The sequence below is a fragment of the Salmo salar genome, chromosome ssa09, assembly GCF_905237065.1.
Source record: "Salmo salar chromosome ssa09, Ssal_v3.1, whole genome shotgun sequence".
Lineage (NCBI taxonomy): Eukaryota > Metazoa > Chordata > Actinopteri > Salmoniformes > Salmonidae > Salmo > Salmo salar.
This window is the reverse complement of record NC_059450.1, coordinates 104,439,804-104,559,458: the sequence shown is the minus strand read 5'-3', so window position 1 is coordinate 104,559,458 and position 119,655 is coordinate 104,439,804. Positions and strand designations below refer to the sequence as shown.

Below are 119,655 nucleotides of genomic sequence, written 5' to 3'. Positions count from 1 at the left end.
TGTACACCCTGGCCCATCTACTGTTGCTTGCCCCAATTCTGACTTGTGCTCTGATAACTGCTTCACTGATTTCTGCTCTCGTAAAAGCCTGGGTTTTCTGCACGTTAACACTAGAAGCTTATTACCTAAAATTGATCAATTGAAAGTGTGGGTTCACAACTCCATTCCAGATGTGTTGGTCATTACTGAGACGTGGTTAAGGAAGAGTGTTTTCAATACTGATGATAATCTTTCTGGTTATAACATTTTTCAGCAAGACAGATCTTCCAAAAGTAGAGGAGTAGCAATCTTTACCAAGGATCACCTTCAGTGCTCGGTTGTCTCCTCCAAGTCTGTCCCCAAACGATTTGATTTGCTGGTTTTAAGCATTAACCTCTCTAGGGTCGTCCCACCTACTCAACAGCCAGTGGAATCCCGTGGCGCGATATTCAAATACCTTAGAAATGCTATTACTTCAATTTCTCAAACATATGACTATTTTACACCATTTTAAAGACAAGACTCTCATTAATCTAACCACACTGTCCGATTTCAAAAAGCCTTTACAACGAAAGAAAAACATTAGATTATGTCAGCAGAGTACCCAGCCAGAAATAATCAGACACCCATTTTTCAAGCTAGCATATAATGTCACAAAAAACAAAACCACAGCTAAATGCAGCACTAACCTCTATGGGCTAGGTGGGACGCTAGCGTCCCCCCCGTGGTGCACTCCATCAACAGCAGGTGCATTTCAAGAGCGGCAAATTTGAATCCAAATAAATGTCAAAATTCAAATTTTTCAAACATACAACTATTTTACACCCTTTGAAAGATAAACATCTCCTTAATCTAACCACGTTTTACGATTTCAAAAAGGTTTTACGGCGAAAGCATAAATTTAGAGTATGTTAGGACAGTACATTTACAAGAGTTGTGTGTAATGTTTTGTCAAGTCAAAGACAGGGTCACCAAAACCATAAAACCAGCTAAAATGATGCACTAACCTTTTACAATCTCCATCAGATGACACTCCTAGGACATTATGTTAGACAATGCATGCATTTTTAGTTCTATCAAGTTCATATTTATATCCAAAAACAGCGTTTTACTATGGCATTGATGTTGAGGAAATCGTTTCCCTCCAATAACCGGCAGTCAAGTCAACACCACAAATTAAATAATTAAAATTAGAAAACATTGGTAAAATATTATATTGTCATTTAAAGAATTATAGATTTACATCTCTTGAACGCAATCAACTTGCCAGATTTAAAAATAACCTTACTGGGAAATCACACTTTGCAATAATCTGAGCACTGCGCCCAGATAAATACGCGTTGCGATACAGACTAGATGTCATGTTGGGGAGATCTAAAATTGAAAATACTATGTAAATAATCCATTACCTTTGATTCTCTTCATCAGATGTCACTTCCAGGTATCACAGGTCCATAACGAATGTAGTTTTGTTCAAAAAAGCTCATCATTTATGTCCAAAAATCTCCGTCTTGTTAGCACATGATCTAAGCCAGCCGGACTTCTCGTCATGAACGAGGGGAAAAAATATATTTACGTTCGTTCAAACATGTCAAACGTTGTATAGCATAAATCATTAGGGCCTTTTTTAACCAGAACATGAATAATATTCAAGGTGGACGAATGCATACTCTTTTATAACGTATTGGAACGAGGGTACCCAACATGAACTCGCGCGCCAGGTGTCTAATGGGCCATCATCGTTCCATGGCTCTTGTTCGGTCAGATCTCCCTCCAGAAGACTCAAAACACTTTGTAAAGGCTGGTGACATCTAGTGGAAGCAATAGGAAGAGCCAAAATATTCCTCAGCCCCTGTGTTTTTCAATGGGATAGGTTTAAAGGTAATACAACACATCAGGTATCCACTTCCTGTCAGAAATTGTCTCAGGGTTTTGCCTGCCAAATGAGTTCTGTTATACTCACAGACACCATTCAAACAGTTTTAGAAACTTTAGAGTGTTTTCTATCCATATATAATAAGTATATGTATATTCTAGTTACTGGGTAGGATTAGTAACCAGATTAAATCGGGTACATTTTTTTTATCCAGCCGTGCAAATACTGCCCCCTAGCCCTAACAGGTTAACCTTTAATGATCTTCATCAGATGACACTCCTAGGACATTATGTTATACAATACATGCATGTTTTGTTCAATCAAGTTCATATTTATATCAAAAACCAGCTTTTTACATTAGCATGTGACGTTCAGAACTAGCATACCCACCGCAAACTTCCGGTGAATTTACTAAATTACTCACGATAAACGTTCACAAAAAACATAACAATTATTTTAAGAATTATAGATACAGAACTCCTTTGTGCAATCGAGGTGTCCGATTTTAAAATAGCTTTTCGGTGAAAGCACATTTTGCAATATTCTGAGTACATAGCCCAGCCATCACGGCTAGCTATTTAGACACCCACCAAGTTTAGCCCTGACCAAACTCCGATTTACTATTACAAAAGTTTGATTACCTTTGATGTTCTTCGTCAGAATGCACTCCCAGGACTGCTACTTCAATAACAAATGTTGGTTTGGTCCAAAATAATCCATCGTTATATCCAAATAGCGGCGTTTTGTTTGTGCGTTCAAGACACTATCCGAAGTGTAAGTAAGGGTCACGAGCATGGCGCAATTCGTGACAAAAAATTCTAAATATTCCATTACCGTACTTCGAAGCATGTCAACCGCTGTTTAAAATCAATTTTTATGCCATTTTTCTCGTAAAAAAGCGACAATATTCTGACCGGGAATCTGCGTTTAGGTAAACAGACAAAAGAAAACAAAGCATGGGGTCGACGCGGGCACGAGCCTGAGTCTCACAGTACTGTAACCAGCCACTACCCAAACGCGCTACTTTTTTTTCAACCAGAGCCTGCAAAGCCACGATTCAGCTTTTTGCCGCCTTCTGAGAGCCCATGGGAGCCGTAGGAAGTGTCACGTAACAGCAGAGATCCTCTGTAATGGATAGAGATAATCAAGAAGGGCAAGAAATTGTCAGACAGGCCACTTCCTGCATGGAATCTTCTCAGGTTTTGGCCTGCCATATGAGTTCTGTTATACTCACAGACACCATTCAAACAGTTTTAGAAACTTTAGGGTGTTTTCTATCCAAAGCCAATAATTATATGCATATTCTAGTTACTGGGCAGGAGTAGTAACCAGATTAAATCGGGTACGTTTTTTATCCGGCCGTGTCAATACTGCCCCCTAGCCCTAACAGGTTAAATTCTCTACAACAAAGCTTTCAAAGTGTCCAACAAGCTTTCTCTACCCTTAACCTCTCTTGGGCAGGTGGGACGCTAGCGTCCCACCCACGGTTCACACTATTCAACAGCGCCAAATTCAAAACCACAAAATGTCATAATTCAAAATTCTCAAACATACGACTATTTTACACCATTTTAAAGATACACGTCTCCTTGATGTAACCACATTGTCCGAGTGTTTTCTATCCAAATCTACTAATAATATGCATATTCTAGTTTCTGAGCCAGAGTAGTAACCTGTTTAAATTGGGTACGTTTTTCATCCGGACGTGAAAATACTGCCCCCTATCCCAAAGAGGTTTTAATAATCTAAGCTTTCTGCTCATATCAGATATGTCTATGTCCTGGAAAATGTTCTTCTTACTTAAAACCTCATGCTAATCACATTAGCCTATGTTAGGTCAACCATCCCTCCCGGGGACCCACCGATCCTGTAAATAATTGGTGTAATAAGACTAATAAAGACTGATAATATGTGTTACTGTGAGGAAAATGCTAAAAGATGTCCCAGTATATGTATTTAGTAAAATATTACCAGAGCATCTGCTAAATTACTCAAATGTAAATGTAATAATGGTAGAAATATGATAAAAAGCTGAAAATAAGGTCAGTTTAAGATGGGCTTAGGAGATCTTATACGTTTCCTTTTATGAGATAATATCAGTCATTTAACATGATCAATTATGAAGCCTTTATGTGCTTTATGTGCATAAATGCTTAAAAAAGCTGATGAAGATGGTTGGTAGAACAAAACGTATAACATTTCCTAAGCCTGTATTTACCAAATAAGTCATTTTCGGCAATAATACAAAAAACTACAAAAAACAAACATTTATTACCCTATAGACTGTCGAAAGAACCATGGCGGAGTTAATGCCTACAAAAATACGCCATTACTATTTCTCTCTATAGCTGTAACGGGGTGCTGGCTGGATGAAGTGGCTACGGGCAGGGGTCGGACCCCCTGCCCTGGGATTGGCTCCGGGTCTCCCTGGGTCGGCCCCAGCCCTCTCTGGGTGAATTTGGTAGCACCCCTATTGCTACTAAACGGGCCCTTTCTCCAGCGGTCGGCCCCCCTCCCTGTGTTTGTCCATCCCTCTCTGGCTGTCTCCCTCCTCTCTTCCTGGTGAAGAGAGCAGGGTGGATGTAGTGGCGCCACCTGGGGGTCGAGGGCAGGGTGTCTGCCCCCCTCTCCAGGGGACGCCTCCACTTTCCCTGGGCCGGCCCCACCCCTCTCTGGCCCTCTGTAGGGAGCTAGGTGGATGTAGTGGGTCCCCCTGGTGGCCCTGGGTGGGGGTCGGCCCCCCTCCCTGGGTCTGCCTCAGATCTCTGGCCCTCTCCCCCCATATCCCTAGGGAAGGAAGCTGGGTGGATGTATTGGTGCCCCCTGGTTGCCATGGGCGGGGATTGGCCCCCTTCTCTGGGAGATGGCCCCCATCACTTGGTCGACCTCAGCCCTCTCCCCTCATCTCCCTGGTGCAGGGAGCTGGCTAGATGTACTGGTGACCGCGGGGGGAGGTAGGCACCCCTCTCCGGGAGTCGGGCCCCCTTCCCTGGGTCAGCCTCAGCCCCCTCCGGCCCTTCTCCCCAATATCCCTGGGGAAGGAGGGGTCGGTCCACCCAGTCTCTGGAGCGAGACTCTAGACAGAGTCCCTGAGTTAGAGCATTAACATCACCTATAAATGCACACTGAACAGGTGTAATGCACACTGAACAGGTGTAATGCACACTGAACAGGTGTAATGGGCCCCCCGGCCCAGTATGGGCCCCCGGCCCAGTACAAAAAAAAAATGTATGTATGAAATGTATGCATTCACTACTGTAAGTTGCTCTGGATAAGAGCGTCTGCTAAATGACTTAAATGTAAATGTGTAATGCACACTGAACGGGTATAATGCACACTGAACGGGTATAATGCACACTGAACAGGTGCAATGCACACTGAACAGGTGTAATGCACACTGAACAGGTGTAATGCACACTGAACAGGTGTAATGCACACTGAACAGGTGTAATGCACACTGAACAGGTGTAATGCACACTGAACAGGTGTAATGTACGCGTGTAACAATAACCATAACAAGCGTTCTAATTACCTGTAAATGCACACTGGACAGGTGTAAAGAACACATGTACAAAAAATGACATTTGACACTTGAAAAAAGCAAGTGAAAAATGACCTCCAAGGCCTTTACGCTAACTTGCTAGCCTCGGCCTGCTAGCTGCCTGAAGCCACTCACTGGACTCCTATGATTCACTCGGGCTACACATGCCTCTCGCTAACGTCAATATGCCTTGTCCATTGCTGTTTTGGTTAGTATTTATTGCCTTATTTCACTGTAGAGCCTCTAGCCCTGCTCAATACTGCTTATTTAACACTTTAGTTCCACCTACCACACATGCAATGACATCACCTGGTTTAAATGATATTTCTAGAGACAATATCTCCTTCATCGTCACTCTATGCACAGGTTTACCTCCACTGTATTCACATCCTACCATACCTTCGTCTGTACATTATGCCTTGAATCTACTCTACCGTGCCCAGAAATCTGCCCCTTATACTCTCTGTTCTGAATGTACAAGGCGACCAGTTCTTTTAGCCTTTAGCCGTACCCTTATCCTACCCCTCCTCTGTTCCTCTGGTGATGTGCAGGTTAATCCAGGCCAGTGCCTAGCTCCACTCCCACACCCCAGGCGCTATCATTTGCTGACTTCTGTAACCATAAAAGCCTTGGTTTCATGCATGTTAACATTAGAAGCCTCCTCCCTAAGTTTGTTTTATTCACTGCCCTAGCACACTCTGCCAACCCGGATATCCTAGCCGTGTCTGAATCCTGGCTCAGGAAGACTACCAAAAACCCTGAAATTTCCATCCCTAACTATAACATTTTCCGACAAGATAGAACTGCCAAAAGGGGCGGTGTTCCAATCTACTGCAGAGATAGCCTGCAGGTCTGTGCTCAAACAATTCGAGCTCCTACTTTTAAAAATCCACCTTTCCAGAAACAAGTCTCTCACCGTTGCTGCTTGCTATAGACCACCCTCTGCCCCCAGCTGTGCCCTGGACACCATATGTGAACTGATTGCACCCTATCTATCTGCAGAGCTCGTGCTATTAGGTGTCCTAAACAGGCACATGCTTAACACCCCGGCCATCCTACAATCTAAGTTTGATGCCATCAATCTCACACAAATTATTAATGAACCCACCAGGTACAACCCCAAATCCGTAAACACGGGCACCCTCATAGATATCATCCTAACCAACTTGCCCTCTAAATACACCTCTGCTGTTTTCAACCAAGATCTCAGCGATCACTGCCTCATTGCCAGCATCCGTAATGGGTCCGCGGTCAAACGACCTCCCCTCATCACTGTCAAACGCTCCCTAAAACACTTCAGCAAGCAGGCCTTTCTAATCGACCTGGCCCCGGGTAGCCTGGAGGGATATTGACCTCATCTCGTCAGTAGAGGATGCCTGGTCATTCTTTAAAAGTGCCTTCCTCACCATCTTAAATAAGCATGCCCCTTTCAGAAAATGTAGAACCAGGAACAGATATAGTCCTTGGTTCTCTCCAGACCTGATTGCCCTTGAACAGCACAAAACCATCCTGTGGCATTCTGCATTCGCATCGAATAGCCCCCGTGATATGTAACTTTTCAGGGAAGTTAGGAACCAATATACACAGGCAGTTAGCTTTTTCAAGCAGAAATGTGCATCCTGTAGCACAAACTCAAAGTTCTGGGACAATGTAAAGTCCATGGAGAATAAGAGCACCTCCTCCCAGCTGCCCACTGCACTGAGGCTAGAAAACACTGTCACCGCCGATAAATCTACTATAATTGAGAATTTCGATAAGCATTTTTCTACGGCTGGCCATGCTTTCCACCTGGCTACCCTTACCCTGGTCAACAGCCCTGCACGCCCCACAGCAACTCGCCCAAGCCTCTCCCATTTCTCCTTCACCCAAATCCAGATAGCAGATGTTCTGAAAGAGCTGCAAAATCTGGACCCCTACAAATCAGCCGGGCTAGACAATCTGGACCCTCTCTTTCTAAAATGATCTGCCCGAAATTGTTGCAACCCCTATTACTAGCCTGTTCAACCTCTCTTTCGTATCGTCTGAGATTCCCAAAGATTGGAAAGCTGCCGCGGGCATATTGGAAGACACTGTCAGTAGTGATGTAATTTTGTAAATGTTATATTGTGATGTTGTTTCATAAACGTGTTGCAATGTATATATATGTGACATATGGTGGCAGCAGTGGGATTCGAACCCACGCCTCCAGAGAGTATGTCACGTAGAGTAGGCCAGAAGGCTAAACTGGAAAACCTAACCTCTATAAAAAATAAAAAGATGGCGGAGCCGCAAAAGTTCTTCTGTGCAACGGTGTTTATTTACATAGTGATTCCGGAACAAAACAACAGTACTGCCATCAAACGTATACCTTATGGGACAGCTTAAAAACAAAGCTGCCCCACCCACAGCTCAATCCAAAATGCCCCTTTCATGAACTGAAAGAGAGGCTCCTTTTGTAGGGGTAGCCCCTCCCCTCAGAACAATTAACACTAATTAATTAAGCAATTACCTATTCAACATACAGTTTCCATTTATCTAAACATACCAAAATATATACATTGCAACACGTTTATGAAACAACATCACAATATAACATTTACAAAATTACATCACTACTGACAGTGTCTTCCAATATGCCCGTTTACATTAATGAGCCATTCCGGACAGGCACTACAAAGTAAGCCCAATTCCCTTAGCTCGGGTCCTTATCCAGCATACCTGGAAGCTACAGAGATGGAGAGAGAGAGGAACAGAACAAACAACCGTGCTCATCCATAACATCGATAAGTATACTAAATATTGCTTATATTAAATATGAACACCTGTCTTTATTTATTTATACCCTAACTGGTTACTGAAGTAAGTGTGAAATGTATGTACTAAGATAGAGACGTTAACTTGTGTGTCGACCCACATTGTTAACTTATCTGATAACGGAGCAGGGAGGAGTGATGAATGTGTGCGTGCGTTAAAGTACCAAATGCTGCCCGCGGCCAGTGACGGACTTCTACGTCACACAGACTTAACAGCCTTGGTTTCTGAAATGATTGCCTCGCCTGGTTTACCAACTACTTCTCAGACAGAGTTCAGTGTGTCAAATCGGAGGGCCTGTTGTCCGGACCTCTGGCAGTCTCTATGGGGGTGCCACAGGGTTCAATTCTCGGGCCCACTCTCTTCTCTGTATACATCAATGTTGCCCTTGCTGCTGTTGATTTTCTGATCCACCTCTACGCAGACGACACCATTCTGTATACTTCTGGCCCTTCTTTGGACACTGTGTTAACTAACCTCCAGACCAGCTATAATGCCATACAACTCTCCTTCTGTGGCCTCCAACTGCTCTCAAATGCAAGTAAAACTAAATGCATGCTCTTCAACCGATCACTGCCTGCACCTGCACGCCCGTCCAGCATCACTACCCTGGATGGCTCTGACTTAGAATTTGTGGATAACTACAAATACCTAGGTGTCTGGCTAGACTGTAAACTCTCCTTCCAGACTCACATTAAGCATCTCCAATCCAAAATTAAATCTAGAATCGGCTTCCTATTTCGCAACAAAGCATCCTTCACTCATGCTGCCAAACATTCCCTCGTAAAACTGACCATCCTACCGATCCTCGACTTCGGCGATGTCATTTATAAAATAGCCTCCAACACTCTACTCAACAAATTGGATGCAGTCTATCACAGTGCCATCCGTTTTGTCACCAAAGCCCCATATACTACCCACCACTGCGACCTGTACACTCTCGTTGGTTGGCCCTCGCTTCAAACTCGTCGCCAAACCCACTGGCTACAGGTCATCTACAAGTCTCTGCTAGGTAAAGCCCCGCCTTAGCTCAGCTCACTGGTCACAATAGCAGCACCCACTCGTAGCACGCGCTCCAGCAGGTATATCTCACTGGTCATCCCCAAAGCCAATTCCTCATTTGGTCACCTTTCCTTCCAGTTCTCTGCTGCCAATGACTGGAATGAACTACAAAAATCACTGAAGCTGGAGACTCATATCTCCCTCACTAGTTTTAAGCACCAGCTGTCAGAGCAGCTCACAGATCACTGCACCTGTACATAGCCCATCTGTAAACAGCCCATTCACCTACCTCATCCCCATACTGTATTTATTTATTTATCTTGCTCCTTTGCACCCCAGTATCTTTACTTGCACATTCATCTTCTGCACATCTACCATTCCAGTGTTTAATTGCTATATTGTAATTACTTCGCCACCATGGCCTATTTATTTCCTTACCTCCCTTATCTTACCTCATTTGCACTCACTGTATATAGATTTATTTTTTTCTACTGTATTATTGACTGTATGTTTGTTTATCCATGTGTAACTCTGTGTTGTTGTATGTGTCGAACTGCTATGCTTTATCTTGGCCAGGTCGAAGTTCCACATGAGAACTTGTTTTCAACTAGCCTACCTGGTTAAATTAAGGTGAAATAAAACATAAAAAAATCATTAAGTGTTAAAACATGTTCCGGGTAAGACGATTTGATTCGTTTGGCATGCCGTAGGCTATTAGGATCTCGCTTGCATGCTTGGCTCTGCCCATCTCCTTGCTTCTGCCCACTATGACTGTTTTCTTATTGGAAACGACAGGCAGTGGTCTATCTTGGTTTAGATATAAATCTTTGGTAACATCGCTGAACTACAATGCTTCCTGTTTCGTCGCGTAAATGTGACATTTCTGGAAAAATACGTGACGTTAGTTAGAGACACAACCAGAAAGTAGTTGTACACAAAGAAGTGTAATTCAAATATTTCTCACGCATATTCATTGTAAGCAGTAGTTCCTAGTCATAAATAACCACATTTCCCTTGATTGAACCGGCGAAAGCTTTTAATGAGGATCCGGAAAGCTGAAGTCATTCGATAGGATTATCGAAACCGTTGTTTAATAAATGTTGAAAACACATCGTTTTGAAGACTGCAGAGCCTCGCAGGTGTGTATATTGATGTTTTATTGTTTATTACTGCTAACAAAACATTTTATATGGTCGTATTATCGCTAACGATGAGGTACCATGATGATCGTAGTCTTAGGTACCCAGGATGCTGTAAGTTTAGCACAGTTTTTGTTAACGTTATTTTTGTAAGTTATACTGACCAGCCATCAACATAACGTTACTTACCTACAGTACTTTTATTCAAAACAAAAACGGTAATGTAAAGTTAGCCACAGTGGTGAATCTTTTGCCGATGTCACCAGATGTTCACCTTGCAGGCAAACGGCTAGCTAGTGCACTGGATTTGGTTGGTTAGTTAGTTAGCTAACCTAGTTAGCTACATGTCAGTGTTGTTGATCTTAACAATGTTGTTGTTGACTTGGCTACTATTAATTGCCTACCTTGCCACTAGCTTAGTGGTGAAAATATCTTAACCCACCATTTCACTCTATCCCTAAATTTTTTTTCCTTCCCTCTCAGTGAATCCCTGACCAGCTGACCTCCCTGACCCTGTCCATAACCATGGCAATCCTGTTTGCAGTGGTTGCCCGTAGCTGCACCATCCTGGCGAAGCATGCGTGGTGTGGCGGTAATTTCCTGGAGGTGACAGAACAGATCCTAGCTAAGATACCATCCGAGAACAACAAGCTCACCTACAGCCATGGCAGGTAGGGTTAACACTCAGACAGCCACACACATATCTGCCTGGAGTTGGATAGTCCTGTTCTACTTGTAGTGTAACTATGTTAGTGTGACCGTGAAGATCAATTCAAACTGAGTATCTGACTGAGTATCTTGTCTTGTCCTTCAGCTATCTCTTCCACTACATCTGCCATGACAGAATCATATACCTATGTATCACTGATGACGTGAGTATACACAATTTCGTTTTCATGTGTGAGTATGTAGTGTGCTTTGGTGTATCTCTGTATCTGAGTAATTTGCAATTCTGTATGGATGTGCTGCAATATTTATTTTTTTGTCAACTGTTAACCCCCTAGAGTTGATGTCCGCTCACACACTGAAATCGAATTAGCATAATAAATAAATCACATCAACATCGGGCAATTTAAGCTGCGGCCTTCCGCATCTGTGGTGAAGGGTGGCCAAGCCACAGCGGTGTTTGTCAGTGCATGAGACTTCTCACAAAAACGTCTGTATCATCCAAACGGTTTGGCCTACAAAAATGACCACAATATGGAAAGATGAGACTCTTACGAACACGATGGTGTTCTCCGTTTTGCTCTACGACCCCCATGTCTGAAGTCGGTACCGCCGATCTGCCAACTTCAATCTGTAGCGTCAGAACAGTGTGCACTACACAATAATATGACCCCACTATGGAAAGTTGATACTCTAACGAACCCGTTGGTTGGTTTGATCTAGGACACCCACAATCCTCGTCTGAAGGTAGCTCGGAATGGAAGTATAAACTGAGTGTACAAAACATGAGGAAAACCTTCCTAATATTGAGTTGCACCCCCTTGTGCCCTCAGAACAGCCTCAATTTGTCGAGGGCATGGACTCTACAAGGTGTCGTAAGTGTTCCACAGGGATGCTGGCCTATTTTGACTCCAATGCTTCCCACTTGTGTCAAGTTGGCTGGTAGTGGATCTCTACTCCAAATAGCTTGTTCCATCTCATCCCACAGATGCTCAATTGGATTGAGATCTGGTGACTGGGAAGGCAACTGCTGTAAGCAGAATTCACTGTCATGCTTGTGGAACCATTCCTGTATAGTCCTAGCCTTGTGGCATGGGGCATTATCCTGTTGAAAAAATCTATTTGCAGATGATACACTGCTGCCATGAAGGGATGCACCTGATTGGCATTGATGTTCAGATATCTTGTGGCATTCAAACATTACTCCACTTTTATCAAGGGGCCCAATGTGTGCCATGAAAACACACCACCAGCCTGCAATGTTGACACGTGGCATGCTGGAAACATGTACTCATGGTATCCTCCATACCCTAGTCCTCCCATCAGAGTGAACAACATGCAACATGATGGATACATGTACTCATGGTATTCTCCATACCCTAGTCCTCCCATCACAACATGATGGATACATGTACTCATGGTATTCTCCATACCCAAGTCCTCCCATCAGAGTGAACAACATGATGGATACATGTACTCATGGTATTCTCCATACCCTAGTATAATAATAGTAGTAAGGAAATGCAATGTTTCATAAAACATGTTTTATACCGAAAGGGTCTAAATTACCCCCCCGTCCTAAAGGGTCTAAAGTAACCCCCCCACCCCCCGAGTCCTAAAAGGTCTAAATGAACCCCCCCTAGAGTCCTAAAAGGTCTAAATTAACCCCCCCCCCAGAGTCCTGAAGGGTCTAAATTACCCCCCCCAGAGTCCTAAAGGGGTACTAAATTAACCCCCCCCAGAGTCCTAAAGGGGTACTAAATTAACCCCCCCCCAGAGTCCTAAAGGGTCTAAATTAAACCCCCAGAGTCTTAATCCTTAAGTTCTGTCTGTCTGTTGGGACTGCAGTGTCTGTCTGTTGGGACTGTAGTGTGTATTGTCTGTCTGTCTGTCTGTCTGTCTGTTGGGACTGCAGTGTCTGTCTGTTGGGACTGCAGTGTCTGTCTGTTGGGACTGCAGTGTCTGTCTGTTGGGACTGCAGTGTCTGTCTGTTGGGACTGCAGTGTCTGTCTGTTGGGACTGCAGTGTCTGTCTGTTGGGACTGCAGTGTCTGTCTGTTGGGACTGCAGTGTCTGTCTGTTGGGACTGCATTGTGTATTCTCTGTCTGTCTGTTGGGACTGCAGTGTGTATTGTCTGTCTGTCTGTTGGGACTGCAGTGTGTGCTGTCTGTCTGTCTGTCTGTCTGTCTGTCTGTCTGTCTGTTGGGACTGCAGTGTGTGCTGTCTGTCTGTCTGTTAGGACTTTGAGCGGTCGCGTGCATTCAGCTTCCTGGGAGAGGTGAAGAAGCGTTTCCAGACGACGTACGGTTCCAGAGCTCAGACAGCCCTTCCCTACGCTATGAAATCAGAGTTCCCCTCCACTCTGATGGCTCAGATGGTGAGACACACACACACACACACACACACACGCACACTCCCTGATCAGATGGTGAGTTAGTTGTCCTCCACTCTGGCTCCGATGATGAGAACCTGTCCTGTAGTATGGTAGTGAGTGGGAGTATGGTAGTGAGTGGTAGTATGGTAGTGAGTGGTAGTATGGTAGTGAGTGGTAGTATGGCAGTGAGTGGTAGTATGGCAGTGAGTGGTAGTATGGCAGTGAGTGGTAGTATGGCAGTGAGTGGTAGTATGGCAGTGAGTGGTAGTATGGCAGTGAGTGGTAGTATGGCAGTGAGTGGTAGTATGGCAGTGAGTGGTAGTATGGCAGTGAGTGGTAGTGAGTGGTAGTATGGTAGTGAGTCGTAGTGAGTGGAATATGGCAGTGAGTGGTAGTATAGTTGAGTGGTAGTGAGTGGTAGTATGGCAGTGAGTGGTAGTGAGTGGTAGTGTGGCAGTGAGTGGTAGTGAGTGGTAGTATGGCAGTGAGTGGTAGTATGGCAGTGAGTGGTAGTATGGCAGTGAGTGGTAGTATGGCAGTGAGTGGTAGTATGGCAGTGAGTGGTAGTATGGCAGTGAGTGGTAGTGAGTGGTAGTATGGTAGTATGGCAGTGAGTGGCAGTATGGCAGTGAGTGGCAGTATGGCAGTGAGTGGCAGTATGGCAGTGAGTGGCAGTATGGCAGTGAGAGGTGGTAGTGTGGTAGTGAGTGGTAGTGAGTGGTATTATGGTAGTATGGCAGTGAGTGGTAGTATGGTAGTGAGTGGTAGTATGGTAGTGAGTGGTAGTGAGTACATGGATACATGTACTCATGGTATTCTCCATACCCTAGTAGTGAATGGTAGTATGGTAGTGAGTGGTAGTATGGTAGTGAGTGGTAGTATGGCAGTGAGTGGTAGTATGGCAGTGAGTGGTAGTATGGCAGTGAGTGGTAGTATGGCAGTGAGTGGTAGTATGGCAGTGAGTGGTAGCATGGCAGTGAGTGGCAGTGAGTGGTAGTATGGTAGTGAGTGGTAATATGGTAGTGAGTGGTAGTATGGTAGTGAGTGGTAGTATGGTAGTGAGGTAGTGAGTGGTTGAGTGGTAGTCAGGTAGTATGGTAGTGAGTGGTAGTATGGTAGTGAGTGGTAGTGAGTGGTAGTGAGTGGTTTTATGATAGTGAGTGGTAGTATGGTAGTGAGGTAGGGAGTGGTAGTGAATGGTAGTCAGTGGTTGAGTGGTAGTCAGGTAGTATGGTAGTCAGGTAGTATGGTAGTGAGTGGTAGTATGGTAGTGAGTGGTAGTATGGTAGTGAGTGGTAGTATGGTAGTGAGTGGTAGTATGGTCGTGAGTGGTAATATGGTCGTGAGTGATAGTGAGTTGTAGTATGGTAGTAAATGGTAGTATGGTAGTGAATGGTAGTATGGTCGTGGGTGGTAGTGAGTGGTAGTATGGTAGTGTATGGTAGTCAATGGTAGTATGGTAGTGAGTTGTAGTGAGTTGTGGTGTGGTAGTATGGTAGTGAGTGGTAGTATGGTCTTGCGTGGTAGTATGGTCGTCAGTGGTAGTCATTGGTTGAGTGGTAGTCAGGTAGTATGGTAGTCAGGTAGTATGGTAGTGAGTGGTAGTATGGTAGTGAGTGGTTTTATGGTAGTGAGTGGTAGTATGGTAGTGTGGTAGGGAGTGGTAGTGACTGGTAGTCAGTGGTTGAGTGGTAGTCAGGTAGTATGGTAGTCAGGTAGTATGGTAGTCAGGTAGTATGGTAGTCAGTTAGTATGGTAGTGAGTGGTAGTATGGTAGTGAGTTGTAGTATGGTAGTGAGTGGTAGTATGGTCGTGAGTGGTAGTATGGTCTTGCGTGGTAGTATGGTCGTGAGTGGTAGTATGGTAGTGAGGTAGGGAGAGGTAGTGAGTGGTATTCAGTGGTTGAGTGTTAGTGAGTGGTAGTCAGGTAGTGAGTAGTCAGGTAGTGAGTGGTAATATGGTAGTTAGTGGTTGTATGGTAGTGAGTGGTAGTATGGTAGTGAGGTAGGGCGTGGTAGTCAGGTAGTGAGTTGTAGTATGGTAGTCTGGTATTGAGTGGTAGTATGGTAGTGAGTGGTAGTATGGTAGTGAGTGGTAGTATGGTAGTGTATGGTAGTCAGTGGTCGTATGGTAGTATGGTAGTGAGTGGTAGTATGGTAGTGAGTGGTAGTATGGTAGTGAGTGGTAGTATGGTAGTGAGATAGGGATTGGTAGTCAGTGGTTGAGTGGTAGTGAGTGGTAGTGAGGTAGTGAGTGGTAGTGAGGTAGTGAGTGGTAGTCAGGTAGTGAGTGGTAGTATGGTAGTCAGGTAGTTAGTTGGAGTATGGTAGTGAGTGGTAGTCAGTGGTTTTATGGTAGTGAGTGGTAGTATGGTAGTGAGGTAGGGAGTGGTAGTGAGTGGTAGTCAGTGCTGAGTGGTAGTCAGGTAGTATGGTAGTCAGGTAGTATGGTAGTGAGTGGTAGTGAGGTAGTGAGTGGTGGTGAGGAAGGGAGTGGTGGTGAGGAAGGGAGTGGTAGTCAGGTAGTGAGTGGTAGTCAGGTAGTGAGGGGTAGTCAGGTAGTGAGGGGTAGTCAGGTAGTGAGTGTTAGTATGGTAGTCAGGTAGTTAGTGGTAGTATGGTAGTGAGTGGTAGTATTGTAGTGAGTGGTAGTGAGTGGTTTTATGGTAGAGAGGTAGGGAGTGGTAGTCAGTGGTAGTCATTGGTTGAGTGGTAGTCAGGTAGTATGGTAGTCAGGTAGTGAGTGGTAGTGAGGTAGTGAGTGGTAGTGAGTGGTAGTGAATGGTAGTGTGGTAGTGAGTGGTAGTATGGTAGTGAGTGGAAGTATGGTAGTGAGTGGTAGTGAGTGGTTTTATGAGGTAGGGAGTGGTAGTGAGTGGTATTCAGTGGTTGAGTTGTAGTCAGGTAGTGAGTGGGAGTATGGTAGTCAGGTAGTGAGTGGTAGTATGGTAGTGGGTGGTAGTGAGTGGTTGTATGGTAGTATGGTAGTGAGGTAGGGAGTTGTATTCAGTGCTTGAGTGGTAGTCTGGTAGTGAATGGTAGTCAGGTAGTGAGTGGTTGTATGGTAGTGAGTGGTAGTATGGTAGTGAATGGTAGTCAGGTAGTGAGTGGTAGTCAGGTAGTGAGTGGTAGTCAGGTAGTGAATGGTAGTCAGGTAGTGAGTGGTAGTCAGGTAGTGAGTGGTAGTCAGGTAGTGAGTGGTAGTCAGGTAGTGAGTGGTAGTATGGTAGTGAGTGGTTGTATGGTAGTGAGTGGTTGTATGGTAGTGAGTGGTAGTATGGTAGTGAGGAAGGTAGTGGTAGTGAGGAAGGGAGTGGTAGTCAGGTAGTGAGGGGTAGTCAGGTAGTGAGGGGTAGTCAGGTAGTGAGGGGTAGTCAGGTAGTGAGTGGTAGTCAGGTAGTGAGTGGTAGTCAGGTAGTGAGTGGTAGTATGGTAGTGAATGGTAGTCAGTGGTAGTATGGTAGTGAGTGGTAGTGAGTGGTTTTATGGTAGTGAGTGGTAGTATGGTAGTGAGGTAGGGATTGGTAGTCAGTGGTTGAGTGGTAGTCGGGTAGTATGGTAGTGAGTGGTAGTATGGTAGTGAGGTAGGGAGTGGTAGTGAGTGGTAGTCAGTGCTGAGTGGTAGTCAGGTAGTATGGTAGTCAGGTAGTATGGTAGTGAGTGGTAGTGAGGTAGTGAGTGGTAGTGTGGCAGTGAGTGGTAGTGTGGCAGTGAGTGGTAGTATGGTAGTGAGTGGTAGTGAGTGGTAGTATGGTAGTGAGTGGTTGTATGGTAGTGAGTGGTAGTATGGTAGTGAGGTAGGGAGTGGTAGTGAGTGGTAGTCAGTGATTGAGTGGTAGTCAGGTAGTATGGTAGTCAGGTAGTATGGTAGTCAGTTAGTATGGTAGTGAGTGGTAGTATGGTAGTGAGTGGTAGTATGGTAGTGAGTGGTAGTATTGTAGTGAGGGGTAGTATGGTAGTGAGGGGTAGTATGGTCATGAGTGGTAGTATGGTAGTGAGGTAGGGAGAGGTAGTGAGTGGTATTCAGTGGTTGAGTGGTAGTCAGGTAGTGAGTGGTAGTGAGTGGTAGTCAGGTAGTGAGTGGTAATATGGTAGTGAGTGGTAATATGGTAGTGAGTGGTTGTATGGTAGTGAGTGGTAGTATGGTAGTGAGGTAGGGAGTGGTAGTCAGGTAGTGAGTTGTAGTATGCTAGTCAGGTATTGAGTGGTAGTATTGTAGTATGGTAGTGAGTGGTAGTATGGTAGTGTATGGTAGTCAGTGGTCGTATGGTAGTATGGTAGTGAGTGGTAGTATGATAGTGAGTGGTAGTATGGTAGTGAGTGCTAGTATGGTAGTGAGTGGTAGTGAGTGGTTTGATGGTAGTGAGTGGTAGTATGGTAGTGAGGTAGGGATTGGTAGTCAGTGGTTGAGTGGTAGTCGGGTAGTATGGTAGTGAGTGGTAGTGAGGTAGTGAGTGGTAGTGAGGTAGTGAGTGGTAGTGAGGTAGTGAGTGGTAGTGAGGTAGTGAGTGGTAGTGAGGTAGTGAGTGGTAGTATGGTAGTCAGGTAGTTAGTCGTAGTATGGTAGTGAGTGGTAGTATGGTAGTGAGTGGTAGTCAGTGGTTTTATGGTAGTGAGTGGTAGTATGGTAGTGAGGTGGGGAGTGGTAGTGAGTGGTAGTCTGCGCTGAGTGGTAGTCAGGTAGTATGGTAGTGAGTGGTAGTGAGGTAGTGAGTGGTAGTCAGGTAGTGAGTGGTAGTCAGGTAGTGAGTGGTAGTATGGTAGTCAGGTAGTTAGTGGTAGTATGGTAGTGAGTGGTAGTGAGTGGTAGTATGGTAGTGAGTGGTAGTATGGTAGTGAGTGGTAGTATGGTAGTGAGTGGTAGTGAGTGGTAGTATGGCAGTGAGTGGTTGTATGGTAGTGAGTGGTTGTATGGTAGTGAGTGGTTGTATGGTAGTGAGTGGTAGTATGGTAGTGAGGTAGGGAGTGGTAGTGAGTGGTAGTCAGTGATTGAGTGGTAGTCAGGTAGTATGGTAGTGAGTGGTAGTATGGTAGTGAGTGGTTTTATGGTAGTGAGTGGTAGTATGGTAGTGTGTTAGGGAATGGTAGTGACTGGTAGTCAGTGGTTGAGTGGTAGTCAGTGGTTGAGTGGTAGTCAGTGGTTGAGTGGTAGTCAGGTAGTGAGTGGTAGTGAGTGGTAGTCAGGAGTGAGTAGTCAGGTAGTGAGTGGTAATATGGTAGTGAGTGGTTGTATGGTAGTGAGTGATAGTATGGTAGTGAGGTAGGGAGTGGTAGTCAGGTAGTGAGTTGTAGTATGGTAGTCAGGTATTGAGTGGTAGTATGGTAGTGAGTGGTAGTATGGTAGTGAGTGGTAGTATGGTAGTGTATGGTAGTCAGTGGTCGTATGGTAGTATGGTAGTATGGTAGTGAGTGGTAGTATGGTAGTGAGTGGTAGTGAGTGGTTTTATGGTAGTGAGTGGTAGTATGGTAGTGAGATAGGGATTGGTAGTCAGTGGTTGAGTGGTAGTCGGGTAGTATGGTAGTGAGTGGTAGTGAGGTTGTGAGTGGTAGTGAGGTAGTGAGTGGTAGTGAGGTAGTGAGTGGTAGTCAGGTAGTGAGTGGTAGTATGGTAGTCAGGTAGTTAGTCGTAGTATGGTAAGAGTGGTAGTATGGTAGTGAGTGGTAGTCAGTGGTTTTATGGTAGTGAGTGGTAGTATGGTAGTGAGGTAGGGAGTGGTAGTGAGTGGTAGTCAGTGCTGAGTGGTAGTCAGGTAGTATGGTAGTCAGGTAGTATGGTAGTGAGTGGTAGTGAGTGGTTTGATGGTAGTGAGTGGTAGTATGGTAGTGAGGTAGGGATTGGTAGTCAGTGGTTGAGTGGTAGTCGGGTAGTATGGTAGTGAGTGGTAGTGAGGTAGTGAGTGGTAGTGAGGTAGTGAGTGGTAGTGAGGTAGTGAGTGGTAGTGAGGTAGTGAGTGGTAGTGAGGTAGTGAGTGGTAGTATGGTAGTCAGGTAGTTAGTCGTAGTATGGTAGTGAGTGGTAGTATGGTAGTGAGTGGTAGTCAGTGGTTTTATGGTAGTGAGTGGTAGTATGGTAGTGAGGTGGGGAGTGGTAGTGAGTGGTAGTCTGCGCTGAGTGGTAGTCAGGTAGTATGGTAGTGAGTGGTAGTGAGGTAGTGAGTGGTAGTCAGGTAGTGAGTGGTAGTCAGGTAGTGAGTGGTAGTATGGTAGTCAGGTAGTTAGTGGTAGTATGGTAGTGAGTGGTAGTGAGTGGTAGTATGGTAGTGAGTGGTAGTATGGTAGTGAGTGGTAGTATGGTAGTGAGTGGTAGTGAGTGGTAGTATGGCAGTGAGTGGTTGTATGGTAGTGAGTGGTTGTATGGTAGTGAGTGGTTGTATGGTAGTGAGTGGTAGTATGGTAGTGAGGTAGGGAGTGGTAGTGAGTGGTAGTCAGTGATTGAGTGGTAGTCAGGTAGTATGGTAGTGAGTGGTAGTATGGTAGTGAGTGGTTTTATGGTAGTGAGTGGTAGTATGGTAGTGTGTTAGGGAATGGTAGTGACTGGTAGTCAGTGGTTGAGTGGTAGTCAGTGGTTGAGTGGTAGTCAGTGGTTGAGTGGTAGTCAGGTAGTGAGTGGTAGTGAGTGGTAGTCAGGAGTGAGTAGTCAGGTAGTGAGTGGTAATATGGTAGTGAGTGGTTGTATGGTAGTGAGTGATAGTATGGTAGTGAGGTAGGGAGTGGTAGTCAGGTAGTGAGTTGTAGTATGGTAGTCAGGTATTGAGTGGTAGTATGGTAGTGAGTGGTAGTATGGTAGTGAGTGGTAGTATGGTAGTGTATGGTAGTCAGTGGTCGTATGGTAGTATGGTAGTATGGTAGTGAGTGGTAGTATGGTAGTGAGTGGTAGTGAGTGGTTTTATGGTAGTGAGTGGTAGTATGGTAGTGAGATAGGGATTGGTAGTCAGTGGTTGAGTGGTAGTCGGGTAGTATGGTAGTGAGTGGTAGTGAGGTTGTGAGTGGTAGTGAGGTAGTGAGTGGTAGTGAGGTAGTGAGTGGTAGTCAGGTAGTGAGTGGTAGTATGGTAGTCAGGTAGTTAGTCGTAGTATGGTAAGAGTGGTAGTATGGTAGTGAGTGGTAGTCAGTGGTTTTATGGTAGTGAGTGGTAGTATGGTAGTGAGGTAGGGAGTGGTAGTGAGTGGTAGTCAGTGCTGAGTGGTAGTCAGGTAGTATGGTAGTCAGGTAGTATGGTAGTGAGTGGTAGTGAGTGGTTTTATGGTAGAGAGGTAGGGAGTGGTAGTCAGTGGTAGTCATTGGTTGAGTGGTAGTCAGGTAGTGAGTGGTAGTCAGGTAGTGAGTGGTAGTGAGTGGTAGTGAGTGGTAGTGAGTGGTAGTGAGTGGTAGTGTGGTAGTGAGTGGTAGTATGGTAGTGAGTGGTAGTATGGTAGTGAGTGGTAGTGAGTGGTTTTATGAGGTAGGGAGTGGTAGTGAGTGGTATTCAGTGGTTGAGTTGTAGTATGGTAGTGAGTGGTAGTATGGTAGTCAGGTAGTGAGTGGTACTATGGTAGTGAGTGGTACTATGGTAGTGAGTGGTACTATGGTAGTGAGTGGTACTATGGTAGTGAGTGGTAGTATGGTAGTGAGGTAGGGAGTGGTAGTCAGGTAGTGAGTTGTAGTATGGTAGTCAGGTATTGAGTGGTAGTATGGTAGTGAGTGGTAGTATGGTAGTGAGTGGTAGTATGGTAGTGTATGGTAGTCAGTGGTCGTATGGTAGTATGGTAGTATGGTAGTGAGTGGTAGTATGGTAGTGAGTGGTAGTATGGTAGTGAGTGGTAGTGAGTGGTTTTATGGTAGTGAGTGGTAGTATGGTAGTGAGATAGGGATTGGTAGTCAGTGGTTGAGTGGTAGTCGGGTAGTATGGTAGTGAGTGGTAGTGAGGTTGTGAGTGGTAGTGAGGTTGTGAGTGGTAGTGAGGTTGTGAGTGGTAGTGAGGTAGTGAGTGGTAGTGAGGTAGTGAGTGGTAGTGAGGTAGTGAGTGGTAGTGAGGTAGTGAGTGGTAGTCAGGTAGTGAGTGGTAGTATGGTAGTCAGGTAGTTAGTCGTAGTATGGTAGTGAGTGGTAGTATGGTAGTGAGTGGTAGTCAGTGGTTTTATGGTAGTGAGTGGTAGTATGGTAGTGAGGTAGGGAGTGGTAGTGAGAGGTAGTCAGTGCTGAGTGGTAGAAAGGTAGTATGGTAGTCAGGTAGTATGGTAGTGAGTGGTAGTGAGGTAGTGAGTGGTAGTGAGGTAGTGAGTGGTAGTCAGGTATTGAGTGGTAGTCAGGTATTGAGTGGTAGTCAGGTATTGAGTGGTAGTCAGGTAGTGAGTGGTAGTATGGTAGTCAGGTAGTTAGTGGTAGTATGGTAGTGAGTGGTAGTATGGTAGTGAGTGGTTTTATGGTAGAGAGGTAGGGAGTGGTAGTCAGTGGTAGTCATTGGTTGAGTGGTAGTCAGGTAGTGAGTGGTAGTGAGGTAGTGAGTGGTAGTGTGGTAGTGAGTGGTAGTATGGTAGTGAGGTAGGGAGTGGTAGTGAGTGGTAGTCTGTGATTGAGTGGTAGTCAGGTAGTCTGGTAGTCAGGTACTATGGTAGTGAGTGGTAGTATGGTAGTGAGTGGTTTTATGGTAGTGAGTGGTAGTATGGTAGTGTGGTAGGGAGTGCTAGTGACTGGTAGTCAGTGGTTGAGTGGTAGTCAGTGGTTGAGTGGTAGTCAGTGGTTGAGTGGTAGTCAGGTTGTATGGTAGTCAGGTAGTATGGTAGTCAGTTGTAGTATGGTAGTCGGTTGTAGTATGGTAGTGAGTGGTAGTATGGTAGTGAGTGGTAGTATGGTAGTGAGGGGTAGTATGGTCTTGCGTGGTAGTATGGTCGTGAGTGGTGTGGCGGTAATTTCCTGGAGGTGACAGAACAGATCCTAGCTAAGATACCATCCGAGAACAACAAGCTCACCTACAGCCATGGCAGGTAGGGTTAACACTCAGACAGCCACACACATATCTGCCTGGAGTTGGATAGTCCTGTTCTACTTGTAGTGTAACTATGTTAGTGTGACCGTGAAGATCAATTCAAACTGAGTATCTGACTGAGTATCTTGTCTTGTCCTTCAGCTATCTCTTCCACTACATCTGCCATGACAGAATCATATACCTATGTATCACTGATGACGTGAGTATACACAATTTCGTTTTCATGTGTGAGTATGTAGTGTGCTTTGTTGTATCTGAGTAATTTGCAATTCTGTATGGATGTGCTGCAATATTTATTTTTTTGTCAACTGTTAACCCCCTAGAGTTGATGTCCGCTCACACACTGAAATCGAATTAGCATAATAAATAAATCACATCAACATCGGGCAATTTAAGCTGCGGCCTTACGCATCTGTGGTGAAGGGTGGCCAAGCCACAGCGGTGTTTGTCAGTGCATGAGACTTCTCACAAAAACGTCTGTATCATCCAAACGGTTTGGCCTACAAAAATGACCACAATATGGAAAGATGAGACTCTTACGAACACGATGGTGTTCTCCGTTTTGCTCTACGACCCCATGTCTGAAGTCGGTACCGCCGATCTGCCAACTTCAATCTGTAGCGTCAGAACAGTGTGCACTACACAATAATATGACCCCACTATGGAAAGTTGATACTCTAACGAACCCGTTGGTTGGTTTGATCTAGGACACCCACAATCCTCGTCTGAAGGTAGCTCGGAATGGAAGTATAAACTGAGTGTACAAAACATGAGGAAAACCTTCCTAATATTGAGTTGCACCCCCTTGTGCCCTCAGAACAGCCTCAATTTGTCGAGGGCATGGACTCTACAAGGTGTCGTAAGTGTTCCACAGGGATGCTGGCCTATTTTGACTCCAATGCTTCCCACTTGTGTCAAGTTGGCTGGTAGTGGATCTCTACTCCAAATAGCTTGTTCCATCTCATCCCACAGATGCTCAATTGGATTGAGATCTGGTGACTGGGCAGGCAACTGCTGTAAGCAGAATTCACTGTCATGCTTGTGGAACCATTCCTGTATAGTCCTAGCCTTGTGGCATGGGGCATTATCCTGTTGAAAAAATCTATTTGCAGATGATACACTGCTGCCATGAAGGGATGCACCTGATTGGCATTGATGTTCAGATATCTTGTGGCATTCAAACATTGCTCCACTTTTATCAAGGGGCCCAATGTGTGCCATGAAAACACACCACCAGCCTGCAATGTTGACACGTGGCATGCTGGAAACATGTACTCATGGTATCCTCCATACCCTAGTCCTCCCATCAGAGTGAACAACATGCAACATGATGGATACATGTACTCATGGTATTCTCCATACCCTAGTCCTCCCATCACAACATGATGGATACATGTACTCATGGTATTCTCCATACCCAAGTCCTCCCATCAGAGTGAACAACATGATGGATACATGTACTCATGGTATTCTCCATACCCTAGTATAATAATAGTAGTAAGGAAATGCAATGTTTCATAAAACATGTTTTATACCGAAAGGGTCTAAATTACCCCCCCGTCCTAAAGGGTCTAAAGTAACCCCCCCCCCCCCCCCGAGTCCTAAAAGGTCTAAATGAACCCCCCTTAGAGTCCTAAAAGGTCTAAATTAACCCCCCCAGTCCTGAAGGGTCTAAATTACCCCCCCAGAGTCCTAAAGGGGTACTAAATTAAACCCCCCAGAGTCCTAAAGGGGTACTAAATTAACCCCCCCAGAGTCCTAAAGGGGGTACTAAATTAACCCCCCAGAGTACTAAAGGGGTACTAAATTAACCCCCCCAGAGTCCTAAAGGGGTACTAAATTAAACCCCCTCCAGAGTCCTAAAGGGGTACTAAATTAACCCCCCCAGAGTCCTAAAGGGGTACTAAATTAACCCCCCCCAGAGTCCTAAAGGGGTACTAAATTAACCCCCTCCCCCCAGAGTCCTAAAGGGGTACTAAATTAACCCTCCCCAGAGTCCTAAAGGGGTACTAAATTAACCCCCCCCCAGAGTCTTAATCCTTAAGTTCTGTCTGTCTGTTGGGACTGCAGTGTCTGTCTGCAGTGTCGGACTGTAGTGTGTATTGTCTGTCTGTCTGTCTGTCTGTCGGGACTGCAGTGTCTGTCTGTTGGGACTGCAGTGTCTGTCTGTTGGGACTGCAGTGTCTGTCTGTTGGGACTGCAGTGTCTGTCTGTTGGGACTGCAGTGTCTGTCTGTTGGGACTGCATTGTGTATTCTCTGTCTGTCTGTTGGGACTGCAGTGTGTATTGTCTGTCTGTCTGTTGGGACTGCAGTGTGTGCTGTCTGTCAGTCTGTCTGTCTGTTGGGACTGCAGTGTGTGCTGTCTGTCTGTCTGTTAGGACTTTGAGCGGTCGCGTGCGTTCAGCTTCCTGGGAGAGGTGAAGAAGCGTTTCCAGACGACGTACGGTTCCAGAGCTCAGACAGCCCTTCCCTACGCTATGAAATCAGAGTTCCCCTCCACTCTGATGGCTCAGATGGTGAGACACACACACACACACACACACACACACACACACACACACACACACACACACACACACACACACACACACACACACACACACACACACACACACACTCCCTGATCAGATGGTGAGTTAGTTGTCCTCCACTCTGGCTCCGATGATGAGAACCAGTCCTGTAGTATGGTAGTGAGTGGGAGTATGGTAGTGAGTGGGAGTATGGTAGTGAGTGGTAGTATGGTAGTGAGTGGTAGTATGGCAGTGAGTGGTAGTATGGCAGTGAGTGGTAGTATGGCAGTGAGTGGTAGTATGGCAGTGAGTGGTAGTATGGCAGTGAGTGGTAGTACGGCAGTGAGTGGTAGTACGGCAGTGAGTGGTAGTACGGCAGTGAGTGGTAGTACGGCAGTGAGTGGTAGTATGGCAGTGAGTGGTAGTGAGTGGTAGTATGGTAGTGAGTCGTAGTGAGTGGAATATGGCAGTGAGTGGTAGTATAGTTGAGTGGTAGTGAGTGGTAGTGAGTGGTAGTATGGCAGTGAGTGGTAGTGAGTGGTAGTGTGGCAGTGAGTGGTAGTGAGTGGTAGTATGGCAGTGAGTGGTAGTATGGCAGTGAGTGGTAGTATGGCAGTGAGTGGTAGTATGGCAGTGAGTGGTAGTATGGCAGTGAGTGGTAGTATGGCAGTGAATGGTAGTGAGTGGTAGTATGGCAGTGAGTGGCAGTATGGTAGTGAGTGGCAGTATGGCAGTGAGTGGCAGTATGGCAGTGAGAGGTGGTAGTGTGGTAGTGAGTGGTAGTGAGTGGTATTATGGTAGTATGGCAGTGAGTGGTAGTATGGTAGTGAGTGGTAGTATGGTAGTGAGTGGTAGTGAGTACATGGATACATGTACTCATGGTATTCTCCATACCCTAGTAGTGAATGGTAGTATGGTAGTGAGTGGTAGTATGGTAGTGAGTGGTAGTATGGCAGTGAGTGGTAGTATGGCAGTGAGTGGTAGTATGGCAGTGAGTGGTAGTATGGCAGTGAGTGGTAGTATGGCAGTGAGTGGTAGTATGGCAGTGAGTGGTAGCATGGCAGTGAGTGGTAGCATGGCAGTGAGTGGCAGTGAGTGGTAGTATGGTAGTGTAGTATGGTAGTATGGTAGTGTAGTATGGTAGTGTGGCAGTGAGTGGTAGTGTGGCAGTGAGTGGTAGTGTGGCAGTGAGTGGTAGTATGGTAGTGAGTGGTAGTATGGTAGTGAGTGGTAGTATGGTAGTGAGGTAGTGAGTGGTTGAGTGGTAGTCAGGTAGTATGGTAGTGAGTGGTAGTGAGTGGTAGTGAGTGGTAGTGAGTGGTTTTATGATAGTGAGTGGTAGTATGGTAGTGAGGTAGGGAGTGGTAGTGAGTGGTGTCATGACGTTGGCCTCTTTTGGTACAGGGAGGACAGTTGACCCCTCCCTTTTGCACACAATCCACCCTGTGTGTAAAGGGTCGTAAAAACTTTAAAATTCCAGGAGAGTCTCTGGCCACATGGCTCATAGAGAGACACAGGAAATTCTTCCAACTCATAGAATTGGAGAGCCAAGCGACATTTTGTGTTCTGGAGAAGGTATGGAAGATTGGTGAAGAATCCAGCTACGAACTGATCCGCTTGGTACCATTTTGTCATACTCAGAAGAGACAATATAGCCATATTACCATAAAACTGTTTATATAATAGACTCAGTTTAAGACTGCATCATATGGGTGTATGGAATGTATTAACCTCTTGGGGCTAGGTGGGACGCTAGCGTGCCACCCGTGGTGCACTCCATCAACAGCAGGTGCATTTCAAGAGCGGCAAATTTGAATCCAAATAAATGTCAAAATTCAAATTTTTCAAAAATACAACTATGTTACACCATTTGAAAGATAAACATCTCCTTAATCTAACCACGTTTTACGATTTCAAAAAGGTTTTTCGGCGAAAGCATAAATTTAGAGTATGTTAGGACAGTACATTTACAAGAGTTGTGTGTAATGTTTTGTCAAGTCAAAGACAGGGTCACCAAAACCATAAAACCAGCTAAAATGATGCACTAACCTTTTACAATCTCCATCAGATGACACTCCTAGGACATTATGTTAGACAATGCATGCATTTTTAGTTCTATCAAGTTCATATTTATATCCAAAAACAGCGTTTTACTATGGCATTGATGTTGAGGAAATCGTTTCCCTCCAATAACCGGCAGTCAAGTCAGCGTAACAAATTAAATAATTAAAATTAGAAAACATTGGTAAAATATTATATTGTCATTTAAAGAATTATAGATTTACATCTCTTGAACGCAATCAACTTGCCAGATTTAAAAATAACCTTACTGGGAAATCACACTTTGCAATAATCTGAGCACTGCGCCCAGAAAATACGCGTTGCGATACAGACTAGACGTCATGTTGGGGAGATCTAAAATCGAAAATACTATGTAAATAATCCATTACCTTTGATTCTCTTCATCAGATGTCACTTCCAGGTATCACAGGTCCATAACGAATGTAGTTTTGTTCAAAAAAGCTCATCATTTATGTCCAAAAATCTCCGTCTCGTTAGCACATGATGTAAGCCAGCCGGACTTCTCGTCATGAACGAGGGGAAAAAATATATTTCCGTTCGTTCAAACATGTCAAACGTTGTATAGCATAAATCATTAGGGCCTTTTTAACCAGAACATGAATAATATTCAAGGTGGACGAATGCATACTCTTTTATAAAGTATTGGAACGAGGGTACCCAACATGAACTAGCGCGCCAGGTGTCTAATGGGACATCATCGTTCCATGGCTCTTGTTCGGTCAGATCTCCCTCCAGAAGACTCAAAACACTTTGTAAAGGCTGGTGACATCTAGTGGAAGCAATAGGAAGTGCCAAAATATTCCTAAACCCCTGTGTTTTTCAATGGGATAGGTTTAAAGTCAATACAACACATCAGGTATCCACTTCCTGTCAGAAAATGTCTCAGGGTTTTGCCTGCCAAATGAGTTCTGTTATACTCACAGACACCATTCAAACAGTTTTGGAAACTTTAGAGTGTTTTCTATCCATATATAATAAGTATATGCATATTCTAGTTACTGGGTAGGATTAGTAACCAGATTAAATCGGGTACATTTTTTTTATCCAGACGTGCAAATGCTGCCCCCTAGACCCAACAGGTTAATAAGGATAAAGCTTTTGTAAGACATTGAGATGCTATGTACTGATGTAATGTGATAGAATTGTATTTCTGTAACCAAATCTAACTCAGTCATAGGCACGCCCCCAGGGACCCATACAGGACCAGGCGTCATTTGACAAGCTGTTCTATGGGCACTATAAAACACCCCGGATTTACATTTCTTCAGACCAGGCCTACACTCCGTTGGCTAATAGGTTTTACCTTCCAATTCCTCTACTGAAAGTGAACCATACCACGTGGTTAACTTTTAGACTATCGATACTGACAGAATAAGAACAAGTCTTTGATATTAATTATTTGTCTGCAGCTAAGTAAATTATATCATTGAACGCGAAGACCGACGAAACAACCATTCTATGACGACATTAATGAATGTTGCTCTGAAAGATCCATTCTAACCGAGAGAGAGAGAGAGAGAGAGACAGCGGACAAAACTCCCCAACAGAACTACTCTCCAACAAGAATCAGAACGACACACTGAGCGTAAATATATATTGATTGCAATTGTTCCCGAATGAGTGAGCCTTCAATTGTCAATTGTTAATATTAATGAACCCTGTGTAACTTCTCAGCCGACCTTTTATGATCCATTGTTCAACAGGCCGACCTGCCTGTTTAGCCAGTAGGGCACATTCCGATACCAATCCTTTGTGACGATAATTACTGTTTGTATGTTTTTCTGTTAATTACTTAGGGTAGTAAAGAAATGATTTTAAGACAATTGATGTATGGATGATTTTAGTAAAGACTGGGTTTGTGCAGATACAACAATTTACGACGTTTAGGAATGAGACTGGACTAGAGGTAAATACACCATTTAAACTAGAAGATAATCGACCTATACTATAATAGAATATAATATTATAGTACAGGAAAGTTATATTAGGAAAATTATAGCTTTGTAATCTGAATATTCTCCTTGGTGCCCCGATCTCCTAGTTAATTACAATTAAACGATTAACACGTTTAATCGCGTGATAATAATTACAGGGAGCTAATTGATAAACATATCTTCCGTTTAATGGTAACCCAAAGACACGACAGTGGTATTCAGTGGTTGAGTTGTAGACAGGTAGTGAGTGGTAGTATGGTAGTGAGTGGTAGTATGGTAGTGAGTGGTAGTATGGTAGTGAGTGGTAGAATGGTAGTGTATGGTAGTCAGTGGTTGTATGGTAGTATGGTAGTGAGTGGTAATATGGTAGTGAGTGGTAGTGAGTGGTAGTATGGTAGTGATGTAGTGAGTGGTTCAGTGGTAGTCAGGTAGGGAGTGGTAGTATGGTAGTGAGTGGTAGTGAGTGGTAGTGAGTGGTTTTATGATAGTGAGTGGTAGTGAGGTAGGGAGTGGTAGTCAGTGGTTGAGTGGTAGTCAGGTAGTATGGTAGTGAGTGGTAGTATGGTAGTGAGTGGTAGAATTGTCGTGAGTGGTAGTATGGTCGTGAGTGGTAGTATGGTTGTGAGTGGTAGTGAATGGTAGTATGGTAGTGTATGGTAGTCAATGGTAGTATGGTAGTATGGTAGTGAGTGGTAGTGAGTTGTAGTATGGTAGTGAATGGTAGTGAATGGTAGTATGGTTGTGGGTGGTAGTGAGTGGTAGAATGGTAGGGTATGGTAGTCAGTGGTAGTATGGTAGTGAGTGTTAGTGAGTGTTAGTGAGTGGTAATATGGTAGTGAGTGGTAGTGAGTGGTAGTATGGTAGTGAGTTGTAGTGAGTGGTGGTGTGGTAGCATAGTGGTAGTATGGTAGTGAGTGGTAGTGAGTTGTAGTATGGTAGTGAGTGGTAGTATGGTAGTGAGTTGTAGTGAGTGGTGGTGTGGTAGCATAGTGGTAGTATGGTAGTGAGTGGTCGTTAGTGGTAGTATGGTAGTGAGTGGTTTTATGGTAGTGAGTGGTAGTATGGTAGTGAGATAGTGAGTGGTAGTGAGTGGTAGTCAGTGGTTGAGTGGTAGTCAGGTAGTCAGGTAGTATGGTAGTGAGTGGTAGTGAGGTAGTGAGTGGTAGTGAGGTAGTGAGTGGTAGTATGGTCGTGAGTGGGAGTATGGTCGTGAGTGGGAATATGGTCGTGAGTGGGAGTATGGTGCGTGAGTGGGAGTGAGTGGTTGTATGGTAGTGTGTGGTAGTATGGTAGTGATGGTAGTGAGTGGTATTCAGTGGTTGAGTTGTAGACAGGTAGTGAGTGGTAGTATGGTAGTCAGGTAGTGAGTGGTAGTATGGTAGTCAGTGGTTGAGTGGTAGTATGGTGAGTGAATGGTAGTGAGTGTTAGTATGGTAGTGAATGGTAGTGAGTGGTAGTATGGTAGTGAATGGTAGTATGGTAGTGAGTGGTAGTGAGTTGTAGTATGGTAGTGAGGAAGGAGTGGTAGTCAGTGGTTGAGTGGTAGTCAGGTAGTATGGTAGTGAGTGGTAGTGTGGTAGTGAGTTGTAGTATGGTAGTGAATGGTAGTATGGTAGTGAATGGTAGTATGGTTGTGGGTGGTAGTGAGTGGTAGTATGGTAGGGTATGGTGAGTCAGTGGTAGTATGGTAGTGAGTGTTAGTGAGTGTTAGTGAGTGGTAATATGGTAGTGAGTGGTAGTATGGTAGTGAGTTGTGGTGGTGTGGTAGCATAGTGGTAGTATGGTAGTGAGTGGTAGTGAGTGGTAGTGAGTGGTTTATGATAGTGAGTGGTAGTGAGGTAGGGAGTGGTAGTCAGTGGTTGAGTGGTAGTCAGGTAGTATGGTAGTGAGTGGTAGTATGGTAGTGAGTGGTAGAATTGTCGTGAGTGGTAGTATGGTCGTGAGTGGTAGTATGGTTGTGAGTGGTAGTGAATGGTAGTATGGTAGTGTATGGTAGTCAATGGTAGTATGGTAGTATGGTAGTGAGTGGTAGTGAGTTGTAGTATGGTAGTGAATGGTAGTGAATGGTAGTATGGTTGTGGGTGGTAGTGAGTGGTAGAATGGTAGGGTATGGTAGTCAGTGGTAGTATGGTAGTGAGTGTTAGTGAGTGTTAGTGAGTGGTAATATGGTAGTGAGTGGTAGTGAGTGGTAGTATGGTAGTGAGTTGTAGTGAGTGGTGGTGTGGTAGCATAGTGGTAGTATGGTAGTGAGTGGTAGTGAGTTGTAGTATGGTAGTGGTGGTAGTATGGTAGTGAGTTGTAGTGAGTGGTGGTGTGGTAGCATAGTGGTAGTATGGTAGTGAGTGGTCGGTAGTGGTAGTATGGTAGTGAGTGGTTTTATGGTAGTGAGTGGTAGTATGGTAGTGAGGTAGTGAGTGGTAGTGAGTGGTAGTCAGTGGTTGAGTGGTAGTCAGGTAGTCAGGTAGTATGGTAGTGAGTGGTAGTGAGGTAGTGAGTGGTAGTGAGGTAGTGAGTGGTAGTATGGTCGTGAGTGGGAGTATGGTCGTGAGTGGGAATATGGTCGTGAGTGGGAGTATGGTGCGTGGAGTGGGAGTGAGTGGTTGTATGGTAGTGTGTGGTAGTATGGTAGTGAGGTAGTGAGTGGTATTCAGTGGTTGAGTTGTAGACAGGTAGTGAGTGGTAGTATGGTAGTCAGGTAGTGAGTGGTAGTATGGTAGTCAGTGGTTGAGTGGTAGTATGGTAATGAATGGTAGTGAGTGTTAGTATGGTAGTGAATGGTAGTGAGTGGTAGTATGGTAGTGAATGGTAGTATGGTAGTGAGTGGTAGTGAGTTGTAGTATGGTAGTGAGGAAGGGAGTGGTAGTCAGTGGTTGAGTGGTAGTCAGGTAGTATGGTAGTGAGTGGTAGTGTGGTAGTGAGTTGTAGTATGGTAGTGAATGGTAGTATGGTAGTGAATGGTAGTATGGTTGTGGGTGGTAGTGAGTGGTAGTATGGTAGGGTATGGTAGTCAGTGGTAGTATGGTAGTGAGTGTTAGTGAGTGTTAGTGAGTGGTAATATGGTAGTGAGTGGTAGTATGGTAGTGAGTTGTGGTGGTGTGGTAGCATAGTGGTAGTATGGTAGTGAGTGGTAGTGAGTAGTAGTATGGTAGTGAGTGGTAGTATGGTAGTGAGTTGTAGTGAGTGGTGGTGTGGTAGTATGGTGGTAGTTAGTGGTAGTATGGCAGTGAGTGGTAGTGAGTTGTAGTATGGTAGTGAGTGGTAGTGAGTTGTAGTATGGTAGTGAGTTGTAGTATGGTAGTGTGGTAGTGAGTGGTAGTGTGGTAGTGAGTGGTGGTAGTATGGTAGTGAGTGGTAGTATGGTAGTGTGGTAGTGAGTGGTGGTGTGGTAGTGAGTGGTAGTATGGTGGTATGATAGTGAGTGGTAGTGAATGGTGGTGAGTGGTAGTATGGTAGTGAGTGGTAGTTTGGTAGTGAGTGGATGTGTGGTAGTGAGTGGTTGTATGGTAGTGAGTGGTAGTGAGTGGTTGTATGGTAGTGAGTGGTTGTATGGTAGTGAGGTAGGGAGTGGTAGTGAGTGGTAGTCAGTTGTTGATTGGTAGTCAGTTGTTGAGTGGTAGTCAGGTAGTATGGTAGTCAGGTAGTATGGTAGTGAGTGGTAGTATGGTAGTGAGTGGTAGTATGGTAGTGAATGGTAGTGAGTTGTGTATGGTAGTGAGTGGTAGTGAGTGGTAGTATGGCAGTGAGTGGTAGTGAGTGGTTTTATGAGGTAGGGAGTGGTAGTGAGTGGTATTCAGTGGTTGAGTTGTAGTCAGGTAGTGAGTGGTAGTATGGTAGTGAGTGGTAGTATGGTAGTCGGTGGTTGTATGGTAGTGAGTAGTAGTATGGTAGTGAGTGGTAGTGAGTGGTAGTATGGTAGTGAGTGGTAGTGAGTGGTTGTATGGTAGTGAGTGGTAGTGAGTGGTTGTATGGTAGTGAGTTGTAGTATGGTAGTGAGTGGTGGTGTGGTAGTGAGTGGTAGTCAGTGGTTGAGTGGTAGTCAGGTAGTGGTAGTGAGTGTTAGTGAGTGGTAGTATGGTAGTGAGTGGTGGTGTGGTAGTATGGTGGTAGTATGGTAGTGAGTGGTAGAATGGTAGTGTATGGTAGTCAGTGGTTGTATGGTAGTATGGTAGTGAGTGGTAATATGGTAGTGAGTGGTAGTGAGTGGTAGTATGGTAGTGATGTAGTGAGTGGTTCAGTGGTAGTCAGGTAGGAGTGGTAGTATGGTAGTGAGTGGTAGTGAGTGGTTTGATGATAGTGAGTGGTAGTGAGGTAGGAGTGGTAGTCAGTGGTTGAGTGGTAGTCAGGTAGTATGGTAGTGAGTGGTAGTATGGTAGTGAGTGGTAGAATTGTGCGTGAGTGGTAGTATGGTCGTGAGTGGTAGTATGGTTGTGAGTGGTAGTGAATGGTAGTATGGTAGTGTATGGTAGTCAATGGTAGTATGGTAGTATGGTAGTGAGTGGTAGTGAGTTGTAGTATGGTAGTGAATGGTAGTGAATGGTAGTATGGTTGTGGGTGGTAGTGAGTGGTAGAATGGTAGGGTATGGTAGTCAGTGGTAGTATGGTAGTGGTGTTAGTGAGTGTTAGTGGTGGTAATATGGTAGTGAGTGGTAGTGAGTGGTAGTATGGTAGTGAGTTGTAGTGAGTGGTGGTGTGGTAGCATAGTGGTAGTATGGTAGTGAGTGGTAGTGAGTTGTAGTATGGTAGCGAGTGGTAGTATGGTAGTGAGTTGTAGTGAGTGGTGGTGTGGTACTGATAGTGGTAGTATGGTAGTGAGTGGTCGTTAGTGGAAGTATGGTAGTGAGTGGTTTTATGGTAGTGAGTGGTAGTATGGTAGTGAGGTAGTGAGTGGTAGTGGTGGTAGTCAGTGGTTGAGTGGTAGTCAGGTAGTCAGGTAGTATGGTAGTGAGTGGTAGTGAGGTAGTGAGTGGTAGTGAGGTAGTGGAGTGGTAGTATGGTCGTGAGTGGGAGTATGGTCGTAGGGAATATGGTCGTGAGTGGGAGTATGGTAGTGAGTGGTAGTATGGTAGTGCGGTAGTGAGTGGTATTCAGTGGTTGAGTGGTAGTCATGTAGTGAATGGTAGTGAGTGGTAGTATGGTAGTGAGTGGTAGTATGGTAGTGTATGGTGAGTCAGTGGTAGTATGGTAGTGAGTGGTAATATGGTAGTGAGTGGTAGTAGTGGTAGTGGGTGGTAGTGAGTGGTTGTATGGTAGTATGGTAGTTAGTGGTAGTATGGTAGGAGTGGTAGTATTGTAGTGAGTGGTAGTGAGTGGTTTTATGGTGAAAGAGAGGTAGGGGTGGTAGTCAGTGGTAGTCATTGGTTGAGTGGTAGTCAGGTAGTATGGTAGTCAGGTAGTATGGTAGTGGTGGTAGATGGTAGTGAGTGGTTTTATGGTAGTGAGTGGTAGTATGGTAGTGTGGTAGGAGTGGTAGTGACTGGTAGTCAGTGGTTGAGTGGTAGTGTGGTTGAGTGGTAGTCAGTGGTTGAGTGGTAGTCAGGTGTATGGTAGTCGAGTATGGTAGTCGGTAGTGGTAGTGAGTGGTAGTATGGTAGTGGGTGGTAGTATGGTAGTGAGTGTAGTATGGTAGTGGTGGCAGTATGGTAGTGAGGTGGTAGTATGGTAGGTAGTATGGTGTGGGTGGTAGTATGGTCGTGAGTGGTAGTATGGTAGTGAGGTAGGGAGAGGTAGTGAGTTGTATTCAGTGGTTGAGTGTTAGTGAGTGGTTGAGCTCAGTAGTGGTAGTCAGGTAGTGAGTGGTAATATGGTAGTTAGTGGTTGTATGGTAGTGAGTGGTAGTATGGTAGTGGGGTAGTGGGTGGTAGTCTGGTATTGAGTGGTAGTTGGTGTTGGGGGTAGTATGGTAGTGAGTGGTAGTATGGTAGTGAGTGGTAGTATGGTAGTGTATGGTAGTCAGTTGTGTAGTGGTAGTATGGTAGTAGTGGTAGTATGGTAGTGAGTGGTAGTATGGTGGTGAGTGGTGTATGGTAGTGAGTGGTAGTGATGTTGTTGGTAGTGAGTGGTAGTGAGTGGTTGTATGGTAGTGAGTTGTAGTATGGTAGTGAGTGGTGGTGTGGTAGTGAGTGGTAGTCAGTGGTTGAGTGGTAGTCAGGTAGTGTGGTAGTGAGTGTTAGTGGTGGTAGTATAGTAGTGAAGTGGTGGTGTGGTAGGGTGGTAGTTAGGGTAGTGAGTAGTAGTATGGTAGTGAGTGGTAGTATGGTAGTGGGTGGGTATGGAGTGCGGTAGTGAGTGGTATTCGGTGGTTGAGTGGTAGTCATGTAGTGAATGGTAGTGAGTGGTAGTATGGTAGTGGTGGTAGTATGGTGAGTGTATGGTAGTCGGTGGTAGTATGGTAGTGAGTGGTAATATGGTAGTGAGTGGTAGTATAGTAAAGGGTGGTGGTGAGTGGTTGTATGGTAGTTGGTAGTTAGTGGTGTATGGTAGTGAGTGGTAGTATTGTGTGAGTGGTGGTGAGTGGTTTTATGGTAGAGGTAGGGAGTGGTAGTGGTGGTAGTCATTGGTTGAGTGGTAGTCAGGTAGTATGGTAGTCAGGTAGTATGGTAGTGAGTGGTAGTATGGTAGTGAGTGGTTTTATGGTAGTGAGTGGTAGTATGGTAGTGTGGTAGGGAGTGGTAGTGACTGGTAGTCAGTGGTTGAGTGGTAGTCAGTGGTTGGTGGTAGTCAGTGGTTGAGTGGTAGTCAGGTTGTGTGGTAGTCAGGTGTTGGTAGTCAGTTAGTATGTGGTCGGTGGTAGTATGGTGGTCGGTGGTAGTATGGTAGTGGGTTGTAGTATGGTGGTGAGTGGTAGTATGGTGGTGGTGGTAGTATGGTAGTGAGTAGTATGGTCTTGCGGGTAGTATGGTGCGTGAGTGGTAGTATGGTAGTGTAAGAGGGGTATACAGAGTGGGTGTGGTGTGGTCAGGTAGTGGGGTAGGTAGTGGTGTGTCGTGGTGGTAGTGGTTGTTGGTAGTGAGTGGTAGTATGGTAGTGGGTGGGGCGTGGTGGTGTGTGGTGGTATATAGTGTTGGGTGGTGTATGGTAGTGAGTGGTAGTATGGTAGTGAGTGGTAGTATGGTGGTGTATGGTAGTCGGTGGTCGTGTGGTAGTATGGTGGTGGTAGTAGTATGGTGGTGGTGGTAGTATGGTAGTGGTGGTATTGGTAGTGGTGGTAGTGGTGGTGTGGGTGGTAGTGAGTGGTAGTATGGTAGATGGTTGGTAGTCAGTGGTTGGGTGGTGGTCGGTGGTTGGTGTGGTGGTGGTGGGGTAGTGAGTGGTAGTGAGTGGTGAGTGGTGGTCAGGTGGTGGTGGTAGTATGGTAGTCATGGTTGTGTATGGTGGTGGTGGTATATGTGGTGGTATCAGGGTTTTATGGTGGTGGTGGTGTGGTAGTGAGAGGGAGTGGTGTGAGTGGTAGTCAGTGCTGAGTGGTATCAGGTAGTATGGTGAGTCAAGTAGTATAGTGGTGGTGGTAGTGTGGTGAGTGGTTGAGGAAGGAAGTGGTAGTAAGGTGGTGGTGGTGATCAGGTAGTGAGGGTAGTCAGGTGGTGTGGTAGTCAGGTAGTGAGTTTAGTATGGTAGTCAGGTGGTGGTGGTAGTATGGTGTGGTGGTGTATTGTAGTAGTGGTAGTGGGCGGTTTTATGGTAGAGAGGTGGGAGGTGTCAGTGGTGGTCATTGGTTGGTGGTAGTCAGGTGGTGAGTGGTAGTGGGTGGTGAGTGGTGAAGTGGTGGTGGTGAGTGGTAGTGTGGTGGTGAGTGGTGGTGGTGGTAGTATGGTAGTGAGTGGTAGTGAGTGGTTTTATGGTGGGGAGTGGTGAGTGAGTGGTATTCAGTGGTTGAGTTGTGGTCAGGTGGTGGTGGTAGTATGGTAGTCAGGTGGTGGGTGGTAGTATGGTGGTGGGTGGTATGGTGGTTGAGTGGTAGTATGGTGGTGAGGTGGGAGTGTATGGGTGGTGGTGGGTGGTGGTTGAATGGTAGTAGTGGTGATGGGTGTGAGGGTAGTGGTAGTGAATGGTAGTCAGGTGGTGAGTGGTTGAGGGTGGTGAGTGGTTGATTGTGGTCGGTGTGGTGGTGGTGGTAGTGGTGGTGGTGGTGGTGGTGGTAGTGGTTGGTGGTTGTTGGTGGTGAGTGGTTGTATGGTGGTGGTGGTAGTATGGTAGTGGGGTGGGAGTGGTAGTCGGTGGTTGAGGGGTAGTAGGTAGTGGGGGTAGTCGGTGGTGAGTGGTATCAGGTAGTGGTGGTAGTCAGGTAGTGGGTGGTAGTCATGTGGTGGTGGTAGTCTGGTAGTGGTGGTAGTATGGTGGTGTAGGGTATGGTGTATTTGAGTGTAGTGGTTAATGGGGTAGTGGTAGTATGGTAGGGGGTGGTGTAGTCTAGTGTAGTGGTATGGGTAGTAGTGTTGGTGGTAGTATGGTAGTGGGGTGGTAGTGTGGTTCGGGTGTGTGGGGCAGAGAGTGAGTGGTGAGGGCGGTGGTAGTTGAGGGTGTAGATGGTAGTAGTGGTATTGGTAGTTGGTAGTGCGTGGTTGTATGGTAGGGGGGTAGTATGGTAGTGAGGTGGGAGTGGTGGTGAGTGGTGGTAGGTGGTAGTGGTGGTATGGTGGTGAGGTGGTTGGTGGTGTAGTGGTGAGTGAGTAGTTGGTGGTGGTGGTCGTATGGTGGTGAGTGGTAGTTGGTAGTGAGTGGTTTGTGTGGTGGTGGTATGGTGTGGGTGGTAGTTGGTGGTGGGGTGGTATGGTGAGTGGTAGTATGGTGAGTGGTGGTAGTATGGTGGTGAGGTGGGTGGGTGGTGTATGGGTGTTGGTGGTGGTGATGGTTCGTGGTGGTAGTCAGGTGTGGTGGTTATGGTAGTCAGTGGTGTGGTAGTGGTGGTAGTATGGTGGGTGGGGTTGTGTTTGGTGGTGTGGTGGTGGTATGGTAGTGAGTGGTAGTGTGGTGTGGGTGGTAGTGTGGTGGTGAGTGGTAGTAGGTGGTGGTGGTGTATGTGGTGAGTGGTAGTGGTGGTGTAGTTGGTGTGGTGGTTGTATGAGGGAGAGGTAGTATGGTAGTGGGTGGGAGTGGTAGTGAGTGGTGGTCAGTGATTGAGTGGTGGTCAGGTAGTATGGTATCAGGTAGTATGGTGGTCAGGTGGTATGGTGGTCATGGTGTGGTGGTGAGTGGTAGTATGGTAGTGGTGGTAGTTGGTAGTGTGGTAGTATGGTAGTGAGGGGTAGTATGGTCTTGCGTGGTGTATGGTCGTGGTGGTAGTATGGTAGTAGGTGGGAGGGTAGTGGTGGTATTCAGTGGTTGAGTGGTAGTCAGGTGGGAGTGGTGGTGAGTGGTGGTCGGGTGGTGGTAGTCAGGTAGTGGTGGTAATATGGTAGTGGTGGTTGTATGGTGGTGGTGGTAGTATGGTAGTGAGGTAGGGAGTGGTAGTCAGGTAGTGAGTTGTAGTATGCTATCAGGTATTGAGTGGTAGTATGGTGTATGGTAGTAAGGTGGGATTGGTGGTCAGTGGTTGAGTGGTGGTCGGGTAGTATGGAGTGGTGGTAGTATGGTAGTGAGGTAGGGAGTGGTGGTGGGTGGTGGTCAGTGCTGAGTGGTGGTCGGTGGTATGGTAGTCAGTAGTATGGTAGTGAGTGGTAGTGAGGTGGTGAGTGGTAGTGGGTGGTGGTGGTAGTATGGCGTTCAGTGGTAGTATGGTGGTGAGTGGTAGTGGTGGTAGTATGGTAGTGAGTGGTTGTATGGTAGGGAGAGGTAGTATGGTAGTGGGTAGGGAGTGGTAGTGGTGGTAGTCAGTGATTGGTGGTGGTCAGGTAGTATGGTGAGTCAGGTAGTATGGTGGTCGTAGTATGGTGGTCAGTGTATGGTAGTGGTGGTAGTTGGTGGTGGGTGGTAGTATGGTGGGGGGTATATGGTGGTGAGTGGTAGTATGGTGGTGGTGGTAGTATTGGTGGTGAGGGGGTGGATGGTCTTGCGTGGTAGTATGGTCGTGGTGGTAGTATGGTAGTGAGGTAAGGGAGAGGTAGTGGTGGTATTCAGTGGTTGGTGGTGGTCGGTGGTGAGTGGTAGTGAGTGGTGGTCAGGTGGTGAGTAGTCAGGTGGTGAGTGGTAATATGGTGGTGAGTGGTAATATGGTAGTGGTGGTTGTTGGTGGTGGTGGAGTATGGTAGTGGGTAGGGAGTGGTAGTCAGGTAGTGGGTTGTAGATATGCTAGTCAGTGTTGGTGGTAGTATGGTAGTATGGTGGTGAGTGGTAGTATGGTGGTGTATGGTAGTCAGTGGTGATATGGTAGTATGGTAGTATGGTAGTATGGTGGTGGTGGTGGTATGATGGTGGGTGGTAGTATGTAGTGGTGGTAGTTGGTAGTGAGTGGTAGTGGGTGGTTATGGTGGTGAGTGGTAGTATGGTGTGGGTAGGGATTGGTGAGTCAGTGGTTGAGTGGTGGTCGGGTGGTATGTTGGTGAGTGGTAGTGTGGTGGTGAGTAGTGAGTGGTAGTGAGGTGGTGGTGGTGAGAGGTGGTGAGTGGTAGTATGGTATTCAGGTGGTTAGTCATAGTATGGTAGTGGTGGTAGTATGGTAGTGAGTGGTAGTCAGTGGTTTTATGGTAGTGAGTGGTAGTATAGTAGTGAGGTGGGGAGTGGTAGTGAGTGGTAGTCTGTGCTGAGTGGTAGTCTGTGCTGAGTGGTGGTCAGTAGTATGGTGGTGGGTGGTGGTCGGTAGTGTGGTGTCGGTAGTGGTGTGGTCAGGTGGTGGTGGTAGTATGGTGAGTCAGGTAGTTAGTGGTAGTATGGTAGTGAGTGGTGGTGAGTGGTAGTATGGTAGTGGTGGTAGTATGGTAGTGAGTGGTGGTGAGTGGTAGTATGGCAGTGGTGTTGTATGGTAGTGAGTGGTTGTATGGTAGTGAGTGGTTGTATGGTAGTGAGTGGTAGTATGGTAGTGAGGTGGGGAGTGGTAGTGAGTGGTGGTCAGTGATTAGTGGTGAAATCAGTAGTATAGGTGAGTCAGGTAGTATGGTAGTGAGTGGTAGTATGGTAGTGAGTGGTTTTATGGTAGTGAGTGGTAGTATGGTAGTGTGGTAGGGAATGGTAGTGACTGGTAGTCAGTGGTTGAAGTGGTAGTCAGTGGTTGAGTGGTAGTCAGTGGTTGAGTGGTAGTCAAGTAGGGAGTGGTAGTGAGTGGTAGTCAAGTAGTGGTAGTCAGGTAGTGGTGGTAATATAGTAGAGAGTGGTTGTATGGTAGTGGGTGGTAGTATGGTAGTGGGGTAGGGAGTGGTAGTCAGGTAGTGAGTTGTAGTATGGTGGAATCAGGTGTTGGTGGTAGTATGGTGGTGAGTGGTAGTATGGTGGTGGTGGTAGTATGGTAGTGTATGGTGGTCAGTGGTCGTATGGTAGTATGGTGGTATGGTGGTGAGAGTGGTAGTATGGTGGTGGTGGTGTATGGTAGTGGTGGTAGTATGGTATGAGTGGTGGTGAGTGGTTTTATGGTAGTGAGTGTAGTATGGTAGTGAGATAGGGATTGGTGGTCAGTGGTTGGTGGTGGTCGGGTAGTATGGTGTGGTGGTAGTGGGGTTGTGAGTGGTAGTGAGGTTGTGAGTGGTAGTGAGGTGGTGAGTGGTAGTGAGTTAGTGAGTGGTAGTCAGTAGTGGTGGTAGTATGGTAGTGAGTGGTTGTATGGTAGTGGGTGGTGGTATGGTAGTAAGGTAGGGAGTGGTGGTCAGGTGGTGAGTTGTAGTATGGTAGTCAGTATTGGTGGTAGTATGGTAGTGGGTGGTAGTATGGTAGTGAGTGGTAGTGGTGGTTTATGGTAGTGGTGGTAGTATGGTAGTGGGGTGGATTGGTGTCAGTGGTTGAGTGGTAGTCGGGTATATGTTGGTGAGTGGTGTGGGTGGGGTGTGTGTAGTGAGGGGTGGTGGTAGTGGATTCAGGTGGTTAGTCATAGTATGGTGGTGAGTGGTAGTATGGTAGTGAGTGGTAGTCAGTGGTTTTTATGGTAGTGGTGGTAGTATGGTAGTGAGGTGGGGGTGGTGTAGTGGTAGTCTGTGCTGGTGGTAGTCTGTGCTGAGTGGTGGTCAGGTGTATGGTAGTGAGTGGTAGTCAGGTGGTGAGTGGTGGTCAGGTGGTGGTGTAGTCGGGTGGTGAGTGGTAGTATGGTGGTCAGGTAGTTGTGGTAGTTGGTAGTGGTGGGTGAGGGTAGTGAGTGGTAGTATGGTAGTGGTAGTGGTAGTATAGCAGTGAGTGGTTGTATGGTAGTGAGTGGTTGTATGGTAGTGGTGGTTGTATGGTAGTGAGTGGTGGTATGGTAGTGAGGTAGGGAGTGGTAGTGAGTGGTAGTCAATTGAGTGGTAGTCAGGTAGTATAGTAGTCAGGTAGTATGGTAGGGTGGTATATGGTGGTGGTGGTTTTATGGTAGTGGTGGTAGTATGTGTGTGGTAGGGAATGGTAGTGACTGGTAGTCAGTGGTGGTGGTAGTCAGTGGTTGAGTGGTAGTCAGTGGTTGTGGTAGTCAGGTAGTGAGTGGTAGTGAAGTGGTGTCAGGTAGTAGTAGTCAGGTAGTGGTGGTAATATGGTAGTGAGTGGTTGTATGGTAGTGAGTGGTAGTATGGTAGTAAGGTAGGGAGTGGTGGTCAGGTAGTGAGTTGTAGTATGGTGGTCAGGTATTGAGTGGTAGTATGGTGGTGGGTGGTAGTATGGTAGTGGTGGTAGTATGGTGGTGTATGGTGGTCGGTGGTAGTATGTAGTATGGTATATGGTGGTGGTGGTAGTGGTGGTGGTGGTAGTATGGTGGTGGTGGTAGTATGGTAGTGAGTGGTGGTGAAGTGGTTTTATGTAGTGAGTGGTAGTATGGTAGTGAGATAGGATTGGTGGTCAGTGGTTGAGTGGTGGTCGGGTAGTATGGTAGTGAGTGGTAGTGGGTTGTGAGTGGTAGTGAGGTTGTGGTGGTAGTGAGGTAGTGAGTGGTAGTGAGGTGGTGGTGGTGGTCAGGTAGTGAGTGGTAATATGGTAGTGAGTGGTTGTTGGTAGTGAGTGGTAGTATGGTGGTGAGGTAGGGAGTGGTAGTCAGGTGGTGAGTTGTAGTATGGTGGTCAGGGTTGAGTGGTAGTGTGGTAGTGAGTGGTAGTATGGTGGTGAGTGGTAGTATGGTGGTGTATGGTGGTCAGTGGTCGTATGGTGTTGGTGGGGGTGGTGGTATGGTAGTGTGTGTATGGTGGTGGTGGTAGTATGGTAGTGAGTGGTAGTGAGTGGTTTTATGGTAGTGGGTGGTAGTATGGTAGTGAGATAGGGATTGGTGGTCAGTGGTTGAGTGGTAGTCGGGTAGTATGGTAGTGAGTGGTAGTGAGGTTGTGAGTGGTAGTGAGGTTGTGAGTGGTAGTGGGTGGTGAGTGGTAGTGAGGTGGTAAGTGGTAGTCAGTGGTGAGTGGTAGTATGGTAGTCAGGTAGTTAGTCGTAGTATGGTAGGGTGGTAGTATGGTAGTGAAGTTGTAGTCAGTGGTTTTATGGTAGTAGTGGTAGTATGGTAGTGAGGTAGGGAGTGGTAGTGAGTGGTAGTCAGTGCTGATGGTAGTCAGGTAGTATGGTGAGTCAGGTAGTATGGTAGTGAGTGGTAGTGAGGTAGTGAGTGGTAGTGAGTGTGGGTAGTCAGGTATTGGTGGTAGTCAGGTATGTGGTGAATGTGGTAGTCAGGTAGTGAGTGGTAGTATGGTAGTCAGGTATTAGTGGTAGTATGGTATGAGTTGTGTATAGTAGTGAGTGGTAGTGAGTGGTTTTTGTAGGTGGGAGTGGTAGTCAGTGGTAGATTGGTTGAGTGGTAGTCAGTAGTGTGGTAGTGGGTAGTGGGTGGTAGTGGTGGTATTCAGTGGTTGAGTTGTAGTCAGGTAGTGGTGGTAGTATGGTGGATCAGGTAGTGGGTGGTACTATGGTGGTGGGTGGTACTATGGTGGTGGTGGTAGTATGGTGGTGGTGGTCAGGTGGTGGTGGTAATATGCTAGTGGTGGTTGTATGGTGTGGTGGTAGTATGGTAGTGAGGTGGGGGTGGTAGTCAGGTAGTGAGTTGTAGTATGGTGGTCAGGTATTGGTGGTAGTATGGTGGTGGGTGGTGGTATGGTAGTGGTGGTAGTATGGTGGTGTATGGTGGTCAGCGGTGTGTGGTAGTATGGTAGTATGGTAGTATGTGTAGGTGGTGGTGTATGGTAGTGGTGGTAGTATGGTGGTGGTGGTAGTATGGTAGTGAGTGGTAGTATGGTAGTGGTGGTAGTGGTGGTTTTATGGTAGTGAGTGGTAGTATGGTAGTGAGATAGGGATTGGTGGTCAGTGGTTGAGTGGTGGTCGGGTAGTGAGGTGGTGAGTGGTAGTGAGTGGTGGTCAGGTAGTGAGTGGTAGTATGGTGGTCAGGTAGTTAGTCGTATATGGTAGTCAGGTAGTTAGTCGTAGTATGGTAGTGAGTGGTAGTATGGTAGTGAGTGGTGGTCAGTGGTTTTATGGTGGTGAGTGGTAGTATGGTAGTGGGTGGGGAGTGGTGGTGAGAGGTAGTCAGTGCTGAGTGGTAGAAAGGTAGTATGGTAGTCAGGTAGTATGGTGGTGAGTGGTAGTGGGTGGTGAGTGGTGGTCAGGTATTGAGTGGTGGTCAGGTGTTGAGTGGTAGTCAGGTGTTGAGTGGTAGTCAGGTAGTGAGTGGTGGTATGGTGGTCAGGTAGTTAGTGGTAGTATGGTGGTGGTGGTAGTATGGTAGTGGTGGTAGTGGTGGTTTTATGGTAGAGAGGTAGGTAGTGGTAGTCAGTGGTAGTCATTGGTTGGTGGTAGTAGTAGTGAGTGGTAGTGGGGGTGGTAGTGATGGTAGTGTGGTAGTGAGTGGTAGTATGGTAGTGGGTGGGAGTGGTAGTGAGTGGTGGTCTGTGATTGAGTGGTGGTCAGGTAGTATGGTGGTCAGGTAGTATGGTGGTGGTGGTAGTATGGTAGTGAGTGGTTTTATGGTAGTGAGTGGTAGTATGGTAGTGTGGTAGAGTGCTAGTGACTGGTGTCAGTGGTTGAGTGGTAGTCAGTGGTTGAGTGGTAGTCAGTGGTTGAGTGGTAATCAGTGGTTGAGTGGTAGTCAGGTTGTATGGTAGTCAGGTAGTATGGTGGTCAGTTGTAGTATGGTAGTGAGTTGTAGTATGGTAGTGAGTGGTAGTATGGTAGTGGTGGTAGTATGGTAGTGAGGGGGTAGTATGGTCTTGCGTGGTAGTATGGTCGTGAGTGGTAGTATGGTAGTGAGGTGGGGAGAGGTAGTGAGTGGTATACAGTGGTTGGTGGTAGTCAGGTAGTGAGTGGTAGTGGTGGTAGTCAGGTAGTGAGTAGTCAGGTAGTGAGTGGTTGTATGGTAGTGGGTGGTAGTATGGTAGTGGGTAGGGAGTGGTAGTCAGGTAGTGAGTTGTAGTATGGTGAGTCAGGTGTTGGTGGTAGTATGGTGGTGAGTGGTAGTATGGTGAGAGTGGTAGTATGGTGGTGTTGGTGGTCAGTGGTCGTATGGTAGTATGGTGGTGGTGGTAGTATGGTAGTGGTGGTGTATGGTGGTGGTGGTAGTATGGTAGTGAGTGGTAGTGAGTGGTTTTATGGTAGTGGTGGTAGTATGGTAGTGAGATAGGGATTGGTAGTCGTGGTTGAGTGGTAGTCGGGTAGTGAGGTTGTGAGTGGTAGTAAGGTTGTGAGTGGTAGTGAGGTGGTGAGTGGTAGTGAGGTGAGTTAGTGGTAGTCAGGTAGTGAGTGGTAGTATGGTAGTCAGGTGGTTAGTCGTAGTATGGAAAAAGTGGTAGTATGGTAGGGAGTGGTGAGTCAGTGGTTTTTATGGTAGTGGTGGTAGTATGGTAGTGAGAATGGAGTGGTAGTGGTGGTAGTCAGTGCTGAGTGGTAGTCAAGTGCTGACTGGTGAGTCAAGTAGTATGGTGGTCAGGTAGTATGGTAGTGAGTGGTAGTGAGGTGGTGAGTGGTAGTGGGTGGTGAGTGGTAGTCAGGATTAGTGGTAGTCAGGTATTGAGTGGTAGTCAGGTAGTGGTGGTAGTATAGTAGTCAGGTGAGTTAGTGGTAGTATGGTGGTGAGTGGTAGTATGGTAGTGAGTGGTAGTGACAGTTTTATGGTAAGAGGGAGGGAGTGGTAGTCAGTGGTAGTCAGTGGTAGTCATTGGTTGAGTGGTAGTCAGGTAGTGAGTGGTAGTGAGGTAGTGAGTGGTAGTGAGTGGTAGTGAGTGGTAGTGTGGTATTGAGTGTTAGTATGGTAGTGAGTGGTAGTATGGTAGTGAGTGGTAGTGAGTGGTTTTATGAGGTGGGGAGTGGTAGTGAGTGGTATTCAGTGGTTGAGTTGTAGTCAGGTAGTGGTGGTAGTATGGTGGTCAGGTGGTGGGTGGTACTATGGTAGTGGGTGGTACTATGGTGTGAGTGGTAGTATGGTAGTGAGTGGTAGTATGGTAGTGGGTGGTAGTGAGTGGTTGTATGGTAGTATGGTAGTGTGGTAGGGAGTGGTATTCAGTTAGCTGGTGGTAGTCTGGTAGTGAATGGTGGTCAGGTAGTGAGTGGTTGATTGGTGGTGAGTGGTTGATTGGTAGTCAGGTAGTATGATGGTGAGTGGTAGTTGGTAGTGAGTGGTGGTGTGGTAGTATGGTGGTAGTTAGTGGTAGTGGTAGTAGTATGGTGTGAGTGGTAGTATGCTGGTGGGTGGTAGTATGGTATTGGGGTGGTGAGTGGTATTCAGTGGTTGGTGGTAGTCAGGTGGTGAGTGGTAGTCAGGTAGTGGTGGTAGTCAGGTAGTGAGTGGTAGTCAGGTAGTGAGTGGTAGTCAGGTAGTGAGTGGTAGTCTGGTAGTGAGTGGTTGTATGGTAGTGAGGAGGAGTGGTAGTGAGGAAGGAGTGGTAGTCAGGTAGTGAGTGGTAGTCAGGTAGTGAGTGGTAGTCAGGTAGTGAGGGTGGTCAGGTAGTGAGTGGTAGTCTAGTGGTGGTGGTAGTCTAGTAGTGGGTGGTAGTCTAGTAGTGAGTGGTAGTCAGGTAGTAGTGGTAGTCAGGTAGTGAGTGGTAGTCAGGTAGTGAGTGGAAGTCAGTAGTGAGTGGAAGTCAGAGTAGTGAGTGGAAGTCAGGTAGTGAGTGGAAGTCAGGAGTAGTGAGTGGTAGTATGGTAGTGAGTGGTAGTATGGTAGTGTATAGTAGTCAGTGTTAGTATTGTAGTATGGTAGTGGTGGTTTTATGGTAGTGGTGGTAGTATGTTAATGAGGTGGTGAGTGGTGGTCAGTGGTTGAGTGGTAGTCAGGTAGTGGTGGTAGTGTGGTAGTGGTGGTAGTATGGTAGTGAGGTAGGGAGTGGTAGTGAGTGGTAGTCTGTGATTGAGTGGTGGTCAGGTAGTATGGTAGTCAGGTAGTATGGTAGTGAGTGGTAGTATGGTAGTAAGTGGTTTTATGGTGGTGGTGGTAGTATGGTAGTGTGGTAGGGAGTGCTAGTGACTGGTGGTCAGTGGTTGAGTGGTGGTCAGTGGTTGAGTGGTAGTCAGTGGTTGGTGGTAATCAGTGGTTGAGTGGTAGTCAGGTTGTATGGCAGTCAGGTAGTATGGTGGTCAGTTGTAGTATGGTAGTGAGTTGTAGTATGGTAGTGGTGGTAGTATGGTGGTGGGTGGTAGTATGGTAGTGAGGGGTAGTATGGTCTTGCGTGGTAGTATGGTGTGAGTGGTAGTATGGTAGTGAGGTAGGGAGAGGTAGTGAAGTGGTATACAGTGGTTGAGTGGTAGTCAGGTAGGGTGGTAGTGAGTGGTAGTCAGGTGGTGGTGGTCAGGTGGTGAGTGGTTGTATGGTAGTGAGTGGTAGTATGGTAGTGAGGTAGGAGTGGTGGTCGGGTAGTGAGTTGTAGTATGGTAGTCAGGTGTTGAGTGGTGGTGTGGTGGTGGTGGTAGTATGGTGGTGGGTGGTGGTATGGTGGTGTATGGTGAGTCGGTGGTCGTATGGTAGTATGGTGGTGAGTGGTAGTATGGTAGTGAGTGGTAGTATGGTAGTAGTGGTAGTATGGTAGTGAGTGGTAGTGAGTGGTTTTATGGTAGTGAGTGGTAGTATGGTAGTGAGATAGGGATTGGTAGTCAGTGGTTGAGTGGTGGTCGGGTAGTGTGGTAGTGGGGTTGTGAGTGGTAGTGAGGTGGTGAGTGGTAGTGGGTAGTTAGTGGTAGTCAGGTAGTGGTGGTAGTATGGTGGTCAGGTAGTTAGTCGTAGTATGGAAAAGTGGTAGTATGGTAGGGAGTGGTAGTCAGTGGTTTTATGGTAGTGGTGGTAGTATGGTAGTGAGGTAGGGAGTGGTAGTGAGTGGTAGTCAGTGCTGAGTGGTGGTCAGTAGTATGGTGAGTCAGGTAGTATGGTAGTGAGTGGTAGTGAGGTGGTGGTGGTGGTGAGGTAGTGAGTGGTGGTCAGGTATTGAGTGGTGGTCAGGTATTGAGTGGTAGTCAGGTGGTGGTGGTAGTATGGTAGTCAGGTAGTTAGTGGTAGTATGGTAGTGAGTGGTAGTATGGTAGTGAGTGGTAGTGAGCAGTTTATGGTAGAGGTAGGGAGTGGTAGTCAGTGGTATTCAGTGGTGGTCATTGGTTGAGTGGTAGTCAGGTAGTGAGTGGTAGTGAGGTGGTGGTGGTAGTGGTGGTAGTGGTGGTGTGTGGTAGTGAGTGTTAGTATGGTAGTGAGTGGTAGTATGGTAGTGAGTGGTAGTGGTGGTTTTATGAGGTGGGAGTGGTAGTGAAGTGGTATTCAGTGGTTGGTTGTAGTCAGGTAGTGGTGGTAGTATGGTGGTCAGGTGGTGAGTGGTACTATGGTGGTGAGTGGTACTATGGTGGTGGTGGTAGTATGGTAGTGAGTGGTAGTATGGTAGTGGGTGGTAGTGGTGGTTGTATGGTAGTATGGTGTGTGGTGGGAAGTGGTATTCAGTGCTTGGTGGTGGTCTGGTAGTGAATGGTGGTCAGGTAGTGAGTGGTTGATTGGTGGTGAGTGGTTGATTGGTAGTCAGGTAGTATGATAGTGGTGGTAGTATGGTAGTGAGTGGTGGTGTGGTAGTATGGTGGTAGTTAGTGGTAGTGAGTAGTAGTATGGTAGTGAGTGGTAGTATGCTGGTGGTGGTAGTATGGTATTGAGGTAGTGGTGGTATTCAGTGGTTGAGTGGTAGTCAGGTGGTGGTGGTAGTCAGGTAGTGAGTGGTAGTCAGGTAGTAGTGGTAGTCAGGTAGTGAGTGGTGTCAGGTAGTGAGTGGTAGTCTGGTAGTGAGTGGTTGTATGGTAGTGAGGAAGGAGTGGTAGTGAGGAAGGGAGTGGTAGTCAGGTAGTGAAGTGGTAGTCAGGTAGTGAGTGGTAGTCAGGTAGTGAGGGGTAGTCAGGTAGTGAGTGGTAGTCTAGTAGTGAGTGGTAGTCTAGTAGTGAGTGGTAGTCAGGTAGTGAGTGGTAGTCAGGTAGTGAGTGGTAGTCAGGTAGTGAGTGGAAGTCAGGTAGTAGGTGGAAGTCAGGTAGTGAGTGGAAGTCAGGTAGTGAAGTGGAAGTCAGGTAGTGAGTGGTAGTATGGTAGTGAGTGGTAGTATGGTAGTGAGTGGTAGTATGGTGAGTGTATGGTAGTCAGTGTTAGTATTGTAGTATGGTAGTGAGTGGTTTTATGGTAGTGAGTGGTAGTATGTTAATGAGGTGGTGAGTGGTAGTCAGTGGTTGAGTGGTGGTCAGGTAGTGAGTGGTAGTGTGGTGGTGGTGGTAGTGTGGTAGTGAGTGGTAGTATGGTAGTGAGTGGTAGTATGGTGGTGAGTGGTAGTGGGTGGTTTTATGGTAGTGGTGGTAGTATGGTAGTGGGGTGGTGAGTGGTGTCAGTGGTTGGTGGTGGTCAGGTAGTATGGTGGTGAGTGGTAGTATGGTAGTGGTGGTAGTGGATGGTGGTGGTGGTAGTATGGTAGTGAGGGGTGGTATGGTGGTGAGTGGTAGTATGGTGGTGGTGGTAGTATGGTGGTGAGTGGTGGTGGGTGGTAGTATGGTGGTGGGTGGTAGTATGGTGGTGAGTGGTAGTATGGTGGTCAGTGGTAGTATGGTGGTGAGTGGTGGTGAGTGGTAGTATGGTAGAGAATGGTGGTGGTGGTAGTATGGTAGTGAGTGGTAGTCAGTGGTTGAGTGGTAGTGAGGTGGTGAGTGGTAGTATGGTGGTGAGTGGTAGTGAGTGGTTGTATGGTAGTGGTGGTAGTATGGTAATGAGGTAGGGAGTGGTAGTGAGTGGTAGTATGGTAGTGGTGGTACTATGGTAGTGGTTGTAGTGTGGTATTATGGTAGTTAGTGGTAGTATGGTAGGGAGAGGTAGTGAGTGGTATTCAGTGGTTGAGTGGTGGTCAGGTAGTGAGTGGTGGTGAGTGGTAATCAGGTAGTGAGTGGTAGTCAGGTAGTGAGTGGTAGTCAGGTAGTGAGTGGTAATATGGTAGTGAGTGGTTGTATGGTAGTGAGTGGTGGTATGGTAGGGAGTGGTAGTCAGGTAGTGCGTTGTAGTATAGTAGTCAGGTAGTGAGTGGTAGTCAGGTAGTGAGTGGTAGTATGGTAGTGAGTGGTAGTGGTGGTAGTATGGTGGTGTATGGCAGTCAGTGGAATTATGGTAGTATGGTGGTGGTGGTAGTATGGTAGTGAGTGGTAGTATGGTGGTGAGTGGTAGTATGGTGGTGAGTGGTAGTGAGTGGTAGTATGGTAGTGAGGTATGGAGTGGGAGTCAGTGGTTGGTGGTGGTCAGTTAGTATGGTGGTCAGGTAGTATGGTGGTGGTGGTAGTATGGTGGTGAGTGGTAGTATGGTGGTGAGTGGTAGTATGGTGGTGAGTGGTAGTATGGTAGTGAGTGGTAGTATGGTAGTGAGTGGTAGTATGGTAGTGAGTGGTAGTGGGCAGGGAGAGGTGGTGTGTGGTATTCAGTGGTTGGTGGTAGTATGGTGGTGGTGGTAGTATGGTAGTGAGTGGTAGTATGGTGGTGAGTGGTAGTGAGTGGTAGTATGGTGGTGAGTTGTAGTATGGTGGTCAGGTGTTGGGTGGTAGTATGGTGGTGGGTGGTAGTATGGTGGTGAGTGGTAGTATGGTGGTGTATGGTGGTCGGTGGTCGTATGGTGTATGGTAGTGAGTGGTAGTATGGTGGTGGTGGTAGTATGGTGGTGGTGGTAGTATGGTGGTGGGTGGTAGTATGGTGGTGGTGGTAGTATGGTGGTGGTGGTAGTTGGTAGTGGTGGTAGTGAGGCAGGGAGAGGTGGTGTGTGGTATTCAGTGGTTGGTGGTAGTATGGTAGTGAGGTGGGGAGAGGTGGTGAGTGGTATTCAGTGGTTGGTGGTAGTCAGGTAGTGAGTGGTAGTCAGGTAGTGAGTGGTAGTCAGGTAGTGAGTGGTAGTATGGTGGTGAGTGGTAGTATGGTGGTCAGGTAGTGAGTTGTAGTATGGTAGTGATTGGTAGTATGGTAGTGAGTGGTAGTATGGTAGTGAGGTATGGAGTGGTAGTGAGTGGTAGTCAGTGGTTGGTGGTATTCAGGTGGTATGGTGGTGGTGGTAGTATGGTGGTGGGTGGTGGTATGGTGGTGAGTGGTAGTATGGTGGTGGTGGTAGTATGGTAGTGAGTGGTAGTATGGTGGTGGGTGGTAGTATGGTAGTAAGGTAGGGAGTGGTGGTGAGTGGTAGTGGTGGTGGTGGTAATGTGGTGGTGAGTGGTAGTATGGTGGTGGGTGGTAGTATGGTGGTGGTGGTGGTATGGTGGTGAGTGGTAGTATGGTGGTGAGTGGTAGTGAGGCAGGGAGAGGTAGTGTGTGGTATTCAGTGGTTGAGTGGTAGTATGGTAGTGAGGTAGGGAGAGGTAGTGAGTGGTATTCAGTGGTTGAGTGGTAGTCAGGTAGTGAGTGGTAGTAAGGTAGTGAGTGGTAGTCAGGTAGTGAGTGGTAGTCAGGTAGTGAGTGGTAGTCAGGTAGTGAGTGGTAGTCAGGTAGTGAGTGGTAGTATGGTAGTGAGTGGTAGTATGGTAGTCAGGTAGTGAGTTGTAGTATGGTAGTGATTGGTAGTATGGTAGTGAGTGGTAGTATGGTAGTGAGGTATGGAGTGGTAGTGAGTGGTAGTCAGTGGTTGAGTGGTAGTCAGGTAGTATGGTAGTGAGTGGTAGTATGGTAGTGAGTGGTAGTATGGTAGTGAGTGGTAGTGTGGTAGTGAGTGGTAGTATGGTGGTGTGTAGTAGTATGGTGGTGAGTGGTAGTATGATGGTGGGTGGTGGTGAGTGGTAGTATGGTGGTGGTGGTAGTATGGTGGTGAGTGGTAGTATGGTAGTAAGGTAGGGAGTGGTGGTGAGTGGTAGTGGTGGTGAGTGGTAATATGGTGGTGGTGGTGGTATGGTGGTGGTGGTAGTATGGTGGTGGTGGTGGTATGGTGGTGGTGGTAGTATGATGGTGGTGGTAGTGAGTGGGAGTATGGTGGTGAGTGGTAGTATGGTGGTGAGTGGTAGTTGGTAGTAAGGTAGGGAGTGGTAGTGAGTGGTAGTGGTGGTGAGTGGTAATATGGTGGTGAGTGGTAGTATGGTGGTGGTGGTAGTATGGTGGTGGTGGTAGCATGGAGTTGGTGGTAGTATGGTGGTGAGTGGTAGTTGGTGGTGAGTGGTAGTATGATGGTGAGTGGTAGTGGTGGTAGTATGGTGGTGAGTGGTAGTATGGTGGTGAGTGGTAGTATGGTAGTAGGGTGGGGAGTGGTGGTGAGTGGTAGTGGTGGTGAGTGGTAGTATGGTAGTAAGGTAGGGAGTGGTGGTGAGTGGTAGTGGTGGTGAGTGGTAATATGGTGGTGAGTGGTAGTATGGTGGTGGTGGTAGTATGGTGGTGAGTGGTAGTATGGTAGTGAGTGGTAGTATGGTGGTGAGTGGTGGTGGTGGTAGTTGGTGGTGAGTGGTAGTATGGTAGTGGTGGTAGTATGGTAGTAAGGTGGGGAGTGGTGGTGGTGGTAATATGGTGGTCAGTGGTAGTATGGTAGTGAGTGGTGGTGGTGGTAGTATGGTAGAGAATGGTGGTGGGTGGTAGTATGGTGGTGAGTGGTAGTCAGTGGTTGGGTGGTAGTGGGGTGGTGGTGGTAGTATGGTGGTGAGTGGTAGTATGGTGTGAGTGGTAGTGGTGGTTGTATGGTGGTGGTGGTAGTATGGTAGTGAGGTAGGGAGTGGTAGTGAGTGGTAGTATGGTAGTGGGTGGTACTATGGTAGTGAGTTGTAGTGTGGTATTATGGTGGTGGTGGTAGTATGGTGGTGGTGGTAGTATGGTGGTGAGTGGTAGCATGGAGTTGGTGGTAGTATGGTGGTGGTAGTAGTATGGTAGTGGTGGTAGTATGATGGTGAGTGGTGGTGAGTGGTAGTATGGTAGTGGTGGTAGTATGGTAGTGGTGGTAGTATGGTAGTAAGGTAGGGGGTGGTGGTGAGTGGTGGTGGTAGTGAGTGGTAGTATGGTAGTAAGGTGGGGAGTGGTAGTGAGTGGTGGTGGTGGTGGTGGTAATATGGTAGTGAGTGGTAGTATGGTAGTGGTGGTAGTATGGTGGTGAGTGGTAGTATGGTGGTGAGTGGTAGTATGGTGGTGAGTGGTGGTGGTGGTAGTATGGTGGTGAGTGGTAGTATGGTAGTGAGTGGTAGTATGGTAGTAGGTGGGGAGTGGTGGTGGTGGTAATATGGTGGTCGGTGGTAGTATGGTGGTGAGTGGTAGTGGTGGTAGTATGGTGAGAATGGTGGTGGTGGTAGTATGGTAGTGAGTGGTAGTCAGTGGTTGGTGGTAGTGAGGTGGTGGTGGTAGTATGGTAGTGAGTGGTAGTATGGTGGTGAGTGGTAGTGAGTGGTTGTATGGTGGTGAGTGGTAGTATGGTAGTGAGGTGGGGAGTGGTAGTGAGTGGTAGTATGGTGGTGAGTGGTACTATGGTAGTGAGTTGTAGTGTGGTATTATGGTAGTGAGTGGTAGTATGGTAGTGAGGTGTGGGTGGTAGTGAGTGGTGGTCAGTGGTTGGTGGTGAGTCAGGTAGTATGGTAGTGGTGGTAGTATGGTGGTGGTGGTAGTATGGTGGTGGTGGTAGTATGGTGGTGGTGGTAGTATGGTGGTGGTGGTAGTATGGTGGTGGTGGTAGTATGGTAGTAAGGTAGGGGAGTGGTAGTGAGTGGTAGTGGTGGTGGTGGTAATATGGTGGTGAGTGGTAGTATGGTGGTGGTGGTAGTATGGTAGTGGTGGTAGTATGGTGGTGGTGGTAGTATGGTAGTGAGTGGTAGTGAGGCAGGAGAGGGTGGTGTGTGGTATTCAGTGGTTGGGTGGTAGTATGGTAGTGAGGTAGGAAGAGGTAGTGGGTGGTATTCAGTGGTTGGTGGTAGTCAGGTAGTGAGTGGTAGTAAGGTAGTGAGTGGTAGTCAGGTAGTGGTGGTAGTCAGGTAGTGAGTGGTAGTCAGGTAGTGAGTGGTAGTCAGGTAGTGAGTGGTAGTATGGTAGTGAGTGGTAGTATGGTAGTCAGGTAGTGGGTTGTAGTATGGTAGTGAGTGGTAGTATGGTAGTGAGGTGTGGAGTGGTAGTGAGTGGTGGTCAGTGGTTGAGTGGTAGTCAGGTAGTATGGTAGTGAGTGGTAGTATGGTAGTGGTGGTAGTATGGTAGTGAGTGGTAGTGTGGTGGTGAGTGGTAGTATGGTGGTGTGTAGTAGTATGGTAGTGGTGGTAGTATGATGGTGAGTGGTGGTGAGTGGTAGTATGGTGGTGAGTGGTGGTATGGTAGTGAGTGGTAGTATGGTAGTAAGGTGGGGAGTGGTAGTGAGTGGTAGTGGTGAGTGAGTGGTAATATGGTGGTGAGTGGTAGTATGGTGGTGGTGGTAGTATGGTAGTGGTGGTAGTATGGTAGTGGTGGTAGTATGATAGTGAGTGGTAGTGGTGGGAGTATGGTGGTGGTGGTAGTATGGTAGTGAGTGGTAGTATGGTAGTAAGGTAGGGAGTGGTAGTGAGTGGTAGTGGTAGTGAGTGGTAGTATGGTAGTAAGGTAGGGAGTGGTAGTGAGTGGTAGTGGTAGTGAGTGGTAATATGGTGGTGGGTGGTAGTATGGTGGTGGTGGTAGTATGGTGGTGGTGGTAGTATGGTGGTGAGTGGTAGTATGGTGGTGGTGGTGGTGGGTGGTAGTATGGTGGTGGGTGGTAGTATGGTAGTGAGTGGTAGTATGGTAGTAAGGTAAGGGAGTGGTGGTGGTGGTAATATGGTGGTCAGTGGTAGTATGGTAGTGAGTGGTAGTGAGTGGTAGTATAGTGAGAATGGTAGTGAGTGGTAGTTGGTAGTGAGTGGTAGTCAGTGGTTGAGTGGTAGTGAGGTAGTGAGTGGTAGTATGGTAGTGAGTGGTAGTATGGTAGTGAGTGGTAGTGAGTGGTTGTATGGTAGTGAGTGGTAGTATGGTAGTGAGGTAGGGAGTGGTAGTGAGTGGTAGTATGGTAGTGAGTGGTACTATGGTAGTGAGTTGTAGTGTGGTATTATGGTAGTTAGTGGTAGTATGGTAGGGAGAGGTAGTGAGTGGTATTCAGTGGTTGAGTGGTAGTCAGGTAGTGAGTGGTAGTGAGTGGTAGTCAGGTAGTGAGTGGTAGTCAGGTAGTGAGTGGTAATATGGTAGTGAGTGGTTGTATGGTAGTGAGTGGTGGTATGGTAGGGAGTGGTAGTCAGGTAGTGCGTTGTAGAATGGTAGTCAGGTAGTGAGTGGTAGTATGGTAGTGTATGGCAGTCAGTGGAATTATGGTAGTATGGTAGTGAGTGGTAGTATGGTAGTGAGTTGTAGTATGGTAGTGAGTGGCAGTATGGTAGTGAGTGGTAGTGAGTGGTAGTATGGTAGTGAGGTATGGAGTGGGAGTCAGTGGTTGAGTGGTAGTCAGGTAGTATGGTAGTCAGGTAGTATGGTAGTGAGTGGTAGTATGGTAGTGAGTGGTAGTATGGTAGTGAGTGGTAGTATGGTAGTGAGTGGTAGTATGGTAGTGAGTGGTAGTGAGGCAGGGAGAGGTAGTGTGTGGTATTCAGTGGTTGAGTGGTAGTATGGTAGTGAGGTAGGGAGAGGTGGTGAGTGGTATTCAGTGGTTGAGTGGTGGTCAGGTAGTGGTGGTAGTCAGTAGTGAGTGGTAGTCAGGTAGTGAGTGGTAGTCAGGTAGTGAGTGGTAGTCTGGTAGTGGTGGTAGTATGGTAGTGAGTGGTAGTATGGTAGTCAGGTAGTGAGTTGTAGTATGGTAGTGATTGGTAGTATGGTAGTGAGTGGTAGTATGGTAGTGAGGTATGGAGTGGTGGTGAGTGGTGGTCAGTGGTTGAGTGGTGAGTCAGGTAGTATGGTGGTGGTGGTAGTATGGTGGTGAGTGGTAGTATGGTGGTGGTGGTGGTATGGTGGTGGTGGTGGTGTGGTAGTGGTGGTAGTATGGTGGTGAGTGGTAGTATGGTAGTGGGTGGTAGTATGGTGGTGGTGGTGGTATGATGGTGAGTGGTGGTGAGTGGTAGTATGGTAGTGGTGGTAGTATGGTGGTGAGTGGTAGTATGGTGTAAGGTGGGAGTGGTAGTGAGTGGTAGTGGTAATATGGTGGTGAGTGGTAGTATGGTAGTGAGTGGTAGTATGGTAGTGAGTGGTAGTATGGTAGTGAGTGGTAGTATGGTAGTGAGTGGTAGTGAGGCAGGGAGAGGTAGTGTGTGGTATTCAGTGGTTGAGTGGTAGTATGGTAGTGAGGTAGGGAGAGGTAGTGAGTGGTATTCAGTTGGTGAGTGGTAGTCAGGTAGTGAGTGGTAGTCAGGTAGTGAGTGGTAGTATGGTAGTGAGTGGTAGTATGGTAGTCAGGTAGTGAGTTGTAGTATGGTAGTGAGTGGTAGTATGGTAGTGATTGGTAGTATGGTAGTCAGTGGTAGTATGGTAGTGAGGTATGGAGTGGTAGTGAGTGGTAGTCAGTGGTTGAGTGGTAGTCAGGTGGTATGGTAGTGAGTGGTAGTATGGTAGTGGTGGTAGTATGGTAGTGAGTGGTGGTGTGGTGGTGGTGGTAGTATGGTGGTGTGTGGTAGTATGGTGGTGGTGGTAGTATGATGGTGGTGGTGGTGGTGGTAGTATGGTGGTGGTGGTAGTATGGTGGTGAGTGGTAGTATGGTAGTAGGTAGGGAGTGGTGGTGGTGGTGGTGGTGAGTGGTGGTAATATGGTGGTGGTGGTAGTATGGTGGTGGGTGGTAGTATGGTGGTGGTGGTAGTATGGTGGTGAGTGGTAGTATGGTGGTGGTGGTAGTATGATGGTGGGTGGTGGTGGTGGTAGTATGGTGGTGGTGGTAGTATGGTAGTGAGTGGTAGTATGGTAGTAAGGTGGGGAGTGGTGGTGGTGGTAGTGGTAGTGGTGGTAGTATGGTAGTAAGGTGGGGAGTGGTGGTGGTGGTGAGTGGTGGTGAGTGGTAATAGGGTGGTGAGTGGTAGTATGGTGGTGAGTGGTAGTATGGTAGTGAGTGGTAGTATGGTGGTGGTGGTAGTATGGTGGTGAGTGGTGGTGGTGGTAGTATGGTGGTGAGTGGTAGTATGGTAGTGGTGGTAGTATGGTAGTAAGGTGGGGAGTAGTAGTGAGTGGTAATATGGTAGTGAGTGGTAGTATGGTAGTGAGTGGTAGTGAGTGGTAGTGAGTGGTAGTGAGTGGTTTATGGTAGTGAGGTAGTGAGTGGTAGTCAGTGGTTGAGTGGTAGTCAGGTAGTGAGTGGTAGTATGGTAGTCAGGTTGTGAGTGGTAGTATGGTAGTGAGTGGTAGTATGGTAGTGAGTGGTAGTATGGTAGTGAGGTAGGGAGTGGTAGTGAGTGGTAGTATGGTAGTGAGTGGTAGTATGGTAGTGTATGGTATTATGGTAGTGAGTGGTAGTTCGGTAGTGAGTGGTAGTATGGTTGTGAGTGGTAGAATGGTAGTGAGTGGTAGTGAGTGGTAGTGAGTGGTTTATGGTAGTGAGTGGTAGTATGGTAGTGAGGTAGGGAGTGGTAGTGAGTGGTAGTCAGTTGTTGAGTGGTAGTCAGGTAGTATGGTAGTCAGGTAGTATGGTAGTGAGTGGTAGTATGGTAGTGAGTGGTAGTATGGTAGTGAATGGTAGTGAGTTGTAGTATGGTAGTGAGTGGTAGTATTGCAGTGAGTTGTAGTGAGTGGTTTTATGAGGTAGGGAGTGGTAGTGAGTGGTATTCAGTGGTTGAGTTGTAGTCAGGTAGTGCGTGGTAGTATGGTAGTCAGGTAGTGAGTGGTAGTATGGTAGTGAGTGGTAGTATGGTAGTGAGTGGTGGTGTGGTAGTGAGTGGTAGTGAGTGGTTTTCAGTGATTGAGTGGTAGTCAGGTAGTATGATAGTGAGTGGTAGTATGGTAGTGAGTGGTGGTGTGGTAGTATGGTGGTAGTTAGTGGTAGTGAGTAGTAGTATGGTAGTGAGTGGTAGTATGGTAGTGAGTGGTAGTATGGTATTGAGGTAGTGAGTGGTATTCAGTGGTTGAGTGGTAGTTAGGTAGTGAGTGGTAGTATGGTAGTGAGTGGTAGTGAGGTAGTGAGTGGTAGTGAGGTAGTGAGTGGTAGTATGGTAGTGAGTGGTAGTATGGTAGTGAGTGGTAGTATGGCAGTGAGTGGTAGTGAGGCAGGGAGAGGTAATGTGTGGTATTCAGTGGTTGAGTGGTAGTCAGGTAGTATGGTAGTCAGGTAGTATGGTAGTGAGTGGTAGTATGGTAGTGAGTGGTAGTGAGGTAGTGAGTGGTAGTATGGTAGTGAGTGGTAGTATGGTAGTGAGTGGTAGTGAGGCAGGGAGAGGTAGTGTGTGGTATTCAGTGGTAGTATGGTAGTGAGGTAGGGAGAGGTAGTGAGTGGTATTCAGTGGTTGAGTGGTAGTCAGGTAGTGAGTGGTAGTCAGGTAGTGAGTGGTAGTCAGGTAGTGAGTGGTAGTCAGGTAGTGAGTGGTAGTCAGGTAGTGAGTTGTAGTCAGGTAGTGAGTGGTAGTATGGTAGTGAGTGGTAGTATGGTAGTCAGGTAGTGAGTTGTAGTATGGTAGTGAGGTATGGAGTGGTAGTGAGTGTTAGTCAGTGGTTGAGTGGTAGTCAGGTAGTATGGTAGTGAGTGGTAGTATGGTAGTGAGTGGTAGTATGGTAGTGAGTGGTAGTATGGTAGTGAGTAGTAGTATGGTAGTGAGTGGTAGTATGATAGTGAGTGGTAGTGAGTGGTAGTATGGTAGTGAGTGGTAGTATGGTAGTGAGTGGTAGTATGGTCGTAAGGTAGGGAGTGGTAGTGAGTGGTAGTGGTAGTGAGTGGTAATATGGTAGTGGTGGTAGTATGGTGGTGGTGGTAGTATGGTGGTGGTGATAGTATGGTGGTGAGTGGTAGTATGGTGGTGGTGGTAGTATGGTGGTGAGTAGTAGTATGGTGGTGGTGGTAATATGGTAGTGAGGTAGTGTGTCGTATTCAGTGGTTGAGTGGTAGTCAGGTAGTGAGTGGTAGTATGGTAGTGAGGTAGGGAGAGGTAGTGAGTGGTATTCAGTGGTTGAGTGGTATTCAGTGGTTGAGTGGTGTCAGGTAGTGAGAGGTAGTATGTTAAGTCACGTAGTGAAGTTGTTGTATGGTAGTCAGGTAGTGAGTGGTAGTATGGTAATGGGTGGTAGTATGGTAGTGAGTGGTAGTATGGTAGTGGTGGTTTTATGGTAGTGAGTGGTAGTATGGTAGTAAGGTAGGGGAGTGGTAGTGAGTGGTAGTCAGTGGTTGAGTGGTAGTCAGGTAGTATAGTAGTCAGGTAGTATGGTAGTGAGTGGTAGTGAGGGGTAGTGAGTGGTAGTGAGGTAGTGATTTGATGTATGGTAGTGAGTTGTAGTATGGTAGTGAGTGGTAGTATGGTAGTGAGTGGTAGTATGGTTGTGAGTGGTAGTATGGTTGTGAGTGGTAGTATGGTTGTGAGTGGTAGTATGGTTGTGAGTGGTAGTATGCTTGTGAGTGGTAGTATGGTTGTGGTGGTAGTATAGTTGTGGTGGTAGTATGGTAGTGATTGGTAGTCAGGTAGTGATTGGTAGTATGGTGAGTCAGGTAGTGAGTGGTAGTATGGTAGTGGTGGTAGTATGGTGGTGGATGGTGGTGGTGGTAGTATGGTGGTGAGTGGTAGTATGGTGGTGAGTGGTAGTATGGTGAGTGAGTGGTAGTATGGTGGTGGTGGTAGTATGGTAGTGAGTGGTAGTATGGTAGTGAGTGGTAGTATGGTAGTGAGTGGTAGTGAGTGGTTTATGGTAGTGAGTGGTAGTATGGTAGTGAGTTAGGGAGTGTTAGTGAGTGGTAGTCAGTGGTTGAGTGGTAGTATGGTGTCATGCAGTATGGTAGTCAGGTAGTATGGTGGTCAGGTAGTGGTGGTAGTATTGTAGTGAATGGTAGTATGGTAGTATGGTAGTGAGTGGTAGTATGGTAGTGAGTGGTAGTGAGTGGTTTATGGTAGTGAGTGGTAGTATGGTGGTATGGTAGTATGGTTGTGGTGGTAGTATGGTAGTGAGTGGTAGTGAGTGGTTTATGGTAGTGAGTGGTAGTATGGTAGTGAGGTAGGGAGTGTTAGTGAGTGGTAGTCAGTGGTTGAGTGGTAGTATGGTGGTCAGGCAGTATAGTAGTCAGGTAGTATGGTAGTATGGTAGTCAGGTAGTGAGTTGTAGTATGGTAGTGAGTGGTAGTATGGCAGTGAGTGGTAGTATGATAGTGAGGTAGTGAGTGGTATTCAGTGGTTGAGTTGTAGTGAGTGGTAGTATGGTAGTGAGGTAGTGAGTGGTATTCAGTGGTTGAGTGGTATTCAGTGGTTGAGTGGTAGTCAGGTTGTGAGTGGTAGTATGGTAGTGAGTGGTAGTATGGTAGTGTATGGTAGTGAGGTAGGGAGTGGTAGTGAGTGGTAGTCAGTGGTTGAGTGGTAGTATGGCAGTGAGTGGTAGTATGGCAGTGAGTGGTAGTATGGCAGTGAGTGGTAGTATGGCAGTGAGTGGTAGTATGGCAGTGAGTGGTAGTATGGTCGTAAGGTAGGGAGTGGTAGTGAGTGGTAGTGGTAGTGAGTGGTAATATGGTGGTGGTGGTAGTATGGTGGTGGTGGTAGTATGGTAGTGGTGGTAGTATGGTGGTGGTGGTAGTATGGTAGTAAGGTGGGGAGTGGTGGTGAGTGGTAGTGGTAGTGAGTGGTAATATGGTAGTGAGTGGTAGTATGGTGGTGGTGGTGGTATGGTGGTGAGTGGTAGTATGGTGGTGGTGGTAGTATGGTGGTGGTGGTAGTATGGTGGTGAGTGGTAGTATGGTAGTGAGTAGTAGTATGGTAGTGAGTGGTAGTATGATATTGAGTGGTAGTGAGTGGTAGTATGGTAGTGAGTGGTAGTATGGTAGTGAGTGGTAGTATGGTAGTGAGTGGTAGTATAGTAGTGAGTGGTAGTAAGGTAGTAAGGTAGGGAGTGGTAGTGAGTGGTAGTGAGTGGTAATATGGTAGTGAGTGGTAGTATGGTAGTGAGTGGTAGTATGGTAGTGAGTGGTAGTATGGTAGTGAGTGGTAGTGAGTGGTAGTATGGTAGTGAGTGGTAGTATGGTAGTAAGGTAGGGAGTGGTAGTGAGTGGTAGTGATAGTGAGTGGTAATATGGTAGTGAGTGGCAGTATGGTAGTGAGTGGTAGTATGGTAGTGAGTGGTAGTGAGTGGTAGTGAGTGGTAGTGAGTGGTTTATGGTAGTGAGTGGTAGTATGGTAGTGAGGTAGGGAGTGGTAGTGAGTGGTAGTCAGTGGTTGAGTGGTAGTCAGGTAGTGAGTGGTAGTATGGTAGTCAGGTTGTGAGTGGTAGTATGGTAGTGAGTGGTAGTATGGTAGTGAGTGGTAGTATGGTAGTGAGGTAGGGAGTGGTAGTGAGTGGTAGTATGGTAGTGAGTGGTAGTTTGGTAGTGAGTGGTAGTATGGTAGTGAGTGGTAGAATGGTAGTGAGTGGTAGTTAGTGGTTTATGGTAGTGAGTGGTAGTATGGTAGTGAGGTAGGGCGTGGTAGTGAGTGGTAGTCAGTTGTTGAGTGGTAGTCAGGTAGTATGGTAGTCAGGTAGTATGGTAGTGAGTGGTAGTGAGGTAGTGAGTGGTAGTGAGGTAGTGATTTGATGTATGGTAGTGAGTTGTAGTATGGTAGTGAGTGGTAGTATGGTAGTGAGTGGTAGTATGGTTGTGAGTGGTAGTATGGTAATGAGTGGTAGTATGGTAGTGAGTGGTAGTATGGTAGTGAGTGGTTTTATGGTAGTGAGTGGTAGTATGGTAGTGAGGTAGGGAGTGGTAGTGAGTGGTAGTCAGTGGTTGAGTGGTAGTCAGGTAGTATGGTAGTCAGGTAGTATGGTAGTGAGTGGTAGTGAGGTAGTGAGTGGTAGTGAGGTAGTGATTTGATGTATGGTAGTGAGTTGTAGTATGGTAGTGAGTGGTAGTATGGTAGTGAGTGGTAGTATGGTTGTGAGTGGTAGTATGGTTGTGAGTGGTAGTATGGTTGTGAGTGGTAGTATGGTTGTGAGTGGTAGTATGCTTGTGAGTGGTAGTATGGTTGTGAGTGGTAGTATGGTTGTGAGTGGTAGTATGGTAGTGATTGGTAGTCAGGTAGTGATTGGTAGTATGGTAGTCAGGTAGTGAGTGGTAGTATGGTAGTGAGTGGTAGTATGGTAGTGAATGGTAGTGAGTGGTAGTATGGTAGTGAGTGGTAGTATGGTAGTGAGTGGTAGTATGGTAGTGAGTGGTAGTATGGTAGTGAGTGGTAGTATGGTAGTGAGTGGTAGTGAGTGGTTTATGGTAGTGAGTGGTAGTATGGTAGTGAGTTAGGGAGTGTTAGTGAGTGGTAGTCAGTGGTTGAGTGGTAGTATGGTAGTCATGCAGTATGGTAGTCAGGTAGTATGGTAGTCAGGTAGTGAGTGGTAGTATTGTAGTGAATGGTAGTATGGTAGTATGGTAGTGAGTGGTAGTATGGTAGTGAGTGGTAGTGAGTGGTTTATGGTAGTGAGTGGTAGTATGGTAGTATGGTAGTATGGTTGTGAGTGGTAGTATGGTAGTGAGTGGTAGTGAGTGGTTTATGGTAGTGAGTGGTAGTATGGTAGTGAGGTAGGGAGTGTTAGTGAGTGGTAGTCAGTGGTTGAGTGGTAGTATGGTAGTCAGGCAGTATGGTAGTCAGGTAGTATGGTAGTATGGTAGTCAGGTAGTGAGTTGTAGTATGGTAGTGAGTGGTAGTATGGCAGTGAGTGGTAGTATGATAGTGAGGTAGTGAGTGGTATTCAGTGGTTGAGTTGTAGTGAGTGGTAGTATGGTAGTGAGGTAGTGAGTGGTATTCAGTGGTTGAGTGGTATTCAGTGGTTGAGTGGTAGTCAGGTTGTGAGTGGTAGTATGGTAGTGAGTGGTAGTATGGTAGTGTATGGTAGTGAGGTAGGGAGTGGTAGTGAGTGGTAGTCAGTGGTTGAGTGGTAGTATGGCGGTGGTGGTAGTATGGCGGTGGTGGTAGTATGGCGGTGAGTGGTAGTATGGCGGTGGTGGTAGTATGGCGGTGGTGGTAGTATGGTCGTGGGTGGGGAGTGGTAGTGAGTGGTAGTGGTAGTGGGTGGTAATATGGTAGTGGTGGTGGTATGATGGTGGGTGGTAGTATGGTAGTGAGTGGTAGTATGGTAGTGAGTGGTAGTATGGTAGTAAGGTAGGGAGTGGTGGTGGTGGTGGTGGTAGTGAGTGGTAATATGGTGGTGGTGGTAGTATGGTGGTGAGTGGTAGTATGGTGGTGAGTGGTAGTATGGTAGTGAGTGGTAGTATGGTAGTGAGTGGTAGTATGGTAGTGAGTGGTAGTATGGTGGTGAGTAGTAGTATGGTAGTGGTGGTAGTATGATGTTGAGTGGTAGTGGTGGTAGTATGGTGGTGGTGGTAGTATGGTGGTGGTGGTAGTATGGTAGTGGTGGTAGTATAGTAGTGAGTGGTAGTAAGGTAGTAAGGTGGGGAGTGGTAGTGAGTGGTAGTGAGTGGTAATATGGTAGTGAGTGGTAGTATGGTGGTGGTGGTAGTATGGTAGTGAGTGGTAGTATGGTAGTGAGTGGTGGTGAGTGGTAGTATGGTGGTGAGTGGTAGTATGGTAGTAAGGTAGGGAGTGGTGGTGGTGGTAGTGATAGTGGTGGTAATATGGTGGTGAGTGGCAGTATGGTAGTGGTGGTAGTATGGTAGTGGTGGTAGTGAGTGGTAGTGAGTGGTAGTGAGTGGTTTATGGTAGTGAGTGGTAGTATGGTAGTGAGGTAGGGAGTGGTAGTGAGTGGTAGTCAGTGGTTGAGTGGTAGTCAGGTAGTGAGTGGTAGTATGGTAGTCAGGTTGTGAGTGGTAGTATGGTAGTGAGTGGTAGTATGGTAGTGAGTGGTAGTATGGTAGTGAGGTAGGGAGTGGTAGTGAGTGGTAGTATGGTAGTGAGTGGTAGTTTGGTAGTGAGTGGTAGTATGGTAGTGAGTGGTAGAATGGTAGTGAGTGGTAGTTAGTGGTTTATGGTAGTGAGTGGTAGTATGGTAGTGAGGTAGGGCGTGGTAGTGAGTGGTAGTCAGTTGTTGAGTGGTAGTCAGGTAGTATGGTAGTCAGGTAGTATGGTAGTGAGTGGTAGTATGGTAGTGAGTGGTAGTGAATGGTAGTGAGTTGTAGTATGGTAGTGAGTGGTAGTATGGCAGTGAGTTGTAGTGAGTGGTTTTATGAGGTAGGGAGTGGTAGTGAGTGGTATTCAGTGGTTGAGTTGTAGTCAGGTAGTGAGTGGTAGTCAGGTAGTGAGTGGTAGTATGGTAGTGTATGGTAGTCAGTGGTTGTATCGTAGTGAGTGGTAGTATGGTAGTGAGTGGTAGTGAGTGGTATTATGGTAGTAAGTGGTAGTGAGTGGTTGTATGGTAGTGAGTGGTATTCAGTGGTTGAGTGGTAGTCAGGTAGTGAGTGGTAGTATGGTAGTGAGGTAGGGAGAGGTACTGAGTGGTATACAGTGGTTGAGTGGTAGTCAGGTAGTGAGTGGTAGTGAGTGGTAGTATGGTAGTGAGTGGTAGTATGGTAGTGAGTGGTTGTATGGTAGTGAGTGGAAGTGAGGTAGGGAGTTGTAGTATGGTAGGGAGGTAGGGAGTGGTAGTGAGTGGTAGTCAGTGGTGGAGTCGTAGTCAGGTAGTATAGTAATATGGTAGTGAGTGGTAATATGGTCGTATGGTAGTGAGTGGTTGTATGGTAGTGAGTTGTAGTGAGGTAGGGAGTGGTAGTGAGTGGTAGTCAGTGGTTGAGTGGTAGTCAGGTAGTATGGTAGTGAGTGGTAGTATGGTAGTTGGGTAGTGAGTGGTAGTATGGTAGTGAGTGGTAGTATGGTAGTGAGTGGTAGTGAGTTGTAGTATGGTAGTGAGTGGAGGGATGGTCGTCAGGTAGTGAGTGGTAGTGAGTGGTAGTCAGTGGTAGTGTGGTAGTATGGTAGTGAGTGGTAGTATGGTAGTGAGTGGTAGTATAGTCGTGGGTGGTAGTGAGGGTTAGTATGGTAGTGTATGGTAGTCAGTGGTAATATGGTAGTGAGTGGTAATATGGTAGTGAGTGTTAGTGAATGGTAGTATGGTAGTGAGTGGTTGTATGGTAGTGAGTGGTTGTATGGTAGTGAGTGGTTGTATGGTAGTGAGTGGTTGTATGGTAGTGTATGGTAGTTAGTGGTTGTATGGTAGTATGGTAGTGAGTGGTGGTGTGGTAGTGAGTGGTTGTTTGGTAGTATGGTAGTGGGTGGAATTATGGTAGTGAGTGGTAGTATGGTAGTGAGTGGTAGTATGGTAGTGAGTGGTAGTATGGTAGTGAGTGGCAGTATGGTAGTGAGTGGTAGTATGGTAGTGAGTGGTAGTATGGTAGTGAGTGGTAGTATGGTAGTGAGTGGTAGTATGGTAGTGAGTGGTTGTATGGTAGTGAGGTAGGGAGTGGTAGTGAGTGGTATTCAGTGGTTGAGTGGTAGTCAGGTAGTGAGTGGTAGTACGGTAGTTAGTGGTAGTACGGTAGTTAGTGGTAGTAGAGTAGTGAGGTAGGGAGAGGTAGTGAGTGGTATTCAGTGGTTGAGTGGTAGTGAGTGGTAGTATGGTAGTGAGTGGTAGTATGGTAGTGAGTGGTAGTATGGTAGTGAGTGGTAGTATGGTAGTGAGTGGTAGTATGGTAGTGATTGGTAGTGAGTGGTTGTATGGTAGTATGGTAGTGAGGTAGTAAGTGGTAGTGAGTGGTATTCAGTGGTTGAGTGGTAGTCAGGTAGTGAGTGGTAGTATGGTAGTGAGTGGTAGTATGGTAGTGAGGTAGGGAGTGGTAGTGTGTGGTATTCAGTGGTTGAGTGGTAGTCAGGTAGTATGGATGTCAGGTAGTATGGTAGTGAGTGGTAGTATGGTTGTGAGTGGTAGTATGGTTGTGAGTGGTAGTTTGGTAGTATGGTAGTATGGAAGTGAGTGGTAGTATGGTTGTGAGTGGTAGTATGGTAGTGAGGTAGGGAGTGGTAGTGTGTGGTATTCACTGGTTGAGTGGTAGTCAGGTAGTATGGTAGTCAGGTAGTATGGTAGTCAGGTAGTATGGTGGTGAGTGGTAGTATGGTAGTGGTGGTAGTATGGTAGTGAGTGGTAGTGTGGTAGTGAGTGGTAGTATGGTAGTGAGTGGTAATATGGTAGTGAGGTAGTGTGTCGTATTCAGTGGTTGAGTGGTAGTCAGGTAGTGAGTGGTAGTATGGTAGTGAGGTAGGGAGAGGTAGTGAGTGGAATTCAGTGGTTGAGTGGTATTCAGTGGTTGAGTGGTAGTCAGGTAGTGAGAGGTAGTATGTTAGTCAGGTAGTGAGTTGTTGTATGGTAGTCAGGTAGTGAGTGGTAGTATGGTAATGAGTGGTAGTATGGTAGTGAGTGGTAGTATGGTAGTGAGTGGTTTTATGGTAGTGAGTGGTAGTATGGTAGTGAGGTAGGGAGTGGTAGTGAGTGGTAGTCAGTGGTTGAGTGGTAGTCAGGTAGTATGGTAGTCAGGTAGTATGGTAGTAAGTGGTAGTGAGGTAGTGAGTGGTAGTGAGGTAGTGATTTGATGTATGGTAGTGAGTTGTAGTATGGTAGTGAGTGGTAGTATAGTTGTGAGTGGTAGTATGGTTGTGAGTGGTAGTATGGTTGTGAGTGGTAGTATGCTTGTGGTGGTAGTATGCTTGTGGTGGTAGTATGGTTGTGAGTGGTAGTATGGTAGGGAGTGGTAGTCAGGTAGTGATTGGTAGTATGGTAGTCAGGTAGTGATTGGTAGTATGGTAGTCAGGTAGTGAGTGGTAGTATGGTAGTGAGTGGTAGTATGGTAGTGAGTGGTAGTATGGTGGTATGGTGGTGGTGGTGGTATGCTAGTGGTGGTAGTATGGTGGTGAGTGGTAGTATGGTGGTATGGTAGTATGGTAGTGGTGGTAGTATGGTAGTGAGTGGTAGTGAGTGGTTTATGGTAGTGAGTGGTAGTATGGTAGTGAGTTAGGGAGTGTTAGTGAGTGGTAGTCAGTGGTTGAGTGGTAGTATGGTAGTCATGCAGTATGGTAGTCAGGTAGTATGGTAGTCAGGTAGTGAGTGGTAGTATTGTTGTGAATGGTAGTATGGTAGTATGGTAGTGAGTGGTAGTATGGTAGTGAGTGGTAGTGAGTGGTTTATGGTAGTGAGTGGTAGTATGGTAGTATGGTAGTATGGTTGTGAGTGGTAGTATGGTAGTGAGTGGTAGTGAGTGGTTTATGGTAGTGAGTGTTAGTATGGTAGTGAGGTAGGGAGTGTTAGTGAGTGGTAGTCAGTGGTTGAGTGGTAGTATGGTAGTCAGGCAGTATGGTAGTCAGGTAGTATGGTAGTATGGTAGTCAGGTAGTGAGTTGTAGTATGGTAGTGAGTGGTAGTATGGCAGTGAGTGGTAGTATGATAGTGAGGTAGTGAGTGGTATTCAGTGGTTGAGTTGTAGTGAGTGGTAGTATGGTAGTGAGTGGTTTTATGGTAGTGAGTGGTAGTATGGTAGTGAGGTAGGGAGTGGTAGTGAGTGGTAGTCAGTGGTTGAGTGGTAGTCAGGTAGTATGGTAGTCAGGTAGTATGGTAGTAAGTGGTAGTGAGGTAGTGAGTGGTAGTGAGGTAGTGATTTGATGTATGGTAGTGAGTTGTAGTATGGTAGTGAGTGGTAGTATGGTTGTGAGTGGTAGTATGGTTGTGAGTGGTAGTATGGTTGTGAGTGGTAGTATGCTTGTGAGTGGTAGTATGCTTGTGAGTGGTAGTATGGTTGTGAGTGGTAGTATGGTAGGGAGTGGTAGTCAGGTAGTGATTGGTAGTATGGTAGTCAGGTAGTGATTGGTAGTATGGTGGTCAGGTGGTGAGTGGTAGTATGGTAGTGAGTGGTAGTATGGTAGTGAGTGGTAGTATGGTAGTATGGTAGTGAGTGGTAGTATGCTAGTGAGTGGTAGTATGGTAGTGAGTGGTAGTATGGTAGTATGGTAGTATGGTAGTGAGTGGTAGTATGGTAGTGAGTGGTAGTGAGTGGTTTATGGTAGTGAGTGGTAGTATGGTAGTGAGTTAGGGAGTGTTAGTGAGTGGTGGTCAGTGGTTGAGTGGTAGTATGGTAGTCATGCAGTATGGTGGTCAGGTAGTATGGTGGTCAGGTAGTGGTGGTAGTATTGTTGTGAATGGTAGTATGGTAGTATGGTAGTGAGTGGTAGTATGGTAGTGAGTGGTAGTGAGTGGTTTATGGTAGTGAGTGGTAGTATGGTAGTATGGTAGTATGGTTGTGGTGGTAGTATGGTAGTGAGTGGTAGTGAGTGGTTTATGGTAGTGAGTGTTAGTATGGTAGTGAGGTAGGGAGTGTTAGTGAGTGGTAGTCAGTGGTTGAGTGGTAGTATGGTAGTCAGGCAGTATGGTAGTCAGGTAGTATGGTAGTATGGTAGTCAGGTAGTGAGTTGTAGTATGGTAGTGAGTGGTAGTATGGCAGTGAGTGGTAGTATGATAGTGAGGTAGTGAGTGGTATTCAGTGGTTGAGTTGTAGTGAGTGGTAGTATGGTAGTGAGGTAGTGAGTGGTATTCAGTGGTTGAGTGGTAGTCAGGTTGTGAGTGGTAGTATGGTAGTGAGTGGTAGTATGGTAGTGAGTGGTAGTATGGTAGTGTATGGTAGTGAGGTAGGGAGTGGTAGTGAGTGGTAGTCAGTGGTTGAGTGGTAGTATGGCAGTGAGTGGTAGTATGGCAGTGAGTGGTAGTATGGCAGTGAGTGGTAGTATGGCAGTGAGTGGTAGTGAGTGGTAGTATGGTAGTGAATGGTAGTGAGGTAGGGAGTGGTAGTGAGTGGTAGTCAGTGGTTGAGTGGTAGTCAGGTTGTATGGTAGTGAGTGGTACTGAGTTATGGTATGGCAGTGGGTGGTTGTATGTTAGTGAGTGGTTGAATGGTAGTGAGTGGAATTATGGTAGTGAGGTAGGGAGTGGTAGTGAGATGTAGTCAGTGGTTGAGTGGTAGTCAGGTAGTATTTCAGTCAGGTAGTATGGTAGCTAGTGGTAGTATGGTTGTGAGTGGTAGTATGGTTGTGAGTGGTAGTATGTTAGTGAGTGGTAGTATGTTAGTGAGTGGTAGTATGGTAGTGAGTGGTAGTGAGGTAGTGAGTTGTAGTATGGTAGTGAGTGGTAGTGAGTTGTAGTATGGTAGTGAGTGGTAGTATGGTAGTGAGGTAGGGAGAGGTACTGAGTGGTATTTAGTGGTTGAGTGGTAGTCAGGTAGTGAGTGGTAGTGAGTGGTAGTATGGTAGTGTATGGTAGTCAGTGGCAGTATGGTAGTGAGTGGAGTGGTAGTATGGTAGTGAGTGGAGTGGTAGTATGGTAGTGAGTGGAGTGGTAGTATGGTAGTGAGTGGAGTGGTAGTATGGTAGTGAGTGGTAGTATGGTAGTGAGTGGTAGTATGGTAGTGAGTGGAGTGGTAGTATGGTAGTGAGTGGTGGTCTGGCAGTGAGTGGTGGTATGGCAGTGAGTGGTGGTATGGCAGTGAGTGGTTGTATGGTAGTGAGTGGTTGTATGGTAGTGAGTGGTAGTATGGTAGTGAGATGTAGTATGGTAGTGAGGTAGGGAGTGGTAGTTAGTGGTATTCAGTGGTTGAGTGGTAGTCAGGTGGTATGGTAGTGGTGGTAGTATGGTAGTCAGGTAGTGAGTGGTAGTATGGTAGAGAGTGGTTGTATGGTAGTGAGTGGAGTGGTAGTATGGTAGTGAGTGGTAGTATGGTAGTGAGTGGTAATATGGTAGTGAGTGGTAGTATGGTAGTGAGTGGTTGTATGGTAGTGAGATGTAGTATGGTAGTGAGGTAGGGAGTGGTAGTTAGTGGTATTCAGTGGTTGAGTGGTAGTCAGGTGGTATGGTAGTGAGTGGTAGTATGGTAGTCAGGTAGTGAGTGGTAGTATGGTAGTGAGTGGTTGTATGGTGGTAAGGTGGAGTGGTAGTATGGTAGTGGTGGTAGTATGGTAGTGGGTGGTAGTATGGTAGTGAGTTGTAGTGAGGTGGTGAGTGGTAGTGAGTGGTAGTATGGTAGTGAGTGGTAGTTAGTAGTAGTATGGTAGTGAGGTAGGGAGAGGTAGTGAGTTGTATTCAGTGGTTGAGTGGTAGTCAGGTAGTGAGTGGTAGTATGGTACTGAGCGGTAGTATGGTACTGAGCGGTAGTATGGTAGTGGTGGTAGTATGGTAGTGGTGGTGGTATGGTGGTGAGTGGTAGTATGGTGGTGAGTGGTGGTGAGGTGGTGAGTGGTAGTATGGTGGTGGGTGGTAGTGAGTGGTAATATGGTAGTGAGTGGTAATATGGTAGTGGTGGTGGTATGGTAGTGAGTGGTGGTATGGTAGTGTGGTAGGGAGTGGTAGTCAGTGGTTGAGTGTTAGTCAGGTAGTATGGTAGTGATTGGTAGTATGGTAGTGAGTGGTAGTATGGTAGTGAGGTAGGGAGTGGTAGTGAGTGGTATTCAGTGGTTGAGTGGTAGTCAGGCAGTGAGTGGTAGTATGGTAGTCAAGTAGTGAGTGGTAGTATGGTAGTGAGTGGTAGTATGGTAGTGAGTGGTAGTATGGTAGTGGTGGTAGTATGGTGGTGAGTGGTAGTATGGCAGTGTATGGTAGTCAGTGGTTGTATGGTAGTATGGTAGTGAGTGGTAATATGGTAGTGAGTGGTTGTATGGTAGTGAGTGGTAGTGAGTGGTTGTATGGTAGTGAGTGGCAGTGAGTGGTTGTATGGTAGTGAGTGGTAGTGAGTGGTTGTACGGTAGTGAGTTGTAGTGAGGTAGGGAGTGATAGTGAGTGGTAGTCGGATAGTATGGTAGTGTGTGGTAGTGAATGGTAGTGAGTGGTAGTGAGCGGTATAATGGTAGTGAGTGGTAGTATGGTAGTGAGTGGTAGTATGGTAGTGAGTGGTTGTATGGTAGTGAGGTAGGAAATGGCAGTGAGTGGTAGTATGGTGGTGGTGGTAGTATGGTGGTGAGTGGTAGTATGGTGGTGGTGGTAGTATGGTGGTGAGTGGTAGTATGGTAGTGAGTGGTAGTATGGTAGTGAGTGGTAGTGAGGTAGTGAGTGGTAGTATGGTAGTGAGTGGTAGTGAGTGGTAATATGGTAGTGAGGTAGTGAGTGGTAGTCAGGTAGTGAGTGGTGGTATGGTAGTGAGTGGTGGTATGGCAGTGAGTGGTGGTATGGCAGTGAGTGGTGGTGTGGCAGTGAGTGGTGGTATGGTAGTGAGGTAGGGAGAGGTACTGAGTGGTATTCAGTGGTTGAGTGGTAGTCAGGTAGTGAGTGGTAGTCAGGTAGTGAGTGGTAGTGAGTGGTAGTATGGTAGTGAGAGGTTGTATGGTAGTGAGTGGTAGTAAGGTAGTGAGTCGTAGTATGGTAGCCAGGTAGTGAGTGGTAGTATGGTAGTGGGTGGTAGTACGGTGGTGTATGGTGAGTCGGTGGTAGTATGGTAGTATATAAGTGAGTGGTAGTGAGTGGTAGTGAGTGGTAGTGAGTGGTGGTATGGCAGTGAGTGGTGGTATGGCAGTGAGTGGTTGTATGGTAGTGAGTGGTTGTATGGTAGTGAGTGGTTGTATGGTAGTGAGGTGGGGGGTGGTAGTGAGTGGTAGTATGGTAGTGAGTGGTTTATGGTAGTGGGTGGTTTTATGGTAGTGAGTGGTAGTATGGTAGTGTGGTAGGGAGTGGTAGTCAGTGGTTGAGTGGTAGTCAGGTAGTATGGTAGTGAGTGGTAGTATGGTAGTGAGTGGTAGTATGGTAGTGATTGGTAGTATGGTGGTGAGTGGTAGTATGGTAGTGAGGTAGGGAGTGGTAGTAGTTGGTATTCAGTGGTTGAGTGGTAGTCAGGCAGTGAGTGGTAGTATGGTGGTCAAGTAGTGAGTGGTAGTATGGTAGTGAGTGGTAGTATGGTAGTGAGTGGTAGTATGGTGGTGGTGGTAGTATGGTAGTGTATGGTAGTCAGTGGTTGTATGGTAGTATGTTAGTGAGTGGTAATATGGTAGTGAGTTGTTGTATGGTGGTGAGTGGTAGTGAGTGGTTGTATGGTAGTGAGTGGTAGTGAGTTGTTGTGCGGTAGTGAGTTGTAGTGAGGTAGGGAGTGGTAGTGAGTGGTAGTCAGTGGTTGAGTGGTAGTATGGCGGTGAGTGGTAGTATGGCAGTGAGTGGTAGTATGGCGGTGGTGGTAGTATGGCGGTGGTGGTAGTATGGTCGTAAGGTGGGAGTGGTAGTGAGTGGTAGTGGTAGTGAGTGGTAATATGGTGTGGTGGTAGTATGGTAGTGAGTGGTAGTATGGTGGTGGTGGTAGTATGGTAGTGAGTGGTAGTATGGTGGTGGGTGGTAGTATGGTCGTAAGGTGAGGAGTGGTAGTGAGTGGTGGTGGTGAGTGAGTGGTAATATGGTGGTGAGTGGTAGTATGGTAGTGAGTGGTAGTATGGTAGTGAGTGGTAGTATGGTAGTGGGTGGTAGTATGGTAGTGAGTAGTAGTATGGTAGTGGTGGTAGTATGATATTGGTGGTAGTGGTGGTAGTATGGTAGTGGTGGTAGTATGGTGGTGAGTGGTGGTGGGTGGTAGTATGGTGGTGAGTGGTAGTATGGTAGTAAGGTAGTGAGTGGTAGTGATAGTGGTGGTAATATGGTGGTGAGTGGCAGTATGGTAGTGAGTGGTAGTGAGTGGTAGTGAGTGGTAGTGAGTGGTTTATGGTGTGAGTGGTAGTATGGTAGTGAGGTGAGGAGTGGTAGTGAGTGGTAGTCAGTGGTTGAGTGGTAGTCAGGTAGTGAGTGGTAGTATGGTGAGTCAGGTTGTGGTGGTAGTATGGTAGTGAGTGGTAGTATGGTAGTGAGTGGTAGTATGGTAGTGAGGTAGGGAGTGGTAGTGAGTGGTAGTATGGTAGTGAGTGGTAGTTTGGTAGTGAGTGGTAGTGAGTGGTAGAATGGTAGTGAGTGGTAGTTAGTGGTTTATGGTAGTGAGTGGTAGTATGGTAGTGAGGTAGGGAGTGGTAGTGAGTGGTAGTCAGTTGTTGAGTGGTAGTCAGGTAGTATGGTAGTCAGGTAGTATGGTAGTGAGTGGTAGTATGGTAGTGAGTGGTAGTATGGTAGTGAATGGTAGTGAGTTGTAGTATGGTAGTGAGTGGTAGTATGGCAGTGAGTTGTAGTGAGTGGTTTTATGAGGTAGGGAGTGGTAGTGAGTGGTATTCAGTGGTTGAGTTGTAGTCAGGTAGTGAGTGGTAGTATGGTAGTCAGGTAGTGAGTGGTAGTATGGTAGTGTATGGTAGTCAGTGGTTGTATGGTAGTGAGTGGTAGTATGGTAGTGAGTGGTAGTGGGTGGTATTATGGTAGTAAGTGGTAGTGGTGGTTGTATGGTAGTGAGTGGTAGTGAGTGGTTGTATGGTAGTGAGTGGTAGTATGGTAGTGAGTGGTGGTGTGGTAGTGAGTGGTAGTGAGTGGTAGTCAGTGGTTGAGTGGTAGTCAGGTAGTATGATGGTGAGTGGTAGTATGGTAGTGAGTGGTGGTGTGGTAGTATGGTGGTAGTTAGTGGTAGTGAGTAGTAGTATGGTAGTGAGTGGTAGTATGGTAGTGAGTGGTAGTATGGTATTGAGGTAGTGAGTGGTATTCAGTGGTTGAGTGGTAGTCAGGTAGTGAGTGGTAGTATGGTAGTGGTGGTAGTGAGTGGTAGTATGGTGGTGTATGGTGAGTCAGTGGTAGTATGGTAGTGAGTGGTAATATGGTAGTGAGTGGTAGTGAGTGGTAGTATGGTAGTGAGTGGTAGTATGGTAGTGAGTGGTAGTGAGTGGTAGTATGGTAGTATGGTAATCAGGTAGTGAATTGTAGTATGGTAGTGATTGGTAGTATGGTAGTGGTGGTAGTATGGTAGTGAGTGGGAGTATGGTAGTGAGTGGTAGTGATTGGTTTTATGGTAGTGAGTGGTAGTATGGTAGTGAGGTAGGGAGTGGTAGTCAGTGGTTGAGTGGTAGTCAGGTAGTATGTTAGTGAGTGGTAATATGGTAGTGAGTGGTAGTGGGTTGTAGTATGGTAGTGAGTGGTAGTATGGTAGTCAGGTAGTGAGTTGTAGTGTGGTAGTGGTGGTAGTATGGTAGTGGTGGTAGTGAGTTGTAGTGGTGGTAGTGAGTGATAGTATAGTAGTGAGGGTGGGGAGAGGTATTCAGTGGTTGTATGGTAGTGAGGTAGGGGGTGGTAGTGAGTGGTAGTATGGTAGTGAGTGGTAGTGATTGGTAGTATGGTAGTGTATGGTAGTCAGTGGTAGTATGGTGCGTGAGTGGTAGTGTATGGTAGTCAGTGGTAGTATGGTAGTATGGTAGTGGCGGTAATATAGTAGTGAGTGGTAATATGGTAGTGAGTGTTAGTGGTGGTAGTATGGTAGTGAGTGGTGGTGTGGTAGTATGGTGGTAGTTAGTGGTAGTGAGTGGTAGTATTTTAGTATGGTAGTGAGTGGTAGTATGGTAGTTAGTGGTAGTGAGTGGTAGTGAGTGGTAGTATGGTAGTGATTGGTAGTATGGTAGTGATTGGTAGTATGGTAATGAGTGGTTGTATGGTAGTGAGTGGTTGTATGGTAGTGAGTGGTTGTATGGTAGTGAGGTAGGGGTGGTAGTGAGTGGTAGTATGGTAGTGAGTGGTTTTATGGTAGTGAGTGGTTTATGGTAGTGAGTGGTAGTATGGTAGTGTGGTAGGGAGTGGTAGTCAGTGGTTGAGTGGTAGTCGGTAGTATGGTAGTGAGTGGTAGTATGGTAGTGAGTGGTAGTATGGTAGTGATTCGTAGTATGGTAGTGAGTGGTAGTATGGAAGTGAGGTGGGAGTGGTAGTGAGTGGTATTCAGTGGTTGAGTGGTAGTCAGGGTAGTGGTGGTAGTATGGTGAGTGGTGGTAGTAGTGGTAGTATGGTAGTGAGTGGTAGTATGGTAGTGTATGTAGTGGTAGTATGGTAGTGAGTGGTAGTATGGTGTGAGTGGTAGTATGGTAGTGAGTGGTAGTGAGGTCGGGAGAGGTAGTGAGTGGTATTCAGTGGTTGAGTGGTAGTCAGTAGTGAGTTGTAGTATGGTAGTGAGGTAGGGAGAGGTACTGAGTGGTATACAGTGGTTGAGTGGTAGTCAGGTAGTGAGTGATGGTGGTAGTGTGGGGTTGAGTGAGTGGTTATGAGTGGTGGTGGTATGGCAGGAGTGGTGGTATGGCAGTGGTGGTGGTATGGCAGTGGTGGTGGTATGGCAGTGTGGTGGTATGGCAGTGAGTGATGGTATGGTACTGAGGTGGGAGAGGTACTGAGTGGTAGTCAGGTAGTGGTGGTAGTATGGTAGTGAGTGGTAGTATGGTAGTGAATGGAGTGGTAGTATGGTAGTGATTGGTAGTATGGTAGTGAGTGGTTGTATGGTAGTGGTGGTGGTGAGTGGTAGTATGGTATTGAGTGGTAGTGTATGGTAGTCAGTGGTAGTTTGGTAATATGGTGGTGAGTGGTACTATGGTAGTATGGTAGTGAGTGGTAGTATGGTAGTGAGTGGTTGTATGGTAGTGAGTTGTAGTATGGTAGTGAGGTAGGGAGTGGTAGTGAGTGGTTGTATGGTAGTGAGTGGTATTGAGTGGTAGTATGGTATTGAGTGGTAGTGTATGATAGTCAGTGGTAGTTTGGTAATATGGTAGTGAGTGGTAATATGGTAGTGAGTGGTAGTATGGTAGTGAGTGGTTGGATGGTAGTGAGATTTAGTATGGTAGTGAGGTAGGGAGTGGTAGTGAGTGGTATTAAGTGGTTGAGTGGTAGTCAGGTAGTATGGTAGTGAGTGGTAGTATGGTAGTCGGTAGTGAGTGGTAGTATGGTAGTGGTGGTAGTATGGTAGTGAGTGGTAGTATGGTAGTGAGTGGTAGTATGGTAGTGAGTGGTAGTATGGTAGTGAGTGGTAGTTAGTAGTAGTATGGTAGTGAGGTAGGGAGAGGTAGTGAGTTGTATTCAGTGGTTGAGTGGTAGTCAGGTAGTGAGTGGTAGTATGGTACTGAGTGGTAGTATGGTAGTGAGTGGTAGTATGGTACTGGTGGTAGTATGGTAGTGAGTGATAGTATGGTAGCGAGTGGTAGTATGGTAGTGAGTGGTAGTATGGTAGTGAGTGGTAGTATGGTACTGAGTGGTAGTATGGTACTGAGTGGTAGTATGGTACTGAGTGGTAGTATGGTAGTGGTGGTAGTATGGTAGTGGTGGTAGTATGGTAGTGAGTGGTAGTGTGGTAGTGAGGTAGTGGTGGTAGTATGGTAGTGGTGGTAGTATGGTAGTGGTGGTAGTGGTGGTGAGTCAGGTAGTGAAGTGGTGGTATGGCAGTGAGTGGTGGTATGGCAGTGAGTGGTGGTATGGCAGTGAGTGGTGGTATGGCAGTGAGTGGTGGTATGGCAGTGAGTGGTGGTATGGCGGTGAGTGGTAGTGAGGTAGGAGTGGTAGTCGGGTAGTGAGTGGTAGTATGGTGCCAGGTAGTGAGTGGTAGTAAGGATGTTGAATGGTAATACTGTAGTGTATGGTAGTTAGTGGTATTATGGTAGTATAGAAGTGAGTGGTACTGGTGGTAGTATGGTAGTGAGTGGTAGTATGGTAGTGAGTGGTATTCAGTGGTTGAGTGGTAGTCAGGTAGTATGGTAGTGGTGGTAGTATGGTAGTGAGTGGTAGTATGGTAGTGGTGGTAGTATGGTAGTGAGTGGAGTGGTAGTATGGTAGTGGTGGTAGTATGGTAGTGGTGGTAGTATGGTAGTGAGTGGTAGAAAAGTATGTGAGTGGTTGTGGTGGTAGTATGGTAGTGAGTGGTAGTTAGTAGTAGTATGGTAGGGAGGTAGGGAGAGGTAGTGAGTTGTATTCAGTGGTTGAGTGGTAATCAGGTAGTGAGTGGTAGTATGGTAGTGAGTGGTAGTATGGTAGTGAGTGGTAGTATGGTACTGAGTGGTAGTATGGTAGTGGTGATAGTATGGTGGCGAGTGGTAGTATATTAGTGAGTGGTAGTATGGTGGTGAGTGGTAGTATGGTACTGGTGGTAGTATGGTAGTGGTGGTAGTATGGTAGTGAGTGGTAGTATGGTAGTGAGTGGTAGTATGGTAGTGAGTGGTAGTGAGGTAGTGGTGGTAGTATGGTAGTGAGTGGTAGTATGGTAGTGAGTGGTAGTGAGTGGTAGTCGAAGTAGTGAGTGGTGGTATGGCAGTGAGTGGTGGTATGGCAGTGAGTGGTGGTATGGCAGTGAGTGGTGGTATGGCAGTGGAGTGGTGGTATTGCAGTGAGTGGTGGTATGGCAGTGGTGATCGATTGGTAGTAGGTAGGGAGAGGTACTGAGTGGTATTCAGTGGTTGATTGGTAGTCAGGTATTGAGTGGTAGTGAGGTAGTGAGTGGTAGTATGGTAGTGAGAGGTTGTATGGTAGTGAGTGGTAGTGAGGTAGGGAGTGGTAGTCAGGTAGTGAGTGGGGTATGGTAGCCAGGTAGTGAGTGGTAGTATGGTAGTGAGTGGTAGTACGGTGAGTGTATGGTAGTCAGTGGTAGTATGGTAGTATAGAAGTGAGTGGTAGTGGTGGTGGTATAGCAGTGAGTGGTGGTATGGCGGTGGTAGTGGTATGAGCGGTGAGTGGTGGTTGGCGGTGAGTGGTGGTATGGCGGTGAGTGGTGGTATGGTAGTGAGTGGTGGTATGGTGGTGAGTGGTTGTATGGTAGTGAGTGGTTGTTGGTAGTGAGTGGTTGTATGGTAGTGAGTGGTTGTATGGTAGTGAGGTAGGGAGTGGTAGTGAGTGGTAGTATGGTAGTGAGTGGTAGTATGGTAGTTAGTGGTTTTATGGTAGTGAGTGGTAGTATGGTAGTGAGGTAGGGAGTGGTAGTCAGTGGTTGGTGGTAGTCAGGTAGTATGGTAGTCAGTGGTAGTTTGGTAATATGGTAGTGAGTGGTAATATGGTAGTGAGTGGTAGTATGGTAGTGAGTGGTTGTATGGTAGTGAGATGTAGTATGGTAGTGAGGTGGGGAGTGGTAATGAGTGGTATTCAGTGGTTGAGTGGTAGTCAGGTAGTATGGTAGTGAGTGGTAGTATGGTAGTCAGGTGGTGAGTGGTAGTATGGTAGTGAGTGGTAGTATGGTAGTGAGGTGGAGTGGTAGTATGGTAGTGAGTGGTAGTATGGTAGTGAGGTGGTAGTGAGGTAGTGAGTGGTAGTGAGGTAGTGAGTGGTAGTGGTGGTAGTATGGTAGTGACTGGTAGTTAGTAGTAGTATGGTAGTGAGGTAGGGAGGTAGGGAGAGGTAGTGGAGTTGTATTCAGTGGTTGAGTGGTAATCAGGTAGTGAGTGGTAGTATGGTAGTGAGTGGTAGTATGGTAGTGAGTGGTAGTGAGGTAGTGAGTGGTAGTATGGTAGTGAGTGGTAGTATGGTAGTGAGTGGTAGTGAGTGGTAGTCAGGTAGTGAGTGGTGGTATAGCAGTGAGTGGTGGTATGGCAGTGGTGGTGGTATGGCAGTGAGTGGTGGTATGGCAGTGAGTGAAGGAATGGTAGTGAGGTAGGGAGAGGTACTGAGTGGTATTCAGTGGTTGAGTGGTAGTCGGTAGTGAGTGGTAGTCAGGTAGTGAGTGGTAGTCAGGTAGTGAGTGGTAGTATGGTAGTGAGAGGTTGTATGGTAGTGAGTGGTAGTGAGGTAGGGAGTGGTAGTCAGGTAGTGAGTGGTAGTATGGTAGCCAGTGGTGAGTGGTAGTATGGTAGTGAGTGGTAGTACGGTGAGTGTATGGTAGTCAGTGGTAGTATGGTAGTATAGAATGAGTGGTACTGGTGGTAGTGAGTGGTGGTATGGCAGTGAGTGGTGGTATGGCGGTGAGTGGTGGTATGGCGGTGAGTGGTGGTATGGTAGTGAGTGGTGGTATGGTAGTGAGTGGTTGTATGGTAGTGAGTGGTTGTATGGTAGTGAGTGGTTGTATGGTAGTGAGTGGTTGTATGGTAGTGAGTGGTTGTATGGTAGTGAGGTAGGGAGTGGTAGTGAGTGGTAGTATGGTAGTGAGTGGTAGTATGGTAGTTAGTGGTTTTATGGTAGTGAGTGGTAATATGGTAGTGAGGTAGGGAGTGGTAGTCAGTGGTTGAGTGGTAGTCAGGTAGTATGGTGAGTCAGTGGTAGTTTGGTAATATGGTAGTGAGTGGTATATGGTAGTGGTGGTAGTATGGTAGTGAGTGGTTGTATGGTAGTGAGATGTAGTATGGTAGTGGGGTAGGGAGTGGTAATAGGTGGTATTCAGTGGTTGAGTGGTAGTCAGGTAGTATGGTAGTGAGTGGTAGTATGGTAGTCAGGTAGTGAGTGGTAGTATGGTAGTGAGTGGTAGTATGGTAGTGAGGTGGAGTGGTAGTATGGTAGTGAGTGGTAGTATGGTAGTGAGTGGTAGTGAGGTAGTGAGTGGTAGTGAGGTAGTGAGTGGTAGTGGTGGTAGTATGGTAGTGACTGGTAGTTAGTAGTAGTATGGTAGTGAGGTAGGGAGGTAGGGAGAGGTAGTGAGTTGTATTCAGTGGTTGAGTGGTAGTCAGGTAGTGAGTGGTAGTCAGGTAGTGAGTGGTAGTATGGTAGTGGTGGTAGTATGGTAGTGAGTGGTAGTATGGTGTGAGTGGTAGTATGGTAGTGAGTGGTAGTATGGTGAGTGAGTGGTAGTATGGTAGTGAGTGATAGTATGGTAGTGAGTGGTGGTGAGGTAGTGAGTGGTAGTATGGTAGTGAGTGGTAGTGAGTGGTAGTGAGTGGTAGTGAGTGGTAGTCAGGTAGTGAGTGGTGGTATGGCAGTGGTGGTGGTATGGCAGTGAGTGGTGGTATGGCAGTGAGTGATGGAATGGTAGTGATGTAGGGAGAGGTACTGAGTGGTATTCAGTGGTTGAGTGGTAGTCAGGTAGTGAGTGGTAGTCAGGTAGTGAGTGGTAGTATGGTAGCCAGGTAGTGAGTGGTAGTATGGTAGTGAGTGGTAGTACGGTAGTGTATGGTGGTCAGTGGTAGTATGGTAGTATAGAAGTGAGTGGTAGTGGTGGTAGTGAGTGGTAGTAGTGGTGGTATGGCGGTGAGTGGTGGTATGGCGGTGAGTGGTGGTATGGCGGTGAGTGGTTGTGGTGAGTGGTGGTATGGTAGTGAGTGGTGGTATGGTAGTGGTGGTGGTATGGTAGTGAGTGGTTGTATGGTAGTGAGTGGTTGTATGGTAGTGAGTGGTTGTATGGTAGTGAGTGGTTGTTGGTAGTGAGGTAGGGAGTGGTAGTGAGTGGTAGTATGGTAGTGGTGGTAGTATAGTAGTTAGTGGTTTTATGGTAGTGGTGGTAGTATGGTAGTGAGGTAGGGAGTGGTAGTCAGTGGTTGAGTGGTAGTCGGTAGTATGGTAGTCAGTGGTAGTTTAGTAATATGGTAGTGGTGGTAATATGGTAGTGAGTGGTAGTATGGTAGTGAGTGGTTGTATGGTAGTGGATGTGTATGGTAGTGAGGTAGGGAGTGGTAGTGAGTGGTATTCAGTGGTTGAGTGGTAGTCAGGTAGTATGGTAGTGGTGGTAGTATGGTAGTATGGTAGTGGTGGTAGTATGGTAGTGAGTGGAGTGGTAGTATGGTAGTGAGTGGTAGTATGGTAGCGGTGGTAGTATGGTAGTGAGTGGTAGTGAGGTAGTGAGTGGTAGTGAGTGGTAGTATGGTAGTGGTGGTAGTTAGTAGTAGTGATGGTAGTGAGGTAGTGAGTTGTATTCAGTGGTTGAGTGGTAGTAAGGTAGTGAGTGGTAGCATGGTAGTGAGTGATAGTATGGTAGTGAGTAGTACTATGGTAGCGAGTGGTAGTATGGTAGCGAGTGGTGAGTATGGTAGTGAGTGGTAGTATGGTAGTGAGTGGTAGTATGGTAGTGAGTGGTGGTATGGTGAGTGAGGTAGTGAGTGGTAGTGAGGTAGTGAGTAGTAGTATGGTAGTGGTGGTGGTATGGCAGTGAGTGGTGGTATGGCAGTGAGTGGTGGTATGGCAGTGGTGGTGGTATGGCGAGTGAGTGGGTGTATGGCAGTGAGTGATGGAGATAGTGAGTGAGGTATGGAGAGGTACTGAGTGGTATTCAGTGGTTGAGTGGTAGTCAGGTAGTGAGTGGTAGTCGGTAGTGAGTGGTAGTCAGGTAGTGAGTGGTAGTCAGGTAGTGAGTGGTAGTATGGTAGTGAGAGGTAGTGAGGTGGGGAGTGGTAGTCAGGTAGTGAGTGGTAGTATGGTGGCCAGGTAGTGAGTGGTAGTATGGTAGTGAGTGGTAGTACGGTGGTGTATGGTAGTCAGTGGTAGTATGGTAGTATAGAAGTGAGTGGTAGTGAGTGGTAGTGAGTGGCAGTGAGTGGTGGTATGGCGGTGAGTGGTGGTATGGTAGTTAGTGAGTGGTTGTATGGTAGTGAGGTAGGAAGTAGTAGTGGTGGTAGTCAGTGGTTGAGTGGTGAGTCAGGTAGTGGTGGTAGTGTGTGGGAGTGAGTTGTAGTGAATGGTAGTATGGTGTAGTGGTAGTATGGTAGTGAGTGGAGTGGTAGTATGGTAGTGAGTGGAGTGGTAGTATGGTAGTGAGTTGTAGTATGGTAGTGAGTGGTAGTGTATGGTAGTCAGTGGTAGTATGGTATTGGTGGTAGTGTATGGTAGTCAGTGGTAGTTTGGTAATATGGTTGTGAGTGGTAATATGGTAGTATGGTAGTGAGTGGTAGTATGGTAGTGAGGTAGGGAGTGGTAGTCAGTGGTATTCAGTGGTTGAGTGGTAGTCAGGTAGTATGGTAGTGAGTGGTAGTATGGTAGTCAGGTAGTGGGTGGTAGTATGGTAGTGAGTGGTAGTATGGTAGTGAGTGGAGTGGTAGTATGGTAGTGAGTGGTAGTATGGTAGTGAGTGGTAGTGTGGTAGTGAGTGGTAGTGTGGTAGTGAGTGGTAGTGTGGTAGTGGTGGTGTATGGTAGGGAGTGGTAGTATGGTGGGGAGTGGTAGTCAGGTAGTGAGTTGTAGTATAGTAGTGAGTGGTTGTATGGTAGTGAGTGGTAGTGAGTGGTAGTATGGTATTGAGTGGTAGTTTATGGTAGTCAGTGGTAGTTTGGTAATATGGTAGTGGTGATAATATGGTAGTGAGTGGTAGTATGGTAGTGAGTGGTTGTATGGTAGTGAGATGTAGTATGGTAGTGAGGTGGTGAGTGGTATTCAGTGGTTGAGTGGTAGTCAGGTAGTATGGTAGTGAGTGGTAGTATGGTAGTGAGTGGAGTGGTAGTATGGTAGTGTGTGGTAGTATGGTAGTGAGGTAGGGAGAGGTAGTGAGTTGTATTCAGTGGTTGAGTGGTAGTCAGGTAGTGAGTGGTGGTATGGCAGTGGTGGTGGTATGGCAGTGAGTGGTGGTATGGTAGTGAGTGGTGGTATAGCATTGAGTGGTGGTATGGTAGTGAGGTAGGGAGAGGTACTGAGTGGTATTCAGTGGTTGAGTGGTAGTCAGGTAGTGAATGGTAGTATGGTAGTGAGAGGTTGTATTTTAGTGAGTTGTAGTGAGGTGGGAGTGGTATTAAGGTAGTGAGTGGTAGTACTGTAGTGTATGGTAGTCAGTGGTAGTATGGTAGTATAGAAGTGAGTGGTAGTGAGTGGTAGTGAGTGGTGGTATGGCGGTGGTGGTGGTATGGCAGGGTGGTGGTATGCGGTGAGTGGTGGTATGGCGGTGGTGGTGGTATGGTAGTGAGTAGTTGTATGGTAGTGAGTGGTTGTATGGTAGTGAGGTAGGGAGAAGTAGTGAGTGGTAGTATGGTAGTGAGTGGTAGTATGGTAGTGAGTGGTTTTATGGTAGTGAGTGGTAGTATGGTAGTGAGGTAGGGAGTGGTGAGTCAGTGGTTGAGTGGTAGTCAGGTAGTATGGTAGTGAGTGGTAGTATGGTAGTGAGTGGTAGTATGGTAGTGATTGGTAGTATGGTAGTGAGTGGTAGTATGGTAGTGATGGAGGGGTGGTGAGTCAGGTAGTGAGTGGTAGTATGGTAGTGAGTGGTAGTATGGTGGTGAGTGGTGTATGGTAGTGGGTGGTAGTATGGTAGTGAGTGGTAGTATGGTAGTGAGTGGTAGTGGTGGTTGTATGGTAGTATGGTAGTATGGTGGGGAGTGGTGGTGGGTGGTATTCAGTGGTTGAGTGGTGTATGGTAGTGATTGGTGTATGGTAGTGAGTGGTAGTATGGTAGTGAGGTAGGGAGTGGTAGTCAGGTAGTGAGTGGTAATCAGGTAGTGAGTGGTAGTCAGGTAGTGAGTGGTAGTCAGGTATATAGTGGTAGTCAGGTAGTGAGTGGTAGTCAGGTCTAGTGAGTGGTGGTGAGGTGGTGGTATGGCGGTGAGTGTTGGTATGGCAGTGAGTGGTGGTATGGCAGTGAGTGGTGGTATGGCAGTTAATGGTTGGTATGGTAGTGAGTGGTGGCATGGTAGTGAGTGGTGGCATGGTAGTGAGTGGTAGTATGGTAGTGAGTGGTAGTGGGTAGGAAGTGGTAGTGAGTGGTAGTCAGTGGTTGCGTAGTAGTCAGTGGTTGCGTGGTAGTCTAGTAGTGTGGTAGTGAGTGGTAGTATGGTAGTGAGTGGTAGTGAGTGGTAGTATGGTGGTGAGTGGTAGTGAGTGGTAGTATGGTAGTGAGTGGTAGTGTGGTAGTATGGTAGTTAGTGGTATTGTGGTAGTGAGTGGTAGTATGGTCGTGGGTGGTAGTGAGTGGTAGTATGGTAGTGGTGGTAGTATTTTAGTATGGTAGTGAGTGGTAGTGAGTAGCAGTATGGTAGCGAGGTGGTAGTGTGGTAGTGAGTGGTGAGTATGGTGGTGTGTGGTAGATGGTAGTGAGTGGTAGTATGGTGGTGGTGGTAGTATGGTAGTGAGTGGTAGTATGGTGGTGGGTGGTAGTATGGTGGTGAGTGGTGGTGAGGCGGTGAGTGGTAGTGAGTGGTAGTATGGTGGTGAGGTGGTAGTATGGTAGTGGTGGTAGTTAGTAGTAGTATGGTAGTGAGGTAGGGAGAGGTAGTGAGTTGTATTCAGTGGTTGAGTGGTAGTCAGGTAGTGACTGGTAGTATGGTAGTGAGTGGTGGTATGGTGGTGAGTGGTAGTGAGGTTGTTGTATGGTAGTATGGTAGTGAGGTAGGGAGTGGTAGTGAGTGGTATTCAGTGGTTGAGTGGTAGTCAGGTAGTGAGTGGTAGTATGGTGGTCAGGTAGTGGTGGTAGTATGGTAGTGAATGGTAGTGAGTGGTAGTATGGTAGTGAGTGGTAGTATGGTAGTGAGTGGTAGTGAGTAGTAGTATGGTAGTGCGGTAGGGAGAGGTAGTGAGTGGTATTCAGTGGTTGAGTGGTAGTGAGTGGTAGTCAGGTAGTGAGTGGTAGTCAGGTAGTGAGTGGTAGTCAGGTAGTGAGTGGTAGTCAGGTAGTGAGTGGTAGTATGGTAGTGAGTGGTAGTGAGTGGTTGTATGGTAGTATGGTAGGGAGTGGTAGTGAGTGGTATTGAGTGGTTGAGTGGTAGTCAGGTAGTGAATGGTAGTCATTTAGTGAGTGGTAGTGAGTGGTAGTCAGGTAGTGAGTGGTAGTATGGTAGTGAGTTGTAGAATGGTAGTGAGTGGTAGTATGGTAGTGAGTGGTATGGTAGTGAGTGGTAGTATGGTAGTGAGTGGTAGTATGGTAGTGAGTGGTTGTATGGTAGTGAATGGATGATGGTGAGTTGTAGTATGGTAGTCAGGTAGTGAGTGGTAGTCAGGGGTAGTGAGTGGTGGTGAGTGGTGGTAAGGTAGTGAGCTGTAGTATGGTAGCCAAGTAGTGGGTGGTAGTATGGTAGTGAGTGGTAGTACGGTGGTGTATGGTGGTCAGTGGTAGTATGGTAGTATAGAAGTGAGTGGTAGTGAGTGGTAGTGAGTGGTGGTATGGCAGTGGTGGTGGTATGGCGGTGAGTGGTGGTATGGCGGTGGTGGTGGTATGACGGTGAGTGGTGGTATGGCGTTGAGTGGTGGTATGGTAGTGAGTGGTGGTATGGTAGTGAGTGGTTGTATGGTAGTGAGTGGTTGTATGGTAGTGAGTGGTTGTATGGTAGTGAGTGGTTGTATGGTAGTGAGGTGGGGAGTGGTAGTGAGTGGTAGTATGGTAGTGAGTGGTAGTATGGTGAGTTAGTGGTTTTATGGTAGTGAGTGGTAGTATGGTAGTGAGGTAGGGAGTGGTAGTCAGTGGTTGAGTGGTAGTCAGGTAGTATGGTAGTCAGTGGTAGTTTGGTAATATGGTAGTGAGTGGTAATATGGTAGTGAGTGGTTGTATGGTAGTGAGATGTAGTATGGTAGTGAGGTAGGGAGTGGTAGTGAGTGGTATTCAGTGGTTGAGTGGTAGTCAGGTAGTATGGTAGTGAGTGGTAGTATGGTAGTATGGTAGTGAGTGGTAGTATGGTAGTGAGTGGAGTGGTAGTATGGTAGTGAGTGGTAGTATGGTAGCGAGTGGTAGTATGGTAGTGAGTGGTAGTGAGGTAGTGAGTGGTAGTGAGTGGTAGTATGGTAGTGAGTGGTAGTTAGTAGTAGTATGGTAGTGAGGTAGTGAGTTGTATTCAGTGGTTGAGTGGTAGTAAGGTAGTGAGTGGTAGCATGGTAGTGAGTGATAGTATGGTAGTGAGTAGTACTATGGTAGCGAGTGGTAGTATGGTAGCGAGTGGTAGTATGGTAGCGAGTGGTAGTATGGTAGTGAGTGGTAGTATGGTAGTGAGTGGTAGTATGGTAGTGAGGTAGTGAGTGGTAGTGAGGTAGTGAGTAGTAGTATGGTAGTGAGTGGTGGTATGGCAGTGGTGGTGGTATGGCAGTGGTGGTGGTATGGCAGTGAGTGGTGGTATGGCAGTGAGTGGGTGTATGGCAGTGAGTGATGGAATGGTAGTGAGGTATGGAGAGGTACTGAGTGGTATTCAGTGGTTGAGTGGTAGTCAGGTAGTGAGTGGTAGTCAGGTAGTGAGTGGTAGTCAGGTAGTGAGTGGTAGTCAGGTAGTGAGTGGTAGTATGGTAGTGAGAGGTAGTGAGGTAGGGAGTGGTAGTCAGGTAGTGAGTGGTAGTATGGTAGCCAGGTAGTGAGTGGTAGTATGGTAGTGAGTGGTAGTACGGTGAGTGTATGGTGAGTCAGTGGTAGTATGGTAGTATAGAAGTGAGTGGTAGTGAGTGGTAGTGAGTGGCAGTGAGTGGTGGTATGGCGGTGAGTGGTGGTATGGTAGTTAGTGAGTGGTTGTATGGTAGTGAGGTAGGAAGTGGTAGTGAGTGGTAGTCAGTGGTTGAGTGGTAGTCAGGTAGTGAGTGGTAGTGTGTGGGAGTGAGTTGTAGTGAATGGTAGTATGGTAGTAAGTGGTAGTATGGTAGTGAGTGGAGTGGTAGTATGGTAGTGAGTGGAGTGGTAGTATGGTAGTGAGTTGTAGTATGGTAGTGAGTGGTAGTGTATGGTAGTCAGTGGTAGTATGGTATTGAGTGGTAGTGTATGGTAGTCAGTGGTAGTTTGGTAATATGGTTGTGAGTGGTAATATGGTAGTATGGTAGTATGGTAGTGAGTGGTTGTATGGTAGTGAGTTGTAGTATGGTAGTGAGGTAGGGAGTGGTAGTCAGTGGTATTCAGTGGTTGAGTGGTAGTCAGGTAGTATGGTAGTGAGTGGTAGTATGGTAGTCAGGTAGTGAGTGGTAGTATGGTAGTGAGTGGTAGTATGGTAGTGAGTGGAGTGGTAGTATGGTAGTGAGTGGTAGTATGGTAGTGAGTGTTAGTGTGGTAGTGAGTGGTAGTGTGGTAGTGAGTGGTAGTGTGGTAGTGAGTGGTAGTATGGTAGGGAGTGGTAGTATGGTGGGGAGTGGTAGTCAGGTAGTGAGTTGTAGTATAGTAGTGAGTGGTTGTATGGTAGTGAGTGGTAGTGAGTGGTAGTATGCTATTGAGTGGTAGTGTATGGTAGTCAGTGGTAGTTTGGTAATATGGTAGTGAGTGATAATATGGTAGTGAGTGGTAGTATGGTAGTGAGTGGTTGTATGGTAGTGAGATGTAGTATGGTAGTGAGGTAGGGAGTGGTAGTGAGTGGTATTCAGTGGTTGAGTGGTAGTCAGGTAGTATGGTAGTGAGTGGTAGTATGGTAGTCAGGTAGTGAGTGGTAGTATGGTAGTGAGTGGTAGTATGGTAGTGAGTGGAGTGGTAGTATGGTAGTGTGTGGTAGTATGGTAGTGAGGTAGGGAGAGGTAGTGAGTTGTATTCAGTGGTTGAGTGGTAGTCAGGTAGTGAGTGGTAGTATGGTACTGAGTGGTAGTATGGTAGTGAGTGGTAGTATGGTAGTGAGTGGTAGTGAGTGGTAATATGGTAGTCAGGTAGTGAGTGGTAGTCAGGTAGTGAGTGGTGGTATGGCAGTGAGTGGTGGTATGGCAGTGAGTGGTGGTATGGTAGTGAGTGGTGGTATGGCAGTGAGTGGTGGTATGGCATTGAGTGGTGGTATGGTAGTGAGGTAGGGAGAGGTACTGAGTGGTATTCAGTGGTTGAGTGGTAGTCAGGTAGTGAATGGTAGTATGGTAGTGAGAGGTTGTATTTTAGTGAGTTGTAGTGAGGTAGGGAGTGGTATTAAGGTAGTGAGTGGTAGTACTGTAGTGTATGGTAGTCAGTGGTAGTATGGTAGTATAGAAGTGAGTGGTAGTGAGTGGTAGTGAGTGGTAGTGAGTGGTGGTATGGCAGTGAGTGGTGGTATGGCAGTGAGTGGTGGTATGGCAGTGAGTGGTGGTATGGCAGTGAGTGGTGGTATGGTAGTGAGTAGTTGTATGGTAGTGAGTGGTTGTATGGTAGTGAGGTAGGGAGAAGTAGTGAGTGGTAGTATGGTAGTGAGTGGTAGTATGGTAGTGAGTGGTTTTATGGTAGTGAGTGGTAGTATGGTAGTGAGGTAGGGAGTGGTAGTCAGTGGTTGAGTGGTAGTCAGGTAGTATGGTAGTGAGTGGTAGTATGGTAGTGAGTGGTAGTATGGTAGTGATTGGTAGTATGGTAGTGAGTGGTAGTATGGTAGTGAGGTAGGGAGTGGTAGTCAGGTAGTGAGTGGTAGTATGGTAGTGAGTGGTAGTATGGTAGTGAGTGGTAGTATGGTAGTGAGTGGTAGTATGGTAGTGAGTGGTAGTATGGTAGTGAGTGGTAGTGAGTGGTTGTATGGTAGTATGGTAGTATGGTAGGGAGTGGTAGTGAGTGGTATTCAGTGGTTGAGTGGTAGTATGGTAGTGATTGGTAGTATGGTAGTGAGTGGTAGTATGGTAGTGAGGTAGGGAGTGGTAGTCAGGTAGTGAGTGGTAGTCAGGTAGTGAGTGGTAGTCAGGTAGTGAGTGGTAGTCAGGTATATAGTGGTAGTCAGGTAGTGAGTGGTAGTCAGGTCTAGTGAGTGGTGGTGAGTGGTGGTATGGCGGTGAGTGTTGGTATGGCAGTGAGTGGTGGTATGGCAGTGAGTGGTGGTATGGCAGTTAATGGTTGGTATGGTAGTGAGTGGTGGCATGGTAGTGAGTGGTGGCATGGTAGTGAGTGGTAGTATGGTAGTGAGTGGTAGTGAGGTAGGAAGTGGTAGTGAGTGGTAGTCAGTGGTTGCGTGGTAGTCAGTGGTTGCGTGGTAGTCTGGTAGTGTGGTAGTGAGTGGTAGTATGGTAGTGAGTGGTAGTGAGTGGTAGTATGGTAGTGAGTGGTAGTGAGTGGTAGTATGGTAGTGAGTGGTAGTGTGGTAGTATGGTAGTTAGTGGTATTGTGGTAGTGAGTGGTAGTATGGTCGTGGGTGGTAGTGAGTGGTAGTATGGTAGTGAGTGGTAGTATTTTAGTATGGTAGTGAGTGGTAGTGAGTAGCAGTATGGTAGCGAGTGGTAGTGTGGTAGTGAGTGGTAGTATGGTAGTGTGTGGTAGAATGGTAGTGAGTAGTAGTATGGTAGTGAGTGGTAGTATGGTAGTGAGTGGTAGTATGGTAGTGAGTGGTAGTATGGTAGTGAGTGGTAGTGAGGCAGTGAGTGGTAGTGAGTGGTAGTATGGTAGTGAGTGGTAGTATGGTAGTGAGTGGTAGTTAGTAGTAGTATGGTAGTGAGGTAGGGAGAGGTAGTGAGTTGTATTCAGTGGTTGAGTGGTAGTCAGGTAGTGACTGGTAGTATGGTAGTGAGTGGTGGTATGGTGGTGAGTGGTAGTGAGTTGTTGTATGGTAGTATGGTAGTGAGGTAGGGAGTGGTAGTGAGTGGTATTCAGTGGTTGAGTGGTAGTCAGGTAGTGAGTGGTAGTATGGTAGTCAGGTAGTGAGTGGTAGTATGGTAGTGAATGGTAGTGAGTGGTAGTATGGTAGTGAGTGGTAGTATGGTAGTGAGTGGTAGTGAGTAGTAGTATGGTAGTGCGGTAGGGAGAGGTAGTGAGTGGTATTCAGTGGTTGAGTGGTAGTGAGTGGTAGTCAGGTAGTGAGTGGTAGTCAGGTAGTGAGTGGTAGTCAGGTAGTGAGTGGTAGTCAGGTAGTGAGTGGTAGTCAGGTAGTGAGTGGTAGTCAGGTAGTGAGTGGTAGTGAGTGGTTGTATGGTAGTATGGTAGGGAGTGGTAGTGAGTGGTATTGAGTGGTTGAGTGGTAGTCAGGTAGTGAGTGGTAGTCATTTAGTGAGTGGTAGTGAGTGGTAGTCAGGTAGTGAGTGGTAGTATGGTAGTGAGTTGTAGAATGGTAGTGAGTGGTAGTATGGTAGTGAGTGGTAGTATGGTAGTGAGTGGTAGTATGGTAGTGAGTGGTAGTATGGTAGTGAGTGGTTGTATGGTAGTGAATGGATGGTGGTGAGTTGTAGTATGGTAGTCAGGTAGTGAGTGGTAGTCAGGGGTAGTGAGTGGTGGTGAGTGGTGGTAAGGCGGTGAGTGTTGGTATGGCAGTGAGTGGTGGTATGGCAGTGAGTGGTGGTATGGTAGTGAGTGGTGGCATGGTAGTGAGTGGTAGTATGGTAGTGAGTGGTAGTGAGGTAGGAAGTGGTAGTGAGTGGTAGTCAGTGGTTGCGTGGTAGTCAGTGGTTGCGTGGTAGTCAGGTAGTGTGGTAGTGAGTGGTAGTGAGTGGTTTTATGGTAGTGAGTGGTTTTATGGTAGTGAGTGGTTTTATGGTAGTGAGTGGTATAATGGTAGTCAGGTAGGGAGTGGTACTCAGTCGTTGAGTTGTTGTCAGTCGTTGAGTTGTAGTCAGGTAGTATGGTAGTGAGTGGTAGTATGGTAGTGAGTGGTAGTATGGTAGTGAGTGGTAGTATGGTAATGAGTGGTAGTATGGTAGTGAGTGGTAGTGTGGTAGTATGGTAGTGAGTGGTAGTGTGGTAGTATGGTAGTGAGTGGTAGTATGTTCGTGAGTGGTAGTATGGTCGTGAGTGGTAGTATGGTCGTGAAGTAGGGAGTGTTAGTGATTGGTATTCAGTAGTTGAGTGGTAGTCAGGTAGTGAGTGGTAGTATGGTAGTCAGGTAGTGAGTGGTAGTCAGGTAGTGAGTGGTAGTCAGGTAGTGAGTGGTATTATGGTAGTGAGTGGTATTATGGTAGTGAGTGGTAATATGGTAGTGAGTGGTAATATGGTAGTGAGTGGTAATATGGTAGTGAGTGGTAATATGGTAGTGAGTGGTAGAGAGTGGTTGTATGGTAGTGAGTTGTAGTGAGCGGTAGTCACTGGTTGAGTGGAAGTCAGTTAGTATGGTAGTGAGTGGTAGTGAATGGTAGTGAGGTAGTGAGTGGTAGTATGGTAGTGAGTGGTAGTGAGTGGTTGTATGGTAGTGAGTTGTAGTATGGTAGTGAGTGGTTGTGAGTTGTATTATGGTAGTTAATGGTAGTATGGTAGTGAATGGTAGTATGGTCGTGGGTGGTAGTGAGTGGTAGTATGGTAGTGTATGGTAGTCAGTGGTAGTGAGTGGTAATATGGTAGTGAGTGGTAGTGAGTGGTGGTGTGGTAGTATGGTGGTAGTTAGTGGTAGTGAGTGGTAGTATGGTAGTGAGTTATAGTGAGTTGTAGTGAGTGGTAGTATGGTAGTGAGTGTGGTAGTGAGTGGTAGTATGGTAGTGTGTGGTAGTGAGTTGTGGTATGGTAGTGAGTGGTAGTATGGTAGTGAGTGGCAGTATGTTAGTATGGTAGTGAGTGGTAGTGAGTGGTAGTGAATGGTAGTGAGTGGTACTATGGTAGTGAGTGGCAGTATGTTAGTATGGTAGTGAGTGGTAGTGAGTGGTAGTGAATGGTAGTGAGTTGTAGTATGGTAGTGAGTGGTAGTATGGTAGTGAGTGGTTGTATGGTATGGAGTCGTAGTGAGTGGTAGTGAGTGGTAGTCAGGTAGTGAGTGGTAGTATGGTAGTGAGTGGTAGTGAGTGGTAGTATGGTAGTGAGTGGTAGTGAGTGATATTATGGTAGTGAGTGGTAGTATATGGTAGTCAGGGTTAGTATGGTAGTATGGTAGTGAGTGGTAATATGGTAGTGAGTGGTAGTGAGTGGTTGTATGGTAGTGAGTGGTAGAGAGTGGTTGTATGGTAGTGTATGGTTGTCAGTGGTAGTATGGTAGTATGGTAGTGAGTGGTAATGTGGTAGTGAGTGGTTGTATGGTAGTGAGTTGTAGTATGGTAGTGTATGGTAGTCAGTGGTAATATGGTAGTGAGTGGTAGTATGGTTGTGAGTGGTGGTGTGGTAGTGAGTGGTAGTATGGTAGTGAGTGGTAGTATGGTAGTGAGTGGTAGTATGGTAGTGAGTGGTAGTATGATAGTGAGTTGTAGTATGCTCGTCAGGTAGTGAGTGGTAGTGAGTGGTAGTGTGGTAGTATGGTAGTGAGTGGTAGTATGGTAGTGTATGGTAGTCAGTGGTAATATGGTAGTGAGTGGTAGTATGGTAGTGAGTGGTGGTGTGGTAGTATGGTGGTAGTGAGTGGTAGTATGGTAGTGAGTGGTAGTATGGTTGTGAGTGGTAGTGTAGTAGTATGGTAGTATGGTAGTGAGTGGTCAGAACAGGCTGTGAGACAGTGTTGCCAGTTGTAGCTGAAATTTCCAGAATAATGATCAATCAAAACTTGCCCGCAAGGTCCAGTCACCTTGATAATGCTGCTCTCCTCTCACTCAGGTGACTCAGGTGACTGCTGCCCCCTTCCTCCCTGCCCCCTTCCCTCCCTGCCCCCTTCCCTCCATGCACCACCCTCCCTGCACCACCCTCCCTGCCCCCTCCCAGACCCCCCTCCCTGCCCCCTCCCCTCCCTGCCCCCCTGCCACCCTCTTTTCCACATTTTGTTACATTGCAGCCTTATTCTGAAATTGATTAAATAAATAAAAATCAAAAAAATAAAATCAATCTACGCACAATATCCCATAATGACGAAGCGAAAACAGGTTTTAAAAAAACCAACAGAAATACTTTATTTACATGAATATTCAGACCTTTTGCTATGATACTCTAAATTGAGCTCATGTGCATCCTGTTTCCACTGATCATCGTTGAGATGTTTCTACAACTTGATTGGAGTCCATCTGTGGTAAATTTAAATTTATTGGACATGATTTGGAAAGGCACACATCTGTCTTTATAAGGTCCCACAGTTGACAGTGCATGTCATAGCAAAAGGAATTGTCGGTAGAGCTCTGAGACAGGATTGTGTCAAGGCACAGATCTGGAGAAGGGTAACCACATGACCTTTGTTTTGGAGGTGTTCAGAACAAGGTTAAGGGCAGAGAAAGCTTGTTGGATACTGAGAAAGCTTTGTTGTAGAGCGTTTAACACAAAAGCCGGGGAGGGGCCAGCTGAGTATTAGACTGTATCATCTGCATATAAATGGATGAGAGAGCTTCTTACTTCTTGTTGATGTAAATTTGAGAAGAGCGTGGGCCTAGGATTGAGCCTTGGGCTACTCCCTTGGTGACAGGCAATGGCTGAGTGGAATAAGGCTGTAACGTAACAAAATGTGGAAAAAGTCAAGGGGTCTGAATCCTTCCCGAATGCACTGTCAAACACTTTAAAACACAGGTTTTAAATGTGTAAGTGTCTTAGACATATCATATAGCTAAGTGTTTATAAAATGTCTAAAACACTAAAGTGCTGTATCTCCACAACAAACGTTCTGCTTTCTTCTTCCTGCTTATTTCTCTCATCTAAACATTTGGTCTGTTAAAAATGTAAGTGAACTCGCATGTCATCTGACATAATCCAAGGCAATGTTGTAGGCTTTACATTAGAGATGAGCTATTTTTACATGGTTTTAGGTACATTTTAAGCACTAGTGAACAAAGAGCCGTTTAGGAGCCAAATCAGCCAGCTCACTGAAAAGACTCAGAATGCCCATCACTAATGGCAGGGGAGATTAGGAAAACACATTCTCCAGTTTAAAGGGGCCAGAGCAGGGGTCTTACAGCGACGGGGCTGAAATGATTATGGCTGTGGGGAAGCTGGAGGAAGGGTTAGTGGATAAAAGATTGGACTGAAAGGATGTTTAGTGGAGGTTGAATAAGGCAGGAGGGGCTCGTAAGGGGAACATGACAAGTCTGCCTCTGGGGGAACTCTGAGCACATGACCACACCACTGAAAAAACACACACTCCATTTGTGTGTTAGTGAGGGCTGCCTGTGTGTTAGTGCGGACTGCCTGTGTGTTAGTGCGGACTGCCTGTGTGTTAGTGCGGACTGCCTGTGTGTTAGTGAGGACTGTCTGTGTATATTGTTTACCTTCAGTCACATGAACACCATACCACTGATCCTCTCTCCCGCTCTCCTCTCTCTCTCTCCTGTCTCTCTCTCTCTCCTCCCTCTCTCCTTCTCTGTGTCTCTCTCTCCTCTCTCCTCTCCCTCTCCTTCTCTGTGTCTCTCTCTCCTCTCTCTCTCCTCTCTCTCCTCTCTCTCTCCTTCTCTGTCTCTCTTTGTCTCTCTAGAAGCACCATTCCTCTCGTTCATCAGATCGTCTGACTGAGACTCAGATGCAGGTTGACGAACTGAAAGGCATCATGGTACGCAACATCGGTGAAATAAGACTCCAATCCTACATCCACCACTGCCGCTGTATTAGGGTCTAGGGGAGAAGTGTCTAGGGTCTGAGGATCCAGTGTATTTTAGTTTCTTGTGTTTACTCTGTGTTTCCTACAGATTTGGTGGCTCAGAGGGGAGAGAAGTTGGAGTTGCTGATTGATAAAACGGAGAACCTGGTCGGCTCAGTGAGTCACATTCTAATCTACTACAATTACTCAACAATACACCAACTATCCTACTACTGCGCCTATAACCCAGCTCAGAGCATCATTAACTTCCTCTCTCCTCCAGTCTGTGAGTTTTAAGACCACCAGCCGTAACCTGGCCAGAGCTATGTGTATGAAGAACCTCAAACTTACTGTCGTCGTAGTGGTGGTGTCACTGGTAGGTACTGTCTGTCTGTTCACCCGTCTGTGTGCGTGTGTGTGTGTGTGTGTGTGTGTGTGTGTGTGTGTGTGTGTGTGTGTGTGTGTGTGTGTGTGTGTGTGTAATAGTCTGAACTATGTTGTCCGTTCTCGTCAGGTGGTCCTGTATGTAGTTGTGTCTGCAGCCTGCCGAGGACTCAGCTGGCCCAACTGCATCAGGAAATAAGAGAGGGGGAGGAAGACGAGGGAGCAAGAGAAAGAAGACAAGACAGCGGACCCACAGGGGGAAAAAATCACTCTTCTCTCCTGTCTCTCCTCTTGTCTTCCAGTCAGCAGGGAGGAGAGGATCCTCTTTTGGACAGAATGGTGACACAACAAGGCATCCAGATAGTGGAGATTTAACAACGTTGTGATTGTCTTGCTTTCTGTTCCTAAACAAGAGAATGTGTTTATCTGTCCAAAGACTTGTGATTGTTGGATATGCAGCCTGAAGATATTGTGCTAGTGGAATTCAGGAAGTCGTCCATACGGCTCTCCAGTCCAGACCATGGTCCTCTCATCGTGCTGTGGCGGGATGGCCAACCCAACCCAGCTCCTGGAGAGATACTGGCTGTGCAGGCTTTTGCGCCAACCTTACCCACCTCCAGCTCCAGATTCTCCCCCCCAGTCAGTCCAGCAGATTAAGCCACTGGACCAGCATGCATCTGTACCCAGACAGAGACATTTAGCTGTCTGTAATAATTCTCTCTCTGTGTTCCTACTCTACGTAGGGCTTGGCAATATGGCCAATATATCATATCATGGTATTGTTCACATGTTTTACTGTATTTAATGTTTTTGATTAATAAAAGTTCTACATTTGCTTTATGAGTAGTGAGTGATCCCAGGGTGCTTTATGGGTAGTGAGTGATCCCAGGGTGCTTTATGAGTAGTGAGTGATCCCAGGGTGCTTTATGAGCAGTGAGTAGTGAGTGATCCCAGGGTACTTTATGAGTAGTGAGTGACCCCAGGGTGCTTTATGAATAGTGAGTGACCCCAGGGTGCTTTATTAATAGTGAGTGACCCCAGGGTGCTTTATGAGCAGTGAGTGATCCCAGGGTGCTTTATGAGCAGTGAGTAGTGAGTGATCCCAGGGTGCTTTATGAGCAGTGAGTGATCCCAGGGTGCTTTATGAGTAGTGAGTGATCCCAGGGTGCTTTATGAGTAGTGAGTAGTGAGTGATCCCAGGGTGCTTTATGAGCAGTGAGTAGTGAGTGATCCCAGGGTGCTTTATGAGTAGTGAGTGATCCCAGGGTGCTTTATGAGTAGTGAGTGATCCCCAGGGTGCTTTATGAGTAGTGAGTGATCCCAGGGTACTTTATGAGTAGTGAGTGACCCCACTGAAATAGCTTTTTGGTGAAAGCACATTTTGCAATATTCTAAGTACATAGCCCTGGCATCACGGGCTCGCTATTTAGACACCCGGCAAGTTTAGCACTCACCATAATCATATTTACTATTACAAAAGTTTGATTACCTTTTGTTGTCTTCGTCAGAATGCACACCCAGGACTGCTACTTCAATAACAAATGTTGGTTTGGTCCAAAATAATCCATCGTTATATCCGAATAGCGGCGTTTTGTTCGTGCGTTCCAGACACTGTCCGAAATAGTAAAGAAGTGTCGCGCGCATGGCGCAATTCGTGACAATAAAATTCTAAATATTCCATTACCGTACTCGAAGCATGTCAACCGCTGTTTAAAATCCATTTTACGACATTTTCTCGTGAGAAAGCGATAATATTCCGACAGGGAATCTCCTTTTCGGCAAACAGAGGAAAAAAATCCCAAAGGCGGGGCGGTCGGGTCACGCGCCTAAGCCCAGTGTCCCTTGATCGGCCACTTGAGAAAGGCGATAATGTGTTTCAGCCTGGGGCTGGAATGACGACATTCTGTTTTTTCCCGGGCTCTGAGCGCCTATGGACGACGTGGGAAGTGTCACGTTAGAGCAGAGATCCTTAGTAAATGATAGAGATGGAAAAGAAGTTCAAGAAATGGTCAGACAGGCCACTTCCTGTAAAGGAATCTCTCAGGTTTTGACCTGCCATTTGAGTTCTGTTATACTCACAGACACCATTCAAACAGTTTTAGAAAATTTAGGGTGTTTTCTATCCATATGTAATAAGTATATGCATATTCTAGTTACTGGGTAGGAGTGGTAACCAGATTAAATCGGGTATGTTTTTTATCCAGCCGTGTCAATACTGCCCCCTATCCTAAACAGGTTAAGGCTTGCTTTAGTGTATCTTAACTTCTTCCAGTAGGAAGTAATTGGTCAACTATACTTTCAGAGTAGCTTCACCAACTCTATTAACTAGTAATTCTATGTATATGGCTTCCTCATTCTAACTCAACTGTGTCAGTGTGGGTGCAGGATTAAATCGGGTATGTTTTTTTATCCAGCCGTGTCAATACTGCCCCCTAGCCCTAACAGGTTAACTTGGGTCAAATGTTCCAGGTAGCCTTCCACAAGCTTCCCACAATAAGTAGGGTGAATTTTGGCCCATTCCTCCTGACAGAGCTGGTGTAACTGAGTCAGGTTTTTATGCCTCCTTGCTCGCACACGGTTTTTCAGTTCTGCCCACAAATGTTCTATAGGATTGAGGTCAGGGCTTTGTGATGGCCACTCCAATACCTTGACGTTGTTGTCCTTAAGCCATTTTGCCACAACTTTGGAAGTATGCTTGGGGTCATTGTCCATTTGGAAGACCCATTTGCGACCAAGATTTAACTTTCTGACTGATGTCTTGAGATGTTGCTTCAATATATCACATCATTTTCTTTCCTCATGATGCCATCTATTTTGTGAAGTGCACCAGTCCCTCCTGCAGCAAAGCACCCCCACAACATGATGCTGCCACCCTCGTGCTTCACGGTTGGGATGGTGTTCTTTGGCTTGCAAGCCTCCCCCTTTTTTCCTCCAAGCATACCGATGGTCATTATGGCCAAACAATTCTATTTTTGTTTCGTCAGACCAGAGGACATTTTCCAAATTGTACGATCTTTGTCCCCATGTGCAGTTGGAAACCGTAGTCTGGCTTTTTTATGTCGGTTTTGGAGCAGTGGCTTCTTCCTTGCTGAGCGGCCTTTCAGGTTATGTCGATATAGGACTCGTTTTACTGTGGATATAGATACGTTTGTACCTGTTTCCTCCAGCATCTTCACAAGGTCCTTTGCTGTTGTTCTGGGAATGATTTGCACTTTTAGCACCAAAGTACGTTCATCTCGAGGAGACAGATTGCGTCTCCTTCCTGAGTGGTATGACGGCTGTGTGGTCCTATGGTGTTTATACTTACGTACTATTGTTTGTATAGGTGAATGTGGTACCTTCAGGCTTTTGGAAATTGCTCCCAAGGATGAACCAGACTTGTGGAGGTCTACAATTTTTTTTTCAAGCTAAGAGGCACTGAGTTTGAAGGTAGGCCTTGAAATACATCCACAGGTACACCTCCAATTGACTCAAATTATGTAAATTAGCCTATCAGAAGCTTCTAATGCCATGACATCATTTTCTGGAATTTTCTGAGCTGTTTAAAGGCACAGTCAACTTAGTGTATGTAACTTCTGACCCACTGGAATTGTGATACAGTTAATTATAAGTCTGTAAACAATTGTTGGAAAAATTACTTGTGTCATGCACAAAGTAGATGTCCTAACCAACTTGCCAAAATTAGTTTGTTAACTAGAAATTTGTGGAGTGGTTGAAAACCTTTGTATGCTTGCAATGTTCAATGGTGGAAAAGTACTGGGTAAATGGAGATGTACTGCTTTACTTCTCAGGCTGAGAACTGTCTGCACCTGCTGATAGTCACACAGGCTCAAGGCCAAGATAGTAGAGTGAGAAACCACAGTCTAGACATGTTTTTCTCATTTTAGATACAAGGTTCCTGCCACACAAAGGGGATGCCACCCTGAAATTCTTGGTATAATCAAGTGCTTGTCAAATTGTGACTGATGTAATGTGTTCAGCAGCATTTCTTAAAGTATGGGTCGCGGACCTGTTAATGGTGGGTCAGGACGTAAATGTATTGAGTTGATTTGGCCAAGTAAAACTGCGCTCTCGGTTCAGTGCTGCTTATCAGCGGTCTCTGCTCAGTTTGGCAGCTGCAGAGAGGGAGAGGTTGTGGAGGGAGATGTCCTTGTGCATCTCGGTTTACCGGATCTTTTTTCTGCAGTTTTCTTGAAAACCGATCCCACACGCTGTAGCGCTGTTGTTCAAGCCACTGACTTGTTATTCCCACTAGCCTTCACTCACCACTGTCATGAAATGGACTCATGCTAGCCACAAGTTCTGACTGAGCTCAATCTGCATGAAACGCAAATACAGTGATTTACTTTTTCTCTTTCATACAAACTTTGAGAAAAAACTAGGAGCGCCCACAATGTGTTTTGTGTGTGGAAGTGCTCAGTAATGAGTCTCTCAAAACCAACAAATTAATAAAACAACACGTCCTGACCAAACATCCACAACATGACGGTAAACACTGTTCTTTCAGAACAGGGCAGAATGCTTCAGGAAACAGGGCTTCAGGAAACAGGGCTTCAGGAAACAGGGCTTCAGGAAACAGGGCTTCAGGAAACAGGGCTTCAAGAAACAGGGCTTCAGGAAACAGGGCTTCAGGAAACAGGGCTTCGACAGTGGAAAGTAAGTCAACTAGCAAGGCATTGTTGTCATTTTATAACAGGTGATGAGAAGCATAAATAAGGGAGTACTAACTAACTCATAGTAGTAGATGTGAGTTCTCTTTAAAACAATCCCCTGGCCTTGTAACGTTACACAGCTAATAGCTAACGTTAGCCAAAGCAAGCTAACTAGCTTTTGAAAGTGCAACCCTAAGTAACAACACAGATGAAGATGAAAAATTATCAGGCCTACTGCACATTTTACTGTAGAAATGATGGTTGAAAATAAGTCTAGATTGAAACGGTTGCTGTTACAAGTAATCATTTTTATTCTGTACTGGAATAAACTGATTGAAGCAAGATGCTTTTTGAGGCAAACACACAGAGTTCTGGGTTGTTCATCTACAACAGGAAGTGGTCTCCTGCCTGACTGAGAACACACACACAGTTCTGGGTTGTTCATCTACAACAGGAAGTGTTCTCCTGCCTTACTGAGAACCCACTCACACAGTTCTGGGTTGTCCATCTACAACAGGAAGCGGTTTCCTGCCTGACTAAGAAAGCAGTAGATGTTCTGATCCAGTTTGGCACCACATGCCCATGTGAGTCAGGGTTCTGAAGTACAGAAACAGTCTCATTGCTGAGCATGACCTCAGTGTTGTACTGGCTCAAACTGAGTCCAGAATAGACATGCTTGTTGAAATCTTCAACCAGCCACACACCTCTCATTAAGACTGTGTGTTTCCTGGTCTACACCTGTGTGATGTGATCAGTTTATTCCAGTTCAGAATAAAAAAATATGTATTTTAACAGCAACAGTTCCAACCTAGACTGTCTATCAACAGTAATTTATACAGTAGGATGTGCAGTAGGATGTGCAGTAGGATGTGCAGTAGGATGTGCAGTAGGCCTGAATTGTTCATCTGTACTGTTACTTAGTGTTGAACTACCAAAAAGCCTGTGTCTGTTCTGTTATACATCTGTGTGATGTGATCAATTTGTTTATTCCAGTTCAGAATTAAATTGTCTTGTATTTTAACAGCACCAGTTCCAACCTAGACAGGTACGTAAGAATAAACGAAATAAAAATAGACATGAAAATATATTTATGGGTATTTCATTGATATTCGTTTTTGTCTAAATTGCAGCATTTTTTTTTAGGCATAAGGGCAATGAAATGTTCCGATATTTACGTATAGTTGCACATTTTCCTGAGCTTGGGTCCCAGGAAAACACAGAATTTCTCATTTGGGTCCCAGGCTGAAAAAGTTTAAGATCCCCTGGTGTACAGCCTCAAAAAACAGAGCAGAGCTCAGGCCTTTCAGGCAACTTGTTTCAAATCATCATTGGAGTCTCATCATGCAGCCTTACAATGTATTAAACATCTAAACATAACCCAACGTCTGTAGAACAACTAAAGTTACATTAATAACTCTACATTAAGCATATAGGAGGACCTATTTCTTTGTTAACCGCTCAACACAGAATAGCTGCACTTCATCAAATCGTTTGGAGAAAATATCCTTTTTATTCTGTTCCACTGTATTCTTCATACTATAGAATAATATATAATATTAACATGGAATTCTAAGCAAATCTTGTCTGCTAAATGAACTAGTGTAGCCCACAGCCATATGGCACAGGCACATCAGGACCTGCTAAATGAACTAGTGTAGCCCACAGCCATATGGCACAGCCACATCAGGACCTGCTAAATGAACTAGTGTTGCCCACAGCCATATGGCCTAGCCACATCAGGACCTAACATAAGGACAGCTCAGAGTATGCTATTCTGTTCTTCAGAAATAGACCACATTTTCTTCAAATCATGTTTCTTTAGACCTGTCTAAAATAAATAATGGATTTATTTTTGATGGTGTAGGCTATATTACATGGATTTATTATACTTTTTAAAATGTAGATGTTCCAAAGGTCTGTATCAGGGGCAATAACCGTGAGAACGACAGTTATTTACTTGACAATCACTGGCTGATGAAATGTCGTGCCCGCCACAGCTCTAGTTGTCCTCAGGCTGGTTAGGGTCGGTTAGTCCTCAGGCTGGTTAGGGTCGGTTAGTCCTCAGGCTGGTTAGGGTTGGTTAGTCCTCAGGCTGGTTAGGGTCGGTTAGTCTTCAGGCTGGTTAGGGAATGTCTCTCATTCTGTAGACAAACACAAAGACACATAAGTGATGTCTGTAGAAAGACATCTAACACATAAAGGTGAGAAGTTAAAGGTCATGTCTTCACCTCAACCTCCAGGTCGGACTTCCTCTGAACCTTCCGAGTTTCTCTCCTCCTGGCCCCCTCTCTGCTCACCGCACCTACACACACATACAGCACATCTTAAACGTGTAATGAGTGTTCCTGCACATACAGTGTGTGGGTGTGTGTTTGTGTATCTCACCATAGTCTGAGAGGCTGGTTGGTCTGTCTGGATGGTCTCTCTCTGGTTGTCTGTCTGGCTGGTCGCTCGCTGGTTGTCTGTCTGGCTGGTCTCTTTCTGGTTGTCTGTCTGGCTGTGGTTCATCATACTTCTTATAGTAGTAGTCCTGGTCAGGGGGCCGAATCTCTGACAGATAAAGTACTATTGGATTAGGTGTGTGTGTGTGTGTGTGTGTGTGTGTGTGTGTGTGTGTGTGTGTGTGTGTGTGTGTGTGTGTGTGTGTGTGTGTGTGTGTGTGTGTGTGTGTGTGTGTGTGTGTGTGTGTGTGTACCTTGTCCGGCCACATGTAGCTGATGAAGAGGATGATGGGTAATCCCACCGTGAAGACGTAGACCCCCAGAGCCAGGGACGAGAGTTAGTTGCTATCAGGAGTCGCTCCAACAGGCCGGGCTGGGAGAACACACACACACACCATACGGACACCGCACACACACACACACACACACACACACACACACACACACACACACACACACAGTTATTTCCGAGTGGAGTATCAAAGAGAGACATACAGATTGAGAGAAAGATGAGTGAAACAGAGAGAGACAAACAAATTGAGAGAGAGATGAGTGAAACAGAGAGAGAGAGACGTACTTGTTTCCGTCCCCAGGTGTCCTGTGTCCATCTTTCAGCCAGCTTCAGGTCATCAGTCAACAGAAAATTGTCAAACATAACTTCCCCCGACAATGACCACAGTTCCAGACCCAGCGCCGCGACTGACCCCGCCCCTAACCCAGACACCGGGGACTCTGGTTGGCTGTCAGGGGATTCTGTGTACTGGACTTCGTCTGTCAGCAGGCGGCCTTGACTGATCAGCGATTGGTCAATGAAAATCTCATACCTGCTGTCTTGATACAATTCTACACGCGCACACACACACACACACACACACACACACACACACGTTAAATACTTTATTTGAATCCACCAATCAAAGGTCCCTGTATGCATGTCCCTCAAGGGTCCAGAAAGCACCTCCTCCAAGCAGAGCAGCACCTAGCCAACTGCTTTGCTCTAAACCCACGACAGCTGAAACAGAGCAGTACCTAGCCAACTGCTTTGCCCCAGTCCCACGACAGCTGAAACAGAGCAGTACCTAGCCAACTGCTTTGCCCTAGTCCCACGACAGCTGAAACAGAGCAGTACCTACCCTCCACCCGAGGCTGTTCCAGCCTGCCTGCACCTCAACCCGAGGCTGCCCCTCCCGAGGCTGTTCCAGCCTGCCTGTACCTCCACCCGATGCTGTTCCAGCCTGCCTGCACCTCCACCCGAGAATGTTCCAGCCTGCCTGCACCTCCACCCGAGGCTGTTCCAGTCTGCCTGCATCTCCACCCGAGGTTGTTCCAGTCTGCCTGCACCTCCACCCGAGGCTGTTCCAGTCTGCCTGTACCTCCACCCGAGGCTGTTCCAGCCTGCCTGCACCTCCACCCGAGTCTGTCCCATCATGCCATGAGGGGCTGGTATTTAAGCAGATTCTCTGCCAAGGCCTTCTCCATGTAGCCGTCCAATGAGCAGCCCACTTCCACAATGAGCGCCTCCCCCCACAACAACAATATCTGGTGTATTTGGCTCACAGGAAAACACATCATCATCAACATCACACCAGCTTCCCCTTACACAACAATGTTCGTGCATGTGTGCTGTTGGTGAGACCACTTGTCTTACCTCGCTGGCTATCAGGTCAACAAGCCAGTCATGTCTAGCAATGTACAAATCCTTGTATGAACCATCAGCCATTCACAACATGGGCAATGGACTCCATTACATTTGACTGATGTAGAAAACACAAAGGGTCATGGTCCGTAGGGTACCAGAGTGCTGGATCATATATTTTGCGTAGAACTTGCAGCCTCGCCTTAACAGTAAAGGTGAGAACGTCCTCGCCAATGGTTCACTACCCATCCCCAGTTCCATCTGGTGGGCGGAGCGTTCACTACCCATCCCCAGTTCATCTGGTGGGCGGAGCGTTCACGACCCATCCCCAGTTCATCTGGTGGGCGGAGCGTTCACGACCCATCCCCAGTTCATCTGGTGGGCGGAGCGTTCACGACCCATCCCCAGTTCATCTGGTGGGCGGAGCGTTAACGACCCATCCCCAGTTCATCTGGTGGGCGGAGCGTTCACGACCCATCCCCAGTTCATCTGGTGGGCGGAGCGTTCACGACCCATCCCCAGTTCATCTGGTGGGCGGAGCGTTAACGACCCATCCCCAGTTCATCTGGTGGGCGGAGCGTTAACGACCCATCCCCAGTTCATCTGGTGGGCGGAGCGTTCACGACCCATCCCCAGTTCATCAGGTGGGCAGGGATACCTGGACAGATTTCCTCGGGTATGAACATCGACTGTCGCAACATGAATGGTAACAATTGCAGACTCGTGGCGAGCCTTCAGAAAAAGCATGGACACTAAACTGCTCCAGGAGAAAACCCTCTTCTCTCCACCGGAGATTCAGGAAATGGAATAGAGTGGCGGCTATCCTGAAGGGAACTTTCTATAGGAAAGCCATGTGTTTCACACACAGATGTGAGGTTTACGGTGTAGTATTTAGTGGTTAGGGTGCATACTAACATAGTGTGTAAAGGTAGGGTTTAGTGGTTAGGCTGCATACTAACGCAGAGGTAGGGTTTAGTCGTTAGGGTGCATACTAACATAGTGTGTAGAGGTAGGGTTTAGTGGTTAGGCTGCATACTAACGCAGAGGTAGGGTTTAGTGGTTAGGGTGCATACTTACGTAGTGTGTAGAGGTAGGGTTTAGTGGTTAGGCTGCATACTAATGTAGTGTGCAGAGGTAGGGTTTAGTGGTTAGGCTGCATACTAACGCAGAGGTAGGGTGTAGTGGTTAGGGTGCATACTAACGCAGAGGTAGGATTTAGTGGTTAGGGTGCATACTAACGCAGAGGTAGGGTTTAGTGGTTAGGGTGCATACTAACGAAGAGGTAGGGTTTAGTGGTTAGGGTGCATACTAACATAGTGTGCAAAGGTAGGGTTTAGTGGTTAGGGTGCATACTAATGTAGTGTGTAGAGGTAGGGTTTAGTGGTTAGGGTGCATACTAACATAGTGTGTAGAGGTAGGGTTTAGTGGTTAGGATGCATACTAACGTAGTGTGTAGAGGTGTGGTTGTTGGTCGGTGAAGTACACCGTCAGGTCATCGGCGGGTTGGGGGCGTGTATCTCTTGGTTACGGCCGTTGCTAGAGTCCGTTACCCTGACGATGAGATGGAGGCGATGGCTGGTGCCGCACTTATCAGGACCAAACATCACCGAGTACGGAGTGGACTCACTGAACTGGCTCTACACACACACACACACACACACACACTTTGACACATGCACGAACACAACATCATACAACTGCCTCCATATAAAACAAGCAGCATCGTTAGAGCTAGAGGAGGACCAGATGTTGAGCAGCATCGTTAGAGCTAGAGGAGGACCAGATGTTGAGCAGCATCGTTAGAGCTAGAGGAGGACCAGATGTTGAGCAGCATCGTTAGAGCTAGAGGCGGACCAGATGTTGAGCAGCAGTTGACTCACCAGTCGTAGCAGATGGGTCTGAGTCAGGAGTTTGATGTAGGCTCCACTGCACTCTACATCTCTCCCGAACCTCACCTCATACCTGTACACATTCACACTGTAGTAAGTAGTTTGATAAAGGCTCAACTGATATGGGCGTTTCTTGCGTACATATGTGTGTGTGTACTCACTGCAGGCAGAGCGGTGTGTGTATGATGGTGAAGGGTGTGTGTACTCACTGCAGGCAGAGCGGTGTGTGTATGAAGCTGAAGGGTGTGTGTAGGTAGGCAGCGATGGCATGGTGTCGTCCTGATGACTTCATCACCAGTGCTCGGTTCCCAGGATACATTGCAGCCGCTGGCTCTTCCACCACCCATTGGCCTGGAGGAAACACACCTTTAACCCCTGGCTCTAACGCTAAACTCTGGATACTCTACTGCCTTGTAGGAAAACACACCGATGACCTTTAACCCCTGGCTCTAACCTCTGGATACTCTACTGACCTGTAGGAAAACACACTGATGACCTTTAACCCCTGGCTCTAATGCTAACCTCTGGCTACTCTACTGCCCTGTAGGAAAACACACCGATGACCTTTAACCCCTGGCTCTAATGCTAACCTCTGGATACTCTACTGCCCTGTAGGAAAACACACAGATGACCTTTAACCCCTGAAATTGTACACTTAACGTCGGTGACAGCTCCTGGTGTAGTCTAACTACCATCATAATGTCAGTACTGTCAGTCTACCTACCATCATACTGTCAGTACTGTCAGTCTACCTGCCATCATATGGTCACAGTGTAGTCTAGCTACCATTGTACTGTCAGTACTGTCAGTCTACCTACCATCATTCTGTCAGTACTGTCAGTCTACCTGCCATCATACTGTCACAATGTAGTCTACCTGCAATCATACTGTCAGTCTACCTATCATCATAATGTCAGTACTGTCAGTCTACCTGCCATCATACTGTCAGTCTACCTACCATCATACTGTCAGTACTGTCAGTCTACCTGCCATCATACTGTCAGTCTACCTGCCATCATACTGTCAGTACTGTCAGTCTACCTGCCATCATGCTGTCACAGTGTAGTCTACATACCATCGTACCTCCAGTCTACCTGCCATGATACTTTCAGCACTGTCAGTGTACCTACCATTGTACTGTCATAATGTAGTTTACCTAGCATCATGCTGTCATACTGTCAGTCTACCAACCACATGGTACTGTCACAGTATAATCTGCCTACCATCATACTGTCAGTTCTGTCAGTATACCTCCCATCATATTGTAAGTACTATCAGTCTACCTACCATCATATTGTCAGTACTGTCAGTCTACCTACCATCGTACTGTCAGTCTACCTGCCATCATACTGTCAGTACTGCCAGTCTACCTGCCATCATACTGTCAGTACTGCCAGTCTACCTACCATCATACTATCACAATGTAGTCTACCTGCAATCATGTCAGTACTGTCATTCTACCTGCCTTCATACTTTACATAATGTCAGTCTACCTACCATCATACTGTCAGTACTGTCAGTCTACCTGCCATCATGCTGTCACAGTGTAGTCTACATACCATCGTACCTCCAGTCTACCTGCCATGATACTTTCAGCACTGTCAGTGTACCTACCATTGTACTGTCATAATGTAGTTTACCTAGCATCATGCTGTCATACTGTCAGTCTACCAACCACATGGTACTGTCACAGTATAATCTGCCTACCATCATACTGTCAGTTCTGTCAGTATACCTCCCATCATATTGTAAGTACTATCAGTCTACCTACCATCATATTGTCAGTACTGTCAGTCTACCTACCATCGTACTGTCAGTCTACCTGCCATCATACTGTCAGTACTGCCAGTCTACCTGCCATCATACTGTCAGTACTGCCAGTCTACCTACCATCATACTATCACAATGTAGTCTACCTGCAATCATGTCAGTACTGTCATTCTACCTGCCTTCATACTTTACATAATGTCAGTCTACCTACCATCATACTGTCAGTACTGTCAGTCTACCTACCGCCATACTGTCACAGTGTAGTCTACCTACCATCAAATTGTCAGTACTGTCAGTCTACCTACCATCATACTGTCACAGTGTAGTCTACCTACCATCATACTGTCAGTACTGTCAGTCTACCTACCATTGTACTGTCAGTACTGTCAGTCTACCTACCATCATACTGTCACAGTGTAGTCTACCTACCATCATACTGTCACAATGTGGTCTACCTACCATGGTACCATCAGTACTGTCAGTCTACCTACCATCATACTGTAAGTACTGTCTTTCTACCTACCATCATCCTGTCAATTTGTAGTCTACCTTTCAATCATACTGTCAGTAATATCAGTCTACCTACCGTCGTACTGTCACATTGTAGTCTACCTACCATCATACTATCAGTATTTTCATTTTACATACCATCATACTGTCAGTCTTCCTACCATCATGCTATCACAGTGTAGTCTACCTATCATTGTACTGTCACTGTGTAGTCTACCTTCCATCGTAGTGTAAGTACTGTCAGTCTACCTACCATCATACTGTCACAGTGTAGTCTACCTACCATCATACTGTCACATTCTAGTCTACCTAACATTGTAATTTAAGTACTCTGTCTACCATCATACTGTCACAGTGTAGTCTACCTTCCATTGTAATGTAAGTACTGTCAGTCTACCTTCCATTGTAATGTAAGTACTGTCTATCTACCAACCATCGTATTGTCACAGTGTAGTCTACCGTCCATTGTAATGTAAGTACTGTCAGTCTACCTACTGAGAAAAGTGCTAAAAATAGCCCATACTAACATACGCAGCCTGAGAAACAAGATCCATGAAGTCCATAACTTGCTTACTACAGGTTCATCTGCCTCACCTAAAGTCCATACTTGTGGGAAGCTGCTTTAGACCACCAAGCTTTTTACATTAGCATGTTTTGTTCAGAACTAGCATCCCCACCGAAAACTTCCGGTGAATTTACTAAATTACTCACGATAAACGTTCACAAAAAACATAACAATTATTTTAAGAATTATAGATACAGAACTCCTTTATGCAATCGCGGTGTCCGATTTTAAAATAGCTTTTCGGTGAAAGCACATTTTGCAATATTCTGAGTAAGCCCGGCCATCATGGCTAGCTATTTTGACACCCACCAAGTTTGGCACTCACCAAACTCAGATTTACTATAAGAAAAATTGTATTACCTTTGCTGTTCTTCGTCAGAATGCACTCCCAGGACTTCTACTTCAACATCCAATGTTGTTTTGGTTCCAAATAATCCACAGTTATATCCAAATAGCTGCGTTTTGTTCTTGCGTTCAAGACACTATCCGAAGGGTGATGCGCCGGCGCATATCGTGACAAAACATTTCAAAATATTCCATTAGCATACTTCGAAGCATGTCAAACGCTGTTTAACCTGTTAGGGCTAGGGGGCAGCATTGACACGGCTGGATAAAAAAACATACCCGATTTAATCTGGTTACCACTCCTACTCAGTAACTAGAATATGCATATACTTATTACATATGGATAGAAAACACCCTAAATTTTCTAAAACTGTTTGAATGGTGTCTGTGAGTATAACAGAACTCAAATGGCAGGTCAAAACCTGAGAGATTCCTTTACAGGAAGTGGCCTGTCTGACCATTTCTGGAACTTCTTTGCCATCTCTATCATTTACTAAGGATCTCTGCTCTAACGTGACACTTCCCACGTCTTCCATAGGCTCTCAGAGCCCGGGAAAAAACAGAATGTCGTCATTCCAGCCCCAGGCTGAAACACATTATCGCCTTTCTCAAGTGGCCCATCAAGAGACACTAGCTTATGCGCGTGACCCCGACCGCCCCCGCCTTTGGGATTTTTTCCTCTGTTTGCCAAAAGGAGATTCCCTGTCGGAATATTATCGCTTTTCTACGAGAAAAATGACGTAAAAATTGATTTTAAACAGCGGTTGACATGCTTCGACGTACGGCAATGGAATACTTTGAATTTTATTGTCAGGAATTGCGCCAAGCGCGTGACACTTCTTTACTATTTCGGATAGTGTCTGGAACGCACGAACAAAACGGGCGCTATTCGGATATAACGATGGATTATTTTGGACCAAACCAACATTTGTTATTGAAGTAGCTGTCCTGGGTGTGCATTCTGACGAAGACAACAAAAGGTAATGACATTTTTATAATAGTAAATATGATTATGGTGAGTGCTAAACTTGCCGGGTGTCTAAATAAGCGAGCCCGTGATGCCTGGGCTATGTACTTAGAATATTGCAAAATGTGCTTTCACCAAAAAGCTATTTTAAAATCGGACATATCGAGTGCATAGAGGAGGTCTGTATCTATAATTCTTAAAATAATTGTTATGCTTTTTGTGAACGTTTATCGTGAGTAATTTAGTAAAATGTTAGCGAATTCCCGGAAGTTTGCGGGGGTATGCTAGTTCTGAACGTCACATGCTAATGTAAAAAGCTGTTTTTGATATAAATATGAACTTGATTGAACAAAACATGCATGTATTGTATAACATAATGTCCTAGGGTTGTCATCTGATGAAGATCATCAAAGGTGAGTGCTGCATTTAGCTGTCTTCTGGGTTTTGGTGACATTATATGCTGGCTTGAAAAATGGGTGTCTGATTATTTCTGGCTTGGTACTCTGCTGACATAATCTAATGTTTTGCTTTCGTTGTAAAGCCTTTTTGAAATCGGACAGTGTGGTTAGATTAACGAGAGTCTTATCTTTAAATGGCTGTAAAATAGTCATATGTTTGAGAAATTGAAGTAATAGGATTTTTAAGATTTTGAAAATCGCGCCACAGGCTGGCAGTGGCTGTTACGTAGGTGGGACGAATTCGTCTCCCCGGTCCCATAGAGGTTAAAAACAATTTTTATGTGATTTTTCTCGTAAAATAGCGATAATATTCCAACCGGGAGACGTTGTATCCGTTCAAACACTGATAGTAGAAAATGGAGTCGTCACATGCACGCGCGGACCTGTGTCATTGTTCTCAGAACGACCACTTTCCAAAACCCCTACTGTTTTTCGCCCAGGGACTGCAGAGTTATCATTCCACGTTCTGGCGCCTTCTGAGAGCCTATGGGAGCCTTAGAAAATGTCACGTTACAGCAGAGATCCTGTATTTTCGATAAAGAGGCTACAGAAGGCCAAGAAATGGTCAGACAGGGCACTTCCCATATAGAATCTTCTCAGGTTTTGGCCTGCCATATGAGTTCTGTTATACTCACAGACACCATTCAAACAGTTTTAGAAACTTTAGGGTGTTTTCTATCCAAATCAAATAATTATATGCATATTCTAGTTCCTGGGCAGGAGTAATAACCAGATTAAATCAGGTATGTTTTTTATCCGGCCGTGAAAATACTGCCCCCTATCCTAAACAGGTTCAATTAAATATTGGGGAAAAAGGCAAACTCAGCTCCATCATTCATTGAATCAGATGGCTCATTCATCACAAAACCCACTGATATAAACTACTTTAATTACTTTTTCATTGGCAAGAGAAGCAAACCTAGGGATGACATGCCAGCAACAAACGCTTACACTACACATCCAACTATATCTGACCAAATTATGAAAGACAAGATTGTAATTTTAAATTCCGTAAAGTCACTGTGGAAGAGGTGAAAAAATTATTGTTGTCTATCAACTGTCAGCACAGTCGGTGTACCTACCATCATACTGTCAGTCTACCTACCATCATACTGTCAGTACTGTCAGTCTACCTACCATCATACTGTCAGCACTGTCAGTCTACCTACCATCATACTGTCAGCACTGTCAGTCTACCTACCATCATACTGTCAGCACTGTCAGTCTACCTACCGTCAGTCTACCTACCATCATACTGTCAGCACTGTCAGTCTACCTACCATCATACTGTCAGCACTGTCAGTCTACCTACCATCATATTGTCAGTCTACCTACCATCATACTGTCAGTCTACCTATCATCATACTGTTAGTCCATTTACCATCATACTGTCAGTCTACCTACCATCATACTGTCAGTCTACCTACCAGCGTTCTGTCACAGTGTAATATTTAATATTTATTTAACTAGGCAAGTCAGTTAAGAACAAATTGTTATCTACAATGATGGCCTACCTCGGCCAAACCTGGATGACGCTTGGCCAATTCTGTGCTGCCCTATGGGACTCCCAATCACGGATGGATGTGATACAGCCTGGATTTGAACCAGGGACTGTAGTGACACCTCTTACACTGAGATGCAGAGCCTTAGACCACTGCGCCACTCGCGAGCCCTAGTCTATCTACCATCATACTGTGACAGAGTAGTCTATCTATCATAATGCCACAGCGCAGTCAACCTGCCATCGTACTGGCAGTACCATCAATCTACCTCCCATCTTACAGTCAGTTCTCAGTCTACCTCCCATCATACTGTCAGTACTCTGTCTACCTCCCATCATACTGTCAGTAGTCTGTTTACCTCCCATCATACTTTCAGTACTCTGTCTACCTCCCATCATACTGTTAATACTCTGTCTACCTCCCATCATACTGTCAGTACTCTGTCTACCTGTCATTATACTGTCACAGTGTAGTCTACCTACCATTGCACCATCACAGTGTAATCTACCAACCACAGGCTCCCTGCCTGTGCCATTAAACCCCTACAACTCATCCAGAACGCCGCAGCCCGTCTGGTGTTCAACCTTCCCAAGTTCTCTCACGTCACCCCGCTCCTCCGCTCTCTCCACTGGCTTCCAGTCGAAGCTCGCATCCGCTACAAGACCATGGTGCTTGCCTACGGAGCTGTGAGGGGAACGGCACCTCCGTACCTTCAGGCTCTGATCAGGCCCTACACCCAAACAAGGGCACTGCGTTCATCCACCTCTGGCCTGCTCGCCTCCCTACCTCTGAGGAAGCACAGTTCCCGCTCAGCCCAGTCAAAACTGTTCGCTGCTCTGGCACCCCAATGGTGGAACAAGCTCCCTCACGACGCCAGGACAGCGGAGTCAATCACCACCTTCCGGAGACACCTGAAACCCCACCTCTTTAAGGAATACCTGGGATAGGATAAAGTAATCCTTCTAACCCCCCCTTAAAAGATTTAGATGCACTATTGTAAAGTGGTTGTTCCACTGGATATTATAAGGTGAATGCACCAATTTGTAAGTCGCTCTGGATAAGAGCGTCTGCTAAATGACTTAAATGTAAATGTAAATGTCCTGTCAGTACTGTCATTCTACCTACAATCGCACTGTCAGTACTGTCAGTCTGCCAACCATCAAACTGTCACAGTGTAGTCTACATACCATCGTATTTGAGAGCCTCAGCATTTGTGGCTTTCACAGCCTTGGACTGGACCCATCTCCTGTAAAACACATGACACATTGTCTTACTGATACGACATTACTAATATTACTAAGACATTACTATTACTAACTACTATTACCAAGATATTATTATTACTAACTACTATTATTAAGACATTACTATTACTAACTGCTATTACTATTAGTAACTACTATTACTAAGATATTACTATTAGTAACTACTATTACTAAGATATTACTATTAGTAACTACTATTACTAAGATATTACTATTACTAACTACTATGACTAAGACGTTACCATTACTAACTACAATTACTAAGACGTTACCATTACTAACTACAATTACTAAGACGTTACCATTACTAACTACAATTGCTAAGACTCTTCCATTACTAACTACTATTACCACGACATTACTATTACTAACTACTATTACTAGGACATTATTATTACTAACTACTATTATTAAGACAATTCCATTACTAACTGCTATTACAAAGACATTACTATTGCTAACTGCTATTACAAAGACTACTATTGCTAACTGCTATTACAAAGACATTACTATTGCTAACTACTATTACTAAGACATTACTATTACTAACTACTATTACCAAGATATTATTATTACTAACTACTATTATTAAGGCAATTCCATTACTAACTAGTATTACCAAGATATTACTAATTACTATTACTAAGATATTACTGTTACTAACTACTATTACAAAGACATTACTACTACTAACTACTATTACCAAGACATTACTATTACTAACTACTATTACCAAGACATTACTATTACTAAGATATTACTATTACTAAGACAATAGTATTACTAACTACTATTATTACGACAATTCTATTACTAACTACTATTATTAAGACAATTCCATTACTAACTACTATTACCAAGACATTACTATTACTAACTACTTTTAACAAGACATTACTATTACTAAGATATTACTATTACTAAGACAATAGTATTACTAACTACTATTATTACGACAATTCTATTACTAGCTACTATTATTAAGACAATTCCATTACTAACTACTATTACTAAGACATTACTATTACTAACTACTATTACTAAGACATTACTATTACTAACTACTATTACTAAGACATTACTATTACTAACTACTATTACCAAGACATTACAACTACTAACTGCTATTACTAAGAGATTAATATTACTAACTACTATTACCAAGATATTATTATTACTAACTACTATTATTAAGGCAATTCCATTACTAACTAATATTACCAAGATTGAACTATTACTTAGACATTACTATTATTAAGACATTACCATTACTAGCTACTATTTCCAAGATTTGACGATTACTAACTACTATTACCAAGACATTACCATTACTAACTACTATTATCAAGACAATATTATTACTAACTACTATTACCAAGAATTGACTATTACTAACTACTATTACTTAGACATTACTATTACTAACTACTATTACTAAGACATTATTATACTAACTACTACTAAGACAATTCCATTACTAACTACTATTACCAAGACATTACTATTACTAACTACTATTACTAAGACATTACTACTACTAACTACTATTACTAAGACATTACCATTACTAACTACTATTACCAAGACATTATTATTACTAACTACTATTACCAAGACATTACTATTAGTAACTACTATAAGTAAGATTTTACTTTTACTAACTACTATTACCAATACATTACTATTACTAACTACTATTACCAAGATATTACTAATTACTATTACTAAGATATTACTGTTACTAACAACTATTATTAAGACATTACTAAGATATTACTATTACTAACTACTATTACAAACTAATGTTACTAAGGAATGACCATTACTAACTACTATTAATACGATATTACTATTACTAACTACTATTACCAAGACATTACTATTACTAACTACTATTACCAAGATATTACTATTACTAACTACTATTACTAAGATATTACTATTACTAACTACTATTACAAACTAATGTTACTAAGGATCTACCATTACTAACTACTATTACCAAGATATTACTATTACCAACTACTGTTACTAAGGAATTACCATTACTAACTACTATTACTACGATATTACTATTACTAACTACTATTACTAAGACAATACTACTACTAACTACTACTACCATGACATTACTATATGGTGAATGTAGAATACAGATTTAAACAGATCGCGTCACCTGTCTAGAGGATCTGAGTCAAACGTCTCTGCAAAATGTGCTTCTTCTGCAACCTGAACAAGTCTGTAGGTAGCCTGAAAGAGAGAGAGAGCGAGATGGAGAGAGAGAGAGAGAGAGAGAGAGAGAGAGAGAGAGAGAGAGAGAGAGAGAGAGAGGGGGAATAGAGTGTGAGAGAGAGAGAGTGAGAGAGAGAGAGAGAGAGAGAGAGAGAGAAGAGAGGAGAGAGAGAGGAGAGAGAGAGAAGAGAGAGAGAGAAGGGAGCGAGAGAGAAGGGAGAGAGAGAGAAGGGAGAGAGAGAGAGAGAAGAGAGAGAGAGAAGAGAGAGAGAGAAGAGCGAGAGAGAAGAGCGAGAGAAAAGAGAGAGAGGTAAACAACAGTTTATAGGTTAACAGGGTAGTTAAAGAGGTCAGTGTCACATCAGTTAATAGAACATCACTCAATAACACTTATATAATGGCACATGTAGTAGACATTAAAGTAATCCAGGTCATATATCTAGTATGAATGATATTAATCCAGGTCATATATCTAGTATGAATGATATTAATCCAGGTCATATATCTAGTATGAATGATATTAATCCAGGTCATATTACTAGTATGAATGATATTAATCCATGTCATATATCTAGTATGAATGATATTAGCAGAGCCTGACCTGAACTGGATCCACCGGGGTTAAACACACACAGGCAAGCAGCAGGCGGCCGAACATCATGTCTGTTACACACACACACACACACACACACACACACACACACACACACACACACACACACACACACACACACACACACACACACACACACACACACACACACAATACATAACCATGTTTCCCTCTCGTCAAGGGTTACGTCGCTAGCTACTAGATAACAGATACTGTATCAACACAACAGAGTCCTATAACCTACAAACACCGCCACTCCAACAAGATACAGTACGTAATCCCCACGTGTGTAAAAACACATACCGGTATTTACCTGTTAATACATGTATAATAGTTGTGAGTGTTTACCTGGTCAGACGAGGTTCTCAGAGACTGGTGGCTCGGTGGGAAACAGACTTCGTCAAAGTGTTCATTGTAATTACAGCTGGACTCTGACCCCTCCTCAGTCAGTCAGCCATCTCTTAGCAACCAAGGAGCTTTGTCACCATTACTTCACGAAGGCATTAACAGCAGCAATGCACTGTGGGATTGACATCAGGTACTGCAGTTTAATCTGTATTGGTCATCATTATTGAGTGATGTAAAACCAGTTTAATCTGTATTGGTCATCATTATTTAGTGATGTAAAACCAGTTTAATCTGTATTGGTCATCATTATTGAGTGATGTAAAACCAGTTTAATCTGTATTGGTCATCATTATTGAGTGATGTAAAACCAGTTTAATCTGTACTGGTCATCATTATTGAGTGATGTAAAAACCAGTTTAATCTGTATTGGTCATCATTATTGAGTGATGTAAAACCAGTTTAATCTGTACTGGTCATCATTATTAAGTGATGTAAAACTATCTTAATCTGTATTGGTCATCATTATTGAGTTATGTAAAACAAAGGATACGTATGTAACCAAGGTTATGTGAGCTATATGGATCACTCCAATATATTGGTATCACTCCGCGGCGGAGGGATACACCCGAGGTGAGGATTTACAGATTTACTCCCGTGTACACCTGTGTCACGGTTAGGGTCCGCTCCTGTGTACAGACCCCATGGCCGGGACACACATTCTCTACATACGTTTTGAGGCACCTCTAGCACCGTAGAGGATTGGAGTGATCCATATAGCTCACATAACCGTGGTTACATACGTAACCTTCGTTATGTTTCACCATATTGGATCACTCCAATATATTGGTATACATGTACCAGATTAGTCGGTGCTAGAGGGACCTGGCCAGCCAGCGGCAAAGTCCCAGCGCGGGACCAAGACGCAGGGGCCATCAATGTGGAAGCGTGTCCCGGCACAGTCCCCGGAAGGGGAGGCGATGCCCAGGACCGCAGAGGGAGGTGCCACATTTACCCTCTTTTCTTTTTTCTTGAATAGTCTCCCAGTCCCTTTTGCTGAAAAACATCCCCACAGCATGATGCTGCCACCACCATGCTTCACTGTATGGAGGGTTCCTCTAAACGTGACGCTTGGCATTCAGGCCAAAGTGTTCAATCTTGGTTTCATCAGACCAGAGAATCTTGTTTCTGAGAGTCCTTCATGTGCCTTTTACTGAGGAGTGGCTTCCATCTGACCGCTTTAACATAAAGGCCTGATTGGTGGAGTGCTGCCGAGATGGTTGTCCTTCTGGAAGGTTCTCCCATCTCTACAGAGGAACTCTGGGGCTCTGTCAGAGTGACCATTGGGTTCTTGGTCACCTTCCTGACCATTTTTGGTACCCTTCCCCAGATCTGTGCCACAACATAATGCTGACTCGGAGCTCTACGGACAATTCCTTCGACCTCATGGCTTGGTTTTTGCTCTGACATGCACTTTCAACTGTGAGACTTTATATAGACAGGTGTGTGCCTTTCCAATCAATTGAATTTACCGCAGGTGACTCCAATCAAGTTGCAGAAACAACTCAAGGATGATCAATGGAAACAGGAAGCACCTGTGCTCAATGTTGAGTCTCATAGCAAAGGTTCTGAATACTTATACGAATAAGGTATTTCTGTTTTTATTTTTAATATAACAAAATGTCTAAAAACCTGTTTTCACTTTATGGGGTATTGTATATAGATTGATGAGGATTTTTTAAATCAATTTTAGAATAAGGCTGTAACGTAACAAAATGTGGAAAAAGTCAAGGTGTCTGAATACTTTTCAAATGCACTGTAAAATATTTCCTGTATTTGTGGACAGTCTCTAGTCATTGTTTTACAAATCTCACAGTATCAAATTTGCTGTAGCTTTCTTTTAAGCCTGCTAGGTTACAGCAGACACAATAATCTGAGCCATCTGATTGGCCAGCGGTAGGCCTATAGTGCACTTGATTTGCTCTCCGGGCCCACAGCAAAGGCATAATTTGTACCTCCAGACACTTCAAATGGTTCAAAATGGGAACAGTTTGCCTACCCGGCCAGCAGGGCAGCTGAATCGGGTGCATCTACCGCCAACAGCCCGAGACAAATAAAAAAGGCTTTATCGTTTTTTACTGAAATGTTTGGTGATTGACTAGGAATGCCTTGGAGATCGACCAGTGGATCGTGATTGACTAGGAATGCCTTGGAGATCGACCAGTGGATCGTGATGGACTAGGTATGCCTTGGAGATCGACCAGTGGATCGTGATGGACTAGGTATGCCTTGGAGATCGACCAGTGGATCGTGATGGACTAAGTATGCCTTGAAGATCGACCAGTGGATCGTGATGGACTAGGAATGCCTTGGAGATCGACCAGTGGATCGTGATGGACTAGGTATGCCTTGGAGATCGACCAGTGGATCGTGGTTGACTCGGTATGCCTTGGAGATCAACCAGTGGATCGTGATTGACTAGGTATGCCTTGGAGATCAACCAGTGGATTGTGATTGACTTGGTACATGCCTTGGAGATCGACCAGTGGATCGTGATTGACGAGGTATGCCTTGGAGATCGACCAGTGGATCGTGATGGACTAGGAATGCCTTGGATATTGACCAGTGGATCGTGATGGACTAGGAATGCCTTGGAGATCAACCAGTGGATCGTGATGGACTAGGAATGCCTTGGAGATCGACCAGTGGATTGTGATGGTGACCAGTGCTTTAACCCCATTCTCAACCATCTGGTAGAGCATGTTTTGACAAAAGAAGTGGATATGAAAATAATTTCACTTGAACTGATTGGTCAACTCCCCCAACCCTCCTGCTGCAATTGACATAATTGGTATCCTTTTGGGTTGCTGCAGTTCAGTGTTGTGGCACTGTAAGCTGTCCCACTCAGAGGGGTGTAAGAAAACACTAAATCACTCACCAAAGATATTGCATAAAAGGCAGGAATTCAGTTGTTGAGGGATTAATCAAATCAAATCAAATTGTATTTGTCACATGCGCTGAATACAACAGGTGTAGACCTTACAGTGAAACACGTCCTTACAAGCCCTTAACAAACAATGCAGTTTTAAGAAGAATAAAAAAAGTAAAAGATAAGAATAACAAATAATTAAAGAGCAGCAGGAAATAACAATAGTGGGGCTCTATACAGGGGGTTCTGGTACAGAGTCAATGTGGAGGCTATATACAGGGGGTACCGGTACAGAGTCAATGTGGAGGCTATATACAGGGGGTTACGGTACAGAGTCAATGTGGAGGCTATATACAGGGGGTTACGGTACAGAGTCAATGTGGAGGCTATATACAGGGGGTACCAATACAGAGTCAATGTGTGGGGGCACCGGTGTCGAGGTAATTGAGGTAATATGTACATGTAGGTAGAGTTATTAAAGTGACTGCATAGATAATAACAGAGAATAGAAGCAGCGTAGAAAAGAGGGGGGCAATGCAAATAGTCTGGGTAGCCATTTGATTAGATGTTCAGGAGTCTTATAGCTTTGGGGTAGAAGCTGTTTAGGGCCTTCCTCTGACACCGCCTGGTATAGAGGTCCTGGATGACAGGAAGATTGGCCCCGGTGATGTACTGGGCCATACGCACTAGCCTCAGTAATGCCTTGCGGTCGGAGGCCGAGCAGTTGCCATACCAGGCAGTGATGCAACCCGTCAGGATGCTCTCAATAGTGCAGCTATAAAACCTTTTGAGGATCTGAGGACCATTTCAAATCTTTTCAGGCTCCTGAGGGGGAATAGGTTTTGTCGTGCCCTCTTCAAGACTGTCTTGGTGTGCTTGGACCATGTTAGTTTGTTGGTGATGTGGACGCCAAGGAACTTGAAACTCTCAACCTGCTCTACTACAGCCCTGTCGATGAGAATGGTGGCATGCTTGGTCCTCCTTTTCCTGTAGTCCACAATCATCTCCTTTGTCTTGATCACATTGAGGGAGAAGTTGTTGTCCTGGCACCACACGGTCAGGTCTCTGACCTCCTCCCTACAGCTGTCTCATCGTTGTCAGTGATCAGTCCTACCACTATTGTGTCATTGGCAAACTTAATGATGGTGTTGGAGTCGTGCCTGGCCGTGCAGTCATGAGTGAACAGGGAGTACAGGAGGGGACTGAACACGCACCCCTGAGGGGCCCCTGTGTTGAGGATCAGCATGGCGGATGTGTTGTTACCTACCCTTACCACCTGGGGGACGGCCCGTCAGGAAGTCCAGGATCCAGTTGCAGAGGGAGGTGTTTAGTCCCAGGGTCCTTAGCTTAGTGATGAGCTTTGAGGGCACTATGGTGTTGAACGCTGAGCTGTAGTCAATTAATAGCGTTCTCAGGTGTGAAAGGGCAGTGTGGAGTGCAATAGAGAATGCATCATCTGTGGATCTGTTGGGGCGAGTCTAGGGTTTCTGGGATAATGGTGTTGTTGTGAGCCATGACCAGCCTTTCAAAGCATTTCATGGCTATGGGTCGGTAGTCATTTAGGCAGGTTACCTTAGTCCCTGTGCCCAAGAATACTATGGTGGTCTACTTGAAGCATGTTGGTATTACAGACTCAGTCAGGGAGAGGTTGAAAATGTCAGTGAAGACACTTGCCATTTGGTCAACGCATGCTCGGACTACACGTCCTGGTAGTCCATCTGGCCCTGCGGCTGTGTGAATGTTAACCCGTTTAAAGGTTTTACTCACATCGGCTGCGGTGAGCAGGATCACACAGTCGTCCGGAACAGCTGATGGTCTCATGCATGTTTCAGTGTTACTTGCCTTGGAGCGAGCATAGAAGTTATTTAGCTCATCTGATATGCTCGTGTCACTGGGCAGCTCTCGTCTGTGCTTCCCTTTGTAGTTGGTTATACTTTGCAAGCCCTGCCACATCCGCGACGAGTAGGAGCC

The 119,655-nt window shown here is 45.9% G+C and overlaps 1 protein-coding gene, 1 long non-coding RNA gene and 1 pseudogene across 2 annotated transcripts; 1 reads left to right on the top strand and 2 right to left on the bottom strand.

Moving 5' to 3' along the window:
* The first annotated feature begins 10,852 nt into the window (after positions 1-10,852).
* LOC106586861 (vesicle-associated membrane protein 7-like) lies at positions 10,853-94,401 on the top strand. Its single transcript, XM_045686990.1, has 10 exons — positions 10,853-10,998; positions 11,142-11,199; positions 13,233-13,370; positions 22,229-22,329; positions 22,473-22,530; positions 24,711-24,848; positions 93,080-93,154; positions 93,291-93,358; positions 93,465-93,557; positions 93,696-94,401. The coding sequence occupies exons 1-8, from the start codon at positions 10,853-10,855 to the stop codon at positions 93,327-93,329; spliced, it is 753 nt and encodes a 250-aa protein (XP_045542946.1). The 3' UTR covers positions 93,330-93,358; positions 93,465-93,557; positions 93,696-94,401.
* A 5,158-nt stretch (positions 94,402-99,559) lies between these two features.
* Positions 99,560-100,760, bottom strand: LOC123744698 (uncharacterized). Its single transcript, XR_006771100.1, has 3 exons — positions 100,603-100,760; positions 100,446-100,519; positions 99,560-100,358 (listed from the first exon to the last, which is right to left on the bottom strand). It is a non-coding gene; the product is annotated as an uncharacterized lncRNA (long non-coding RNA).
* A 2,974-nt stretch (positions 100,761-103,734) lies between these two features.
* On the bottom strand, positions 103,735-114,871 carry LOC123724075 (calnexin-like; annotated as a pseudogene).
* Between the last annotated feature and the right edge of the window lie 4,784 nt (positions 114,872-119,655).

What these genes read in the sequence shown, in the direction of transcription:
- LOC106586861 (XM_045686990.1), top strand. Translation starts at nt 10,853, where the DNA reads ATGGCAATCCTGTTTGCAGTGGTTGCCCGTAGCTGCACCATCCTGGCG. An exon ending in CTCACCTACAGCCATGGCAG is followed by an intron (nt 10,999 to 11,141) that starts GTAGGGTTAACA and finishes CTTGTCCTTCAG; the next exon opens with CTATCTCTTCCACTACATCT. An exon ending in ACCTATGTATCACTGATGAC is followed by an intron (nt 22,531 to 24,710) that starts GTGAGTATACAC and finishes TCTGTCTGTTAG; the next exon opens with GACTTTGAGCGGTCGCGTGC.